The 144,179-nt window shown below is 46.2% G+C and overlaps 2 protein-coding genes and 2 non-coding genes across 10 annotated transcripts; 1 reads left to right on the forward strand and 3 right to left on the reverse strand.

Moving 5' to 3' along the window:
- Positions 1 to 30,001: 30,001 nt before the first annotated feature.
- On the reverse strand, positions 30,002 to 113,758 carry Rtca (RNA 3'-terminal phosphate cyclase). 7 transcript variants are annotated; one of them, XM_075671300.1, is made up of 11 exons: positions 113,634 to 113,750; positions 112,181 to 112,281; positions 111,961 to 112,104; positions 107,285 to 107,408; positions 99,697 to 99,755; positions 97,582 to 97,723; positions 66,744 to 66,871; positions 61,913 to 61,971; positions 42,818 to 42,912; positions 31,237 to 31,341; positions 30,002 to 30,199 (listed from the first exon to the last, which is right to left on the reverse strand). In XM_075671300.1, exons 1-11 carry the CDS (start codon positions 113,706 to 113,708, stop codon positions 30,113 to 30,115), a joined length of 1,119 nt encoding a protein of 372 aa, XP_075527415.1. In that variant the 5' UTR covers positions 113,709 to 113,750; the 3' UTR covers positions 30,002 to 30,112. The 7 variants fall into 7 exon arrangements, with proteins under 7 accessions (XP_075527415.1, XP_075527414.1, XP_075527416.1 ...); XM_075671299.1 differs by lacking the exon at positions 113,634 to 113,750 and adding an exon at positions 113,323 to 113,616; XM_075671301.1 differs by lacking the exon at positions 113,634 to 113,750 and adding an exon at positions 113,315 to 113,616.
- On the reverse strand, positions 39,595 to 39,667 carry TRNAL-CAA (transfer RNA leucine (anticodon CAA)). The gene has a single exon. It is a non-coding gene; the product is annotated as a tRNA-Leu (tRNA).
- Positions 40,331 to 40,403, forward strand: TRNAL-CAA (transfer RNA leucine (anticodon CAA)). The gene has a single exon. It is a non-coding gene; the product is annotated as a tRNA-Leu (tRNA).
- A 28,049-nt stretch (positions 113,759 to 141,807) lies between the features above and the next one.
- LOC142559725 (uncharacterized) lies at positions 141,808 to 142,738 on the reverse strand. Its single transcript, XM_075671306.1, has one exon. It carries the CDS (start codon positions 142,575 to 142,577, stop codon positions 141,927 to 141,929), a length of 651 nt encoding a protein of 216 aa, XP_075527421.1. The 5' UTR covers positions 142,578 to 142,738; the 3' UTR covers positions 141,808 to 141,926.
- Between the last annotated feature and the right edge of the window lie 1,441 nt (positions 142,739 to 144,179).

Raw genomic sequence — 144,179 nt, forward strand, 5'->3', positions numbered from 1 at the left:
GCCGTCGTCCAACTCATCCACGCTGAGGACGTTGTCGAAGGGAGAGACTTGTTCTCATCGAGAACGAGGAATATGGGATTTATTTACAGTATCTACATGAGAATGTTACAGTTCATCAGTCTAGCATGACTGAAAGAGAATGCACGCAGCAGCCGCGCCACAGCTGCTTATAAACATTCTGTCCTCCCTAGATCCCTAGGTGAGGGAAAACGGCCGATCAACCATCGACAAATTCGGAGCGTCCTAAGTCATCGTACCCCACCCGACTTTGAGGGGGAGGGTTTACACACTCACTTCCGCTCAAGTTTCACTAACCACACCAAGGTGAAAGGGTTCTCGCAGTCTTTACCCGAGCAGGCGCCTTTTTGATCCCAGAGCTGACCCTGCAGACCGTGGCCACCGCGTCTGTCCATTGACTGATCACTTCAGGGACCCATGAGATCGCACCGTAAAACGACTCTTCCAGGAGTTTCACCACTTCAAATAAACCATGACCGTGACGGCGAAACCACACACAATACTTGGTCCGCCGACTGCGTGTAGACATCCCGGCGCCGCTCGCTTTGGGACGCGGCGTATTGTCGTCCTTACAAAGTGATTTGCGTCAGCAGACATGCCGGCGCCAACGGGTTGTTGATGAGTCGCATTGTTTTCCCAAAGCGAGTCTCGCAGTGGGCTAGGCTGAGTTTGACGGTCGCTTCCCCGAAGTTCGCCAGCCCCCGCAAGCCGTTCGTAACAGCTCCTCCACGGCTAGGCGATCGTATGCTGATAATCGCTGGGCAGGAAGAGAATGGTTCGTGGCAAGGGGGGATGCCTTGGCTTGCAGCGACCAGCTGTGAAATGATGACACCGCCACAAAACATCACAACAAGGGCGAACCCCACAACACGGCTCTGTGCCGAGATGACGTATCTTAGATCTCTATTTAGATCCGCTAGGCTTCAAAGAATACATAAGTGCAGAAACAAAAAATGCTGCATTTCGCTACGCCAATTAGGAAGGAATTTCGTGCTGACAAATTGGGCAATCATGCAGGGAGTCCTGCTAAATGAGGGGACCTTCTAGGCTTAACAAAATTAACAATAACAACTCTAAAATGTATGCCTAAACGCAGAATTCAAGTTAGCCTGCTCAAGATATCCGCATTGCTATGCAACTTTCCCTTCTTATATCTAACGGTGAAGTTCTACTCTTGGCGAGTGAAGCTCCATCGGAGCAAGCGGCCATTTTTGTGTGACATTTGATTGAGCCACGGCATAGGACAGTGGTCGATCTCGAAGATGAACCTCGCTCCATAGAAGTAACACGACAAATTCTGGGCTGCCCAAACTAAACAAGCACATTCCTTCACTGAAGCGCTGTAGGCTTCTTCTCTGACAGTTAGCTTACGGCTGGCATAGAGGATAGGATGTTCCTCATTATCGTCGCCGATCTGACTAAGTAACACGCCCATACCCCTGTGGCTTGCGTCGCACTGAACTATGAATTCCTTTGTGTAGTGTGGCGCTCGAAGCACAGGACGAGAAACCAAGAGCATTTTCAAACTTTGGAAAGTGTTCTCTTTGTCCTTATCCAAGTGGGCGCTGTTCCGTGCTCCCTTTCGGAGGGCGTCTGTTTGCGGGGACTTGCGGATATAGTTGTGGGAATAGCAAGGACTTGCTATTTGCGAGTAATTCGGAATGTACAGTTGATAGTAACCCACAAGTCCCAAAAATGAACTAATGTCTGTTTTCGTGCGCGGCTGTGAAAATTCTCCAATCGTAGCTATTTTCAGCTACGATAGCCATGATAACATAGCCATGATAAGTAAACTGCGAAGAGCCAAATCTACAGTTTGCCGCCTTAATCGTTAGGCCTGCTTCCCTCAACCGTGACAACACCTGTATGAGGTGCGATACGTGCTGTTCCCAGCTGTCCGAAAAAATTGCTACATCATCAGGATATGGCAAGGCGAACTCCTGCTAATCCTTTAGGACAATATCCATTAACTTACAGTAGCTAAACGGCGCGTTCTTCAGCCCAAAGCAGAGGACGAGAGGGCGAAAAGTGCCTACAGGTGAGATAAATGCAGCATAGCGGCCGGTACTTTCTGAAAGGTGAACTTGCCAGTACCCCCCACGAGATATATACTTGACATGTATTTAGCAGCGCTAACTCTTTCAATTCGTTCCTCAATGTTGGGTATCGGGTACAGCTGACCCCTAGTGATGGCATTTAACTTCCTGTAGTCAACACACGGACGAGGGTCCTTATTAGGGGTTTCTATAAGTATTGGCGGTGACGTGCAGTCACTCTCAGCGGGCTCAATAACTCCCAACTCTAGCATGCACTGTATCTCTGCCTCCATAATTTCTCTCTGTCGTGGAGACACCCTGTAAGGCTTTGATCTTACGGGTTCGGTTGATGCCAGCTCTATTTCATGCTTTATTAGTTCGGTTCTACTTGGCCAATCGCTGAATCTGTCGAGATATTCCCCTAACACCTCTTTTAGCTCATCTAGCTGCTCGGGTCTTAGAGCGTGCGAGCTCACCGAATGTTTTACCACTTCTTCCAGGCTGATTTCAGAGTTGGAGATCGCCTTATACTCATTAAACTTGGTAATAGTGTCATCCTGCATCTTGATGGTAAAGCTAACGACTGCGCTCCGCAATACGTACAGCTTCATCAAATTGCAGTGGTATATCCTGACCTCCTTCCTGCGACCGGGCATTTTCAAAGCGTAGTTAGTATCTGAAAGTTTCTGCAACACTATAACGGGTCCGTCCCAGTGAACTTCAAGCTTGTTCTTTCTTGAAGGTTTGAGGATCATTATCTGGTTTCCGGCGTTAAACGTACGAAGCCTCGCATTCATGTCGTAGTAGAACTTGGCGATCTTTTGATCTACTCCCATGTTCTTTTCGACTAGTTCTTGGGTTGCACTTAGCCGTTCCAGCATATTTAGCACGTATTCTACCACTGTTGGACTGTCTCTTCTTTCCTCCCACATATCTCTTAACATTCTCAGTGGAGAACCGAGTGTCCTCCCATACACTAGTTCTGCTGGCGAGAACCCTGTAGCCTCATGAGGAACCATTCGCAAAGCAAACAAAGTGGCCGGAAGACAATTCTCCCAGTCCTCCTTGTGCTCGTAACATAGCGCCCTCAAAACTCGCATAACCACTGAATGCCACCTCTCTAAGCTATTTGACTGAAGGTGATAGACGGAATTGTGTATCAACTTTAGCCCGCCCTTCTGTAAGAATGTGGAAGTCAGTGAGCTGGTGAATACTGACCCTTGATCCGCCTGTATTTCGGCTGGAAACAACTCCTGCAAACATGGTCAAAAGCGCGTCTACTACTTCGGTGGAGCTGAGCTCTTTCAGAGGGATTGCGTCAGGAAACTTTGTAGCCGGACACAGTAGAGTAAACAAGTACCTGTTTTTCGACTTTGTCTTCGGTACAGGCCCTACCGTGTCTATCGTAAGTCGTCTGAAAGGTTCTGAAATTAAGGGCACTACCGTTAGTGGAGCTTTCCAGGTTTCCCCTTTCCAGGTTTCGCTGGCAGGCGTCGCATGATCTTACAAAGTTTTCTACGTCTTTGAAACAGCCAGGCCAGTAGTATTCCATAAGCAATCTTACCTTCGATTTCTTAATGCCTAGGTGGCCATACCACCCATTTCCATGACAGAGACTCAAAAGGTTCTCCCTGTACTTAGTACGTACGATGAACTAATCTAGAATCCTGCCTTTTCGGTCTCTGTAGTGCCGATACAACCCTCCTCTAACTTGTATCGTCACGTTGCGCGTAGCCAGCGCTGGATTAAGTGTGTGTGTGGGGGGGGGGTGTCTAAGGGGGCTGCAGCCCAGGGCCTCACCTCGGACAGTAGGAGAAGGCGGTCGATGTATTCTAATCTGCTTAGCATATGGAACCATGGGCAACGGAACTTCAAGCGACATGTATGAAGCGAGAAAACCAGAACGCGCAGACGGGGTCCCCGCTTAATGTAACAGCATGCGTTTAGGCTGATCATTTGGTAAGAGCTTGTCGAGCTGCAAGGACAGGAATCCCCCGCCACCCCGGCGGGGCCCTCTTTCTTACGAAGCGAGGTGCGTTTGCTCGGAAAAGTTTTCGTGGTTTCCTGTCAGTCATATATCTCCAAATTCACTACTGATATTCGACATATCAGTGGTTCCGATAATCCCGTCGCTGACGCTCTGTCACGGATTCATATAAATGCAAGTCAAGTAAATAGTTCCGGCACTGACTTCGTCCGCCTTGCTACTCCTCAACGCACAGACCATGAACTTCAAACACTGCGGACTGGCAACGATTCTCTGCGCTTCGAAGATATCTTACTGCCTGGCTGTAACGCCACAGTGATATATGCGACATGTCTACGGGTCACCTTCGACCGTACGTTCCACAGCAATTTCGGCGGCAAGTTTTTGACGCACTGCACTCCTTATCGCACCTTGAAGTATGTGCCACACAACGTATGAACGCCGAGGTCCGTTGCTGGGCTCGGGCATGCATACAGTGCCAGCGCGCCAAGGTCAGTCGACACACTATGAGCGCATGGTAATTTTCCACCACCAGACGTTCGTTTCGGCCACGTTCACATCGATATCGTCGGTCCGCTTTCACCGTCCTCGAACCAACGATAAATGCTCACTTGTATCGACCACTTCACACGCTGGCCTGAAGCAATGCCACTCACATTACTGCAGAGTCCGTAGCCCAAGCCATCTTAAATACCTGGATTTCTCGTTACGGCGTACCACACACCATAACGACAGACAGATGAAGACAATTTGACTCGTCGCTCTTTCAAGCTCTCTCCCGTCATCTGGGTGTAATACACATACGAACGACAGCTTATCACCTAAGTTCCAATGGCATAGTAGAACGTTTCCATCTTTAACTAAAAGCACCACTTCGTGCCCTTGACTCCATGATTCAATGGACAGAGCGCCTGCCTTTGGTTCTACTAAGTCTTCGCATAGCTCTGAAAGCAGATGCACAGTGTTCCTCAGCAGAACTCGTTTTCGGCACGACACTTCGCGTACCCGTCGAGTTCTCCGCCTCGGGACCGTCATCTGCTGCCCTACAATCCTACGCTGACCGCTTTCGCATTACAATGGCCACTGTGCGTAACGACCGCAGAAATGCTTACATGAGCCCATCTTTACTTCATAGCAGTCACGTATTTATCCTTCACGACGCTCCTCGCGCTCCTTTACAAGCTCCTTAGGACGGTCGATCGTTTCAAAGTTCTCAAGGGTGACGCCAAGTTTTTCACACTTCTTGTCAACGGACGCGAAGACTATTTCTATCGACCGCTTGAAGTCAAGACGGCAAGTTGGGCCAGTTGGTTGGGATTCATAGTAAGGTTCGTTACAGCGCAACAAAAAAAAAGGGGGGGTTTTACGTGCCAAAAACACTTTCTGATTATGAGGCACGCCGAAGTTGAGGACTCCGGAAATTTTGACCACCTGGCATTCTTTAACGTGCACCTAAATCTAAGTAAGTACACGGGTTTTTTCCGCATTTCGCCCCCATCGAAATGCAGCCGCCGTGGCCGGGATTCGATCCCGCGACCTCGTGCTCAGCAGCCCAACACCATAGCCACTGAGCAACCACGGCGGGTCCACAGCGCAACACAAGACGAGGACAAAAGAAGGTATCAAACGACGACACGGAGCTGTGTCGTCATTTTATACCTTCCGTTGTTCTCGTCTTGTGCTGCGCTGTAACGAACCTTGCTTGAAGCCAGTTCATCTAGAACCTGACAGTGCCATCTGCACAACTTAAACCGCTCAACGGCAGTGCCTTCAACGCTAGGGGGAGCCATGCATGTAGTGGACAATACTCGTATTGGTGGAAGGAGAGACTGGACTTGCGCCATCAGGCGTATAGGCTCGACGATGGTAGCCGCGACATCAATTAAAGCAGTCATCTGTTTAATAAATGGCAATTCTTTGTGTGCCTTCTGTCCCTACATGCACATAAGGCGAGAAACCACGGCTTCCCAATTGCAGCGATTTCCGTTGTTAACATGCATTCCGAGCACGGTTAGCTACTATTCCGCGGTTAGCTATTAATCGCGGAAGTTACTTTTAATATTCGTTATTTTAATGTAGAGTGAAGTCGAGGTTTTGACGGAAGCCCGTCTGGTCGGGAGGCATCATGAAGAAGGGTAAAAAAAAGGAAGGACACCGACCACTGAATGAATACAAGAAAAGACGTTTCGGCTCCCCTGACGGGAGCCTTGTTCACAATGAAATCAAGTACGTGCGATACAATGTTTATATGGCTTTAAAATATGATGTAAGCAGCGCGTGTAGATGGGGGGGAGGGTTCCGCCATTCCGGTTGAGGGTGCTATCTGTGATTTGGATTAGGAGGGATTCCAAGTGGTGTCTTGATGTCAAATTTCTCTCTTTTTCTAATATCTTGGCGTTATCCCAATCAATCCTGTGGCCCAAGTCATCTGCATGCTCTGCCAAGGCGTTTGAGGCGACTTTTTTCTTTTTGACATCGTTGATATGCTGCTTCAACCGCTGTTCGAAATTTCCTGTCTCGCCGATATATACGCAGTCGCAGTCTTCACATGGAATCCCGTAGACGATGCCAGGAAACTTAGTCTTTGGAAGCTTGTCTTTCACGTTTACCAGCCGGTGGCGTAATTTTTGGGACGGTACGTGAGCTACCTGAACGTCATAGCCGCGTAGAACGCGGGCTAAGCCCTCGCTCACACCGGGCACATACGGTATGGGGGCGCGTTTTCTTGGGAGCACACAGTCAGGCCTTGGGGGCTGAGACAGATGGCGTTCCACCGAGTTCACAAACGACCTCGGGTAGCCACATGCGGAGAGATTACGGTGAACCTCTTGTAGGTCGGCAGCCCGGCTTTGTGGCGTTGTGCAGATACGCTTGGTTCTGCCGACAAGAGAGGCTACTGCCGATCTCTTCTGGTTCATCGGGTGTACTGAATTAAAATGCAGATTCCTGCCTGTGTGTGTGCTCTTTCTGTACACGGTAAATGTCAGACTGCGCCTGTCACGTTTTACGAGGACGTCCAGAAAAGGCAGCTCGCCATCTTTTTCTTCCTCGACTGTGAATTGGATAGACGCTTCAATACTATTTAAATGTGACAAAAATGAAGGAATTTCTTCTCGCTTAATTATGCAGAACACATCGTCTACGTAACGTAGGAAGACTCTGGGCGGCGAGTTTAAAGAGGCGAGTGCTCGACGCTCAAGCCATTCCATAGTTAAATTTGCAGTAGTAACCGAAATGGATGCGCCCATCGGTGTCCCGTGCACTTGCCTGTAGAAGGTGCCTTCAAAAGTGAAGTAGGTGTTCTCCAGGCAGAACAGGAGGAGCCTCTTCAAGTCAGGAACGTCGAAGGGCGTCCTTTCTGGTAGGGTAGGGTCATCGTCCAGAGCGGCGGTGCAAGTTTCCGCGGCGAGTCGAATAGGAACGCTTGTAAAAAGCGACACGACGTCGAACGAGACAAGCGCTTCCTGATCGTCGGGAGTAAAATCACGAATCTTGTTTATGAAGTCTTCAGAATGTTGAACGTGCGTGCTGCCTCTACCAACGAGAGGGGAAAGAACCTTATGAAGGTATTTGGACAGTTTATGAAGCGGAGAGCGAGTAAAATCAACAATTGGTCGCATCGGGACGTTAGGTTTATGTATTTTTGGCAAACCGTAGAGCGCCGGCGCCGAACCGTTTGTGCACAGAAGGGAGAAGTATAATCCTTTGTGCCTTGGATCTACAAACCGGAACACATCCGTAAGAAGCTTCTGTAGCTCCCTCTGTATCTTCAGCGTGGGATCCTTCTTCAGACGACTGTACGTTGCCTCGTCCGCAAGAAGTGACAACATCTTGTCACGGTAGTCAGTCCTGTTGAGTAGCACCGTGGCGTTGCCCTTGTCAGCCGGGAGGATGACGAGATTTTGGTTTGAGCGAAGGTCCTTGATCGCCTTGTTTTCTGCCGCTGAAAGCGGGGAGACGGAAGGGTGTGCGCGAAGCCGCGAGAGAATGCCTATGGCGCGGGTTCGTGCCTCCTCCCTCTTTGAAGGTTCAATTTGGCTGATAGCATTTTCTACCGCACAGACCAACCTTTTTGCATCCTTCTGCGGTCCAAGGTTGAAGTTCAAGCCCAGGCTCAGGACTGCGAGTTCTGCCGAATTGGGATTGTGCGACGAGAGATTGTGCACGGCGGACGCGGCAACGTTTCTGTGCAAAACATCAGAGTATGCGAGTATCAGAGTATCAGAGAATGTAGAGTATGCTGCAAGTTACTGCATTTTAATCTCTTATTTACGCCGAGGAGTGCCCACCTAGTCTACTGAATGCCAACCCGGCACGCTGGGGAGAAAATTCAAGAAACACAAGCACTCAACTGTACAGACATTTCCCAACGGGATATATATTTATGTCATAAGGATGCACGCGATAAGCAGAATAACGTGATAAAAGATTGTTCGTGACAAAACAATGTTAAAAAGTGCACAGAAACTCCACTGGAGTTGTCTAAGTATGCGTAAGTTTCAAGTTCTTACAGTCCCACCCCCAAATTTCAAGCTGAGCCACCCCCAAATTAAATAATGGCGCACCCACAAATTTAAGTTGGCCCACACCTACTATGAGCTATAGTTTATCTCCTACCACATTCCTGCTTCTGCTCACTCTTGAGCTCCTTTTCTAGCTTTCCAACCAGCTTAGCTACCTTTTCGCGTCATTAGACAGTTTTAGTTTAGCGTCCGCAGCTATAGCGTACGCTATAATATAGCGTACGCTAAGCAGCACACGTTTTCTACAATTTTAGTTGGCCGGCGATATCTTCGGATCTCAGAGGCCATATGCCGTCGTTGCGGCTATTTCGCGCCTTTAGCGACAGGTGGCGCTGACATCTCGAACGTTTCTTTCGTTAGGCTTTGACTCGTTCGAAACGAGAAGCGATCTCGAAAACACCACGAGGTTATCCATAATACTCTGTCGTCGAAGCGGCCTGAGACTAAGCGAAAGCCGTTTACACAGTCATTTGCTACGAACGAAGTGCATTTTACAAAAGCAACGCCAAATTCAATTCGAAGTGGGCAGCAGGGACCACCGCCATGTTTCCCGCAAGCTCCACAAACCCCGCAAAAACGCTAACGCTAACTCGTTTGCGTTGCGTACGCCCGCTATACCCGCTATTTCGTTTAGCGTTCAGCGCATGCGCAGTGACGACCCGCTATTTTTTAGCGTACGCTATACTAAAACTGTCTATTGTGTTTACCGACGCTACCTGTCGACAGTTCAACCGCACTTGTGACAACCAACCGGCCTAACAGGTGGCATGACAAGACCCTTCACGTCTTGTGCAATGATCTACGGCAAAGTGTGGTCATTCCCATCATAGATTACCCGAACTTCAACTCGCCTACAACTGGAATCTAGCTTCAATTGCAGGCTGTTAACCTTCGTTTGTCTTTCCACAATGCTTGTGCAGAAATATTTTGCGAAACTAGCTTACACTCACTGCCGAGACTGCCGCTCCCGTGTCGACTTGCATCACGACCTATTTTCCGTCAATCGATCAATACGCCTGCACAGTACGCCCCCACCTTTTCAACATCAGTCTCATCATTGGCAGCGTTTACGTTTGTTCTAGAATTAGTCTTAGTTGTGCGCATCTTTGGCAAGTGTCCCGTTTTGGAGCATTTAAAGCACTTTCCGAATAAATGCGGACAATCGATCCCCCCCCCCCCCCCCCACCACCACCATGTGCGCTACCACACCTACATAGCGAACGCAACATTCGGCCTTGGAGGCGGAAAACTCTTTACCTGGTGCTGCAGGCTTCTCGTTGCCAGTTGACGTTTCCAGTGGCACCGGTGCCGCCTGCTGCGTCGTTGCTGCGCCCTTTCTTGCTCATTGCGCTGCTTCCATCACCAACACTGGGCTGTAGGGCTTTTCGAAGGTGAGGTCCTGGTCTTCCGGCCGCAAGGCGCTTGCAGCTGATGGCGGCGTTGTGTAGCGCCACAATGAGGCGGTCCCGAATCGCCTCTTCAAGACACGTGCCGAAGTTGCATGGGGCTGAAATCATCGCGAGTTCCACGACGAAGTCGCTGACGGCTTCACCTCAGCGTTGGTATCTACGGTAGAACTTGTACCTTTCCGCTACTACGGATCGCCTAGATCTGTAATGCGTTTGCAGGGTCGCTATAATCGAAGCTGGCTTCTACAGGAGTCTTTGGGAAAAGCAAGTTTTGAAGCGAGATAAACGCGGCCGCTCCAATGCGCGTCAAGAACACCTGCTGCTTCGTCGCCTTGTCTGTCTTGTTAGCGAATGCCTCGAAGCGTTGAACGTAGGCTTCAAAGTCATCCTTCTCCGTTGAAAATTCCGGCAGGTGACCCCGCCGCAGTTCGCCATGGTAGTTAGTTGGCTGTCCACTTGTCATCGTCTCGCTCTACCGATTAAACCGATCCCACACTCGTCCCCATTGTTGGGCTTGAAGAGAGGAAAGACAATCTTGGGGCTTAATGCTTTATCCGACGCATCAACGGGCGTACAAGATACAGGCTGCTGGCCTTTTTATAGCCAGCGCACAAGTGCAACGTCACCAACACGCAGATAGGCGCGCAGACAGGCAGCACGGTGGCCGCACGCACTGATCTTATCAACAGATAGCATGGCGCCCGCGCTATGCCGAACGGCCGCATGCCGCCGAAGTATTCGGATGTAACCGTTCTGTGCCAATTTTATTCATGCGTTATACAAGGCGTGCAGTGGGTCTTCCCGGTATGCTCGATTAACTATGCGAGACACTTATTTACGTTCCGTTGAGCATGTTCTGATTTATTAAACCTGTTTATGTGTAGATTGATTACAGCCTTTGTGTAAAATGTTTTATGTAAACGTTCCAGAGTGTCGCAGCTGCTGTTATCTGCGATGTCTCCCAGATTCCTTAAATAACTGCGTATGACACCGAGTTCGAATTCAGTTGAAATGAGGGGCATGTTAAGTGTAATGTGTGCCGAAGCTTTAACAAAATTTACGTTAACGAAATTTGTTGCTGGGCTAGTTGGTTCACGCTTCCCTGAATACTGGTAAGCGCAATTTCAAGACGGGACTAAAGATAGACACACAAGAACAGGACAAGCACTAACTCGCAACACAATTTTATTCTGAAGACTTCGCCTACTTACGTACACAGCAGACCATGATCGCGCAAGCGCACTGCCAATCAAGCTAACCTATGCATATCAAGAAGCGCACAGAATGCAGCATGATTTCTAAAAACTGCTTTTCTCTGCTACGCAAAAAGGTGACGTATGGCTAATACAGGAACTATTTTTTTTTAAGATACGATATGCATCCATGATTTCTCTGGCTAAAGCATTGCCACTCCTGCCTAGAATTCGAATACCAGAAAGAATTGGCTCACAGGGACAGGACCTACAATTGAACAGGTAAATGAAAAGAAGCTGCAGTTAGCTGCAGAGCGCTCATGTTCCCGCGCCCGGTCGTTGATGCATCGGCATCGTGTGTCTATCTTCAGTCCCGTCTTGGAATTGCACTTACAAGTATTCAATTAAACGAAACTTTAACGTTTCTGACTCAATTAGAAGCGTTGCGCTTAAGTACTGAACCCTCATCCCGATATTCATGTGTTATACGTAGTTGGTTTTCCCGGTGAACTAAATGAGGCACCTTGTTTACGTTTAGTGAAAATAAGGGGCACGGTATAGGTTATGTATAGGCAAAGTTTAAAGAGCGTGGGTGAATTGTTACCTTTGTAATACATAACATATACAACCCCTCTGGAGCGTTGTGAGTGTGTTTTATCAGAGGCGCAGAGTTTAACCCGGTGCCGTTGGGCAGCTACAAATGCTACCAGGATGAAACTTAGTGAGAAGCGTGAGTGGAAATTGTCGCTGATCCAATCCGCGTTTCTCTCGCTTACGTCCACATAGGCCATCAAGGGACACGTGTCTTCGACCCCACGTGTCCGAGGAGCGACAATGCCGTCACACGATCGTCGCCAACGTCGTCGTCGTGTTGTTGCAGCCGCGACGTGAACACTCACGTCACAATGAGTTGATCGCCTCAAAGAAACACATTAGTCCACCTGGTAACGCTTTCTAGAACAATGCTGGTAGCCAGCTACCTGTAACTTGTTCTACATAACATCGACTCCCACATTGTATGGAATCTGAATCCTTTTTTTCTTACTGTTTCCTCGGTCAACCAGACAACTCGGCAAGAGCGCCTGGAGGCGCCTCAGATTTAAAACATACTTACCGTGTAGTCAAAAGCATGCCGTTCGTTTCGATTGCCGAAGCCAGCATCCCGACAGAGCTTACTTTGTTACGACGCGTCTCAACCATTTAAAGGGTCTCACTGACAAGGGAAATCGCTGAAACTTTTTATCTTATTTTTAGAATGTATTTTCTGAGCCAGACGAATACGTCTATCAAGGATCTCTGGCGATAACGGAGAAAACACTAGTAATTGCTCGTGAAGGTGTCACTGCAACACTGTTTAATCTGAATATTAAAAAGTCGGCAGGCTATGACGGCATTGCAAACGTATTTTTTAGATGCTACGCTGAGCAGATTACTGGACATTCATGAACATTCTTTACAACCAATCTTCGCTCGCGCAAACGCTATTCGATATAGTTTCTTCCCGCGCACGGTCGCGAAGTGGAATTTTTGGCACCTAGCATATTTACCTCTAATGGTTTTGTTAATGAAATGCAGTGCCATGTTTTGAATTCCTAGCCTCACCAGTTATTTTACGCTTCAGGTGATTTTCTTAAGTACCACGTGTGTATTATGATTTTTACCCTTTTGATGACCACATTTGTTAAACAAATTTTATGAGACTGTTTTTTTTACCTGTGTTTCCTGTATTCATCTCTTGCATTGTTTGATTCTATACTTTTGTATTTCACATGAAGCCACTCCTGCTCGAGCCAAATCATTGGCTTGCAGTATTTAAAATAAAACTGACACGCTTCCCAGATATCACACGGTCGAGGGAAGCCGCACAGCGAATACAAAAATTGTGGCGCAGAGATTACCGCAACTAGGGCACAAAATATACCTATAAACAAACTATAGCAAACTAAAGATCGTGAATGCCCATTTTTACCATTATAGTTCAGTAGAGGGCTTTCTGTGTGGTTTAATGGTAATAAATGGACGTTGGCACACATTTGTTCGCTTTCTGAACGGTGATACCACAGGCAAAAGAAGAAACAGCCAGCAGCAACGACGGAGACATGTTCTTCCTTCGCGAAAGACCAACCCGAGACGATATGGCTTCTGAACACAGAGTTGAGACGCAGTTAGAAGAAATGCAGAAGCTGTAACAAAAAATTCAGCGCTTTGTACTACAACTGCGGCCATATATACAACATTCTTTTATTAAATTATTATTCAACCGCAGCCAGATGATGATCGCTCTGTTTTCTGTGAAACTGCTGCGCAAAAATCAATCTTTTCTTCTATACTCCGTTTCATGCTTAGCATGCAACGCTACGAAAGCAGTAGACACTTCTCACATTGGTCGCATCCGCAGCCACAAAGTATAGTGCGTCACGCAAAGATATTAGGAATACGCCATGCAATCCGAATTAAGTCTTGTACTCTTACGTCGCAAAATAAGACCCGAATGGCGCTCTGGACCCACTTGCCAGCACACGAGTGGACAAAAACACTTCAGCGGCCACAGCCCATCGCGCTCGCGACCAAAATCTGCTAGAAACACAAATGTGCCCAAGTAACGCGCGATTGGAAAGAAGGAAAGGTCATTCCTATCTACAAGGGAGGCAATAGAAATAACCCACTAAATTATCGCCCCATCTCTTTAATGAGTCTTCCATGTAAGATAATGGAGCACGTCATTTACTCACTCATCATGGACCACTGAGACGCCAACCACTTTTTTAATCCTGCACAGCATGGACTTCGTAAGGGCTTTTCTTGCGAGACCCAACTAGCTCTTTTCCTTCACGACCTTCATGCGAATTTTGACTGTAATCAACAAACTGATGCTATCTTCCTAGACTATGAAAAAGCTTTTGACGAAGTCCCTCGCCGTCACTTATTACATAAACTTTCTTTCTTGAAATTAGACATGGATGTATTGAAATGGCTAGAAACGTTCCTCAGTAACCGCGAGCAATTTGTTACTATCAACGACCAGTCCTCCGTCAACCTTCCGGTATCTTCAGGTGTCCCTCAGGGGTCTGTTCATGGACCACTTCTCTTTTTATTATACATCAGTGACTTACCGCTTCATGTAACTTGCAAAATTCGGATGTTCTGATGGAGATAATTTGCAACAAAACTTCAACCATGTACAGTCTTGGTGTGTCCATTGGTTAATGACTCTTAATCTCTTTCAATAATGACTCTTTCAACCTTCCAAACATCTCATGGCACAGTGGTACCGCCACTATCACAAAAAATTCTTCGGAATGCGTACAGTTTCTTGGTGTTAGTTCCGATTGCTACCTCGCACAACTTGTTGATGAACCTACTCGTACTACTGCAGTTTCCGCTAATATCCTTGATCTCATTTTTACTACTACACCTGATCTGGTTTCCAAACTTACTTATATCCCTGGTTTAAGTGACCACTTGATTATTCACTTCACTTTGCGTGCCCATGTTTCTACAATAAAGAGCTTTAAGGTTGTTCGCGATTACAAGCACGCCGATACGGCTTCTATACAGCGCTCGTTACCAGACCACCACATGCGACGAAGGCAAGCATTATGCCTGTAAGTAGGCGGCTGAATGTATCCTAAGAGACCCGTGTATGTGAATGCTCTGTTGCCATATGGTTCGTAGCCAATGTATAATGTATTGTCTGAACACTATGTGGTGAATAATTGCCGTTTATTTTTGCTGTTATCTCACTTGGTTAGGGTCGCCGTGTTATGCTTATCGGATGTGGCGGCCTGGTCAGTTGTATTGGAAAGCAGTCTCTTGAAGTAAGCATTTGCTCCTGCAATCTGCACAGCGACATAGACTCCCAGTTTACACACCGTGTTTCGTGCTCCCCGTTCAGCCTTTCCTGCTGCAGCCATGGGCAAATTGTGCATGTGGCCTTTCTCGGCCGCGATTAAGCACAAATGGAGACCGGCATACGTGCTTGCATGGTCCGACGTTATGAAGTTGGGTGGAATGGCCCGCAAAAGTGGCTGATGAAGGTGATGCCCCGTGAATGCGACTTGTCCATATTAAGACAATGTGGGACACCAAGTGCGAGCCACACATTAGCGGCCCCCGAAAGAAAAGTAACGTGCAGGTTGGAAAGGAGTTAAGGCTAAAATGCCGGATAGTCCATTTCGCTGTGTTGGTTGCGGCAGCAGATGCCTGCATCACCTGATTACTTCGCAGTGGAAGTTGCTCATCTTCAACGGCGACTGCCGCTGCAAACAAGCGGGACACTCTGTCCAATCTGCTTGCGCCGCTGGCTGTCGCTCATTACTAGACCGCCATGTGCGACGACGACGGTGAGCCGTTTACGAGCTCGCGTCAAAGATTCCAGCGTATCGGGACATACAAATTTTATTTCTGCTATTGCACGAGAATGTACACTGCTTGTCTTCTGCTAATAAAGTCGCACGTTCTGTTCACTCACTTGTGGCTTGTCTGTATGGGTGTCAGCAGAGGCTCTTTGGTCTCCTGGCAATTAGAACGCACCGGCTACGAGGCATCAAGGCATGCCACATAGCCGGCGGGGCTACTACGAAAGAAACTGTGGCACATAAACTGGTACAGTACACAAACTGGTACAGAAACTTCTACTACTAAGAAACTGGTACATAAGAAGCCAATAAATTAGTTAACGGTGAGAGGGAAACTAGAGGAATTCCGGATCAAGCTACAGAACAGGTATTCGGCTTTAACTCAGGAAGAGGACCTTAGTGTTGAAGCAATGAACGACAATCTTATGGGCGTCATTAAGGAGTGCGCAATAGAAGTCGGTGGTAATTCCGTTAGACAGGAGACCAGTAAGCTATCGCAGGAGACGAAAGATCTGATCAAGAAACGCCAATGTATGAAAGCCTCTAACCCTACAGCTAGAATAGAACTGGCAGAACTTTCGAAGTTAATCAACAAGCGTAAGACAGCTGACATAAGGAACTATAATGTGGATAGAATTGAACATGCTCTCAGGAACTGAGGAAGCCTAAAAGCAGTGAAGAAACTAGGAATAGGCAAGAATCAGATGTATGCGTTAAGAGACCAAAGCCGGCAATATCGTTACTAATATGCATGAGATAGTTCAAGTGGCTGAGGAGTTCTATAGAGATTTATACAGTACCAGTAACACCCACGACGATAATGTGAGACAGAATAGTCTAGAGGAACTTGAAATCCCACAAGTAACGCCGGAAGAACTAAAGAACGCCTTGGGAGCTATGCAAAGGGGGAAGGCAGCTGGGGAGGATCAGGTAACAGCAGATTTGTTGAAGCATGGTGGGAACATTGTCTTAGAAAGACTGGCCACCCTATATACACAATGCCTCATGTCCTCCAACGTACCGGAATCTTGGAAGAACGCTAACATAATCCTAATCCATACGAAAGGGGACGCCAAAGACTTGAAAAATTATAGACCGATCAGCTTACTGTCCGTTGCCTACAAAGTATTTACTAAAGTAATTGCAAATAGAATCAGGAACACCTTAGACTTTCGTCAACCAAAGGACCAGGCAGGATTCCGTAAAGGCTACTCAACAATAGACAATATTCACACTACCAATCAGGTGATAGAGAAATGGCAGAATATAACCAACCCTTATATATAGCCTTCATTTATTATGAAAAAGCGTTTCAGTCGAAACCTCAGCAGTCACGGAGGCATTACGGAATCAGGGTGTAGATGAGCCATATGTAAAAATACTGGAATATATCTATAGCGGCTCCACAGCCACCGTAGTCCTCCATAAAGAAAGCAATAAAATCCCAATAAAGAAAGGCATCAGACAGGGAGATACGATCTCTCCAATGCTATTCACAGCGTGTTTACAGGAGGTATTCAGCGAGCTGGAGTGGGAAGAATTCGGGATAAAAGTTGATGGAGAATACCTTAGCAACTTGAGATTCGCTGATGATATTGTCTTGCTTAGTAACTCAGAACACCAATTGCAATGCATGCTCACTGACCTGGAGAGGCAAAGCAGAAGGGTGGGTCTGAAAATTAATCTGCAGAAAACTAAAATACAGTCAACGACAGATTTTTCGGACCCTCTAGGGAACGTAAAAACGTCCGACAATTCAGGCAGTCCGAAAAAATGAATGCATGTAAAAAACCGCACCTTTCTTTTTTCTTTTTTTCTCGGATCTAGAGGTAAAATGCGAAGTACCAATCTTCCGAAACCTTTTTTTCAAAGCATCAATGAAGGTGCTATAAAAAGAGGCGTTCAAAACCCTGTATGCAGCCGACTGCCGGTTTATTATGTACATGTGCATCGTCGGGCAGCCAGTGTTATTGCTGCAGTGGCTTGAACTTGTTCATTGTTGTTTGGACGGAGTTCCGGTTGCATGCGATCATATTCGCCTCGATCTGAGCAAGGGTCACGTCAGCACTGTACACCGATGAAAAAGTCAAATTGCTCGCGTCAACTCGGCGCTTGTAGGCGGCGCAGGCATTGGCTCCTCATTTTCAACATCGGAGTCTTCTGAATCCCCCACAACCTGACGGACTATTCCCCCGTCAGTCCGTTCTGCGCAGGAGTTGAGCTCGTTGTCAGCGTCAACAAACTGTTCAAAAGTTATTTCCGTGGGTACGGTACTGCTTTCCGCGCTTCGATGCCATCGGCGAGGACGACGAAGACGGAGTGGGGGCCATCGAAGGCAAGCGAAATCCTCCAAGTTGCGAACAGTGGAGTTCGCTGACGAGCGTCGAAGCACCTAGGCCTAGCGTCGCAGAGCACACTTGACACAACAGCACAACCACACACCACGCTTATAGTTTCTCACTATAACTAAAGCCCCTCAATCTCCCAAAGTAGCGCCATTCACTTCCCTCCTCCTCCGCTCGGCGCGGCCTCGACGGTGGCGCCGCCGGTGGTGGGCCTGCCGTAGCAGACGACGGCTAACACGCTACGGGAGGAAATCCGCAGAAAAGTTCGTTCGAGCCCTGCGGAGCAGTTTTTTCAATCGAGATCTTTCTTCGTCAGTCGGTAACTGGCCTTTAGAATTTCGTGTTGGAATTGCGGAAGAAATAGAGAAAAGGACCATTATTCAAGGCGTATTTAAGGCTTAAAGCGCGCGACGTTGAGAGTTCGTGTTGCTGAAACACGACGCATGCACGCGGTGTACTCAAACACGCGCGTAATTACCAAAGTTTCAGGTGTTGACTGCGTGAAAGTATGTGTACATGGTTTCGTAGGTTCATTTACGTACCTGCAGGATACTTTTGTTCGGCCGGCGCGTGAGAGATTGCTGACCGCACACAGGCGGAATGGCTGTGTGCGGTCAGCAATGCCTGGCAACAGGGCCGTTTCTTCCATTGCGGGGTGCTTTGGTAATCGTGACGATATATTGTTTTTTTTTACAAGTACTACTCCAGGAGGGCACATGTAATGGCTAACGGAGGCCTCTGAAGAGCACGCGACATTACAATAATGCATGCGTCGCAGGGAGTGTTCGCATACAAAATTGACTGTCCGCAATCTTATACCCACTTGCATGCACAGGCTTCGGCGGGCGCCATCCAGCCCTGGTTCTAGATTTGGTGTTCCCGTTGCCGCTTTTGTGCCCTGGAGGCGCCGTCAATAATACGAAATAATGACAAGGTATTACAACTAGTAAATAAAATTTATTGAAGAAATACAATCGCGCCGAGGCGCCAACTTCTAAAGCAGCGCTAGCGCGCACGCGCGAATATTATGAACCGCCAACAAGGAATTTATCGGTCCACGTACGACTCTACGATCAAAGTACACGTTAAGCATCCCCAGGCGAGCTAGATAATGTTATGCGGAGCCATCCACTACGACCTGCATCCTAGGTTTAGTCGCTTCGGAACGTTAAAAACGTTAATCACCACAAACCAAATCAATACATGCGGGCGTACATTCGAAGCTGAAAGACTGCATCGTAAGTCATATCGAGCCTTGCAAGAGCATCGAGAATGTGTTAACTTCTGGTGGAGCTCAAAACACACCCTGAATAAAGTCGCTTTTATGTCACAGGCCAGCTGCAAATGCGTGCATTTCACCGCAAGACGAAACTACATGAAACAAAGAGAGCACATTCGAAAAAAAAAGTCAAACAACGCGCTTAAAACCACGCAGAGCATGAGCACACACTTTTTCGAAGCGTAAGGCGTGAACTAGGCTCGAAATAAGAGGTTGTGACAAGCCGTGCGTTCTTTGCCACTTCCTCGAAGTCAGCCCGCCCGATCCTGCGAATCCACACTTATTTTTGCGTTGTGCCCGCCGGATGGCAAAGCAAAAAGCTTTTTGCCCTCGCTGTGTCTGTTGCGGCAACCAAAGGCGCAGCAGCATGGCATCGCAATTAAGTTCTCGGCCCTGCACATTCTATTACGCTAACGCACTCCCTCAGTCCGCCTGCTGTACTTTCGTCGCGCAGGCCCAACAATGGAGGTCGGCGCGCACTGGAAAGAAAAAAATATACAAAAGCGCGGCGCCTGCTTCGCGTTGGAAAGAAAAAATATAGAAAAGCGCGGCGCCTGCTTCCACGTGACACAGATTGGCCAATGGGGGAGCGGAGGAGGCTGGGGCGACAGGAGGCGTGGAGGAGGACGCGCCAGTGTGAGCGGGGTGTCGGAAAGATCTAAGAATGGCGCTACTTTTGAAAAATTGAGGGGCTTTAACTATAACACCTAGAGGGAAATCTGGCGCCACCGTCTATGGGAGTTTCTTAAGGTGGCACCGTGCCGTCATGGGAATGACGGTATATGTGTCTGCGAGGCTCGTGTTGGCTGGTGTTGTAAGAGGCTTCGTCTAAAACGTGGATATGGCTACACAAATAAGGCGTTCTCAAAGTAAAATCTTCATAAAATGTTTCCATTCACGCATATTACATCTTTACTCACCTACGATGCCTGACCAAGCGAAGAAAAGCAAGAACAGACGACTATCTGTTTCAAAGCGAGCGCGAAGCTTGTCGTCTGTCCTCCAACTTTAGCGGCCCGCTGACACTTTTTACGTAACTTGTAGTTGTACACGTAATAACAAGTTCTCATAGTTAAACAATACATGTTTTTGCGTAATAATAAAGCTAAAACAGCTTTTCACGTGCTGTTTTTGTAGAAAATGAATCATTGTGACACACGGAACGGTACTTGCCAATCGCGTCTTCAAGGTTTGCTATCTCTCCGACAACGATGCCAATCCGAAGTCACAACATACCGGCATTCCCATGCATGCCACGGCGCAGCAGCGCCAGATTTCCCTCTAGGTAATGTAGTGGAAAACTCTATGACCACGCTAGCCAAAACGTGGCCATAGAATACGTGGCCTGCGCAAACAAACGAAATAGCGCCGCTCCGGAAACTCCGCCGGAAGCGGAAGTGCGGCCATTTGTGATGGATGGATGGCGGCTACACCCTTTTCAACGTGCGGCGGCTGGCGCCGCCTAGCCTTTTGCTCCCCCTCTTATACTTTTTCCTAACTCCTTAAACTAATTTTCACTCCCCTCCTCCCCCCAAAATAATTATCTGAAATAGTATAGAAAACATTAGCTCCTCGATTTATGGTATTATCTCTCCCTTGACTTCCTCCACCAATCCTCTAGCCTTCCATTCGTTACTGCCACTCTTTTCTCGTCTATTTTCCCTCGTTCCCCGGGAAAACCCAATGCCCCTTCCATATCTGCCACTGTTCCCTCTGCCAGAGTCGGGCGAAGGTCCGTACATCTCAGCACTATATGCTCTGTGGTCTCCATTTCGGCTGTGCACCAAAGGTCCACGTCTTCAAATTTAGCCCTGTATGTTTTCGTTCTCAAAACCCCCGCGTCCTAGCTTCGAATAATAGTGAGCTACCCCGCGAGTTATCAAATAATAGCTCTCTTAATCCCTTGTTTTTGTGCCTATACATAGTTAGCACTGGCTTTCCGAGCATTCTTTCTTCCCACATTTTTCTTTCCGTCTCCTTTACCTCCTTTTCCACATTAGAACCACGTTGGACCCCCTCCCTCGGCTGTAGGTATCTATTCCTCAGCTTCCTCGTTCTGAGTGTCCACTTTGTGTTCAAACTCTTCATGTATAGATATTTGTACACTTTACCTGCCCACCTTTTTTCCTCCAGTACAGGAAGTTAGTACTGGGAGTCTCTGTTCGTATTTTAGCTTACTTATTGCCTCTCTACCTTCGAATGACGTCCATCCCATGTCCCCCTGCACTCCCTCATTAGGGGTGTTCCCGTGCGCTCCTAAGGCCAACCTGCCTACACTTCTCTGTCTCGTTTCCTTGCATGCCTGAACTTCCGATTCCATGCACAGTACTGAATTTCCGAATGTGAGGCCAGGTATCATAACCCCTTTCCATACCCCTCTAACCAACTCGTACCTATTATAGTTCCATAATGCCTTGTTTTTCATTACAGCTGAGTTCCTTTTCACTTTTTTTATCGTAATTTTTTCCTGTTCTTCCAAGTACTTTTTGCCCTCGTTTAGCCATATGCCCAAATACTTGTATTTTTCAACACGATCAATCTTAGTGCTTTGTATTTCCAATGGTTCCCCCCTTTCTTCATTGTATATAATTATCCCAGACTTCTCTCTACTGAATTGCAGTCCCAATTTTTCTCCCTCCTCTCCACATATGCTCATTAGTTCCTGTAGCCCTATTGGGGTGTCAGCAAGCAGTACAATATCATCTGCATACATCAGTCCGGCTAGTACTTGAGCTACCTTCTGCCCTTCCCGCATATAGCTTTTGTCGGTTCCTATTGTGCTCTGTTCTAGCCTATTTTCCATTTGGCTCACGTAAATCATAAAAAGCAGAGGCCACAATGGACAGCCCTGCCTGAGACCTCTTCTTATTTTAGCTGGCTTTGTAGTTTCCCCCTCCCATGTTATCTCTACCTCATTCTCTGTATAAACTTGTTGTAGGAACCCAATCATCTTTCTATCTAGACCATATTCCCTCAACTGGCTCCCAAACTTTTCTGTTTACATTATCATAGGCTCCTCCAATGTCTAAAAAAGCTATCCATAGCGGTTTCTGCCTGGCTGTTGCTATCTCTATGCACCGTGTTATAACACATAAATTATCATCTAGCCTTCTGTTTCTTCGAAATCCATTCTGCAGCTCTCCCAAGATCTCTCCACGTTCTGCCCATTCCTCCATTCTCATTTTCACCATCTGCATTGCTACTCTGTATATGACTGATGTGACAGTTATTGGCCTGTGGGATTTAATGTTCTCCTTGCTTCCCTTACCTTTGCAAACTAATATCATTCTGCTTGATTTCCAGCCCTGTGGAACATTTCCCCCTACTACTATTTGTTCAATAAGTTGTCGTAATTTTAATTTACTTTTCTGGCCTAATATGCTTATCAATTTCATAGGTATGCCATCAGGTCCTGTCGCTGTTCCCACGGGGACCTTGTGTTCAATTCTGTCCCATTCCTTACTTGTCATCCCTCTGTACTCCTCCTCTAATTCTGTCCTGCTGTTGTCATTGTTCTCCATTTCGCTACCCACTGGCTCTGCAAATGCTGCCTCTATTGTTAACCTAATACATTCCTGACCTTCCTCTCCCTCTACCTTTGTTCCTTCTGGTGTGGTCAGTGAGTGCTGAACCACCTCTGTCTTCTTACTCTGTTGTCTTATGTGTTCCCAAAATTTCTTAGAGGCATTTCTGTCTTTTTTTCGTATCTCTAACAACCACTGTACCCCAACTTTTGCCATCTTGGCTTGAATAATGCCAATGCTTCTCTTTTCATTGCAAGGTAATCCTCCCATTTTGTCTCCCTCTTCTGGTGTGGCTCCCCTTTTCTTCGCTGCTCTGTGTTTTCTGCACGCATCTTTGCGTTGCTCTATGGCCTCCTTAACTTCTCGGTCCCACCAGCTTTTCGGTTTATGTTTTCCCTGCTTACTTCCTAGTTTCCTAATCTGTCCCTTCTCTAGCTCTCATTTAAAAATACCTATTAACTCGTCGTATGTCCATGCCCTTTGCGGTGGCTTGGATACCATGCTTTCAATATTTTTCGCCACTTCTTGTAGCTGCCTGTCATTCAGTTTGCTCATACCTTTCCTTTCTTTAGTTTCTACCAGTGGTACTTTCCTTCCAAGACTGATTTTGATTCGTTTGTGAACACTCCCCAGGCTTTTTGTACGTTCATCAATTTCCATACATCCCAACCGTTCATACAGCTTGTGGGACATTAGGCAGTAGTCGATTGTCGTGTGGGTGTTATTTCTTTCCCATGTTATTTTCCCGTCGCATTTAATTTCAGTATTAACTATCACAAAATCATGAGCCTCACAAAAATCTACTAACATCTGCCCTGTTGAATCTGATGAACATAGCCAGCGTGGCCAGACCAAATCGGTGTGTGACGGCTAGATTCGGCTGGTTGTGGTTCAAAGCAGTGATATGCTTCGGCTGCAAGTCGATTTCCTTCGCAAGGGCGCTGCGCGAGGAGCCAAAGGACCTTCCGCCGCGTCAAAAAGTCCGGAAAATTGGACGGCGGGGGGTTCGAGCGTCCGAAACTTCAGATGTCCTTATACATTGATTCTATGCGGCTCGTGGCGATGCCGCGAAGACGTCCGAAATATCAGGCATGTCCGAAAATTTGGGCGTCCGAAAACTCAGTCGTCGACTGTAATGTTTAACAGTCTCAGAAGAGAACAGCAGTTTACGATAAATAGCGAGGCACTGGAAGTGGTAAGGGAATGCGTCTACTTAGGGCAGGTAGTGACCACGGATCCAGATCATGAGACTGAAATAACCAGAAGAATAAGAATGGCTGGGGGGCGTTTGGCAGGCATTCTCAAATCATGAACAGCAGGTTGCCGCTATCCCTCAAGACAAAAGTGTATAACCCCCAGCTGTGTCTTACCACTACTCACGTATGGGGCAGAAACCTGGAGGCTTACGAAAAGGGTTCTGCTGAAATTGAGGACGACACAACGAGCTACGGAAAAAAGAATGATGGGTGTAACTTTAAGGGATAAGAAAAGAGCAGATTTGGTGAGGGAACAAACGCGGGTAAATGACATCATAGTTGAAATCAAGAAAAAGAAATGGGCATGGGCTGGACATGTAATGAGGAGGGAAGATAACCGATGGTCATTAAAGGTTACGGACTGGATTCCAAGGGAAGGGAAGCGTAGCAGGGGGCGGCAGAAAGTTAGGTGGGCGGATGAGATTAAGAAGTTTGCAGGGACAACATGGCCACAATTAGTACATGACCGGAGTAGTTGGAGAAGTATGGGAGAGGCCTCTGCCCTGCAGTGGGCGTAACCAGGCTGATGATGATGAACATACAGCAACATATTCAATCTCTAGGCATATAGGCTTATCCATACCTTTAGAAATAATTGTTAATTGGCTACCTCCTCCTCTTTCAAAAATATAATAAACATTGTCCTGTGCATATATTTAAATATATCGTGCATGTGCAGGGTGTTTACAGTGAAGATTTAAAAGAACGTTGAAGTGAAAAAAATACGGATGAGGCAGCCGTCGCTGATGCTTCTAATGCACTTGCCATCATATTGTCAGGATTTGAAGAAACAGCGAAATTATGAATTAGAAGCCATGCACGTCCGCGCCAACAATGATGCCGTAAGCAATTAGTTCCAATAAAATTTTAGGTGGAAAGGTAGAGACAAGTCAAAAGAAACATCAAATGATGTGGGTGACAAAACTCTGGTAATGGCATTTTAGGTGTGTTTGTGTAGATGGGGGGTCTCGGGGCCCCGAAGCCCACCCATAGTCGGCGCCTATGTAGAGATGTGAAGGCAAATTGCCATTACAAAGCAAATATAGTAATGCATAAAGCTTCTTTTTAGATCTGGAACTGGCTTTTAGGCTTTTTTTTCTGTTTTTGCTTACAGTAGCAGAAGTATCATTGCTAAGTGTGAAGCAATATATAGCAAGTACAATATTTCGACATGATGAAGTTGTATAGTTATCTATGATACGATATATATATATGATGTATAGTTAAAGTTGCACAGTCAAAGCATTTCTCATGGGACTACCAAAGAATAGTGCGACAGCTGGGAATATCCATCAGCCAAGAAAAACAAAAAAATTAGAAAGGCTGAGTGAATGAAATTTCAGATATACATTATTGTAAGTGTTATTTTAGGTAACAAGGAAATGCTTCTAGAATTTCCACGTGTTAGCAGCGATAGAAAACGACCATGGGACAGCTGAAAGCGTGGATGATAGTAGTAATGCAATTTTGTATTGGTTCCCACAAGTGGGGATACTAATGATACTTTGAAGCTTGCATGCGAATGAATGAGGGCCCTTTTGCTCAGGAAATCTAATATTCCTGTGAACTGATTATGTCTTCTTTCTGACCCGCAAAACCCTTGGTGGAATTCATCCTGGAAATTGTTAAAAGGCCCCTCACCAGGCCCCATAGAAAATTTTGGTTATAAGCTGGAAGTTGTTACGTGTCCTCTAGGGAGCGTTCAACCGCAAAAATTCTTCAAATCGGCTCATTAATAGCCGAGATAGAAATATTTCTGCGTCGTGAACCCATGATTTCAGCAAGCAGGCTCCACTGCCAAGCAAGACGCTCTCTCCACTCACCCCATCTACCCTTCACAAGCGAAATTCCTTCCCTGTGTTCTCCCATGCCAGACCTCGAGGATTTCGTGATGCATATGTCACAGGCCCCGCCTACATTTTTTTTCTCCTCGCTTTTTTTTCCCGCCGCTACGCATTTCCACTGACGACATTGCGCGTAAGCTGTCGTCTCGTTCATGCAGTGGACGATTTTGCGCGCTGTGCACAAGGAAACATGACTAGCGGTATAATAAGAGCTACACAAATACTGAGGTAGAACAAGCGGATAGCAGAGCATGATCATGTGCTGGAGCACGGTAAAAAATGGCATAGTTTCGGTACTTGCGCACATGACTGCACGACTGTGGGAACAAGCAGACGAAGCGGAAGTACATCTCTCTTGCTTCGGTGTAAAGTAAAACAAAAACACGCAGACGTTCCACTTGTGTTTTATTATTTCTCTAAACTTAAATTCGTCAATTCAAGCAACCGATCGCACAGATAACCGATGTCTTGAATAATTATCAAAGTGACATGGCACCACGAGCGACGTCACACTGCGGACACCAGTGCGTAGGCGCAGGCATACGAGTATGTCACCCTCTGGCTTGGAGCCCGGCGGCCACAAGAAGGAAAAATGGCGTTCGGTTTGAAATTTCAGATCTTTCTGCAGCACGTAGCTATATAATACCTTGCAAACACGATCATTATCACGTAATGCATGCATGTCAGCTCAACATAGCCAGACCTGGTCAGGGGCCCTTTAAAGAAAATAAGGACTCGGAGTCCACACATATGGGACCAACAAGGAACGTTTATTCTCTCTCTCATGTCTGTACTGCTAAAATTTTCCTTGTCTCATTCAAAATGCAATGAAAGTTGCAGGAGCATCAGGGAACAATGGTGTACCCTGTGAGATTCCAGACTGTTTCTGCAAAAACTATGTGATGTAACAGCTGAAACATAAATTGCTCTGCTAAATACCTGCCAACTCTCAAGTTATTTCGTGAACTTTACAAATTTGGGCTCTTTATTGTTTTACTAATTTATGAGACTTAACAAAAAATTAATTTTGTTCATGAAAAAGATTTGCTCGCTGGTCTTCGAACCTTCCATGACTGTCATCTAAAAGCAATGTGTTGCTTGTCAGTCTCTGCTGTTCGAAGTTTGCTGCTTATGTTCAAGGCAAGTTTTAAATAATGCAAGCTTATGCAGATCCCATGCAATGTGGGGATCGATGTCGTTGTCAAGTGATGAGATGTTATAGGTAATTTTCAATTTCTGTGAACATCACTTATAGTGCTGGTACGTGCTAAGGGGTCAAGAGAAGCAGGCTGGTAAATTCTTTCAGATCACGAGATCGCTCTCACACACGTGCACACAATCACACAAACGAACACCCCAAGAAAGACTGTTCTCCTGGAAGTCTTTCTGGGTCAGCAGCAGCAAAATTACCTTTTAAGCACCCAAGCTTATACAGCATGATTGTGACTTGAAGTTTGCCAAAGCCATGCTCAGCAGAACACCACCTTGAGTATGACACACATCAGTACAGGACCAGGGAAACACCTGCACACACACACACATGTGGTGCTAGACCAGCGGTGCGTGCATGTGTACAAACACCTGCCTACAACTGGCCTTGCAGATGCAGTGCGGAGGCTGCAATTGAAAGAATGCCTAATGGCACCTGGAGTACAAAGCATGGTACATCAGTGTTGAGAGAATGAAGAAACACCGAAACGCACCACTCAAGCATACTTGCTTGAAGAAGCTGGCGTGCTCTCACTTTTACAAGTGTTGCTATGAGATGCCGACCTGGATGAGAGAACTGGTAAATTTTTATTATGCCAATCTATGCAGGAACCTGTGGCATAATAGGTACAACACTGGGCTGAATAGCTACCACCATACACATAATTGCTTATTATAAATATGAAATTAAGGCTGCCTAGCTGGACGAACACACACGAAAACCCAGAGATCAATTCTAATTATGCTTCACATTAATTAATAAAGCTTCAAAGTCATGCTCTTCAATTGTCTCCCTCTACTCATCCTGTCGCATCGCTGCTTTCTTATGCTTGCCTCACCAAGTATTTTCCTTGTTTTTCCGACCCACAAAATGCCCTTTGCTATGTACACACTTCACTAATATAAAAAAGGACATATAGATTTGCATTGAAAGTTGGTAATTTTTCTTGTTTCCATGCTTAAAGATATACAGGGTGTCCCAGCTAACATTAGCCAGTTTAAAAATATGCAAATGCAACATAGCTGGACAGAACTAATGTAATGCTTGCCTTTGCTTGGAGATACTAAAATTATTTGTTTAATTCTGCCTAATTATATAATTTGTCTTAATTAAGTAGACTTTTAAATATAATTAGACAATGAAATTATGAGGTTTTATGCGGCAAAACTGCAATCTGATTATGAGCCACACCTTAGTGGGGGACTCCAGAAATTTGGACCACCTGGGGTTCCTTTAATGTGCACCTAAATCTAATTACATGAGTGTTTTCGCATGGTGGTGGTGATAAACTTTATTGAAAGGGGGAAGGGTAAAGGGGGGACGTGGCTGAGGGATTGGGCTCAAGGCCCTTGGCCTGCTTGGCCTTCTCTGCCCAGTCCACCAGTTCAAGCTGTCGGTCGACGTCCCCGGAACTGAGCCAGGCTGTCCAGTCAGTCTCGCTGCTGACGGGGCGATGAGAGAACGGGAGCGAGGTGCATTCCCACATTATGTGTGTGAGTGTTCCTGTTTCTGAACCGAGCCTACATTGGTTGCTTTCCTTGCCCCCTGTGATTTTGTTAATGTACTTCGAGTGTGGGTATGTGTTTGTCTGGAGTCGCCGAAACGCAACCGCTTGCACTTTATCGAGTTGCTTGGCCGGTGGCGGGAGCGCGCGACGCCTCAAGCGATGCCTATGGGCTATTTCATGATAGGTCTCGCAGGGTTCCTCGTGTCTCTTCCTCATTCACGCTGTCCGCATCCGCGAACGAGGCTCGGCGCGCGAGATCTCGAGCCAAACTGTGAGCCGATGCGTTGCCGGGCACAGCCGTGTGAGCGGGGCTCCACACAAGGGTTTTCAAGCCGCTTAGGGGGCGTCGTGTGAGGACATGGTACGCCTGTTTGGAAATTCTACCGCGGACGAAATTGCTGATGGCCTGCTTGCTGTCGCTGATGACGGTATTGTTTTCGCATTACGTCCACATTGAAATGTGGCCACTATGGCCAGGATCTGATCCTGTGGCATCGTGCTTAGCAGCCCAACACCATAGCCACTAAGCAACTGCAGCAGGTAAATATTATAATTAGATGAAAAGTGTCAAGTAGAAAATTGTAGAGCAGCATGAAAAACTCCCGATACAGCTTTCTGTTGCCCAGTACATGCTACATAAAAGTGTTTTTTCTGAGCGCGAAAGAAGCCCGCACATACACGCGAAGTGCCTCACATGTCCAATCGCGCTGCAATTTTTTGTGCATTTGCAAGCTTCTTTCACGCTCAGAAAAAGACTTATGTAGCACATATTGAGCAACAGAAAGCTGTATCAGTTTTTCATGTCGCTCTACAATTTTCTCATTGACACTTTTCATCTAATAGCAATATTTGAGAAGGTGATTCATTAATTAAGGTTAATTATCTAATTAGGCAGACTGAAAGAAATAATTAGAGTATCTCCAAGCGATGGCAAGCAGCATTACCTTGGTTCTGTCCAGCTACGTGGCATTCGCATATTTTTTAACTCTGGTTAAAGTTAGCTGGGACACACTGTATATATTCCATGGGCTTTCTTACCTCCGTAATGTGATATAGCATACGGCAGTGAGTGAAGCTTACCCGTTTGTAGGAGTCATTGTGCCCATCACAACAACAGCACAGAATGCACCTGGTAGGAAGGGTCCACTTAGGAGGGTGTGAACTATGTGGCAGCAGCAGAACAGGTGCGGCCCATTACTCTAACAGCATCCCATACTTCACGCACTTCATCTATGATACCAGGGCCCATCTTTGTTGTCTCAAAGAACCAAAGTATACCTCGGTTTTTATTTAGTCAATATAAAAATTCTCGGAACCAGCAATTATCAACATGATTCTGCACTATAGATAATTATCACTATTCCTATGTGCAATATATACAGAAAGAAAGCATAATCAAATAGTAATGTTCCCCGTCCTTTGTAAAACATAGTAAGTGATGAACACATTTTTGTAATAAACAAACAGCTGCCAATTAAATTGTACACTCCATAAACTTCATATACAACGATATTGCCAACAGGGCAATGCCAAATAATATTTACTTCCAATATTATTCTTGCACAAGGATCCTCAAATGACACCAGTTCCAACTTTGTAGAAGCTGTCATAAAATGGCAGGTATCACTGCAGCTTTGGTATATGGCAGCCAGCTCCCACACACTCAAGGAGTACAGTGCCACCCTCTTGAGGGGAAGAATTAAACTTGGCCTGTCAAAACAATACAAAACACAACTTTAACACCTGCACTCTCACTAAAGTGCAGCACAATTGTAGCATATAAATGGCACAAAAGCTGTGACCGGGGCCAACATTTATAGATGTAGATTGGCTCAGGAACTGCACCTCTGAGGCAGTTATGCTGTTTCTAGGCAATTAGAGGGCAGTTCAGTTTAAAATTGCAATGACCCAGCAGCCACTTAAGCCTGAAGACGTATGCTTGACAACTAACAAGTACAAACGTTGGGAAAAGTAAGGCATTTTAATTCTGCGCTACAGCTGATGTCAAAATTCTGGACCTGGTGTCTTCAACATTATCACCATGACCTTAGACAGAACAAAATTTATTGGTGTGTTGTATTAAGGCTAGGTATGACAATATTGTTCATAGAAAGTATATACAAGAGCGTCGTGTGCGTTTCTTCGAGCTGCTCTCGCGTGTGGTAGCTGCAGCGATCCCAGAAACAGAGTGAGCCAATGGGGTCATCACCTCATGGGCACTGAAGCCAACACCAGCCTCGTTGAAGAAGGAAGTGAGGAAACAATGACTTGCAAAGAAAAATGATCATATGACTGGCAAAGTGCTCTTGACCGTTTAAGTTGCAGGGAATGGAGGTTTGGTGCACTTGGAGGCCATGCTTTCAGCCATGTGCACCAACGGCAAGGTCCGTGGTCAAAATACAAGCCGATTCGGTCACATGCATGTGCAATGACCGGGCTTTCCGGCTGTTAATGTAATGAAGAGTTATTCTCTGAAAAATTTCATACTTCAGACTGTTTATGTAACATTTCGGCCATCCCGGCCAATTCCAAATCGCTTGGCTACTGTACTGAATGCTGTACCACACACATTATCAAGTACAATATTTAAAGAGGCTTTCTTTTCTTTTAACTCAGTGTTATTCTAAACATTTTGCAATCAAACTCAAGTTCAAATTAACGAGGTTCCAATGTATCTACAACATTATGCATTTCTGCAGCCACTTTCAGAACAACTCAGAAACAAAGGGAAGTTTTAACAAGCTTACCTGTGTTAATTGATGGGCAACATAGATTGCAGTTTCAGTGTGCAATGTTAGAGGCCCACACAGAATTTGCGATATACCATTTGCAAGCGCCATGAACACAATCACCTGCAAATGCAACATATCCAGATTAAGAAAACTCGCAGCACTACAAAGCATGTTGATGATTGATTGATGTTTAATGGCGCAAGGGCCAGGAGTGGCCAAAGAGCGCCATGTTAGTGTTACAGAGTTCGTCCTGGTCTGATGGTTTCTGTGAATTTAATGTGACGTGGCTGTAAAGGGGTCTAAAAGAGTTGGAGTAAATTGTATAAAATCTACGCGTAATAAAATTATGGCAATGATTATTGACGTGTAATATGAACAGTAAAATGCAGTGGGAAAAGAATGGTACAATATACAAAATATGTGAGATGCTAAAATTTTCTAGAGCACTTCTGCCTGACCAGAGCCCTTGAAAGCCAAGGACCTAGAGGCATGTGCTATACGAAGAGAACTATAGTAGAGGTATCCTTTTGAAAGAGGATGCACTACGGAATTAATGGGCTTGTAACGTGTAGCACAACATCTTTCAAGAAAGCAAGGACAGCTTTGGTCTTAAAAAGCAGTTCTACACCAAGAAATATGGCCGGAAGCAGCAGCAGCAGCAGCAGCAGCAGCAGCAGCAGCAGCAGCAGCAGCAGCAGCAGCAGCAGCAGCAGCAGCAGCAGCAGCGGCGGCGGCGGCGGCAGCAGCAGTAGCAGCAGCAGCAGCCTGGTTATGCCCACTGCAGGGCAAAGGCCTCTCCCATACTTCTCCAACTACCCCAGTCATGTACTAATGGCGGCCATGCTGTCCCTGCAAACTTCTTTATCTCATCCACCCACCTAACTTTCTGCCGCCCCCTGCTACGCTTCCCTTCCCTTGGAATCCAGTCCGTAACCCTTAATGAACATCGGTTATCTTCCCTCCTCATTACATGTCCTGCCCATGCCCATTTCTTTTTCTTGATTTCAACTAAGATGTCATTAACTCGTGTTTGTTCCCTCACCCAATCTGCTCGTTTCTTATCCCTTAATGTTACACCCATCATTCTTCTTTCCATAGCTCGTTGCGTCGTCCTCAATTTAAGTAGAACCCTTTTCGTAAGACTGCAGGTTTCTGCCCCATACGTGAGTACTGGTAAGACACAGCTGGTCATATACTTTTCTCTTGAGGGATAATCGCAACCTGCTGTTCATGATCTGAGGATGCCTGCCAAACGCACCCCAGCCCATTCTGATTTTGCTGATTATTTCAGTCTCATGATCAGGATCCGCAGTCACTACCTATCCTAAGTAGATGTACTATTCCCTTACCACTTCCAGTGCCTCGCTACCTATCGTAAACTGCGGTTCTCAAGACTGTTAAACATTACTTTAGTTTTCTGCTGATTAATTTTTAGACCCACCCTTCGGCTTTTCCTCTCCAGGTCAGTGAGCATGCATTGCAGTTGGTCCCCTGAGTTACTAAGCAAGGCAATATCATCAGTGAATCGCAAGTTACTAAGGTATTTTCCATTAACTCTTATACCCAATTCTTCCCAATCCAGGTCTCTGAATACCTCCTGTAAACACACTGTGAATAGCATTGGAGAGATCGTATCACCCTGCCTGACGCCTTTCTTTATTGGGATTTTGTTGCTTTCTTTATGGAGGACTACGGTGGCTGTGGAGCCGCTATAGATATCTTTCAGTATTTTTAGACGTGATGGCTGTATGGCTGATGGCTGATGGCTGTATGCAAAAGGAAAATGTTTCCTCCTGTCTCTTTCGGCTTCCCGGCACTCCAGGAAGACGTGGAGGACGGAAAGCCTGTCGCCGCATCTACCACAGGTTGGAGGCTCGTTACCGGTCAGGAGAAAGTTATGAGTGCCGAATGCGTGTCCTATTCTTAGTCTAGTGAACAGGATGTCTGTTCTTCGTGTTTTCGTTGTTCGGTGCCAGAAACCTAACTTAGGCTTAATTAGGTGAAGCTTATTATTCGTTTCTGCATCCCACAAGCGTTGCCAGTGGCTTCGCAGTTTGTTTCTGAGGAAAGGCTTCATGTCTGTGGCAGGGACTTCAACAGAACGAATACCCTGCGATACCAGTGATTTGGCCATCTCGTCAGCAAGCACATTTCCCTCGATTCCTCTATGGCCAGGAACCCAGCATATTACTACATGTCTATGTGAAAAGTAGATGTTACATAAGTGTGAGTAGTTCATTGAAGACAGGATTCGTATGCTTTTGTGAAGAAGTGAGTGCTTTTACAAGACTTAACGAGTCTGAGAATATGATTTCTTTGTCAAGTTTCAGTTTCTTTATATGTTTTACTGCACAGAGTACTGCATAGACTTCTGCAGTGAAGATACTTTTTAGGGGGTTCAACGCGTCAGATTGAGTAAAAGAGGGACCAACAGCAGTGTAGGATACGCCAGCATGTGATTTTGATGAGTCTGTGTAAAATTCGGAGCAGGAGTACTCCAATTGAAGCCCACAGAAATGCACAGCAATTTCAAGCTCAGGAGCGTGCTTCAAGACCTCTACAAAGGATATGTCACATTCTATCACCTGCCACTCCCAGCGCGGTAATAGATTAGCTGAGGCCATTAGGCGATGTTCGAGTACGGGGACATCCATTTCTTCACTAAGTTCTCTTACACGCAGTGACAAAGGAAGTCTCATAGAGGGTCTGTTACGGAAAAGTGTTTCACACGTCAAGACGTTTACTGTCGTGAAACACGGATGTTCCTTATTAGAGCACACTTTAAGAAAGTAGGTGAAGCTGATGTATGTTCTCTGAAAATGGAGTGACCACTCATCTGACTCTACGTATAGGCTTTCAACAGGGCTTGTTCTAAAGGCGCCAGTGGCCAGGTGGATACCCAGGTGGTGGACGAGGTCTAACATTTTTAGCGCGCTCGGGGTGGCAGAGTGATATACCACGGCACCATAGTCCAGTCGTGATCGAACTAGGCTCCCGTAAAGATTCAATAAACACTTTCTGTCGCTACCCCATGCTGTGTGGAATAGGATTTTAAGTAAGTTCATTGTTTTAAGACATTTTGCTTTAAGATATTTTATGTGTGGGATGAATGTAAGCCTGGAGTCAAGTATAACACCTAGGAATTTGTGTTCCTTGTTTACAGGTATTCGTTGCCCATATATTTCAACAGTGGGATCTGCAGAAAGCCCTTTTTTCCTGGTGGAAAGAACGCAAGAACTTCTGTTGGGGTTCACTTTGAACCCATTTCAAGCATGTTGCACATAATTCCACCAATTGTGGTATCCACTGCAAGGGCATGTACCTTCATGCACTGTTATTTCAACTGCCACAGGTCATTACAAATGCTATAACCTCCCTAATATATTGTGCACGAGCAGCACCCATAGAAACACTGGTGCTGCTCTCATTTTTAGAGCAAAGTTGTATATGGCTAGCCGATTTGTCCATCCGTCCATCTGTCGCCTGTACGCTGCCTTCAGCACAACCCCATGTGCATGGAAAAAAAAAAAGAAGAAAAGAGGTGCGCGATTGGCTGCACCAGTAGTGACGTCGTTGCTCTCCATCACAGCCAAGCGTGAGCGCAGCAGTTTCTCTCCGACTCCAAAATTGGTAGGCCACGCGTCATACATACTCCAGAGGAGCAGGCAGCTTTCGATCAGCAATACTGCAAGCAGAACCGGGAATGAGCTTGTCTATGCCATGCCGATGCTGCAGCCCGGGCCCAAAAACAGGCTCGTGCAGCCGAGTGTAAGCAGCAACTGCATACCAAGGATCTGGCAGCCTACCAAGCAGTCATCTAATGAACTGTTGGGATTAACCCAGTGATAAACACTGGGACCACGCATTTCTGCTTCGCTGGTTAGCCCTCCGCATGGAGTGCTTGGGCGGTGATTTTTTTTTCTATAAAGAGTTGGTCACAATATCAACGTCAGTGAATGCATGCGCAACTGAAAGACTGTCTCCTTCAGCCTACAGCCAAGAAACCAGTCATTCCTGCACAACCAAGACCAAGTTGCAAAGACTAAGCACTCCGGTGAAAGCAAGGATGTAGGTGGTTCAGCTCGGAACGTGAGACGTCGACGGAGTCGCGGTCCCCTTCTAAGACCAGAGCCCTGGAGCCGCAGCAGCAGCCGAAGAAACCGAAGATCCAAGCGAAGAAGATGCCTGCAGTGCCACAGAACTCCCAACAGGTGAGCTGGGCGCGAGTTGTATCTCCCACTGATCCTATTACAGAACAGCCAGAGTACCAGAAAATCATAGCCGAGGATAGACCAGCTCAGAGAAACCAACAACACTTTGCAACAACAATTTAGTGCTCTCAGTGCTAGGTTTAGTAAGCAGAAAGGAGCAGCTAACCCTACCCACCACAGCCCACAACACCCCCACAGTGCAACAGATGCAGCAAATGCAACAAGAAATCCAACAGCAAATATCTAGGCTCAACGAAGCTTATTTGACTGCAAGACGTGAAGCTTGTAAGTGCCCAGATGCAGGCCCAACCACAGACCTCCGGCCTACCGCCACACTGCGAACGCTACAGATGTCACCGACACAGAGAGCATGGATGATGGCAACTAGGCCAAATTCTTCAGAACAACTTGGCAGATTTGGCAGTTGAATTGTGGAAACGAGTGGTAACAAGCAGCAGCCCTCCAATACTTTGTACTAAATTCCCTAAACCCACCAGATATAATGTGCTTACAAGAAGTGGGCCTCTGCCCGGTAAAACTATTGGGATATTATACACTGTTCAATGCAAAATACCCTCGTGTTGCAATGCCAGTATCTAAACTACAACTGCCACTGCCCATTATTTTTATAACCGCACAGAAGCTAATCACCAAACAATTGTGGTTACGCCCCAGAAAAGGGGCAAAGCCCATACAGTAGTCCTAAACCTGTACAGTCCCCCAAAAGACAACACGAAGACTTTACTACCCTCCTAACCCTTGCTAAAGTTATTGCGGGCACCAAACACCAACTAGTGGTGGTCGGAGATTTGAACGCTCCCCACACCATGTGGGGCTATCATAGGCACTCGCCTAAAGGAGACAACCTCCTAAACTTGGTGGAAAAGCTAATACTACAATTAGTTACCCTACCGACAGCACCCACACGCTTAGGTAACATTATAGGTAGGGACACATTTTCAGATCTCACCTTCACTTACAACATTAAACGACTAACTTGGACCAACCTAGAAGAGAACTTGGGAAGCGATCATCATAGCTTCATCGTAGCCATATCATCTCCAAAGCTCCATAGAGTAGTAGGTGACACCATCCTAACGGAGTGGGTTGCCTTCTTTCCCACCTCCTACCTGACCACATTCCGAGCAATGTCGAGGAATAGATTCGACACATAAAAGAGGCCCACGGGCAAAATTCAAAAATGCTCGCGCACACAGTGGAAACACCAGCAGTAGACCACCACCTACTCCATTTGTGGGAGAGCCGTAAAAGCTTGCTCAGACGGCGGAAAAAAACAACGTCTCAGCTGCACCTTGCTATGCAGTATAGCGGCCCTCCCAGATAAAGCCAATGCTTATGCAGCCCAGCTAGCTACCGAAGGAGGGGTACAATTCTGTAGCTCTTTACAAGACGCTTTAGGCACAGCACAATCGTGGACAGTGCTGTGTAACATGCTGGAATCCAACAAATCCAAAATTGCTATGACATAAACACTACAAAGAATAGCGAACGAGTTCCTGGGTACACTCCAAGAGCTGATACAAGCCTTAGTCACATGCTATATAGGATATCAACCTCACCCACCTTGTAACACTCAGTACAGTGGAGCACCCAACCTAGAACTGGATGCTCCCCTTGCCAAAGCAGACGTTTTTGCCACCACACAAGCAGCAAAAAGAAATATGGCATCAGGGCCTGATAAAATTACAAACGCAATGATTAGGAACCTCAGTGACAATATCTTGGACTATATTACAGACTACCTCAACCAACACTGCTGGAAAAAGGGTCACATACCTCTAGAGCAAAAGAAAGTAAATATCGTAACTATCCCTAAGCCAGTAAAAACCCCAGCAATTGAGGCTTTGTGTCCCATCTCGCTTACCTCTTGCATAGGCAAACTGTATGAATGAGTCATACAGAACCGCCTTCAAAATTACATTGAATTCTGTCACCTTTTTCCACCTACCATGCTAGCTAGGTTTCAGGGCAGGACTCCACACCGGACACCTTTCTTCTTCCGAAAGAAGAACACTTATGCAGCATCCGTAAGGGTAGCGAACACGAAATTCTTGCCCTCAACCTCAAGAGGGCTTTCGATAAGATCTCACAAAAGGCTATACTCTATGAACTCAATGTCATAGGGTGCAGTGAGTGAATATTTGCATATGTCAAGTCCTTGAAGTTCAGTGTTTGACGGAAGCCTGTCTGGTTGGGATGAAACATGGTGAAAAGGTAAAAAAACTCGGGGCGCTACGCTGAGGATGTGTGCGCCTATCAATGGCGATGACTGGATGCCGTGCACTATACCTTCACTTATGCTCCATTTGACGGTGATAGTACATGAAAAAGAATGTCAATTTGCACGGACCTGGCCAGCAGAAAAATTAGCGAAATTCACTGCTTCCTTGTAGATTCCTTAATCATCATAAGACCTTTTCTCTTCATAGAATTGCAGAGAAGGGCTTCCTGCTTGATTATCGAAAATTGCAGAGTTCCAGCTTGAATAGTTTTGCCTCTTCTTCGGTAATGCGTGACCGAGTATAGCCATGAATTGCCAATTTGAAGTAATAATAACTCATGAACCGTTCATCAGAACAAAAAACGTCACAGAGATGGTAAATGCACTGTAGCCTAGAAAACCACGAAATATTGTTGTTCTGCATTGAAAAGGAAAAGAGATATTCATTCACAAACTTTTGTTTGTCCATCTTTATTAGGGCCTATATGAATTTCTAATAATTTGAAATGCAATATCTCTTCATAGAAGCCTTGTATATCATTTCATTTAAAGTTCCCCTCACGAGGTCAAGCCATTTTGAGTTGACAAGCTCAGAGCATACAATGAGCGGTAACGATCGTGTTTGCAAAAAATTAGACCGCTACGCGCCGCGGAAAAGTCTGAAATTTCTATCTGAACGCTGTTTTCCCTTTCCTTCACAGCGACTGCGCTCCAAGCCAGACGGTGACATACTACTCATGTCCTTGCACCTACGTATTCGTGACCGCAGTGTGACGTCGTTTGTGGTGACAAGTGACTTCAAGAATTATTCAAGGCAACATCTGTTATTTGTGTGATCTGTTGCTTGAATTGACGAATTGAAGTTTAGATAAATAATAAAACACAAACAGAATGTCTGTGTGTTTTTTGTTTTAGTTCGTATCGAAGCAAGAGAGATGTACTTCCACTTCGTCTGCTTGTTCCCACAGTCATGCAATTACGTGCGCAGGTACTGAAACTATGCCATTTTCTACCATGTTCCAGCGCAAGGTCATGCTCTGTGACGTTCTGCCACAATATTCGTGTAGCACTGAATTATACCGCTAGTCATGTGTCCTTGTGCATAGCGTGCAAAATCGTGGGCTGCGCAAAACCAAACAATCAGAGCAGCTTGCGCGTGACGCCATCAGCGGAAATGCGAAGTGCTGCAAAAAAATAAAAGCGAGGAAAAAAAACATTAAGGCGGGGCCCGTGACGTATGTGTCACGCGATTCTGGAGGTCCGGTAAGGGAGAACGCAGGGAAGGATTTTCGCTTGTGGATTCTAGACGGGGCGAGTGGAGAGAGTGTCTTGCTTGGCAGTGGAGCTTACCTCCTGGAATAATAGGTGCGCGGCATTGAAATATTTCTATCTTGGCCATAAATAGCCGACTTGAAAAATTTTTGTGGCAGAATGCGCCCTAGAGGACACATAACTTCGAGCGTATAACCAAAATTTGCTATGGGGTCTGATGAGGGGCCAGCCCTTTAAAGGCACAGAAAACTTCATTTTCTTATGTTGAGCAGTTTTACTGGAAATGCAATGCAACGGAGGCTAGTACAGCTAAAACACTGTTTTTTGCTCACACTCTTTTGATTGTCGTCAGGTAGCAGTTCAGGACAGGCAATAATACTAGGCATCATTGTAAAGTGCAGACAGGAAGCTTTGTAATGCAATATAATTCACATCCATCCAATAAGCACAGGCAGCACAGTGCATCCGCAAACTATGACTAAAATGTGGAGCGCATGCGGCTGGAGTGGGATCACCATCTTAAAGAAATATCATGAGAAACCAACAAACACTGAAACCAAGGACAACATAGGGGAAATTAGTTGTGCTTAATAAATGGAATGAAGAAACGATAAATTAATGGAAATTAAAGTGGATGAAAAAACAACTTGCCGCAGGTGGGAACCGAACCCACAACCTTCGCATTTTGCGTGCGATGCTCTACCAATTGAGCTACCGCGGCGCTGTTTCCCCATCCACTTTCTTGGGTATTTATGTGTACTAGTAAACCCTGGGAGTGTTAGCCAGCGCCACCACACACAGACCTTGGAGGCGGACGTGGAACGTCCTTGTTGCCACAGGCGTCACGAGAACGTGATCTTTTTGGGTGAAGGCAACTGGTCAATAAACCCACATATGCTACCTGAAGGCATCAATGTTGCCGGATTTGAGACCCTCGTTATGTAATAAACGAGAAGAAAGGGGGTTAACCGAGGGGCCCGATTTTTATTAGTCATATCATGAGAAGCCAACAAACACTGACACCAAGGACAACATAGGGGAAATTAGCAGTGCTTAATAAATGGAATGAAGAAACGATAAATTAATGGAAATTAAAGTGGATGAAAAAACAACTTGCCGCAGGTGGGAACCGAACCCACAACCTTCGCATTTCTCGTTTATTACATAACGAGTGTCGCGAATCCGGCAACATTGATGCCTTCAGGTAGCACATGTGGGTTTATTGACCAGTTGCCTTCACCCAAAAAGATCACGTTCTCGTGACGCCTGCAGCAACAAGGACGTTCCACGTCCGCTGCCAAGGTCTGTGAGTGGTGGCGCTGGCTAACACTCCCAGGGTTTACTAGTACACATAAATACCCAAGAAAGTGGATGGGGAAACAGCGCCGTGGTAGCTCAATTGGTAGAGCATCGCACGCAAGATGCGAAGGTTGTGGGTTCGGTTCCCACCTGCGGCAAGTTGTTTTTTCATCCACTTTAATTTCCATTAATTTATTGTTTCTTCATTCCATTTATTAAGCACAACTAATTTCCCCTATGTTGTCCTTGGTGTCAGTGTTTGTTGGCTTCTCATGATATGACTAATAAAAATTGGGCCCCTCGGTTAACCACCTTTCTTCTCGTTCATCTTAAAGAAAGCATTTTATGTCGTGCGACTTTCCGCACTCTTGGTATGCTTCACCGCTGTACACTGCATGTGCTTGACCGCATAGCATAATTATACTGTGGCAAAGCTGACTTTTGGGAACCGACATTGTGCAACGCTTGCCTTGCTTTCTGTGCTATGACGCCATCGGCAAAAATGACGACGGCCGTGCCGGTGCCATTGCCGACAGTGGCGAATTCTTCAAATGAAAAACATGACACCCCAGCAGCTAGGCCTAACAAGGGCTGCCAGTGGATAAGCATGTGAAAGCGCTTCTTTTAGGCGGCAAGATAATCCAAATGGCGGCAGTGCTGGCGTTAATTAATGTTGTTTTGGTTCTGTGGCTCCAGCAAAAAGTAAGAAAATTGGACAGCAAAGGGTTTGAGCGTCCTAAATTTCAGACGTCCTTACACATTGGCTTTATGGAGCATGTAGCGAAGCTGCAAAGGTGTCCGGATTATCATGCATGTCTGAAAAATCAGCCACGCCACACACTGTAAGCACAAAGATGCACAAGAAATGCATGCGTAATTTGACTTGTGTCAACAAGTTGCATTGTATGAAGCACTAGTTAACCCATTGAAGGCACTGCAGATAAAAAATAACTTTACTGGGATACATGCCGGGTGAGTCTTCTGTGACCCATAGCCTTCCATATAGGAGGCTAAGCTTCCGCAGCGTTGCCTATGTATGAAACTGAGGAGGATAGGCTTTCGCTTACGTGGACGAGCCCCGCCTCCAGATGAGATCGGAGGTGTGGTAATGAAAATGAAAAACTATAAAGAAAACGCAGAGCGATCACAGGGCAAAATCAGCGTCGATACCAGACAAGGTCTCAAGATGTACAACTCTGTGGCACGCAATGGTGTTCAACAGAAGCGTGTGCACGAACCAAGGCTCAAGTTTCAGGACCTTTTGATGGTCTCCACCCTCCCAAATGGTCAATGATGTATATGCATGTATAGCGGCGACCACACATTTCAATGAGTGTGCCCTTTGAGAATATTAGGTGTCGCCTTGCATTTCTGGGGATGCCGTACACGAGTTTCAAGCAGTTTATTATAGTGCTGCCACCTCACGGCTTTCCCAGAACTCATACTATGCATAGTAGCTGCCACCACGGTAGCTGGCTTCGTCTAGTTTTTACTGTCGCATGCTCACATCCGCATGTGCTTGCACCACTGTGAGTTACGGGGGCGACAAAAATTTATTTCCATCTCTCATCTTATTTCTCCATGTGCTACTGTGAAATGCATACCCGTGTGGCTCTTCCAGAGGCTGGCAGCTACTTTGTTTATAAGAAGGCACTAATATGGGTGGCGGATTTCTGGCTGAAGGGGTCCCACCCCCTTTTTTTAAACATGGTACAGTGCACGTGCAGCGTCCAAGTAACCAATCTCGCGTGACGTCACTGGCCCAATGTATACAAGACTTGGTCTCACTCCTCTTGCAGTGTCGCAAACCTGAATGCCTAAAATTCCTTCCCACGTTAATCAATTCGCCTCTCCTCTCTAGATAACTACTTGACTTTTTTCCAAACCTTCATGTATGAGGAGTCGCCATGCTCTAAATATCTCAACCTTTTTTGCCCGCACTGATTCCTTTAAACAGTTCTTTTTCCGTCAACAATTGAAGTCTGTAATTCATTACCAGGACAATCCATTCACTATCATTGAAAGAATTCACACAAGCTTGTTTATAAATGTTTGTACGTTTGTTGTTCATCCCACTCTTGCAATAGCCTCATTGAGGCTGCAGTACGTATAAATAAATGAAAATATAAATATTAAAATCAGTTCCTGTCCAACTTTCTGCCTGGCCTGTTCTCTCACCGCACTGTGCATCCGTGCAATCATTCATTTGCCAGGCCACATCTACACCGGTGGCGTTGAAACACTTAGCAAACAAATGATACGGCAATCCATGTCTATTATTGCGAGAGGTGAAATAACTGATTGTACGTCATCCTGTGATTGAACAATTGATTACTACAAGTTTCTCATTCATTTCATTTTTCTGATGGGTACACAAGCACAGAATTTTCCTGCAGGTACTCAAATGGCACACCTCAATTTCCTATGTGTGTGCATACTGGGGTCATGTTATTTTAATGATATAATTCATTTTCCACTCTTCTTTTAACTCTTGTCACTGAAGCCAGTAACATTAGCACACTGTGCCCATCGTGCTACTGTCGCCTCTCTAATCACAAGAAACATGCCATACCTGATCTTGGAGGTGTTTATCAGCACAAACATTCTGTCTGAGTTCTTGACAAAGCTCTTCAGCTGCCGCTTGACCGACAGCTTCTGCCATCACACCTGCACATGGGCACACAAATCACAGGGAAGCACAGCTCATTAACTTGAAATCAATTGGTATGCTTAAAAGGTTAAACTAAACAAAATTATATACAGTCAAATCTCTGCAAAATTAATAATGGTTCAATGAAATTCCCTTGTTCCCTATCAGTGTCAAATAGAAGTTAATGCATAAAGATTACTGGTGCAACTGAGCTTGTGGCAAGTGCAATTTTGCTTCAATAAAGATTTCATAGAAAAAGTCCACAGACCGTCACCCCGAATAAAGAACAAAGCAATACTTGAGACTATGAACGGTAGAGACTTCGGCATGTTGGCAGTTCATGCTTAAAATAAGAACAGTGTAAGAAAAAGAGGCAAACAAAGACACACACAGCACTTTTCTTCATTTGTCCCTGTTTCTCGCACTGTTCTTATCTTAATACTTGAGAGCTACTCTGGCGAGTCCTGACACTAGGAAATATTGACAGCCAAACAGAATGCAAAAATCTACTGTCTTCACACACCCCAAATAATAGCACTGGCAACAGTCATGCAATAGCTCAACATCAGGGCCAGCACCACTGTCATCACAAGATGGCAAGATTTTGCAGAGTTCGATATGACGTCTGTTGATGCACTGCTCACCAACCAGTATACCACCTAGTCCAGCGTTCCCTTCTTTACAAAAGCTTGTATAAAATATCTATCACATGCTAAGTTAGCAGCAACAGAGTGCTATTGTATTACAATATTGTGTAGTATATTGAAGAGCTCTTAAATCTATTAAATATACTAAGGGCAAGAATATAAACAGACACACATTACTTTTGTGGTCTTAAATCTGGTCAGAACAGAAATAATCATATCCTTCATCCCAATTATGTCTTTATATATAATTTTTTTCCACAGGCCACTTCTCACTGAATTCTCAATATTTCATTTATTTTCAGGTATGTGCACGAGTACCTTATTGTATTTGAGGCTCCACCAGGTGCAGTTTTTGATGAAATTCACAATATATCCAGAAGCTTTCAGTGAAGCGTCCCTGAACTTTCAACAGTGAAGAAACTTTCGGTGCAAGTAATGTTCTTACAGCTATTGCATGTTTCAAAATGATGCTCCTCCATGGCAGACCCTCACGGTACAGTGCTTCATGTGTACTAGTTCTCCAAATAAACTTTGGTGCAGCTTGACCGAAAGACTTCTTGCTGGTATTTTACCAGGCAGCAGCAAGAAAGCAGAAAGAAGAGCTCCGCTCAAACATCATTACTTATATTCACAGTTTATGACATAGGCTCAAGAAGAATACAGCTTTATGAGTTGCGCTTTCCACAGCCGACCATCTGGAAATCGTTTCACAGAGTATAACAGAAATGCTTATGACATTCACTTAACCTGCACAAAATCTTGTATTGGACAAACCAGACGCTGCACTCAATGTCTAGCAAATTCTTTGTTCAAAATTCCCAGATTTCTCCAGGTTTTCATGACTTTTAAAGTGAAAACGTCCCGACCTGACCCCAGATATAAAGTTGCCATCCCATCCTGCCAAACGAACAAGTACCATGATTCTTTTTTACCCTGCACAAGTGTTGACTGGAATCGCCTTTCTGCTTCCATAGATCACATTGCAGAGACATCTTCATTCAAAACAGCAGTCTACCATGCTATCGCTTAACATTTTTTTCTTTTATATAATTGTTTGCATATTACTTTGCTTTGTTACCACTCCTTTATGTAGTGACTTCGGGCCTTGAAAGTATGTATAATAAATACAGAAATAAATAAATAAATACAGCAACAGAATTTTCCACAGAAGGTTTCAGACAATGTCTAAAAAATTGGGCAATCAAGAAGAAACAAAACTTGGAGGAGAACTTTCAGCTTACACCAGAAGCAGGAAAACTAAGTCAAATCAGAGTCCTTTAATATTTACAGTAGAACCTCTATCATATGTCTTGGGAAAAAATGTGATAAAGAACATACTAACTGGGAAAATGAACTACCCAAAGTTGCTAAAAACTTTGCCAGGCCTAACTGTAGTCGACATCTACGTAATGCAAAGCATTATGCGAATTGTTGCAGCCCAAGGCGCCGACACACACTGCGCTGGTGGGGATTGAGCATCCCAAGAAGTGCGTTGTTGTTCTTGCAGCTCATGTCTGCACTCCTCGAATTCAGCCTCTGTCAACTGCTTCTCGAGCTGAGCACCTTGGTGGGAAGCGCTGACACGCCCACGTAGCACAAAATCGAGCTGGCGGGGACCAAGTGGTCCGAGACATGCTCTGTTGTTTTCCTATTGCATAGTGGTTTAACATTTTCATGCCAGCGGGAAAAGCAGCAGTTTTGGGGTTGTCTAGTCAATACTTTTTTTTCTATCACATACCAATCTTGATACTGAAGTGTACAGCATCAAATTGAAGTGGAATGTTTTTTTCCAATGGTGCTATATTCAACCAACATGTTTATTGAAAACACTTAAAAAATATATGAAAACAAAAATTTTGTAGAAAAGAAAAGTTATATCAAAACATAACTGTTGCTTCGCACAGGAAAACCTATAAACATTTCAGAATACGTATCTTCACCGCAAAGGACTTGCGTATTATTCCAGCAAATATGATCTTTCTACGAAAAAATTCCTTGAAATAAAGAAAACATTAACCCTAGTGACTAGCCCTAGCGTGATGCCGAGGTCAACTCTTGGCCGCCTTCTCATGTGTAACTTCACCTGCTACATGGCCGCCAGCAAATTATCCTGACCGAAGGTCGTTAACACCTTGCACATAAGAAATCACCTTTAGAACACACAGGATATTTTCATCCCGGAGCATGGCAGCTTTGAAGCGGTTTGGCAAAGAAAGCGAAACCCCATTCAAAGATCTAACAAACCGAAGTTGTCTTCGGCACCATTGCTGCTTCCAAAGTTCAAAAACCTGCACAGGTGCATTAGAATCGGTATAAATCGGAAATGTGACATTTCCATGCATGAGCGCCGCTTAACGAAGATTCCATCTTGGAAACCACAAGTGCTCATCACGCCGACTGGAAGAAACAGTGGATATTAACAGAGGGCTGCGAAAGGGCGGTCGTGCTTCTGATCGTGATTTATACATAAGGGGAATGGAAAGGTCGTCGGAGCACAGTAAACTAGGATTTGATCACCCACATAGACAAAATGTAATACTGATATAACAACGCTTACTAGGATTAATATCTGCAGATTACAGTCTTATTAGCAGATAACCAGAGAGATATCTAACGGCTTGCAATTATCTGTGGACAGGAGGGTGAAACCTACAGTAAAAGAATACAGATATTTGGGCGTGTATATAAATGTGGGAGATGTACCTAGGAATCCACAAAGATGCATTTAAAGCAAAAGGCAAGAGAAATGCAGCTATAATGAAGCGCAGAGTGCTATGGAGGTATACGAAGTATGATGTCATAGGACTGTGGAAGGGTGTAATGGTGCTGGGACTTGCATCTGGAAATGCAATGCTATGCTTAAGGTCAGAAATATAGTCTAGGAAGTAAACCAAAGAGGTAGATTAGCATTGGGAGCCCATGGAAAAATGACAAATGAACCAGTACAGGGAGCATATCATATTAACTGCAAATAAAGACGGGGACAGTGGAAGAACGACACGGGTGGGGAGAAATAGGATGGGCATCTTTTGAGGTGAGGGAGGCACAAAGTAGAATACCTTATGAGGAAAGACAGACACAGAGGACAGTAGATTTAAGTAGTTTATAGACAAGATGTGTGGATTTTCAATGATGAAAAAGAATGAGAAAATCGGTGGGAAAGTATACAGGCCATAGTATTAGTGAGACTAAAAAGAACATAAAACTTAAAGCTAAACAGGCGGAGTTCAAGCACTACTTAGAGGAGATAGAAGAAAAGAAATCAGTGGCATACTATAGACAACGGAAGGAGGAGATCAGGAGGGAAATTTCTGTGATAACTAAAGAGGCAGCGCACTTCTTTTTGGAGCTAGGTCAGCCTGTCTGAAAATGTGAAGTTATAACAGATTAACCCAAGAAAATTACTTGTGTGTGGCATATGCAGAAAAACTTCGGAAACCATTACACATATCTTGTTGGTATGCCACGGTATACATCCAGTAGTAAATAGAATTGGGGCAGTCTTCAGGAAGGTCCGGAGTTTAAAGACGGTACCGAAGGGACAAACACTGGTGCAGTAAATGTAAGAGACGATTTGGAGGATTGGTGGCGCATAAGGAGAGAGAGGGACGTGGAATAAGAATATGTATGTAACCACAGAATAGAGCAATTATATATAGAAAAAAGTAAAAATTAGAAACATTTGACATGAACTCACAAACACTTAAACAGTAGACTAGAATGTGGTGCCACAAGCCACTACCCTGTTTCAGAGGGGATTACACTCCTAACAGGCGCATACCCAGGATTTTTTTTTCAAGGGCTGGGGGGGAGGGGGGGCACCCAAGTTAACTTTTTATGCAAATGAGAGGGGGTACATTTACTAGTACAAATGTGAATTACTTGACAAACAAGGAACCACATCAAATCGACTCGCACAGGAGGAACACTGCCAAGAGCAAGTAAACAAGCGAAAGTGTAAAATAAAGATTTCTAGTAGCGTTTTTTTACTTACATCTGGAAGAATTATAGAGAAATGTATATTTGCGGAACGATCGCAGTTCTTTTGGATCTCTCGTTTACTGCTCTACCAAGTGCCAAAGTCGACTCGTATTGTTATATGGAAAGTTGCATAATGATGCATGGCCACCAGTCCAGTACAGGGTGTCTACCAAGTTGACATTTCCAAATTCCCTGAGTTTTCCAGGTTTTCCCTGAGTACCATTGCAAAGTTCCCTGAATGAGCCAGAACTTTGTTTTACGTCAAGACAGGCTGACACCATGTTGCCCGATGCTGTCACTCTCTAGTAAGCATGTTGAAACAAAGAAAAATGACTTAATCCAGTTTGAATAGTAAGGAGTAATATCTATTTCATTTAAAAAGAAAACAGAACGAAGGTGTTAGTAAGATGCACAGCGAAAAAAATGGTAGAACCCATTCCAGATAGAGTCGAACATTTTCAAATATGAATGAAAAGGAGATGCATACATAAGTAAATTATTTTTGAATATGAGCTATTTCTATCAATTGATAGCAAGCTCATCGGTATGAGGCCTGAACTTTGTCACAACTAAGATTCTCTCTCAGCAGCTGGGAAGTCAACCTCAACTGTCCTGACATACTCTCAGCCCCTACACAACATCTCAGTGTTGGGTTTCACTGCTTTAAAGAGTTTATTTTTGTATTGATGTGGGACACCTGCATCTAGGCGTCAGCCAACACTTTGTTTTTTGAGCTCAGGCTCTTTCAAAAAGGCGGCGGCACGCTTCGTTTCCCGTTAATTCCCGAGTGCGTCGGACCTTTAATAGTTCGTGTTGTCCACTTCTCTACTCTTGTGTCCTGTCTGCACGCCTCACTTCTATTTTGCATGACGGACCTTTCTGTTCTCATCCTCCTTCTGCCACGCGTTCACCCCATGGATCATTTGAAGCATCCTCTTGGTCAGTTCTACAGTCAACGTCCAATTTTTAGGACTCCCTAGAGGTCGCAATAACACCCGAAAAATCGGGCAGTCCGAAAAAAATGAATGCATGCCTTTAATTGCCCTTAAGGGCTAAAATTGGCACAAGCACGTCCGAAAAAAGCTCTTAAGGCTTGCCAGTACACTTATTAAGCATATCGATGCTCGTACTGTGACAGGAGACGGGGGTGCACACGTGTATAATTAAAAGAATGCATGCTGTGTCCCGTGACAATTGCCCCTTCTCACGCTTGTATTAAAGGGACCCTGAAACGCTTTTGACGATTTTCTACAAACGTGTTGAGTCGTTAGAGTAGGTCCTTCTAATCATTAATTGACACATCTAAGTGCTCCGCGTAAAGCGTGTAATTTATTATGTTTTAAATATGCACATCGCTGCCGATCGCAGCACACTGCTCAGCGGAATTTTAAGCCGCCCCTACCCATATGACCGAAATCACCCATACGACGTCAGTGGGGCGAGCTATCCGATTGGCTGACAAGGGCGCGTGATCGATAATTTTTCCAATTTTATGGTAAACAAATGATCTTCGTAATAGTTGAAATGTTAGTTAATTTGTTTTTATGAAAAGAAAGTAACATAAAGAGAATGCACAAGAATAATTTTTCAGTACAGTCGAACCCGGCTATATCGAACTCGCCAAAAAACGCCTATCAGTTCGATATAGAGCATAATTCGATATAAGCCTGCTAAATAATTGGATGTCATAAAAGCACATACTATTTATGAAATCACTTTATTGATGAAACTAGCTTAGTTTCGCACGAAATAGTCCTGCATTTTCTTCTGCTTGGGCAATTTCGCTGCCCGCGACGCACGCACTTCCCCACGTTGTCTAAGGAGTCGGAGCAGCTGAGGCCGCAACATTCCGCATTCGCGCAGAAGCACCGGACTAGTGCGAGCGCACCAATCACTTCGGAGGATGTGGGCCAAAGACGGTCGTTGCTTTCCTCGTTGTGGCCATTTTCACTTGTGCTCGGCACGATGTCGGCATTGTAGTCTTCGTTTCCGGGCTCTCCCGTGGTCGCGACACCATCATTTGCGCTCACAAACTCGTCCACCGTTGATTCGTCAACAGCTTCCGGAAATTCTGACAGCTCGCTCCAAACTTCGGCAACAACAGCAACGGCTTCGTCGCATTAATCAGAATTTACAGTCATCACCGAGCACGCGGAAGTCGGTACGGCTGAAGCTATTTTGAATGAACCACTCGTACACGGCCGTGCGTACGCGTCGGGTGCCACGGGCACTACGGGCACCGGGTAGCGAGTTAGGCCGCTTTAGCCCTAATTTCCCCCTTCAAGATCGTGCCGAGAGTGCACCTCGGAATCTTGTACGTTGCGGGGACATCCGACTTGTCACCGCGTTCGACCCGGTTTATGATTTCGAGCTTCACGACGAAAGGCAAATTCTGTCGCTTCATCACGGCAACACTGCGGGAGAAAGCGCACACAATGAATCAGATAAGCAGCGAAACAACTCGCACTTTCGCCATCTTGCACGACGAGGGCATAAGAGCCTCTGATTGGCTCTCTGAGCAAGCGCTGCGGGCGGCGGGCCAGGATCATTTTTTGTAGGGGGGTGTCGGCGGCTCCGAGGTAGCGCGGTCACGTAGGGAGAGCGGTTGGATGGAGCCGCGCCGTCGGGCTTTCCCGTCACCGCGAGGGAAAGCCAACTTCCGGGGGCACTTTCCGCCGCTTGACGTTCGATTTATCGGGAGTCGCTACTAGTTTTGTTCGATGTATGCGTAATTTTTGCTATATATACTCATTGTAACTATACCGTGTCCAGAAATTGTTCGATATATGGAATAATTCGATGTAAACGGGTTCGATATAGTCGGGTTCGACTGTACACTTAAGCACTTCCGGCACACAGCGTGTGTTGTCTGCTTGCGTTAAAACGTACTCCATTTTGAAGAGAGCTCCGTGGTCAGAGTCGGTCTCAGTCTTTTCGCGAGCACTATGATTCAACTTTGTTGCCTTGTGGACTGCAAACGTAGCGACTGGCAATATGTCAAGCTGCGACATCGTGTCCTTCTGCAAGGCAGCGTACGAGCGAACTGGCTGCTGCGCATCGGACTGCCGCTATCCGATCGGCGCCAGGATTTGTGCGTTTGTGGCCGTCACTTTACACCGGAAGATTACTAACGCAATAGCGTTTCCCGAGTCCGGTATTAGAGAAAATGCAAGCGCAAGGGGACAGGCCGCTTGACTTTGCCGTAACGGGATGAGCCATGAGATGAGCAGAAGGGCAAATGCGAATGGTCTGCACGGTGCAGCCACCTGGTGGCACAGAGCTCAACCATACACAGTAGCAGCAACGAAGTGTATTCTTCTTTGCTGCTGGTGTATATTTTTCGCAGGAGTGTAATCATGAACACGTTGTTTTTATAAATGTTTAAAATGTTTTACACTTGGTTAGAGCAATATTAGCGCTTTGTTTGGCTGGTTAAGCTCTGCACTAACAAGTGTATGGACCGTGCAGACCGATCAGGCCGCTCACGTACGTCTACGCTAAAGTTCCTTCATCACCTTGAGTTTATGCCTACAGTCATTTGCCGAAATGACCAGCTTGCCTGTGGTTACCGGAATACAAGACACGTTCGGCGCTACGACAGAATGCTCGCAATGCACGCTGCTTTGATAGCTCTCGCGGGGGGTCGACGGCCAAGCGGCTAGCGGAGCGGTCTCGCGCGGGCGGGGGCGGGCTCCAAAACAACCGGAAGTGGACGATGTGACGTCGCATCGTGACGCGGAACCAGTGAAGGCGGAGCTTAGCCCCGCTCGATCGGCGAACGAGTTGAGGAGGAAAAGCATGGCTAGGGAGGAGGGTAACTTCTAATCGCTTGTAGCTCCATTAATACGTAACGCTTCACTTAAATTGTGGTGTGAATGTTCTACTTAAGCTGTACCCTACGCGTCTACAAAATTTGTCCGAACCGTTTCAGGGGCCCTTTCAAAAAGGCGGCGGCACGCTTCCTTTCCCGTTAATTCCCGAGTGCGTCGGACCTTTAATAGTTCGTGTTGTCCACTTCTCTACTCTTGTGTCCTGTCTGCACGCCTCACTTCTACTTTGCATAACGGACCTTTCTGTTCTCATCCTCCTTCTGCCACGCGTTCACCCCATGGATCATTTGAAGCATCCTCTTGGTCAGTTCTACAGTCAACGTCCGATTTTTAGGACTCCCTAGAGGTCGCAATAACACCCGAAAAATCGGGCAGTCCGAAAAAAATGAATGCATGCCTTTAATTGCCCTTAAGGGCTAAAATTGGCACAGGCACGTCCGAAAAAAGCTCTTAAGGCTTGCCAGTACACTTATTAAGCATATCGATGCTCGTACTGTGACAGGAGACGGGGGTGCACGCGTGTATAATTAAAGAATGCATGCTGTGTCCCGTGACAATTGCCCCTTCTCACGCTTGTTATGCTTCGCCGCGTAACACTGCTGTACTGAGGCGAAGCTAGCTTTCGGAGACTGGCATTACGCAACGCGCTGTGCTCTGCGAGCTTCGCAGCCAATCGCGAGGATTACAAAGGCAGAGTCGGTGCCATTGCTGACAGCGGCAAATTCTTTCAATGAAAAACACGGCACCGCATGGCAAGAAGCTTAACCGCGAACGTAGAAGCAATAGCGCGGCTAACGTTGCCGCGGTGGTGGCTACGGCTGCCAGCGGATCTGCGTGCGAAAGTGCCTGTTCCAGGCGGCGAGATCATAAAATGGCGGCGGTGGTGGCTTTGATTAATGCCATTTCAGACATGCAGTCAGAGCAATATACATTGACTATATAATGTACGTGGTGGTGCCGCAAAGCCGTACGAATTATCGGGCAGGTCCGAAAAATCGGGCGTCTGGAAAATCGGTCGTTAACTACTCTGGCAATATCTCGTGCCGATGACACGGCGTCAATGACGATTCGTTGCCATTCCTCTGTTGCTGGAACCAGCACTAACACGATTTTCCCTGATAGAATCACAAATTCCCCGAGTTTTCCCTGAATATTTCCAGACTATTTAAATTCCCTGAGAATTCCCGGTTTTCCCGGTTGGTAGACACCTTGCCGTACAACCGCGTAGAGCGCAAGACGCTGCGGTTCTAGACGTGCTGCGCCCACCGCGGAAGGTTAGGAAAACACCCGCATAAGCACAGCAGAGAAGTGGCTGCGTCAGGCGCCTCGACTGATAACGGTAGAAGCGTCATTCAAAACACACGGAATCATTCTCCACTTCCGGCAGCGCTTTCTCTACTTCCTTATTAAATAAAAAGATGGTGATTCATAAATATGTTCACAAACAACGGTTAAATTTGTAAATTTTCGCTTTTTCTTCCTGTTTGGCTATTGCCTCGGCTCTCTCCCTTAGTAGATCGCTTAATTTCTCAACTCCTTGACACTCTCGTTTCCAGTTGCCAATTTTGCACGAAAAGTGCTGTACAATTAGGGAAAAACGAAATGAGGTAATTGGTGACTTTCATATTACTAATGGGTTTAATAGTTATTGCAGGCTTTCATGATGGACGCTGTTTCGCAATATTTTATTTTCCACCTTATCTAACCCATATCGCGGGTATATGGTTCCGAGGATCTGCCAGCGTCGTGGCGAGCCATCACTCGAGGAAATAATGAAGCAAAAGGAAAAGTTGAAAGCAACTGGCGTTTTCTCCGGCCGGAACTCGTTCCACGTGCATACAGACCAGCTCACTACGAACAAAATTTCTTTCCTGGTCCCTTGCTCAGGCTAAACAAAGAAGGTTAAACTAACGACACAACAGCGATGCGCGTGACCATTCCAATAAATAGTGACAACTGAACGCATCTCAAGTTAATCGCGCGGCCACCGAATCAATGAGAAAATTGACCTTATCATCCCTGGAGATGCCAATAACTACCACCATCCTAAAGGAGAGAAAAAGGCAGCAAAATGTTAACCGTCGAATAGCTGTCAAGTCTCAAGATTGATTTGGTGGCGCTTTAGCAATGTGTGTGAGGAGTGGTGGCGTGGGAGGGGGGGGAGGGGAGTAGGCACGTGCCTGACTCCTAACGATCATCATAGACTTCACCAGACTTCTAGGTGGCATGCTACATAATCAGATTCATCACATGGTGAGTTCTGATGATGATTTATGGGTTTTTTTTCATCACAAGGGCCACAGATGGCCGAAGAGCACCAAGAAATGGTGTGGGAAAGCCGATGATGCGGTGCGTGACAAGGGTAAGATGTAGCAAGGCTATGTAGAGGCCTAAAATATTCCCTATAAGGTACGTAAAATATGCAAGCATTAAAATAATGTCAAGGATGAGTGATGTGGGCGATGATCATAGAATATATTGTAAGGAAGAGAACGAACGCGCACAGAGTTAGCAGCATCGGCAGCATCAAGCGCGCAGCAGAGGCTCGAGCTCGAAAACTGCTCGGTGCATCCTAGCATCTTGCTCCAGCATCTTGCTGCTGGTTGCTCTTATTTTCGACGTTTCGTTCGCAATTTCGCTACTGTGATCGCACCACTAAACCAACTTCTCCAAGGCGACAATGAACTTTCTGCTTGGTCGGAAGCCTCTGATGATGCCTTTACGACTCTTCGTCACCTACTCACGTCTCCGCCAATCTTGCGCCATTTTGATCCAAGCGCACCTACAGAACTTCACACTGATGCCAGTGGTGTCGGCCTTGGTGCCGTGCTCGCACAACGCAAGAACACTAATGCCAAATACGTAGTCGCCCCCCCGCCCCCCCCCCCTTATGCCAATCGTGCCCTCACGAAACCTGAGGCCAATTACTCAGTAACAGAAAAAGAGTGCCTGGCTATCGTATGGGCTCTTCAAAAATTTCGTCCATATCTCTATGGTCGACGCTTTGACGTGGTGACGGATCATCACGCTCTTTGCTGGTTGTCCAACCTAAAAGACTCGTCGGGCCGCCTCGCTCGGTGGGCCCTCCGAATCCAGGAATACGATATCCGCGTCGTCTATGGCTCTGGACGCAAACACGCTGACGCCGATGCCCTCTCACGCTGCCCAGTTACTTCAGACAGCAGCACTTCTACCGACAGACATGACATCTCACCACTTGACATCCTGGACATGGCATCAAAGCAACGAAAAGACCCATGGATCGTCATGATGTTCGACTTTTTGTCAAATCCTCCGGCAACTTTGGAACCTCGAGTGTTACGCCGACAGGCGCAGCATTTCACAATCCAGGACGGACTTTTATACCGCCGCAACTACCACAATGACGGCCGCAAATGGCTCTTAGTAGTGCCTCGCCACCTACGACAAGAGTTCTGCTCCGCTTTTCATTCTGACCCGCAGTGTGGTCACGGCGGAGTGTCAAAAACTTACACACGACTTTGCCTACAATATCATTGGCGAGGGATGTACATCTTCGCCCACAAATACGTACGCTCCTGCATTGCCTGCCAGTGACGCAAATGTGTCCCGCATCTCTCCACCGCACCTCTCCAACCACTTCCCTGCCCAGCTCAGCCATTTGACCGTGTCGGCATTGATATATACGGGCCTCTTCTATCTACTGGCACTGGCAACCGATGGATTGTTGTCGCTGTAGATCATTTGACACGGTATGCTGAAACCGCCGCCTTGCCTGCCGCATCAGCAAAAGACATCGCCTCATTCATTCTAAACAACTTCGTTCTCCGCCATGGCGCACCACGTGAACTGTTGAGCGATCGGGGCCGCGTATTCCTCTCGGATGTCCTGCAGTCACTCCTATCTGAATGCCAAATTATTCACCGAACTACTACTGCTTATCATCCACAGACAAATGGCTTAACAGAACGACTCAACAGAACCCTTGGTGACATGCTATCAACGTATGTTGCATCTGACCACTCCAACTGGGACCTTGTACTTCCGTTCGTCACTTGCGCATATAACACTGCCTCTCAAGCCACTACCGGATTCTCACCATTCTTTCTGCTTTACGGCCGCCATCCCTCCAGCACCATTGATATGATTCTCCCGTACCGGCCGGACCCTGCTGAATGCTCACCTGTTTCTACGGTTGCTCAGCACGCCGAGAAACGCCGACAACTGGCCCGTTTTTTGACGTCTGCTCAACAGAGCCGCAAAAAAAAACGCCATGACCTCAATCCTCCCTCTCACCCCTTGCCCGTCGACTCACTCGTGTTGCTTTGGGTCCCGCCTGTTGCTGCTCCTGGCCTTCCGTCCAAGCTCCTCCCGAAGTACCACGGGCCCTACTGCGTGGCTGCACAAACATCACCAGTGAACTACGTGGTCAAACTCGTATCGCCATCTTCCAATCTGCGTCGTCGGGGGCGAGAGACTGTGCACATTGACCGTCTGAAGCAGTATTATGATCCGCCCACCTCTTCCTAGGTCGCCAGGATGGCTACTCTTCAATTCCAGGGGTGATTGTGACGAAGAAGATTGGCAGGCTGAAAAGCCCCGTTGCCATTGCGTGGCTCGTACCCAGTTCGTTCGCTGGCTGCGCCCTACCTGCTGTTGCCGCGTTGGCCGCTGCTTCTCTATGACCTGAATAAACCCCCTTTACACTTTTCGTTGTTTCGTTACTTATGTTTAATAAGTGTCCTTTAGTGTTTCGCTCTCTTATATTTGTAACATCGGGACGATGCTTTTTAAGAGGGGGGTATTGACACGTGTACTTATCTTTATCGGGTGACCATGTTTCGCCGCCTAACAAATGTAATTGCACAGCGCGGGACGCGCCTGCTGTGTATCCGAAGTTTCTGGAAAGTTATCCATGCTTCTATCCGGCTGTCTGTTGTCGCCGAACCTTGTGTTATCTGATTTCATCGCGTGATGCGAATGGTGTAGAACTTTGTGGAAGGTACGCGGGTCCGAACGATTAGTCTGGAACATTCGACGACTGCTGTTTAAAAGCCAACGCGCTTGACCCGCTGATCAGATTTTTGACGATCGCTGACCGTGTTCGCCACTATCATTGTGCTATATGTGTAGCCTGTTTTTGTGGGCACAGGTTCGCCCAATAAATGTTAGTTTTGTCTTTCACAGTATTGCTACTGTGTTCTTCAACGTCACACCACGTGACAATATAAAGGGATACATTGTTTGTATGCCAAAGGAAAGTGCCGTCTTCAATCTGCTTCAGCTTCTGGCACTCCAGCAAAACGTGGAGTACCATCAGCCTTTCGCCACATCTGCCATGAAAAGGGGGGAAAGGGGAAGTTTCAAGACCAGTTAAAAGGTGTGAATGCGTACCATATTTATGCCCTATTCCAAGGCAGCAAAAGAGAACTTCAGATCATCATGACTTAGTTAATGATGTCCATTTCCCTAAAAGTGGCTTAATTATGCGGAGCTTATTCAATGTTTGCTCATCCCACAAGTATTGCCAATAGCTCCCGAGTTTATTGCATAGGAATGGCTTAAAGTCTGTGGCAGGAAGGGCTATGGTTGGATTTCTAGGTTTTGTTGCTGTGGAAGCTGCCATTTTATCTGCAAGCTGGTTATCCTCTATACACTTGTGCCCAGACACCCAACACAATACAACCTGTTGGTTAGATACATACGTATTGCAGAGAAGTGAATAAAACTTGTTTATTACAGGATTTTACAGGATATTACACATTTTGATGACGCTCATGGAATCTGTGAATATAGCAGCCTTTGGGAGCTTTGCCTTCTTAATGTGTTTAGTAGCCAACAGCATTGCACAGGCTTAATTCTGCTGTGAAGATACTGGTTTCAGGATGTAGAACATCTGATTCCGAAAACGATGGTCCAACAGCTATGCAAGAGGCACCGGCTTCCGACTCCGAAGCATCTGTGTAAAACACTGGGCTGGGGTCAAGGAAGCATGAGTACTTCGGCTGGAGCTCACGAAAGTGCATATGTGTGTGTGCATCTGGAGCGTGTTTTGTAACTTCTATAAATGGTGTGTCGCATTTAACAATTTGCGATTGCCGCGGCCGTAACAGCTTTACTGGAGCCATTAGGCAATGTTGGAGGATTAGGACACCGATTTCATCACCAAGTTTTATGACCCACCTTGAAAAAGGTGCTCTCACTGAGGGTCGGCTATGAAATAGTGCAGCACATCGCATATGTACATCGTTGACGTACATATGTGTAGCATGGATGTCGAGGGTTACAGACTATACTTTTGAGGAAATATGTAAAACTTCTGTATGTCCTTTGTAGGTGAAAAGACCACTCGTTTGATTCCACATGTAGTCTTTCAATAGAGGCTTGTTCTGAAGATGCTGTGGGCAAACGGATACCCAGATGGTAGACTGGATCCAGCACCTTAAGCGTGCTCGGTGTGGCAAAGTGATATACCATGGAACCATAATCCAAATATGATCGAACAAGGCAGTTGTAGAAGTTTAATAAGCACTTCCCGTCACTTCCCCATGTTGTATGAGACAGAATTTTTAGTGTGTTCATTGTCTTTAGGCATTTCGCCTTGAAATATTTGATATGAGGAATGAAGGTCAATTTCACATCAAGCACAATGCCTAAAAACTTGTGCTCCTTGTTGCATTTGTTGCCCTGACACTCCTATACTGGGATCTGGAGCTAGTCTTTACTTTCTTCTGAAAAGAACACAGGAACCTTTTTGGGGGTTAAGTTCAAATCCCTTTTCTTCTGCCCATTTAGACGCTTTGTTTAGGCCTTGCTGTACCTGTTGTTCACAAACTGCAAGGTTACAAGATTTGAAGCCTAATCGTACATCACCTACATAAACAGAATAGATAATTGCTGGAGGTAGAGGTACATGGAGCGAGGTCATCTTAACAATGAAGAGTGTGTAGCTGAACAAGCCTTTCTGAAGTACACCAGCTTCTTGTGTAAATGGACGGTACAATACTTCGCTGATTCTCACTCGGAAAGTATGGTCGGACAGGTAGCTTTCTATTGTGTTAAGCATATTTCCTCAAGTGCCCATCTGCAACAGGTTCCGTAATATACTGTACCGCCATGTCGGGTCCTACGGCTTTACCGTGTTGAGGAGTATAGACAAGTAGTACTGGGCTTGTGTACAAATGCATAATGGATGTTTGCTTCGATACGCATGAGATGTTTGGTTGTAGATCGGCTTTCCCTAAAGCCACATTGAAATGGGTCAAGCATTTCATTGAACTCTAAGAAATGTACAAGAGGGCCGTTTTCCCGAAAAGCTTAGAAAGGCAGCTCGTAAGCGCTATTGGACGGCAGCTGGTCAGCAATGAAGTATCTTTACCATGCTTCAAAACTGGGATAACAATAGCTTCTTTCCATATAGATGATAGACGCACTGCAGCACAGATAATATTGAAAAGTGCGAGTTGTGTGATTTGCATGTCGCAGTGTAAGTGCTTAACCATATCGTACACGATTCTATCAGGGCTCAGTGCAGAGCTATGACATGCCGTCAAGGAAGCTTTATGTTCGGCAATGCTAAAAGGACAGTATAAGGATTGTTTGGGCTACATTTCCGGTTCAGTGACTTGCGTTCTTCTATTGCTCCATATTTCAGAAAGTTCTCTGAACAGAGAGCGGAGCTAGACCTGCGCTCGAAGTGTTCACCAAGAGCATCAGCCTGGTCTTCCTACTTGCTTCCTTCTTTATCCACCAGCCGGCTCCATACTTTTGCCTGCTGTGCATATGAATTAATGTCAGACAGGAACCTCTCCCAGTTTGCCTTCCTAGTTTGTTGTCCCATTTGCCTTCCCTGTGATTTAATGTTTTTAATTTCTATCACATTTCTTGCAGTTGGGGTTGGTTGGATCGCATACGGCAGACATTGTGAGCTCCTGACTGGAAGCTTACCATCATCATTGAAAAGGAAGGTATACAATCAGTGCATTTTACCAGTGCTGACATATGGGGCAGAGATTTGGGTGACTGGCAAAGAAGCTTGAGAACAAGTTAAGGACCGCACAAGGAGCGATGGAACGAAGAATACTAGGCATAACTTTAAGAGACAGAAAGAGAGCGGTTTGGATCAGAGAGCAAAAGGGTATAGACAATATTCTAATAGACATTAAGAGAAAAAAATGGCGCTGTGCAAGTCATGTAATGCGCACATTAGATAACCGTTGGACCATTAGGGTGATAGAATGGGTACCAAGAGAAGGGAAGCACAGTAGAGGACGGCAGAAGACTAGGAGGTGTGACGAAATTAGGAAATTTGCGGGTGCTAGTTGAAATCGGTTGGCGCAGGACAGAGGTAATCGGAGATCACATGGAGAGGACCTTCAGTAGAAATAAAATAAGCGGCAGCGGCGGCGCCGCCGCTGCTACTGCTGCTGATGATCATTATGACGACAACGGCAGGAACTTCGTTTCAGCTGTTGCCAAATCGCAGTGGTCAGGACTTCTCTGTTTTGCGCATACCCTGCAGCTGTGTATAAATGATGCTAAAAGGGAAGTGGCAAGTTTTTCCCAGCTTTGTGCAAAGTGTTGAGCGATTGAGGGTTGCTGCAAGAGAAGTGCGCATGCCCGTGCACGGCTTATGGACATTCAAAAGGACATGCATATGGTCCAGCATGAAGTGATTCAAGACGTCCCCACACACTGGAACAGCGAGTACACCATGATCGAGAGACTCGTCACTCTGTGCCCCTACTTCAGTTGAACTTTGCGAATGTGGTGCGGACAACTTGAATTCCAAAGAATGGAAATTAATGGCTGCAGCTATAGATGCCTTGCAGCCCCTAGACCAAGCAACGACCAAGCTGGGCACAGACCACTACCCTACACTTTCCGAAGTGATACCTTTAATGAATTGTACACAAGTGGTGCTGCATCAGCATGTGTCGGAAGGTGAGGAAGCAGCATCATTTGCAAAGAGCCTTTTGCGCAGTCTTGCAACAGGGTTCCCTGACTTAAAAACAGAACATGTTCCAGCAAATGCAATGCTACTTGACCCTCGCTACAAAGACATTTGCTAAACTGAAGAGCCAAAAAAGTGGGCAAAAGCCACACTTTCAACTGCAGAAAATGAGCTCATGCCAGCCCAACACGATTGTGCCCAGACATCTGTTTGCCCAGACATGGCCTCCAGCTAACACTCTGTGGAGTGTTTTTTCTTCATTAAGCTCTAACGTAGTGAAAAGAATGCACATGAAAGAGTTCCTTGCCAAGTGGCAGACTACTTGGCTACCGCTGTGCTTCCAAGGCCTAAAAGCCCTTTGGAGCGGTGGAAGAGCCACGGCAGCCAGCTGTACCCAGCGCTGGCCAAGGTTGCACAAAAGTGCCTCTCGATTCCTGCCACACAGGCAAGGAGTGAGAGGCCGTTTTCAACAGCAGGAAATGTTGTTAGCAGCCAGCGGGAACTGCTGCTCCCAGATCATGTGGAGCAGCTCGCATTCGTGCATGAACACTTGTGAATGCAGTAAAGAAAAGCAGTGTGTGATTTCTGAATAAAATTAAACTGTTAACAATTGTCAATTTCACAAAATTCTGTGCCTACATGTGTTCTAATTCTTTAAAAGTTGTGTAAATTAGTCGGGTCATGATAAAAATGCTAATTTTTTAAAAATATGTGATATACTATTTTAACTATTCGATTCGAAATTATTTGACCAAATCACTATTCGCTTCGAGCCTCACACTGACCATTCGCCCATCCCTAACAAGTTCCACTCCGCACAGATTGGCACAGCATTCCCACTACTGAATTGGCAAAGAAATGCCATGTGGCAACCACACATGCGACTGGACTTAGAATCAGTTCTGGTTTAGTTCGAGAATTTGAGGGCTGTGTGAGAGTTTATAAATGGCTACATAAGAGCTGCTGGCATGCAAAAATGTCCTTATATTTAGTTTAACCAGCCACTCAAAATGTCTTCTACTTGGGGAATTCACAACAATAACAAAAGTATTACACTAGGGATGTGCAAACACTCAAAATTTTCATATACGAATAATTCGAATTGAACAATAACTATTGGTAAATACAAACACCTCTCAAGTATTTCAAATTGTCAACTGTGGGTAATAATCAAGCATAAAATTGGAGTGAAAAGCGCAATAAATTTCATCTTGGCAATCATGGCAGACATTAATAAAGGCATTTTAGTGAAGTGCAGCACTTCCCTCAGTGAGCCAGAATTCCTCAGCCACACTGCTGCCATTCAAACCGAGCAATGAATCCTTGGTACGCAAATGAACTGCTTATTTACTCCCCATTTATGATTTTAATTAACAACGCTTACAATATGCAATGCAACGACAAAAACTTGCTTATGTTGGATTATACTAGGACATAAAGATCATTCTTTGTGAACAGTGATAAAGGCTGTTTATTATTTTAAAAACTAATCGTGGAGTATTCAATATTTGGTTCATTTCTAAAAATTACTTTACACATTTTTTACAGAGGATTTCAGAGTGTTAGCTTCATATCGCTAATCCTTAATCCACAGTGCCCAAGCGACTTGCTGGTGTTACTGACATACCTCGTTTTCCCAATGCACTGCCAGCAACCTTCATCCCAGTCGAGGACTCAGCAAACAAACTGTAGATGAAGAAACAAGGCAAAGGTTGTTCAACATTCACCATCAGACATTAACACTTTCATGAATAGACATGGTTGGAAAATTTAGAAGGTCTGTTTCGCAGTGAGTTAGATCCTTATGCTTTTGCAATCATGATATCTTTTCACACCTGATAATTTACACAACTTCCTTTCTTTTCATTCAAGTGCCATTGCTGCAGTCTTTGGAAAAGTGAGTAATATCTGTTACGTCACTATAAAAGATTATCCTTTAATGAACTCAAGGTTTTGACAAAAGCTCGTCTACTCGGGAGGCATCATAATAAAATGTAAAAAGAAGGACATTAACGACTAAAAGACTACAAAAAGACGTTTCAGCTCCCCTGACGGGAACCTTGCTCACAGTGTAATCAAGGAAGTGGGATACAATGTTTAAAAGGCTTTAAAATATGATGTAAGCAATACGTGTAGATGGGGGAAGGGTTCCGTAATTTTCGTTGTCTGCTGTTTGGATGAGAAGTGATTCCAAGAGGTGTCTTGAAGTCAAAATTCCTTCCTTTTCCAATAAGTTGCCGTTATACCAATCAATTTTGTGGCCCAAGTCAGCTGCATGTTCTGCCAAGGCATTTGATGCGACTTTTTTTCTTGTTTGCATCATTGATATGCTGCCTCAACTGCTGTTCAAAATTGCCTGCCTCGCAAATAAACATGTATACACAGTTGCAGTCTTCACATGGAATCCGGTAGACAATGCCAGAAAACTTTTTTGGAAGCTTGCTTTTATGTTAGCCAGCCGATGGCATAATTTTTGTGATGACACATGAGCTGCCTGGACACCATAACTGCATAGAATGTGGGCCAAACCCTCACTCCCGCTGAGTATGTACGGTAGGGAGGCATGTTTCCTTGGGAGCAGATGGTCAGGTCTTGGGGGCTGACACAGATGGCGTTCCACCAAGTTTAGAAACAACCTCGGGTAGCAACATGCCGAGAGATATTGGTGCACTTCTTGTAGGTCATCAGCCCTGCCGTTTGGTGCTTCAACAGATGCAGTTGGTTCTGCTGACGAGGGAGGCGGTTTTTTCTGGTTCGTTGGGTGCACTGAATTAAAATGCAGATACTTGTCAGTGTGTATGCTCTTTCTGTACACAAAAAATACCAGACTGTGCCTATCAAGTTTCACGGGGACGTCCCCCCCCCCCCCCCCCCCAGGAAGGGTAGCTCACCGTCTTTTCTTCCTTTGACTATAAATTGGACAGACACTTCAATCCTAATTAAATGCGACAAGAATGAAGAAATTTCTTGCTGAATTATGCAGAAGACCTCATTTATGTAAGGTAGGAAGACCTTGGGCGGCGAGTTCACATGGTGTTCGTACAAGCTGGACCGTTTTTTGAGCGTCTTTTCAATGGTGACGGCCTCGGCCAGAAACTCGGACACTCTTAGGCCGACTGCACAAGAGACCGCCAAATAACTGGTCTTTCTAATGTGATAGCGTTAAAGGAGTACTGACACAAAAATTCGAAGTCGAGTTAATGTGCGAGATCGATTTATGCAAGCATACACACATCACCTACATTATATAAACGGCGATTATAGCTTAGAACATATATAAAATCAATCTTAAGGTTCGCATATGCGCAGCCACTCACAAAACGTAGCACGTTGCGACATCGAGTAAGGAATGCAAACAGAGAAAATGCTACGTCACGAGTTTGTGCTGCTGTCGGGGTGGGCCCGGTGAGCGAATTTCTTGTCGCTCCAATCATTCCTGTGTTTTCCTGTTTTTTTGCCACCGACGACAGCAAAAAATATCTGCTAAAATTTGTTTCCGACACAAAATAACTCGGAAAAAAGTGACCTTGAAAGTATGCATGTCACAAAACGTTGCGTGAAATAGTAAATCAATGGCACGATTTTGACCCACAAGCAGTCAGCGCAGCTGCCACTGCAATTGTCTCTGTGAAGCGGCTCGCCTGGCTAACGTGTCTTCTCATTGCTACCAACGGCGTCGGGAAAATTGTATTGTCACTTATAAGCGACATAAATGTGCAGACGTTGATTGTGCTGAATATAGATGCTTTGTTACGAGCTGCAGATGGATCGCAAGGGCTGTCAACCTCAGATCCGACGGCCAGCGAGCTAGGCTTACACTATTTCCCAGCAATTGCTAAAGCCCCTCAACTTTTCAAAAGTAGCGCCATTCTTAGATCTTTCCGCCACCCCGCTCACCCTGGCGCGTCCTCCTCCACGCTTCCTGTCACCCCAGCCTCCTCCGCTCCCCCATTGGCCAATCTGTGTCACGTGGAAGCAGGCGCCACGCTTTTGTATATTTTTTCTTTCCAGCGCGGAGCAGGCGCCGCGCTTTTGTATATTTTTTTCTTTCCAGCGCGCGCCGACCTCCATTGTTGGGCCTGCACGACGAAAGTACGGCAGGCGGACTGACGGAGTGCGTTAGCATAATAGAATGTGTAGGGCCGTGAACCTAATTGCGATGCCATGCTGCTGCGCCTTCGGTTGCCGCAACAGACACAGCGAGGGCAAAAAGCTTTTTGCTTTGCCATCCGGCCGGCGCAACGCAAGAAGAAGTGTGGATTCGCAGGATCGGGCGGGCTGACATCGAGGAAGTGGCAAAGAACGCACGGCTTAGTGAAGTAAAGGCCACGGCTACTCACAACCTCTTATTTTGAGCCTAGTTCACGCCTTCCGCTTCGAAAAAGTGTGTGTTCATGCTCTGCATGGTTTTTAGCGCGTTGTTTGACTTATTTTTTCGAATGTGCTCTCTTTGTTTCATGTAGTTTCGTCTTGCGGTGAAATGCACGCATCTGCAGCTGGCCTGTGACATAAAAGCGACTTTATTCAGGGTGTGTTTTGAGCTCCACCAGCAGTTAGCACATTCTCAACGCTTTTGCAAGGCTCAATATCACTTAGGATGCAGTCTTTTAGCTTCGAATGTACACCCGCCTGTATTGATTTGGTTTGTGGTGATCAACGTTTTTAACATTCCGAAGCGACTAAAGCTAGGATGCAGGCCGTAGTGCATGGCTCCGGATAACTTCATCTAGCTCGCCTGGGGATGTTTAACATGCACTTTGATCGTAGAGTCGTACGTGGGCCGGTAAATTCCTCGTTGGCGTTTCATAATACTCGCGCGGGCGCACTAGCGCTGCTTTAGAAGTTGGCGCCTCGGCGCGATTGTATTTCTTCAATAAATTTTATTTACTAGTTGTGACACCTTGTCATTATTTCGTAGTATTGACGGCGCCTCCAGGGCACCAAAGTGGCAACGGGAACACCAATGCTAGAACCAGGGCTGGATGGGGCTCGCCGAAGCCAGTACATGCCAAGGGTACGGTATAAGATCGCGGAAAGCCAATTTTGTATGCGAACACTCCCTGCGACGCCTGCATTATTGTAATGTCACGTGCTCTTCAGAGGCCTCCGTTAGCCATTACATGTGCCCTCCTGGAGCAGTACTTGTAGAAAAAAAAAACAATATATCGTCACGATTACCAAAGCACCCCGCAATGAAAAAAACAGCCCTGTTGCCAGGCATTGCTGACTGCACACAGCCATTCCGGCTGTGTGCGGTCAGCAATGAACCTACGAAACCATGTACACATACTTTCACGCTGTCAACACCTGAAACTTTGGCAATTATGTGCGTGTTTGAGTACACCGCGTGCTTGCGTCGTGTTTCAGCAACACGAACTCTCAACGTCGCGCGCTTTACGCCTTAAATACGCCTTGAATAATAGTCCTTTTCTCTATTTCTTTCGCAATTCCAACACGAAATTCTAAAGGCCAGTTACCGACTGACGAAGAAAGATCTCGATTGAAAAAACTGCTCCGCATGGCTCGAACGAACTTTTCTGCGGATTTCCTCCCGGAGCGTGTTAGCCGTCGTCTGCTAGGGCAGGCCCACCACCGGCGGCGCCACCGTCGAGGCCGAGCCGAGCGGAGGAGGAGGGAAGTGAATGGCACTACTTTGGGAGATTGAGGGGCTTTAGCGATCGCCAGCTCGCCTGGCTTTCTCGTTCGCTACCGTCGGCATCAGTGAGCAGCAGAAGTGGTCGGAGTTCGTGCACGCCGCTGGATGCTTAGAAAGGACCTCGTTGAAGAGCAGCCCGATTTGCTCGTTTCATTTCGAGCGTGCCTGGTATAAAAAAAACCACCTGAGCTTAGAGCAATCCAATGATCTTCCACCAGGATTACATACACCCAAGCTTGACATAACATGCTGACATGCTCCCAGCATTCCATTGGGCTTAGCTTGTCTATTGTACCGGCTTCTCTGTACCACAAGGTTTGGTTAATGGCTACCATAGCTGACAAATATGCACAAAAAAGGTTGTTGTGAAATTTCACTCCGCTGCTGGCTGTAAGTGCACTGAAGTCTTCTTTCTTGCCAACATGAGAGAGCTTTCTTCCTTTTCCTCGATAAAGATGCTTCATGCGACTTTATTCTTAAGATCAGTGACAGTTTTGGGAGCTCGTTGAAGCTGTCTTCCACAGGCCAAGGCTCGGGTTCGGGGCTCACTTAAGCTTGGACTTAATTACCGGGTCAAAAAGCTGTGCTCCAACAACTGCTCACAAAGTATAATGCCCACCAAGTAATGCTAGGCAATGCCAGGTTATCACTAATGCATGTCATCATCACGTCACAGCAGCAAGTGATTGCATATGTCGCAATTGTTGCAGTGAAGCCTTGTACATAGGAGGTGACCAAGCCACTTGAGCGACACTGCTGTACAAGGTGAATGGGACATTAAAGCTAAGAGCGAAAAACATACACAATGCCACTTCCTGTGCCGAATGCGTTTGCCTCAGATTCCTTGAGTTGCTCCACTGAGACAGCGACAGAGGATGACAACTGCTCCCTCAGGATGTTCACTGCACTGTCAGCCATCATGTGGGCCACCTATGAAACAAAAAGAACAAGACATTGCTACACAGCACCTATCAGCAAAGGACTATGCTGCAATGATGAGAGAGAAAGCAAGGAGAGGAAATGCAGGGAAGTCAACCCTGGTTTGCTACCCTATACGGTGGTAAGGGAATTGGGGGAAGCAGAAACTTTTGACCTACCTAATGCATAACCAGGGACGAATGGAACATTGGTTATGACAACAAGACTTCCTCAACAATTTTACACATCTCAGCATGATGTGCCGTGCCTCCTGTTGAAAGCGACGCCGTTAGTCATGGAACCATAGTAATAAATTTTTAACCCAACGAGCCAAGACATGACAGCTTAATACTAGTCTACTGGTAGGCCGAAAGTAATTTCAGTTCTACAATCATAATTCACTTTCTCAGATTTTTCTAATGAGAGCATTTCACATGCGCTTTGTTGAGGTACTCAAATTACACTCAGAATCCTACAAATAACATTCAAATTTTCTTCACTAAAATTTAGAGAAAGCATCCTTTAAAAGAACTAAGTTTTGCAAGACAGGCGTCACTGATGCTAAAGGCTTCTAGCAAGTTTAATCTCAAAACAAGCTCATTGAGAAGCAAAAAGAGTGGCCAGCGCTTCACACTTGAGCTGAACAAGCAGTGCATTATTAATAAATGTTATGTGTATTAATATTCTGCATGGGGTCATCCTTGCATGGCTGATTTAGTGGTCGCTCCTGTTGCTAATAACCATCCTTCTGCAGACTTGAGTAGCACACACACAGCCCCATTGCAGCTGAATAAAAATCCAAACAAGAAACTTGCTTTTTTCAATACATAATACAGGTGCAAATTGTCATCTTTAATCAATGCATGCTTAGCAGATACAGTTATCCCCACTGAAACATGGTTTTTGAACCAGATTGATGATAGCGAAATTTTTAAAGGTGCAAGTACATATAAATTTTTTTGTTGTGACTGTGTGCTACACACTGGTAATTGAATGTTTACTGCTGTATGCGACACTGTAAGTTGCCGTGTGATAATTTCTTGAACACACCTGGAAGTTGTGCTCACTTCAATAACTGTCAAGTTCAAGGACTCGCCATGCTTCTGGTTGCCTAATCCATCCAACACCAACTTCACGCCTCAAGCAGCTTTTAAACACTGTTTATTCACATGCCACTGGTTGATATTTAGTCCTCAGTCCCAACTGTGAACTCTTCCAAGCGCTAAGCATTTATTAACTTTTTGCAGTCATGCTTCCCGCCTGACATGAAAAGAGGTTGATTCCAATCAGATGTCAGGCACACTTCTTCCTTCCGGTGTGGTCAGGAACTTTCAGAGCACATGACCAATCGACTTGACCAGTCTTTACATACCTTCCAGTGGCACTGTTGATGGTGTTAAATAGCAAACACATTGAAAACATGGCAGTGTTTACACACATTTTGCAGAGACAAGTGTAGCAAGCCTTACAATTGTGGTTAAGAAGAGGAATACATTCCTTCTATGTGCTGAAATACAAGAGAGTATTATTTTATTGCAAGATATCGGAATCCATCTGGAAGAAAGACATCATATGCTTCCGCAAAATGGCTAAGTACGCCTTACTTAATGAGCACAAGAACTCATCTACCGCACCTTTTGGCACACCAGTGACATTTCCCTGTGGCATCTGAAAAGCACAACGTTCTCTTTGACTACTGCAAAATAAGTAATAACTCATGAGCAGAAAGTGTAAAGCTTAGTCTTGTCGCCAACACTGTACAACTCGTGCCCAAAACTAATTAGAACCTCCAGCCAATATGATAACAATCTGCACCCTTAAAGAGTCCCTGAAACTATATGGAATACTTTCTCAGAAGAATGTTATGTCAGGGCACTATATTAAAAGGGCTACAAGTAGTTAAACCTTAGCCTCATCCCAGGTTGTGATGTTCCGCATAAACTTCTACTATGTGCAGCCATGGCCACAACACTATGCAGAGACACTAGTGACATGTTTTCCCCCATCTTTTTCCATTGCAGTGTTACTTAACAGTGGTGATGGTGGCCTGAAAATAAAGTTTACACGCAGTGCTTGCATGTCGTAAAGCATGCAGTCTCTGCAGTTTAACCCCGTACACGTGCATACAACAGCAGGGTAAGTTCAGCAGAAAGGCGAGCATGAGCACAAGTCCCAGCAAATTGGAGCCTGAATCAAATATGGTACCATGTGCTTATGTCCACACATCTGTATGTACAAGGCTGGGTGTAAGTCAGGTGATTTTGACAAGTGAGAGTCTGAGTGAGCCCGAAAGGAAAAATGTATTTCGTGAGTGGATCTCAGCTCTCCTTATTTTCGCAACCTATGATGGCAAGCTTCCACTAAGCATCACAGCAGTGAACCTATGCATGCAGCTGCAGTGCACCATTTCAAGCAACGGCACGACTACAAAACAAAGGTCAACACCCTTGATCACTTCAAACAGTTGTCCAAATGATCATGCTAAGCACAGCCCATTAGGTAAGCTCACTATTTGCTGCTGGAACACTTTCCTTAAGACAGAATGAGCACTATGCATGGAAAGAGTATTTTAAGCGCCATACACGGGTCAAGATACACAACTTTTCACAAACAGGTTTGATTTCAATAAAAATTCTACACCTTCTTTATGGCAATCACATAAGACTCCGCACTAAACATCATAGCTCTTGCTTAATTCTTGAAGCAGTTATGTCTCTTTAAATGTGTAAATGACTATGATAGTTCATAAAATCTATCATTGCAAAATTATAAGAAAACTTGATCTCCCTTCATTTCATATTATTTTAGATGGAACCAAGGAGCGCAGTCGTGGCACTACTATTTTAACATTTGACTGTTTTCTATAAAAAATGATTTACAAATTAAGACCACTATTCTTGCACTTACACCATTATTTTTAAAAATTAAATTTCTCAGTGAATAACAAAGCATAATTCTGAAATAGGGCATATGTTGTACTCTGCACAAAACTTTGCCCCAGAGAACTCTCTAATACTAATCTGGTTAATGTAATATGGAAACAATAGGTTTTGTAAACCCAGAAATTGCTAAAGAATTCAAAATAAGAAAAATGACTTAAGATTCACAATTGTATTATATTTCATTTTTTACTTACTTGGCCCCTATAACATTCCCTGGAACATACTTGTACATGGGACGTCCTTCTTGTCTATGGTTTGTCTAGGATGGTTTGTCTATGTCCACCTTTGCACACTTGTTCTCATTTCGGACACACACCCTGTGACAACTGGTGCGCTGTGAACATGCCACTAACAATGCCCACCTTCTAAAGCACTCACTGAATCCCTTCTGGGTCAGCATTGTAAGACAGCCAGAACTGCAGCCTCTCAAAACATCAGAGCTAACCGAACAGACACTGCCAGCATCGGGGGCACAGAATACTGAGCCAATCTCCAGAGGCAGCTTCGAAGGCCCAGAGTGTGAGCCACTTTCACATGTCGCCCACTACGATTGGATGCATGAAATAGTTTCACATTATAAAGCTGTGGCTTGTGCAATACTTTGGAGCCATTTTACAGATGCACGTGCGCTCACTACAAATGGCCAGGGGGCCATACACCACAACATTCAGTATACTGGTCGTCAAAAACAGTTTAAAAGCACCAAGACAGATGTTCCAGGAAATCAGGTAATAGCCCAAAGCCTCGTGACAGTAAACTGCAGTGTTATGAGTGACCAGTAAGGCATGTGCGAATACGTGAAGACGGCACCGATCAGCGAAACAAAGTGGGAGTGGACACATGATGTGTGAAGCCTGTGAAGCGCGAGAGAAAATGCAGAAAAAGGAGGCAAAGGCAGATAAGCGGGGATTGCTGACGTGGATGAGGAGCAGGGCTGACGCATCTCCAGCAGTGCAACCCATCGTAGTGAACGTTCTTGCCGCGCGCAATACAAGCCACGAGAAATCAGCGAACGGCGTTAAACAATGTTTTTGCCCCATTTGGGCGGCCGTAGTCAGATCGACTATGTTCCTGGTGGCTTTTAACCATTTTCATTGCAAAATATTGCAAAATTTTTTCTGTGCTTCTGATTACAAGTGAATGTATGTCTTTTTTTTCTTGTTTTCTCAAAACACAGATTTTCTATTTCTTGATGATTTGGGGCAGTAATATCTCTGCTTCGAGGCAGGTAGAGGCATAATTCTTGTTGTGGCTCATAGCTGAATCTGCAAAGCACCTGATGGTAGGAACAGATGGTTTAAAATTTTTCAGTTCTGCTTTAGATCAGGCAGTAGGGTACCTACATTTGGAACAGGGAAGCTTGAATTGCTATAGAATTACTAATACTTCTTATATCAAAAAAGTATGCCTGCCAGTGTGTTTCTTATGTTTTCTAGTAACTAGGCATGTGCCAATATAAATTTTTGTGGCACGGTTATTTTTCTGTTGTTTCTACAAATGATGAACAATGAAACTCATTTATATTCAGGACCTAAATGGCATATTGGAAAAATAATTGCATATTTGAAATCAGCACAAAAATCTTAATAGGACTAAAGAGTGACATTAATATTGATGAAAAAAAGGATGAACATTATTTCAATAGCACTGTCCCCCAAGTGGCTATCCAGCACAACTGCTGTCATCCTTCACGGAAGTCTTACTGCAAGAGGTTCATTCCCCCATGAAACCGCGCGAAGTGGTAATGGACATAACTAAAACTGTTGTGATCCGATATGTACATTGAGTGTCCCACCACATCAAGAAAGCTGCAGGCCATGCCGGTGTTAAGGTGGTGTTTATCACACCTAGCAAGTTGGGAATGTTGAGCAAAAAGTTAATGATAGCAAGCAAACGCCTGGACTGTGTAGTAAGAGACATACCGCCAAGCCTGTAGACCGCAATACCAATGTAGTTTGTGCCATTACCACCTCTTGCGGCTGCACTTACATCTGGCAAACAGGACACTGCCTTAATAAATGTTTACGTGAGCATGCGCACAGTGGTCAAGATTAAGACTGGTAGTAATCTAGCTGTTCATTGTGCAAAGTGTGGCTGCTCACTCCGCACACGTGTGCTGAGAAGGTACAGCAACCAGATGGCCAGGGAAATCTTTGAGGCCCTTTTAATTTGTGAGTTAGGAGCCACTTGCGTAAGCGCCCTTTCTATAGCTCTTTGCGATAATGAACTTAAGTTCATTATCAAGACTATCAAGACTATTATTAAGTCTATCAAGACTGGCTTGATAGACCTATGGTGAAACCCTTCAGCGGTATTGTGCGAGACGCTCGGGCGGAGCAATTGCCGGCCTTGTTCGCCAGGCTAAACCCGCCTGTTGCTACAATTCACCACCACCACCACCACCAACTTAAGTTCCTCAAAAGTTAATCAATTTCGATGATGCCCATATTGTGCATTTTACATTTGTATAGTTTTACATTTGTGATGCATGGGCAACAGGAGTTGATTGACGATGACGCACCTTCCCTTTCTTGCTTTCTCTTTTTCAGCCCGTTGGGAATAGTATATACAGTCGAGCTTGCTTATAACGAACCTGAGCATCACGAAGGGTCTGTTCGGTATATGCCGAAGTTCGTAGTAAAGGGACCACAGCTTAACCCTCTGAAGGTTTTTGCCGCACATGTATGGTGGCGGTTTTCTGTCCTGCAAGGTCTTTGCCATACGGGTACGGTTTCGACCCTCCATTTGAAATTTTGCGCCATAATGACAATGTGTGCTCACTGGGAGGTGCTGCCACCTCTTAGGACTTACAAGAAGCGTTTGAAATTTGTGCTACCTTCTTGGGGAGATAAACAGAACTGATTTCTAGCTTCAGCACGTAGCGCAGACTGCGGCAACACCCCTTTTGCGTTTTCGGTTTCGCCGCGTGATCGCAACGGAGGCGCGCGAAACGTCATTTTTCTCTTTGTCGGCAGTCTCTTGCAGAGGCAGTGGAAGTTGATTTCTATCTTGATTGGCGTTGCTCTTGGCTTGTTTATAACCACCGCTCGTGAGGTATTCTCGCTCTCGACGGCAACATGGTTTCGGTTCCGCCGCGTGATCACAACGGAGGCGAGTGAAATGTGATTTTTCTCTTTGTTGGCACGCTATCGCACGGGCGGCGGAAGTTGATTTCTATCTTGACTGGCGCTGCTCTTAGCTTGTGTATCACCGCCGCTCACGAGGTATTCTTGCTTTCTGCGGCAACGCGGTTAACGCGAGAGGGTGCCTCAGACCTCTGCCCAAGGCAGTTGCATGCAGAGAAGATGTCATGTGTGCGCCAACACAACTCGTCGCTCCAAGAGAAGAACATACACGCATTTTAGGTGTGCAGACTGCGATAAGCTGCTGTGCGGAGACCCGTGTTTCAAGGAGTACCACACGCTGAAATACTATTGAACATTTTGCATTTCTGAGTGATGCCGACACCAAAATACTGTTACTAATTTTTTTTTACTATTTATTCCCTACATTATATATCTTGTACATTCAAGATCTGCAATAAAGTAATTTGACCACCTGGGAAAGTTTTTTTCAAAATAATTCAACCCTCAAAGGGTTAAAGAAGAAGGTGGCTAGTCAAAACACAATATTTCTTTCTTTGCAAAGAAGTTTGTGATGATCGTCTGTTTCCGCAGTGCAGATCCCATGAGGGCGGTCTACAGTTTATTTAAAGCAGAAGCGTGCCCTTCGCTGAGGCCCTTGGCATAGACAAGTTGCCCGAGACCCTCTATGTAGCCCATTGCTACAGGTGCGCCGCTTATGGGTGCTGGCTCTGAAGTTTCATCGTCATCCGATTCCTCCGTGATGCTCTCCGCCTCCACTTCAGACGACGCCCTCGTCCGTGCACGGTCCTGGAATCTTGATCAGCAGAAATAAAGTCATCCCAAGCAATGTCATGGTCCCACATGTCGGGGTTGACGACATGCTGCCTCAAATCACCGCCGGACTGGTCATCTTCGGAAGCATCAGGCTCGGCAGGCACTGCGTCGACGAAGCCGACCTTGCGGAAACAGTTCCATGCGCAAGCGGGCATCACCTCCGCCAAGGCCGCCTTCATCATATCAACGGCTGAATATAGTGAAACTCGAAGTGGCAAGTTGGCGGCCAGGCGGTCAACAGCAATGAGCAAGTGCTCCAGAATGCAGCGCCTATTGGATGCCTTTAGTGCGCGTATTATGCCCAAATCAAGCGGTTGCACTTTCGAAGTGGTATAGGGCAGCAGGAAAGGTAGAGTCACTGCCGTCAGAGAAGTTCGCATGTGGCGGAGCACTTGTCGAGCATGAGCAGCACGCCCCTGCTTTGCCTCTGCATGTCACGGTCAAGCTCGCCCAGCCACTCAGCAAATAAATTGCATGTCATCCACGCCTTAGTATTGTGCCTGTAGCGCATGGGTACATAGCTCCGAAAGCAAGGCGGCTTCTTTGATTTTCCCATTACAAAGGGCACGTGGAAGTCCCTACCATCCGTATTACTGCACAGAAGTACAGTAACGCGCACTTTAGTGTGCTTGCCGCCAGCGCTTGAGTCGCCTTTCATGGCGTGCGTTCTGTCAGGCAGCACCTCATAAAATAATGCAGTTTCGTCTGTCTTATACATGTCCTGCTCCACATAGCTTGCAATAATGGCTCTGTTTCTTAAAGGCCAAGTGGCAACGTCTTGATCGCTTACCGAAGCCGCCTCACCGACAATCGATTTAAAAACAATCCCACGCCGCAGTTTGAATCTATGTAGCCAGCCATTGCTGGGCAGAAGTCTAGCAGAAACGCAAAGTTTTTGGCTTTGCTCAACATCATTGGCCCACTTATCGGAATGTTGCGAGCCCCTACATTGACAAACCACTTAAGCAATGAGTATTTTACGTCCGCATAGGTGGGCTTTCGCAGGTGCTTTCTGTTCGTCAAGTCGGTGTCAGAGCTGCCAATCTTTTCCTTGTTGTTTAGACTCATTGAGATGGTTGATTTCGACACGTTGTACTTCTTCACCAACTCGCAGTTTTTAGCACCCTGAGACAGTTCCATCAAAATTGCCTGCTTCGTTTCCATGTCCAGCGCTTTTCGTTTCATGACCACTGCAGGCACCGCATTCCCGTCCGCCATGCTGTATACAACTCAAGTCCGACTAGAATGAAGTGCGGAAACGAGGAAGCACGGAGACTAGTGTGGAGAGGTCTGCTTCGTGGTAACGGCCAGAAGACAAAACTTCTGAATGTAAGCCGGCGCCATAGCGGCCGCCGAGACAGCGAGGGAATTGCAAGAAACAATGAGGGGATGGGAGCGGAGTTCCGAGGAAGGGCGGGAAGGCGACCTTGGAAGCCGCACGCCAACACTCGTGGGCAGCGTGTGATGGTGGGGAGAAGGCAGCGGGGCACAAAACGGATAGTTCGCCTGCAAGGAGGCTTGAGAAAACAGACCGTGTGCAAAGGGCTCAACCGATCAGCAGGGCTCAAAGACATTCGTTATATGGGTGGTGTTATGCTATTGAATAATGTATGTTTTGACGGTCGCACAGGTTGTTTTAAGCGAAAGTTTGTCTTAGGTGGGGCTGTTATATGTGGGCTACGCTGCATTTGTGCTTAGCTTCAATAAAGATGTTGTTGGCAGTCAGCGCTGGTCCTGTGCTCTTCCTTGTCCATGTGTTTTTCGACGCTGTTTAAAATAAATGGCAGAAGAAAGGACACAATGCAGTGCCTATGTTGTGTCCCTTCTTCTGTCCTCATCTTTTGCGCTGTGCACACATGTCGATACTGAATCACCAACTCGCCCAAGCTCCCACTTTATCAAGATATATGACAAGCTTATACGAAAAGCAGAATAGCCACCACGGCTGCTCAAGTGGTGCTGAAAACAGTGCGTCCATGTGGGGCCGCCACTTTAAATGCATTTATTACGATAACTTGCAACACTCTTGGTTCTCACTCCGAGTATGACTTAGCAACAAAAAAATTAAACCTATGAAAAAGAATGAGAAGGTTACAGGCCACAACAAAGTTATACATAAATGACTTGCCATTAGGGGTGTGCAAATTATCGAAAATTTCTAATATTATTGAACATTATATTTTTAATATTTGCATTTGATTCAAAAACTATGTATTCAAAGATTTTAGAACATTTGATTGGATATGAATATTTGAACCAAATCGAATCGAATATATTTCTGGCTGTGTATAGCAAGTAATAATAAGTAATAAATACTTATTAGCATTTATTTCTATCTATTTTAAGAATCTCTGTCTGATTTTGTGCTGAATTTTGCGATAATTTCATGCTGCTGCCAAATTTTGCCTTAAAAAATGCTTAGCCACTGGATGTCTAAGCTGTGCAGGAAAGCCAGCCTCTCAGTAACAAGGGGCACAGGTTTGCAAACAACGAGGGTGCACTCTTTTTGTAGGTTCCACCCCCAATCCTGAGATTATTTCTTGACAGCAAATACAATGAGTGACAGGGTCAAATGCCTCAGAGTTTATGAGAAATTGATGCGGTATACTGAGGCACAGGTAGGCTAATGTCATGAGCTGAGAAAGCAGAAGATACGAATGGGACAAGAAAGCACGAGGAGGCTGTGGAAGAAATAAAGAAAAGATAAGTGACAAAATAAGAAAGTGTCAGAATATAAAATATGGAATATGTGAAAGAAGTGCAACAATGTACCCGGAGCTACATGGCCAACGGGCCAAAAGGACACGAAGCAGAAGAGAGCAGCCCAACTATGCTCTGGGATAACAGGTGGCAGAAGGAACTGGAGGTTGAATGGAATGGAGGGTTCGTGGAGACAGCGACAACCTAGTGGAAGCTGCATTTCAGCTGCTACGGCAGCAACCCATGAGCTGAGTGGGCGCCCCACCAGAGGCCGCAGCTAGCTACAGGCTGACGGCACCAAGACTCCCGCAGCTACGATCCGCAGGCCAGCAGAGTCTGCCAGGCGCCTCAATCACCCCTCTGCCTTGACCAGGTCGATCGTGGGCCGAACGTCGGACACACACAGCTACAACATCGCAACATCGGATCCTCAACACATCAGCGGGCCTATCAACGTGCCGTCGGAAACAGCGACGACGAGGTGACATGGAGACATCGGTGGGCGCAATGTAACATTTTGAACTTTGCAACCCATCATGTACGAGGACTTTAGAGAAGATGCTTAATTAATGCGCCCTGTACATAGGTTGTTGATTGTATGTTTGGCTATTTGGTTTGTAGTGCGTGTTCCTTGCAGATTTACATATTTTCCTTTCATGTTCATTGCCCCATAGAGGTTTTTCATGATTCAAAAGTCCCTGGTGTCTTGTTTAACACCATGAGACCATGATCAAGAAGTGGAAATCACTCAATTTTCTAAATACACAATGTTTCAGTATGATGGCATACTATACTAATTTTTTTACCAATGACAATGTAATTGCAATGCTTCAACATGTTAAAATAAATCAACTTGCTAATAAATGCGTATGCATATCATTATGAGATATTCTATGATTAAATTTGTATTTGATTCATAATAGAAAATTTTGATATTCGCACACCCCTACTTACCATTAAACATCACCTCAACAATCAGACTGTTCGCCGGTGATTGCATTACTTAACCACGGTGTCTACCAAGTTGACATCTTCAAATTCCCTGAGTTTTCCAGGTTTTCCCCGAGTGCCTTGCAAAATTCCCCGAGTGATGCAGAACTACGTTTTATGTCAAGACAGGCTGAAACCATATCGCCCAATGCTGTCACTCTCTAGTAAGCATACGAAAAAAAATTTAAAGAAAAACGACTTAATCCAATTTGAATACTAAAGAGTAGTGTTTATGTTATTCTAAAAGAGAATAGAAGAGAGGGGTTAGTAAAATGCACAGCAAATAATATGTCTTCGAAAAAAATTGCAAATCGAGTCGGACATTGTCAAATATGAATAAAAAAGGAGATGCATGCAAAAGCAAATATTTTCGAATATGAGGTATTTCTATCAACTGATAGCAAGCTGATGGTATGGGGCCCGAACTTTGTCAAAATTGAGATTCTCTCTCAACAGCTCGAAAGTCAACCTCAACTGTCCTGACATACTCTCAACCTGCGCACGACGCCTCAGTGTTGTGTTTCACTGCTTTAAAGAGTTTATTTTGGTTTGGATGAGAGACATTTGCATCTCGGCATCAGCCTACACTATTTTTTGAGCTCAAGCTCCTTCAAAACGGCGGCAGCACACTTCCTCTCCTATTCATTCCTCAATGCGTAGGTCCTTTCTGTTTTTAATTGTATACCTTCCGCCACTCGTTCGCCCCACGGACCATTCGAAGCATCTTCTTGGTCAGTTGCACACTCCACGTCTGAGTTTTCTATCTCCTTAGGGGCCGCGAAAACGTCCGAAAAATCGGCCAGTTGTAAAAAAATTAATGCATGTCATTTATTGCCCTTAAAGGCTCAGACTGCCACAGGCACATTCAATAACGCTCTGAAGGCCTGTCGATAAATGCATTAGGCATATCGGTGCTCGTACTGCGAAAGGAAATACCGGGTACATGCGTGTATGATTATATAAGGAATGCATACTGTATCCCGTGGCAGTAGCCCCTTTTCACGCTAGTTATGCTTCACTGCAATACTATTGCGTAAGCTTCACCAGAGTCCTTCCATGTTTTTTCTGGTCACGAAACTGCCGCCTCAGTTTCATATAGCGCCAGCGCCCGCCGCTAGAGGCGCAACCGTGCATGAGAGGGCATGCGAACGCCGCTACCGCTGTGGTTGTGTGTGGGGCAGCCTCGGTATTCTAGCTTTCTCAACTTCCTCAACGATCGCTTTAGTTTCACGTAACTATTTTTAACATTGAATATAATTAAATTACTGCCTGAGCATGTCTTCTGCGATGATATGAGCGCACGGGACGAAAAAAAAAAGCTGCTCATAACATGGAGCTTGCGGCGGTCTCAGACCAAAAAGAAGAAAGATCTGGAATTTTAAGAGCCAGAACCGCGATACGATTATGAGGCACGCCGTAGTGGGGGACTCGGGATTAGTTTTGACCACCTGGGATCCATTAAAATGCACCTAAATTTAAATAAACAGGCGTTTTGCATTTCGCCCCCGTCGAAGTGCGTCCGCTGTACCCGGCCGGGCGGTCCCGGTCCGGATTTCTTCGTCATCGCCGTTCGCCTCAACGCTTCGGTGGGCTCTGCTTTTTAATATTTGCCTTAAATTAAACACCGCGCATTCGCAATAAAACGCCAGTGGTCCCACTGATCACCAGAGGAGTAAGCGCCAATTCTCCGTTGCGCATAGCGCCAGATTGTTCGCCGAGGACAGCTGTTCAGTTTCTGTTAAACTGTGGCATAGAAGGACTCTGTGGGCAGTATCTTATAACGAGATCAAAAGAATGAAATTGCTATTGCAAAGGGCTGCTACCGTAGAATACTTAATGACAAAGAAAAGGGAACTGAGCTGCTCCATGCGCTTAAGATTTCTTGCAAAGCGATGTCATTTCTGAATAAGATTTAGGTAGAATTAATGCAAGACGAACTTCGCTACTAAATGTCTTCCTAGACAATCACATGTAAGAAGACAGGACAGACAGACAGACCTGTCCTGTCTTCTTACATGTGATTGTCTAGAAAGCGCAACCAATGTTTCCTATTACAATGAACCAACTTGCCCAACAACGCATCCTGCTAAATGCCTTCGGTGCGGCTTTTAACAACGGATTAAGGCGAACCTGAAGTGTTAGGACCTGCACAGTTGAAACTAGCTGTAATTAGGCAATTGCCTTAGCAAGCAGTCGTTTAGAAGCGTCAGTAAGCCCAGCACTTCACTGCTCGTGGTTTCGACGCAGAAACGACGAGACTAGGTATTTTGGTTCTTAATTCGCAACTATTTACAATATGTTAAAATGTTGCAATCACCGGTCCTGATATTCTTATCATGGTCGAAAAATGAAAAAAAAACTTTATAATTCGATTAAGAAAATAAATAAAACGTGTTGGTGCAAAAACAAAATACAAGCACGATCATTTATTTATCATGTAAAATAAGCGGAGCGAAATACAGATAGCACGGAGGCGTCCGGTCACAAATGGTCTACCATTCACAATGCAAGAAGTTTGTTAAAAGCATGACACTGATATAATACGCATAAAGAAATAAGATCAAACGTGAGAGGTATGGATTGGGAGGCAGGAAACAAACACCAGCAAACGAATGGCAATAAGTACAGAATGCATAGTCGATTGTTTCTATAAACAAGAAAGTGTAAAGCATAAGCATTTCATAACACACGGCTAAAGAACTCTCAAACGAACACAAGTAGCCACATCACAAATACAGCAATTTTTTTTAAATGGCTTGTTAGAGATACTACCTTTCTACTTCTTCAGCTGTTACTTAAACATGCAGACAAAACTTGCTCAGCAAATCACAATACAAATGTAGCTAACAGTGTGCTAATAACCTTCTTACTCATAGCAGCTTATAGACTTAAAAGTACGTGCAATTGAAGAATTGTAGCCCATCATTAGCCAAGACTAAAGGACAATGGAAAATAAAACAATGCATATTATTCTGTTTTAACACTTGCATTTAAAGGAATTCTAATGCTATACCTTTCATAGATGGTCGGGGTAAGGGCGCTATTGCTGTGAACTACTCTATCCTGGTATAACACAAATTGAGGTTGCAACAAAGCATAAAGCAAATGTGTTCAGCGTCTGCTTCTCACGCTCTAGGGACACGTCGTCGCCGTTGATGTTGAAATTGTACGCAGTGACGATGTCCGAGGCGTCAAAGTGTTTCGCGCACACACGTGTATACTTCGATTCGAAATTAAAACCGCCACTTTCCTGCCGCGGTATGGCCCGCATCCATTTCTCGCGCTGCTCCTTGTTATTAGGTAAACAGAACAACGAAACCTTTTCGGTCGTGCCCTTGTAGCCGGAACGGCACCCAGGCACGCAACACGTGTTCGGCATCGTTGTCCCACCCCACCACTTCAACCAAACAGCCCAACACTCGAAAAATAGCACAGCACATGCACAGAACGTACCCGAAAAGTCAGCTCGCCTCGCACTGCGCACGCATTTCGGTACGCGAACGATGCCCTCTGTGGCACAGTGGCACCGCGTCGCGGCACCTTTGGGCAGCATATGAACCTCTCCCATAGCGTGACGGCGGAGTTTCGTGACCAGAAAAACATGGAAAGACTCTGGCTTCACCAAGTAACATTACTGTATCGAGGCGAAGCTGATTTTCGGGGAACCGGCATTATGCAACGTGCTGCGCTTTCCAAGCTTTTAAGCCAATCGCGAGGACCACAAAGAGTCCGTGCCATTGCTGAGAGCAGCGAGTTCTTTCAATAAAAAACACGGCACCCAACGGCAACAAGCTTCATAGCGAACGTCGAAGCAGTTAGGCCTAACGTTGCCGCAGGAGTGGCTACGGCTGCCAGCGGATCTGTGTGCAAGTGCCAGTTCGAGGCGGTGAGGTAATCAAATGGCAGCGATGGTGGCTTTGATTAATGCCGTTTGGGATCTGCAGTCATGGCAAAACGTCCGGAAAATATGACCGCGAAGAGTTCTTGCGTCCGAAAATTTCAGACGCTCTGATACATTGACTCTATGGAATACGTAGTGGTGGTGCCGTGAAGCCGTCCAAATTATCGGGAATCTGGGAAGTCGGTCATTGACCGTACACTGGAAACTCCTCCAGCCGATGACAGGGCGTCAAAGACGATTCATTACGATTCCTGTCTGTACTCGAGCTAGCATTATTGCGACTTTCAACCCTTTCAATAAAATTACAGCTAATTTTCTTTGATAGAGGTACAAATCCCCAGAGTTTTCCCTGAGTTTTTCCAGACTACTCAAAATCCCTGAGAATTCCCGGTTTTCCTGGTTGGTAGACACCCTGGAGGGGTTAGTAAAATGCACAGCAAATAATATGTCTTCGAAAAAAATTGCAAATCGAGTCGGACATTCTCAAATACGAATAAAAATGAGATGCATACAAAAATAAAATTATGGGGTTTTACGTGCCAAAACCACTTTCACATTATGAGCCACGCCAGGAAATTTCGACTCTGGAAATTTCGACCACCTGGGGTTCTTTAACGTGCAGCTAAATCTAAGCACACGGGTGTTTTTGCATTAGATGCATACACAAGCAAATATTTTCGAATATGAGCTATTTCTATTAACTGATAGCAACGTCAGTGGTACGAGGTCCAAACTTTGTCACAACTGAGATTCTCTCTCAACAGCTCGAAAGTCAACCTCAACTGTCCTGACATGCTCTCAGCCTGCGCACGACGCCTAAGTGTTGTGTTTCACTGCTTTAAAGAGTTTATTTTGGTTTCGATGAGGGACACCTGCATCTCGGCATCAACCAACACTTTGTTTTTTGAGCTCAAGCTCCTTCAAAATGGCGGCAGCATGCTTCATTTTCCATTCATTCCTCAATGCGTAGGTCTTTTCTGTTCTTTTTCCTCCTTCCGCCACTCGTTCGCCCCACGGACCATTTGAAGCATCTTCTTGGTCACTTACACAATCCACGTCTGATTTTTCCGAACTCCTTAGGGGCCGCGAAAACGTCCAAAAAATCGGCCAGTTGGAAAAAATAAATGCATGTCATTTACTGCCCTTAAGGTGGGGGTACTACGGCAGCCATCTTGCGAGTAGTTCATATTCCCCCACCAGGCGACGCCACTGAGTCATGACTGAAGGGATGCTCTTTGCCGATGCAGCACAGCGTTCGCTCAGAGCAGGACATGCCTGCGCCTGCATGTATTGGAAGTTTCTCGAACGTAGTCGATGCTTCCATCCGTTGTCTGTTGTCACCGACGCTTAGGAAATCTGATTGTATGAGCGACGCGAATTGTCTAGTACTTACTGGAAGACACGCGGGAAGCAGGGATTACTGTGGAACCTTCGATGACTCATGTATAAAAGCCGACGTGTTTCGCCGCTGATCAGATTTCGGCGATTGCCGACTGTGTTTGCCGCTATCGTTGTGCTTAGAGTGCAGCTTGCTTTTGTGGGCACAGGATCACCCAATAAAGTCCGTTTCGTCAGTCACAGTTTTGCGACCGTTTTCTTCACCGTCACTACAACGTGGAATACAATTGAACAATAGTATGACAAAATCCTTCACACCATGAAGCTCACTGTAGGTTGCCTTTGCAGCGCCACTTGATTAGTGTCTATTTAGGAATCTCAGTAGTGCGAAGGGACATGACACAAAAGAAAAGCAGGATAGTCTGTCGACCTCAGTGTCTACGCGACAATGAGACATTACAGGAAAGACGAATGCGTCCATGTCTGGTTCTTTTTCTCCTTTCCCTGTATTTGCGACCGTCTGCCTGGCCGTCCCGACGCACTTACCACATGTAGATGACAAGGCGTGGATTTTATTCGTGGTTGTGAGAAGAAAAGGCTGAGGGAAGTTTTGCTGACCTGACAATCCGGATGGCTGACAGCTGAAAATCGGCCAGCAGGATAATAGGGTAAATAGTAGAGAGGAGGGAAAGTGATAACTCAGCGCACTCTCGCATTGCGTGGCCAGCGCTGTCTTGTTCCGCGCGACATGCAGGCCATGGACAAAAGCGCGCACGTGCGCTTTCGTCTGCCGAGAGGATGCTGTTCTCGTACACATCGAAAATTTGAAGGTATCTCGTCAAAAAGGCGCATCTTGTAGAGCAAATTTCGCTATTACTGCGTTTTTCCTATTTTTTTATTTGAAGGCTTCGCTAAAGCAGGCGTTTGTCTACTTTATTGATACGTGATGTATGTAATGTTTTCACTCTATTACCTTCCTAGCTTACTTCAAGGTCGTAAAAACTCGCTACAATAGATTGAGGCACAGAAAAGCGAACGGAAGCACGTAACGATGTTATTTATCACACTTTCTCGACACGTATGGTATTGTGCAAAACAACACATGAACGAGACACTCTAGCTAATAAGGCTGTATATCGGATCCCGTCATTATTTACATGTTTCGGGAGGAGGGGGGTATCAGCTAGCGAGAAGAAACAAAAATAGACGGGGCATTCACAATAAAGCTGGCCACGAGGCTCCCTTTTCATATTTCTCGTCCGTTGATTTCGGGACCTTCGTCTGCATACTGTGTGTACTAAACTGATGCTTTATTATGTATTCGTTATTGGTAACATACAAGCTGCTCTTTTTTGTGCGCTTCGTCACATGTTCTCTCCTTGACGTTACTTATGACAATGCGCTGTGCAAAAATTTTTGCAATAAGTTCGCGCTCGACTTTTAGTGAAGTGTTAGAATAGTATATTAAAAGGCGAAATTGCACATCAGGTTTGAATAGCCTGCCAAAAGATGTCGTAATCGATAAATACGATCTCTGCGGCGTTCATTTTTCAGAATGGTCGACTGTTGGTGAGTTTTCTTTAGAAGGTAGGGCGTTTTAGGGCGGCCAACTCCCATATATTTGCAAATCGTCTGTTAGGTTCGTTTGTAGTCACAAATCAAATTGTAGGGCGTGTGCGATCCCCACATCAGCAGTGCATACTCAGGTCGATTTTATACCAAAACACTGACAGGGTGCACATGCGCAAATGACAAAAAAGAATGTATCGATTAAAAACGTGCGTCAAAATAGACAGGACCCCATTATCTAAAACAGGACACCTATAAGACAGAGTGGAACCTTTGACAGCATTTTTTAAATTTTCTTTCTCTCTCTTCAGGAACTAGGCCTTGAGGTCAGCTATTACAGTTTATGTATCCAAACGAAGGACAAAGGAAAGAGCGTACGTACAACAAAAAAACCCACGGTACTTTCATCACGTACAGTAATATAATATAAGGCTAGGCCGCTTGGCGGTGTTCTTGCCCAATTTCAGATAAGCAGGCATGAAACAAGCCACTGGCGCCACAGTCTTGTTGCGAAATATGCACGAATCATAATCTACTAACATGTGCTTCCTTTGTCATGTCAACCAGGGTTCACAATGCTTCAGACAAGGGTAATTTTGCAGATCGCCGCCATCAAAATGCGGCCGGTACGGCCTGGTGTAGAACCAGTGACCTTGACTTCAGCAGCCGACACATGCGTCACACGAGTCAATAATATTTTTCTAAAAAAATATGGTGAAGAAATTCTGTTGGACACATGTTCAAGTATCATCGCACTGAGCGCGTCTCTGGTTTGGATACGCCAGTTTGTGGTGCTGAAAGGTGGCAGCCGTATCATTGCATTTCTGAAACCTCTCATGAAAAGTATTCCCGCGCTGATTATAATTCATCCGTGTCGAGAACCATTTTGTCGAGGCTGTCGGCCCTTTCACCATAATCGTATGAGCCGTGACCGAGGGGTGTGTCGCGGAGTGAACGGCCGATCACAACATCCCGTCCACCGGCTCGAAAGGGGGCAGCTCATCGGTGCCCATTGAAGAGGCCTTGACCGCTCGGCAGGGAAAGCCCCGGCTCGAAGTCCCAGGCTCACTAGGAGGACCGAAAGGTCGATCACAACAATGCGTTATCCTTTATTCTGTGCTAGTCTTATCCACCGCTAATGTCCGGCTGATCCCGTTGATAACGTGAGCGGACTGTCGCTCTAACCATTTCAGCAATGGAATAGCATACTCAGGTCGTTTTACACTGAAACACTGCCAGGGCGCACATGCGCAAAATAGGGAGGACGTGCGTCAAAAACGGGAGTAAAAAAATGTGCGTCAAAATAGGGAGGACCCCATTATCTAAAACACAACGCGCAGGAAAGACAGAGTGAAACCTTTGACAGCATTTTCTTTTTCTTTTCTATTCTTCAAAAGACTAGTCACTACACAGAGTGTTACAAGTAGTCTGTTCACGAACACTGATAAAAGCAATACAAAACAGCGCTAAACAACGGGACGAGTGAAGAGACACAGACAACAGCGCTGACTAACAACCAAAGTGCCTTTATCCTTTCAGTCAGCATATATATACTCCGCGGCTGCCTCAAACCACAGAATCAACAGAATTGGGCATGCGCAGGGAGGATTGAAATGCGACAGGAAGGCGATCTCCTTCGGAAGGAAAGAAATAGAGGGAAGGCTTACACATGCTTCGCCGCTGACATGAATGTGGAAAGCTTCAGAAATCAGCCGTGCGCAGTCATCGAGGTAGTTTGACAGGTAGGTCACATCTTTGAAAGACGGCTTGCAGCCGCATTCATTGCAATGCAATGATAACTGACTATCTTTAGCTCATTTTTGAACTTTATTTGAGTGCTCGCGCATGCGGTCATTGATGCACCGCCCCGTTTGGCTGATATAAAAACGCTTGCATGAAAGGGGAATCTTATACACGTAATCTTATCTCGTAATCATGAACCAACCAGCCCAAATGCGTACTCTTCTACTGATAAAAGTGTGCGCTATGGTAGAAACAGTTGCTCAACACAGAGCTGACGCACCGGCAAGCCTACGAGTTGAGGTCGCGGCGAGTGTCGGAGAGGCTACTGTGCTTTGTCAGCTTGCTCTTCGTTGCAGCTTTTTTTATTTTTCGCTGTGTTTCAATAGCTCTCGCTCATTCCGCTGTGGCCTGCGGATGGGCATGCTGCGCATAATGCGAGGATCTACAATTTCGGGAAGAAGGCAGTCTCTGTAAAATCTGATGAGGAAAGGTAGCATTTTCAATTTCCAAAAGCTTTCTTCCCTTTCAAACCGCTGTACGTGAATTCCTTTTGATGTGTAGACAAGAAAATGACAGAAACTTCTTTTGGCGATATTTAGCTGGCCTTGAACCTGATAATAGTACCTATGAGAATTGCTTAGTGCGGGTGGTTCGAGGATTTGGCTCCTCTGGTTGAATTTCTTAGCAGCCTCACATGGTTCCATCTTCTTCGCTGTGAATGGACACTTGACCTCCAAGATACCGTCGCTCCCAACTAATCCATCGGGAGATGCTGCCAAGAAGCCATACTCTTGATAAACAAATAACGCACATGGTTGCACACGAGTTCCCATCTCTTCTTCGTACAACCGCACTGCGACTTGTTCTTGCTGCTTACCATGCTCAAGAGCGGCACTAGTGAAACTATTTTTGTAAAGTAGGCTTTTCATGAGTGCGTCACACGGCGTCGACTCTCTTCTTCTACACACAGCGTAAAAATTGGATGCAGTTAGACGCATTTGCCTTTCTACATGCCACGTGCAATTGTCTGCTTGACCTCTAGTGTGCTCCTGAATCTCAATCCTTCGTTTTTTGTCCACCTGCAGGCTTTTCAAAATATTTGCTTCTTTTTCCGAGAATTGTTCAAGCGGCATATCGGGTTTCTGACAGTTCGGGCCGTAATGGCACCTTGAGTCTTTCATCGGGGACTCCTTGCGCCGACGCCGCCGGTGGCCATTTTCCTCAAATACAGTCAACGACCGATTTTTCGGACCCTCTAGAAAAGGTAAAAACGTCCGAAAATTCAGGCAGTCCGAAAAAATGAATGCATGCAAAACAACGCACCTTCTTTCTTTTTTTTCTCGGATCTAGAGGTAAAGGGCGAAGTACCAGGCTTCCGAAACCCTGTCAAAGCATCAATGAAGGTGCTATAAAAAGAGGCATTCAAGAACTCTGTATGCAGCCGACTGCCAGTTTATTATGCACATGTGCATCGTCGGGCAGCCAGTGTTATTGCTGCAGTGGCTTGAACTTGTTCATTGTTGTTTGGACGGAGTTCCGGTTGCATGCGATCATATTCGCCTCGATCTGAGCAAGGGTCACGTCAGCACTGTACACCGATGAAAAAGTCAAATTGCTCGCGTCAACTCGGCGCTTGTAGGCGGCGCAGGCATTGGCTCCTCATTTTCAACATCGGAGTCTTCTGAATCCCCCACAACCTGACGGACTATTCCCTTGTCAGTCAGTTCTGCGCAGAAGTTGAGCTTGTTGTCAGCGTCAACAAACTGTTCAAAAGTTATTTCCGTGGGTACGGTACTGCTTTCCGCGCTTGGACGCCATCAGCGAGGACGACGAAGACGGAGTGGGGGCCATCGAAGGCAAGCGAAATCCTCAAGTTGCGAACAGTGGAGTTCGCTGACGAGCATTGAAACACCTAGGCCTAGCGTCGCAGAGCACACTTGACAAAACAGCACAGCCACACACCACGCTAGCCAAAACGTGGCCTGCGCCAACGAGGTGTTGCCTGCGCAAACAAACGAAGTAGCGCCGCTCCGGAAACTCCGCCGGAGACGGAAGTGCGGCCATTTGCGGCGATGAACATAGCCAGCGTGGCCAGACCAAATCGAGGTGTGACGGCTAGATTCGGCTAGTTGTGGTTCAAAGCGGTGATATGCTTTGGCTGCTAGTCGATTTCCTTCGCAAGGGCACTGCGCGAGGAGCCAAAGGACCTTCCGTCGCGTCAAAAAGTCCGGAAAATTGGACTGCGGGGGGTTCGAGCGTCCGAAACTTCAGATGTCCTTATACATTGATTCTATGGGGCTCGTGGCGGTGCCGCGAAGACGTCCGAAATATCAGGCATGTCCGAAAATTTGGGCATCCGAAAATTCAGTCGTTGACTGTAGTTTTCGCCTCAGAGACTCTTTGCTAGCCTTCTGACAGAATTTCTTGTTTGCGTAGCGCTTCAAGATGGCTGAAGAACTCTTGCAGGTGACCGCCTTAGTTGTAGCGCAATGCCAATGGGGCCCCAGCTGAAAGCTGAGCCCAGCACCATAACATCGGTGTTCATACGAGCCTTTCTGACACCTGTTTATCTGCTTTCCTCCAGACAATTTGGTTACCAGTGACATTACTGCCTCGGCAAGGTTACTGGTGTCATTCGTGACAAGACGGCCAGCTTTCTCCGCAATTATGTTGGCGGCGGTCACTATTTTCAGCTGGAGCACTTTAGGCATATTCTCATAAACGTTGTCGCCTTTGGTGCCATCACAAAAATCGCTCTTGCATTTGTCGTGGCACCCAAACACGTCTTGGACCATTTATGAGGTCGGCAGCTAGCTCTAAAGTGTGTTATGCTTTCCGTGCATATTTTTCTTCTGCAGTGCCCTGTACATCCAGCAGAATGTTGGCATAATGCTTGATAGCCTTCCATGCACCATTCTTTATGCGTTTAATTCTGGCACCACTTAGGTAGGCTGAACTTCCCTTAGTTTCTTTAGCAATAGCATAGAGGCGAGTGGTATAGCATTTCACTACATGGTTCGTGCACTCCCTCTTCTTTACAAAACGGCCATATTCCACTTTTGTAAGGATCTGATGCAAGACTGAAGAAACACCGTCCCCTATGAACGTCCGATATTTGACACCATGCATTTCGACGTTCCTCTGGAAGCCTTCAACGATAATATTGGACTCCATTGCACCTGAGCTTTCGTTTCAATTCTTATAGCACAGATGCTATTTTTTCTCCTTGCCCGTCCTGGCGTAGTGTTCACATGGGCTACACAGTCTGTTTCTCACTCCTAAGTATAGGAGCTTTTTAGTAAGCTTGCCTATAGTAACAGCCACACCAGAATTGGCAGAATACCGGTGTCCGTGACTGCGATGCGACCAACCACCATCGACAATCACTGTGATGTGGGGGGTTACGCCATCTTCACAAAAATCCCCGGCTTCTTCTGCAAGTGTTTTCGCTTCCTTGCCTGCTTTTATCATCTGGTCCAGAAGAACGGCTTTCCAGCACTGAAACAAAATAAAATTACACCAGACCATGAGCTCAAAACATTTCACAATGCCGGCGTTACACTTCGTAACGTGACCCCTGTGTGCATGGAACAACATATCAACTGCAGGTTTGCTGCCATAGTGGCAATCCTGCAATTGCGCCAGGAATATTTAGATTCAACGATTAAAGATTGAATGGGGGGATGTGCACTATGCCGTATTTTTAAATGCTTAGCACAGCTGCAACGTCACGTTAGTTCTACTAACAACTGCACTCCAAATCCGCATAGAAACAGAAATGTGTGCGTAAATAACTTTACCTTTCCAAGAGATTCCTCTCGACGTAGAAAAGCCCCTTTACTCATAGCGGGAACTTCAATGATTGACATCGCTTCCTCGAACTGCGAGTGGCCAGATCCGATGCTCATAAAAGCCCACACGGCAGCATCGTTGATCCCTAATATTGTCTTGTAGGTGAGGGACGTTGGTTCTGGGACGGGGTCAGTCGTCAACTTCTTGATTTCTCTGCATTCAGTGCAGGAAAATGTAAGCTCTGACCACAGCCCCACTTTGCGTTCCTTCACAAATACAAAGCGACCAGTCGACTTGGGGCACATGTGGTTGTCGAGACTCTGAACAGCATCTACAAAATGACTCAGTGACACGATTCGCCTCCCGGAGATGTTCGGCTCTTCTGGCTGAGTTGAGGCGAAGCTTGACTCAATACTCAGGTCCGGCAGAGGCTCTTCACCGATGCCGAAACTATCCCAGTACTCGACCGTTGTGCCATCCTATATGGTAGTGCCATTGTCTTCCAAGGACGGAGTGCAGGCTGCACTTCGCTGTTGCTCACTGCTCTTCTGCGATCCTTCCTTCCTGAAAAATTGAAACAGTACTCTTCTTACTTCATCATTTCGTCTGAATAATTCAATCAACAGTTGACGAAATTCTTGTTCTCCCCCTGATATGTGCGGTATATGCACTTGCACCAGATGCACAGATATGGTGTCGACAACGCTGCCATAGCTGATGTGCATCTGTCAGCTGATGTAAACCGGCTGCATATGATACAAAGCCCGAAACAAGCAGACAATCAGATGCACCTCGTAGCCCGTCAAAGCTCACTGCCTTACCATGTATGCTAAAAACCTACCGCCACAAATGAGCCGGTCATCGCCAGAATTACAAGGTAAGGCTCCCACCACGGCCTTTTTATGTCGTGTTGCTCACCTTCCTTCACCACGATTATGGCTAAACTAAAGAATCAGCTCTCCAAAGCAAATGGAAAAAACACTTTTTTGGTATTGCTGCTTTGCTTCGATTTATCGAATGTCCCCTTCTATGGTAGTTACAAACCCTGGTAACAGAAAGGGTCTTACCTCGAGTGGTGTGAAAACGCAGTTGCTGCCCGCGCTCGGCGAGATGCTGCGACGGCTCTTTTCCTTTTTCGTGAAGCACTCTCCTTGCGATTTCCCATGACTTGGACAAATGCTGTCTGTGCTAGGTTCTCTCACGCGCAACCACTACGCACGCTCGACAAAATAAGAATGCCTACCAGGGCCGATATTTTGTAGCAGTGCATTACGCTAATCTATGCTAGTCCACCGCTAACGGCCGGCTGATCCCGTTGATAACGTGAGCGGACGGTTACTGTAACCACTGCTAGATATGGGCCCTTTTTCTGGCATCCTCCGAGTTCACCAGACCACATCAAACCACGTTCCCGAGGCGCAGCACGTCCAAACAAGTTGGCGTACCCCACCTCGTGCGCCACACGTAGAGCTATTGTCCTACCGCTTGACTCCTCCTGAAAGTGTAGCTGGAGCCTGGCACGATTCCAGGTAACCTGGGTCCTGAGCAAAGCTGATTTGCAGCTCTGAAAGTTCGCTCTAAAACAACCTGTCTCCCCCAGCTCAGCGCTTGCAACCCGGAGGGAATGACGGCTGTAAATCCCCGTGAAGCCCTCGGAACCCCCATCCGCCTATTGTGACGGTGCTTTCAAGCCACGAGACAACGCCAGTGGCAAGTCACCGTGAAGTCCTCGGAACCCCCATCCGCCTATTGTGACGGCGCTTGCAAGCCGCGAGGCAATGTCAGTGGCAAGTCACCCTTCCTACGGAAGAGCCCTTGGAGCTACCCCCCACTCGCCGAATATGACTGAACTCGCATGGGCGCCTACCATTGCAGGAAAATGGCGACACCTGAGCGGGCTCGACGATTCGCCGAAAAGTATGTGACCTCAAGGCACCGAAGGGGAGACAGGGAGCCGAGAGAAGCATTCCTTCATTCATCTCTTTCGGGCTTCTTGCCACGGGCCGCAGCGTCGGCCATCATTAATTACTTCATGTGTTTACTGTAAATAATGTAAATAAATCTCCAGTTTTCATCTAAAAGTCCTCCTCAACGTCGGCCAACTCCCGCACTCAACGGCAAGATCCAATATCTTGGGGGACATCGGTGGGATTGTCCTCCAGATCCAACAGCGCTGACCAAGCACGAAAAGCCCGAAAATGTATTATCATCAGAAAGGCTTCGATACAAAATACTGGCCCAGACTCATGGGCGACACCACATGGTGTGGATGAGGCGCAATTCGTTCTCTACAGTCTCGTCTTACTGCGCGTTGAGTACTACAGCATGCATGCTTTTCACGTCGTTCATACAATCAGATTACATAAGCGCCGGTGACAACAGACAACGGATATAGCATCGATAGCGTTCGAGAAACTTCCGATACATGCAGGCGCGTCCTGCGTTCGGTGAAAAGTGGTCACAGGTGTACACATGTAAATACAACTCCATTCCAATGCGTTGTGTCAGCCAAAGAAAAAGAGACGGGGAAGATTCCTCTATTGTGTTACCGTAATCGCACCACCAACAAGGTCGACGACTGAACAAGTTTCACGGAGGAATTTTAGCGCACCATAGGCAAGGCCTCCTCCCTTCTTCGGCCACGCAGGCGGCTCTTATGCTTGGCTGGCATGTGCTTTCACCATGGCTGCTATGCACGTACTAGCCCAACAAAAGCAGGAAACAACAGCATGTCTCGTGACCTTGGCCATGCCTCTGGAAGTGGTTCCTCTATTCAGGATGATTGACAGGCATTGTGGGGGAACCCACTGCCGGAATCTTATAACGGTTCCCAATGCGAACCGGTTCGCCTTACCACTTACGTCACTAAATAGGCCACTCTCAAGCCTGAGGTGGAAGACAGGGAGTACACGACCAATAAACCAGAGGGTGCCGCCTCTGAAGTGTAAATCATCATATGACGAGTTAAGAATTGCGTAATGTTTCTTCTTGCTCAATAAATATGAACTATTATTTAAATATTGTCCTGAAAGTTTTCAATTGTCGTCGCATGTTGACATATTCTTTTATTGAGCATTAGGCAATATAAAATTGCCACTGTTCGTCGCCAGGTAATAATCCACGCGTTAAAAATTGTTAACAGTCGAATCAAAGGATCATCACCAACAGTTGAAGCCCCATTGAATCCCCATCATCAACAGTTGTGCGAAAATTTTGAAAGCTGGTTCTTTATTGTATGATATCGTCGCACAGGGACATTTTCTTCGGGTCGTACGTCTCGCACCGGCAAAGGGCGATGGCTGCTCGTCTCCTTCAGTTCGTCACACAGCCATCGGATGGTTCCCTTTGACAGACGATAATGACGACGAAACTCCTCATCGGTCAGCTCTGATAACGCGTCTAGCACCTCTAGTCGTTGACGGGTTGGGGAGAGCAACCCGAGGCAAAGAATGAGGGGCGCTGCCATGTTTTCATGTGTGTGAAGTTGTACCTTAGAGATGATCAACGCGCGCGAGCGCACACCACCCGCGAGTCTCCTAGGCGGCGCGGCCATGGTCGCAAGCAAACAACCTAGCCACAGCAACGGAACCCAAAGCAGACTACATCTTCGCTAGTTCCACTCATGGCCGACGTCGGGTTCGCTTTGAAAATTCTTCACTTATGCGTGATGTGTTCAAAATTTGCAGTACCACCCCCGCTCTCTGAAGACCGCTGACGCAACCACTATTCTGACGAATCACGTGAGGGCAAGGGAACCGGCCATGGAGGAAGGAAACTAAGGAGAGGCCATACCCCCTCCGCGCGCAAGGAGAAAAGTGTGGAGGAAGTGACGTAGTAGGTTCTGCTCTGTTTTGCTGATTTTTTATTTCTTTGCCGTAGTGGCCACACCTTTCGGGCCACAATGGCGGTCCTGTTTTGGTTCTGTGCGTTCACACGTGTTGCTCCGTAGGTTTTGTACCGTGGCAAAAGCACCGTGCGGGCAGGTTCGTGTTGGTCTTCGTGTTTTGTTGCGCTGCGTTATCTGGACCGTGCTCTCCCGGATGTTGCTGCGGCCAGGTGGGACTAGAGGAACTAAAGTTCGTGCAATGAACGCACATGCAACGCTGTACGCAATGTACCGCGCCACGGCAATGGCAACGGGCAAAGGAATATCCGCGGGAAATTTTGCCCTCTTTGGCGTACTCATGCTAACGTGCTAACGATTGTTTAGTGTTGCTGCGGAGCGCGCGGGTCCGAGCAGCATGGTTGCGCGCAGCGCGGCGTGGTTTCGCGAGAAATGTAAACAAGAGAGGAGAGCTGGCCTGATAGGCGGAGCAACGCCATGAGCAACGCCAACTTTCGGCTTCACTTTAACTTCAGAAAGAGTGACGTCAGGGCCTCTCCTGAGTTTCCTTCCTCCGTGGAACTGGCTCTCATTCGGAATCGTTATAAGATTCCGCCCCAAGAATCGTTTGGCAGAAAAGTCTAAAACGTTCGTTCCCGAGGTAAAATGTTCTGGCCCGCCACATTCGGCGAAGCTGTGAACTTCCCGCCTCAGCACTTTTGTGGCTGTCGTGTAGATGGCGCTAGGTGAAAATTTTGCATGCAAGTGCGAAAATAGTATAAATTTCTTGCTTTCTTTGCAGTTTGTCCCTGTGATTATAGCATATTACAATAACAAATGACCATAGCTGCTAATTTTTAAGATACGAGTCCTTATATTATGGTACGGTTTGAATGTTGCATAGACTTTATCGATGTTACCAGTGGCAAAAAAAAGGTAAAATTCACGCGTCCCGTACAGCGTTTCTTTTTGCTTCATTGGAAAGGTATGCGTTGAGATTTTGAATTAAGGCTTCTAATTGTCTCATCCAAAACCGCAACTTCGTAGCTTTAGTACCTTTCCGCAAAAATGGGCGGAAGTAGGACCAGAAGTCTAAATATTGCCTAATTTCTGTCGCATTATTAGGAAACCTAATAAAGGTACATGAATGAAATTTTGTGTCCTAAATGAAAATTCCTTGAACTCTAACTTATCCAAAATTTAGCTTCCTTAAACATGTACTAGCCGGGCTGCTTACATCAGAAGTTGCGATATTTGGCAATCTTCAAAAGCAAATTATCCAAAAAGTAAAAATACAACATTATTTTGCTGCGTCTAGGAATGAGATAAATATGTCGTAAAGCTACAGAGCAAGCTGCAATGCCATAAATGCGGTAGTTTCTTCTAAATATGGTCACAACTTAGACACTGTTCGCAGAAACCATGTATTTCGTGCTTGTTCTTGAACATTTATTTCTAAATCATATTAATCAATTTTTTTATATTACACATCGTTGGAATCTACAAGAACTCTTTGTTATGGTATATACGACAACTTTATATTCTAAGTAGAAGAGCTGCCACGGTTGCTCCAAAAGTACTGAAAACACGGGGCTCGTGCCGCTGGAGTGGGACCGCCACCTTAAGGGCTCAAACCACCACAAGCACATTCAAGAACGCTCTGAAGGCCTGTCGGCACACGTATTAGGCATATCGGTGCTTGCACTGTGACAGGAAATACCGAGTGCACGCATGTATAATTAAGGAGCACATACTGTATTCACGCTTGTTATGCTTCACTGCAATACTTTTGCGTATGCTTCACCAAGTAACATTTCTGTACGGAGGGGAAGCTGACTTTCAGGAACCAGCATTATGCAACGCATCATGCTTTTCAAGCTTCTAAGCCAATCGCGAGGACCACAAAGGCGGAGTCCGTGCCATTGCTGACAGCAGCGAATTTCTTCAATACAAAACACGGCACCTAACGGCAAGAAGCTTCTTAGCAAACATCGAAGCAGCTAGGCCTAGCGTTGCCACAGTGGTGGCTACGGCCGCCAGCGGATCTGCGTGCGAGAGCGCCGGTTCAAGGCAGCAAGGTAATCAAAATGGCAGCAGTGGTAGCTTTGATTAATGCCGTTTCGGACCTGCGGTCACAGCAAAACGTCCGGAATATAGGACGGTGAAGAGTTCTTGCGTCCGAAATTTCAGACGTTCTGATACATTGACTCTATGGGGTATGTGGTGGTGCCGCGAAGCCATCCAAATTATCGGGAATTCGCAAGGTCGGTCGTTTTTGACTGTACGCTGCCAACTCCTCCAGCCGATGACAGGACATCAAATACGATTCATTATGATTCCCGTCTGTTACTCGAGCCAGCATTACCACGGCTTTCGACCCTTTCAATAAAATTACAGCTAATTTTCCCTGATAGAAGCACAAATTCCCTGAGTTTTCCCTGAGCTTTTCCAGACTACTCAAAATCCCTGAGAATTCCCAGTTTTCCCGGTTGGTAGACACTCTGTTAACGCAAAATCCGCTCTGTTATTGACCATATAGCTGTCCTGGAAGATCTGGACCGCATTATGTACTACCTGGTGTGGTGCTCACCATGGCAAATGTTCAACACTGATAAATGCTGATTGATGACATTTGGCCGCAAATGATTGAATTCTATATATATTTATTCACTTAACAGACCAGTCACCCTCGCATCGTATAAACAACTCGGTGTACATTTTTTACGTAGTATCTCATGGACAACCTACATAGAAAAAATTGCTGCTAAAGCTAACCGCACATTAGGTTATTAAATGCGCAATCTCAGAGGCATGCCCACTTTGGGTCGGCAAATCACCTATCAAACATTTTCTTGCCCTCAACTGGAATACACATTTTCCATTTGGTCACTTCGTCAAGAATACCTCATTAATTCCCTTAAACACGTACAAAATCGTGCGGCTCGTTTTATTGCACGAGACTACAGCTAGAATTCCAGCATAACTAACATTAATACATCATTGTCCCTTGCATCCTTAGAATCTTGCAGAACAATCGCACTTATTTGCCTCTTCCATAACGTGTTTATAGCCATCATCATCATCATCATCCATTTACCCTACCTATTAAACAGACGAATCGCCTATCGTACCAATTGCATTATCACCTCAGTTTCAAATGACTTTCAGGAAAAACCATCACATTCAACTCATCAGCCTTGCCAAGTGCAATCATCTATTGGAATGGTTTTCTGGACAACAGTGTTCACATCTCCCAACCCATTCTCCTGCAAAAAATAAATGCAGCATTTTGTTTTGAAAAGTTTCCTTCTTGTTCCATTTTCCAGTTTGGTTATTTACTTCCTATTGTGTAATGATGTTCAAATAACAATGTTCAAATTGCTTCCGTTTGCACCAAAATTCGTAACCCCCCTCACATAATATCCCAGTTGGAATCCGTGAGGTATCTGAATAAATAAGCAAATAAGTTGTCACAACTCTGCAGTCTTTTGTATAGTATGGGGAGGTGGGACTAGTCAAGCTACCGTTATGCAGCTTTTATCCTGGTATCCCCACCGCTTTGTATACATCAGTGTACTTGTGTGGTAAATAAGCTTCTTAAAAATATGCTGGTGTCTACTATTCTCCTGCCTTGTAAAAAGTTGCAGCAACAGCACAAATTTGAACCTTTGTAATAAGCTTAAGCTAGCCTTTTAAGGTCCACAAGATCCTGCCTACTGATTTAGCATGACCCAACTTAAATGTGAATTGAGTCCCATTACCACGCGCTATTTGTATGCCAAATTCCTCACACACACACACACACATACACACACACACACACACACACACACACACACACACACACACACACACACACACACACACACACACACACACACACACACACACACACACACACACACACACACACCACTAATCACATTTCCAGGAACACTGCATAACTGCTGACCTAGAAGTTCCCAAATGAAAGCAGCAGTGGAATTCCAAAATGTGGAACGAACCTTGATAGGGAGAACACCAGCTACAAAGGATCTGCCTGTCACTCTGGCCACATATCCAGGCTCGGTCAGGACTAGTGGCTTCAGGGACCCTGCAGGCTGCGTGCAGACCTCCACTAGGCCCCCTCCCTTGGGGTAGTAACCCCTGCAGCCACATCGGCCAAGCAGCATTTTTAGGGTAAAGTGCCTTCAGAATACAGTTAAACCTCGACATAACAAAGTCGGTAAAATCTGCAATTTTCTTCGTTACATAGAAATTTCGATCTACTAAATTCAATCTTTTATGCACATAAGTACAGTCGCCGATAGATTTTTCTTACACAGAAAGGGACCGCAGAATTTTCCGAGTTATCAGGCAATCAGAAAAAGCAAATTTGAATGAGAAACTCATGCCACATACGTCAACGATATCTTCTTGGCGGTACAAATTAAGCGGAGCCAGCTACGCTTTCACGTGCACTCCGCCCCATGGCTGATAGCGTTGCCCGCACTGGGACGATGCTATCAGCAAGTGCGCTAGCAGCGTCGCAACAATGGGTCACCGAAACTCAAGATTAAGCAACCTCTAATACTAAACACTCAGCAAGACAGCTTACATGGTGCCATGCCTTCTCGTCACACCCACTCTTTGCATACGCTGGCAGATTACCTCTAAAGCAGGGTGCGCGGCTGCGTATGCGCTCAGCCGTGCTTACAGCCCTGCACAGCCACGGCCGAGACGCATGCAAACTTACCGCACCCCCCCCTCCCACCCGCCCCTTCGCACAAGCTTGATCACAATGCCGCGACCTCACTCCCCTCCCCCTTGTTTCCTTTGCCCAAATGGGAAGGCAGAACTCGTGAAGCCACCACCTTTCTTCTCTCACCCTCGCAGACTTTCACTCACACCTAAAGCACACAGTGGGCGGGGCGCGATAGGATCTTACCGCACTTGGACTTTTGGACTTTTACAAAACATGATGTGGCTCTACTTCAGCAGTCACTCTTGTCGTGCAGCATATGATTTCGGAGGTGCATTTGCAAACAGCCGCTTGTAATTCGATCAGTTGACCATTTACGTCGGTGGAAGTTTCCATTTATTGTCTTGGCATTCCTTTGCAGCGGCAGTGAAATGTTGTTATATTGAAATGGCGTACAAACACACTTCGTTGCATTGAGGTTCTAAATACATTGTGTTCTATGAACAAGATATGAAAAGTTACTCTTCATTATACCAAGAATATCATTATATTGAAGTTTGTTATATCGAGGTTTAACCGTATTTGGAAATGCACAGATGCAAAAGGCAAGACAAAGATGAAAGAGCAGAGAACGGGATGGTGCTTCCTATGAACCAATAGTTTTAGTACATACAGACATGGCTATAGTAATAGGATGCCCCAAGGGCCAACACGTGCTGAAATGTGTATTTAAACAGCCTGCCACGCACTGTCAAAGGACTGTGAATAAAATGAAAAATAGGTATTGAAAGGCAGCGAGGGGGGGGGAGGGGGTATTCTGGAAGTGTCCATCTAGTGGACATGTCCATTTTGCCTGTCACTGATGTTCTGACTGGCTGGGCTGGGGTACGTGTAAGGAGAGAGTCGCCTCCAGCCAATGTGCACTTCAGCAGCAGACGAAAAGTATACATGTCCACTAGGTGGATACTTACAGAATACCACCCCCCCCTCCACTGCTCTTACACCCAGGTATACAAACACAGACACAAGAACAAAAAGGACAACAGAAATGCCGACTATGTATCAACTGAAAGTAGTGTCAGAAAACAAGGCAGGCTCAAACCTTATCTGCACGGGGCAACAGTGTCAACCCATCAATCATGGAAACCTGTGGCCACTCGTGAAAGATGCCTGTTTAGAAACGGAAATTTGAAATTTCACTTCGTGCAAGATAATTGAGGGCTCACTTGCACAAGTGCTACTGCTACTGATAATATGCCATGACTTGACCCTAAGGCACACTTCGCTTTAAAATTTTGCAATACACTTGCAATTGTGACAGTGCTCAGGCCAACTGTGAAGTGAGAGAGGAACGTAATGGGATTATTCTAGCAGATGTCTCTTGTGAAAGTGATTGTTTTTTATTAGTTGACAGGGTGCAAAAGATGTCTCAACCTACCTTTTAAGAACCTTGATGTCACATGAAGCTCCAAATTTTTTTGCTATGGGCAGGAACACCTGTGTAATGAATCACAAAGTACAATAAGGTGAAGGCTTTTGACACAAACATGTAGGCAACGAGCAATCACAAATAAGAACAACCATTCTCACATTTATAAATACGCATCAAGTAAGAAATTCAATTTGTTAGCTTACTGAACACATAGTGAAACAACCAGCAGAGTAGTTTACCTCAGCCTAACAATGTGACACTTTGCAATAAAATACAATAGTGCACGATGACTTAGTCAAAGTCAGCACCTCAGACTGTCCAAACAATTCTGAAAATATGGTTTTACCTACACTAAGTAAATATAAGTCAACTATAAGTTAAGTATATAAGTGCTTAACCATAAGTGAACAAAAAACGATAAATCAGGCAGAGTGGAGTGCAGGAAAATGGCAGCTATTGGATTGAAATGTCTCAAAAATCACACTGTAGAGGATTGATGAGTAGTGTAGTTGCACAATACTACAAGTGCAAGTCAAGTACAAACAAAAGTGCTGTTCCACTAAGCAAACCCTGCTTTCTTATCCATGCCTTTTATTCCTTCTGCAAGTTAAATGTCTATTAGCATGTACACAAATATGCAAAAGGCATCATATGTATTGAATATTTACCTTTCTTCGAAGAGCTAGAGAAGAAGAAGCCAACTGCACGGCACGCGAGAGCGCGAACGCACGAAGACGTAAAAGTAGAAAAACAAGAGAGCATCCGTCATGGACTGCATTTGATCTAATCACTATAAATAATGTAAATACAGTTGTGTTTCATCATAGGCCGTGACCATTTATTCTATAATCGGGTGCCGAAACCCGCTGGTAGTACTCGCCAGGACTCTACACGCCTGGAGTGCTCATAGGGGACTTTGAAAACGAAGACAGCCCGTCGTAAGGGCAGAAAACCTCCTCCGAAGGCCAAACAGTACGACCTGACTGGACTATCCGCCGTTACCCTTCGCCGTGATAAGAAACCTACTCAGCGTCCATTTGAGAAGGTGAGTGAGGTCACACATTGTTGAAACAGAAGATTATTATTATTAATTAGTGTTTTATGGCGCTAGGGCTACAACGGCCAAAGAACACCAGCAACAATGTTTAGTAGCGCGGTAGAATGTTATAAACATGTCAGCGGGTATAATGGGTTGCGATGCCTGTGATGTACTGCGGTGGCTGTAAAGGCCTAGGAATTAAAAACATAAGGCTTGCATTTCTTGGGAGAATTTAAGATGATTATGTAGGATTTCGGGTAGCGTAGGGAAGATGAGTTAAGATATGTTCTTCAAAAAGTTCACATCATTAAGATAACTGAACAGCCAGACGAGGGGGAACATCGGCTCAGCAGATAGGAAAAATGCAGGATGCATAGGTAAATTGGAGCGGTAAAGTTCAGGAAAGTATTTTTTTCGCGTGGCTTCCATGCCAGGGCATTGTATAAGAGCATGGATGACTGTGAGTTGATTTCCACATCTAATGCAGACCAGTGGATCAGTACCGGTTAGCAAGTATGAGTGTGTTGCATGTGTGTGTCCTATCCTCAGTCTCGACATGATTACTTCCTCCTGTCTATGCCGTTGTACAGCTGTTTGGGTAATGTAGGGTTGGATTATGTGAAGTTTGTTATTATTTTCTGTGTCCCAAGCTTCTTGCTATGCATGACGCAGTATTCCTCGAACGACAGGTTTCATATCTGTATATGGAACATAACTTATGTCTATTTGGGGCCTTAGACCTGCTAAAGCTGCATTTGCGTCTGCCGCTTCATTACCAGGTATACTACTATGGCCAGGTACCCAGCAGATTATAATATGTAGCGCTCTCTTGTAGGCTAATAATAATAATATTTGGGGTTTTACGTGCCAAAACCACTTTCTGATTATGAGGCACGCCGTAGTGGAGGACTCCGGAAATTTTGACCACCTGGGGTTCTTTAACGTGAACCTAAATCTAAGCACACGGGTGTTTTCGCATTTCGCCCCCATCGAAATGCGGCCGCCGTGGCCGGGATTCGATCCCGCGACCTCGTGCTCAGCAGCCCAACACCATAGCCACTGGGCAACCACGGCGGGTTCTCTTGTAGGCTAAGGATAAGCTGCTGATGAGAGTGTTTATCACAAGATTTTTTCTTTGTTTTTCTAGGTGTATTGACTGGACCACACTTAAGGCATCTGTGTATATTATCGATTGATTGATCTGTTTTATTGGTATTTCTTTAACTGCGAGGAGTATAGCATGAGCTTCAGCAGTGAAGATACTTGTGTATTTATTTAATCTTAAATGGGCAACAAAATCTGGACCAATTGCAGCACATGATGTTGTTTCAGCAGTTTTTGAAGCATCAGTGTAAAATTCTGGACACTTGTACTTACTCTGTAGTGATAAGAAGTGTTGTTTTACAGCTTCTTGGGGTGTATGCTTTTTGTTTGTTTCTGTGAACAAGAAGTCACAATGTATGGTGACTGATTCCCATGGTGCTACTAACTCATTAGTGTTTTACAGGTGAACGTCCGACAGCAATATGTTGTTTTCTTGACATAGCGACAGTGCTTTCAGTGGAAATGGCTTTGCTAATGTTGGCCGCTTTGCAAAGAGGGTTTGCGTTTCTGTGCTCTTCAACATTTTGTAACACGGGTGTTCTCGGTTGGAACTAATCTTAAGTGCGTACATAAAACTACAATACTTATTTGTCTGTCTAGGTTCCACTGATTAGCTTCTACGTGCCAACTTGGAACAGGGCTAGTGCGGAATGCACCTAGGGCTAGTCACATGCCAAGATTATGTACAGGACCCAGAATTTTTAAAACAGAATGTGAAGCTGATTGGTAAACGATGTTCCCGTAAGCGATACGTGTTCTAATTAAACTGTTATAGAGCGAGAGCAAGCATTTCTTGTCAGTTCCCCACGACTGGTGCGAAAGAATTTTGAGGATGTTCATAGTTATTAAGCATTTCATTTCATGTTTTTTATTTGTTGCACGAATGAGAGCTTATCATCCAATATAATGCCAAGAAATTTCTGCTCCTTTTTTACACTAAGCGCATACCCGTTCATCGAAATATTCGGTTCAGGATGTATGCCTCTTTTCCGAAAAGATAACACGCACGTGGTCTTTTCTTCATTAAATCGAAAGCCATTCTTGTCAGCCCATCTTGAAAGCCTGTTCACTCCCAGCTGAATCTGCCTCTCGCATATGGACAGATTGCATGATTTAAAACTTATCTGTATGTCATCTACATAGACTGAGTAGGATATAAATGGTGGGAGTGTTTTTGTAGTGTGTTCATTTTAACTAAGAATAGTGTGCAGCTGAGCACTCCTCCTTGTGGTACACCGTTTTCTTGCACAAAGACTCTTGACACTGCAGTTCCCACCCTTACTCTGTACTTTTGTTCGGAAAGGTAGCTTTTTATTATGTTAAACATGTTGCCTGGCACGCCATACGAAACGAGGTCTTGCAATAATGCCATACCTCCAGGTAGTGTCATAAGCTTTTTTGAGATCAAAAAATACTGATAGACAGTATTCTTTATGAACAAATGCGTCTCGTATATAACTCTCAAGTAGGACTAAGCTATCTGTTGTGCACCTTCCTGGTCTAAAACCGGCTTGGCGGGGATCCAGAATTGCACTGTATTCCAAAAAGTACATTAATCGGCGGTTTGTCATTTTTTCAAACACCTTACATACACAGCTTGTTAGAGCGATAGCTCTGTAGCTCTGTACACAGGAGGGGTCTTTTCCATGCTTTAATATTGGTACTACTATAGCTTCTTTCCAACAGGATGGCAATCGACCACTGCAGAAAATTTTATTGAACAGGTATAAGAGGCATTCAAGTGTTTCCTCGGGTAGGTGCTTGAGCATCTCATAATTAATACTGTCTAATCCTGGCGCAGAGCTCTTGCAGTTGCGCAAAGCTATCTTTAATTCTTGCATCGTGAATGAGCAATTGTACCCATCGCTATGGGATTTTCTGAAGGAGAAGGGTGTTGACTCAGCTAATTTTTTCTATGTTAGGAATGCTTTTGTGTAATTCGCGCAACTCGATATGTGCTCAATGTGATTCATCGTCCCTCAATGACCATCTCGAGAAAGGACCTAAGCTACTAGCTGACTTGGTTGCTCTTCTCATACGTTTTCGTATGAACCGTATTACTCTGATGGCTGATATTGAGAAAGTCTTTCTCCAGATTAGCGTAAAATTGGAAGACAGAGATGCGTTGAGATTCCTATGGTTCAAGGATATACCCTCTAAAAGAAAACCCGATCCTAAAATTGAGGAATGGCGCATGACAAGGGTGCCTTTTGGAACAGTAGCAAGCCCATTCCTACTCCACGCCACACTCCAACACCACCTGAATGGAGTAAAGGATCAAACAGAAGAAACGGCCAAGTTGCTTGCTGCATCTTTCTATGTTGGTGACCCTTCTTATACGAGCTGATAATGAGGATTCAGCTCAAAAAGCATACAGAGAAGCAAATGTTATAATGGAAGATGCTGGAATGCAACTAAGAAAATGGTCATCAAATTCTAAACTGCTGAGAGACCTCATTGCCGCGGCTGAAGGAGATAGCGCCACATCGGGAGCTGTCAAGATATTAGGACTCTTGTGGGATCCTCTTAACAGACAAGGTGACAGTAGTCGCAAAATCAGCATTATGTTTCTTGGGAAAAGATCAAAAGCTGTGTAAGAGATATGTTCTGCAAGCAGTGTCAATGATATTTCACCCGCTCAGAATGATTGCACCCTTCAGCATTCAAGCCAAGATATTGTTTCAGGAGTGGCAGAGACAGGTAGATTGGGACGCCGATTTGCCTTCGGACCTTGCTTTACAGTGGCAAAATTGGTGCTGAAATCTGCAGCCCCTTACTTCTACGACTACCCCATGTTGGGTCAAGACTGGGCTCGAAAGTCACTCCATGCAACTTCATATATTTTGTGAAGCAAGTCAGAGGGCATATGGAACTTGTGCATATTTGAAATTCCTTGACCAAAAGAATTGTGCTCATAGCCACCTTATAATGGTGAAGTCATGAGTGGCGCCTATGCAGAAAGTGACTTTGCCATGACTGGAGCTACTTGGTGCTCTGCTCGGAGCAAGGTTAGCGAAATTTCTGAAGACTGCCCTTGAGAAGGGCAAGTCAGAAACATTCTTTTGGGCGGATTCCAATGTCACACTGCATTGGATAAAAGGGTCTCTGATGAAATGGAAGCCATTCGTCAAGAATAGGGTGGCTGAAATTCGAGGCTGTTCCGACAAGAGCCAATGGCGACATTGTCCTGGGACTGATAATCCTGCGGATTACATTACACAAGGAGTTCAGCTGCAGTTTCTCAAGACAAACGCAGTATGGTGGAAAGGACCACCATGGTTTACAGAAATGGAAGATGCATGGCCCATGCACACCCTTGAGACAGAATTACGTAGTAATGATATAGACTTAATGGAAGCAAAAGTTGTCGTACGAGTTTTACATGTGAAAACGTTGTTGCCTATTCTGGACCTTGAACGTTACTCAAGCCTCAAAAGAGTATTACAAATAACAGCGTGGGTATTTCGTTTCATCAAAAGCTGCAAAAATAAATGCATCAGGAACCAACCACAGCTCACAGCCGAAGACATTAGCGGCACTGAAAATTACTGGATCAAGGTGGCTCAAGAGGATGTTTACGCGGAACAAATCAACCAGCTTGAAAAGGAACTACAGCTGAATCGCAATTCAGATCTGAAAATGCTTCATCCTTTTCTCGAAAGGGAAGGACGGTTGCATGTAAGTGGACGACTGCAATTCTCACAGGAAGCAGAAGTTAAACATCCGATTTTGTTGCCTCCGCTTCATCATCTGACAAAACTTGTCATAAGAGACTGCCATAAGCGTACACTCCACGGTGGTCTGCAAGATACCCTTACTGAGCTTAGAGAGAAATTTTGAGTACCCCGCGGAAACAAACTGTAAAGAAAGTCATCAGAGGATGCAACGCTTGCATCAAGACACGCTTAAAGGGACACTAAAGACAAATACTAAGTCAAGCTAAAGTGATAGATCAGTGCTCGAGAATCTCTAAGGCGTCAATATTATCGCAAACAGAGCCTTAATAATCGAGAAATTGAGGTAAATGCAGGGCATGATTAGAGACTCCCCCGGGACATTCAAGCACTTACCCAATGACGAAGGCACTCCTCAGTTAAATTCTGTCACTAGTGCTCAAGTACTCGTTGCAAAAAAAACATCCTTGTGATATATTATAAGATGAAACAAAATGCTACTTGTCCAGTTCTATTTCATTTTTAGAAAAATGAACTCATTGAAATTGCTGTTGACGACGTAGGGTCGACACTGTGCCGCTCACGCTTTCGCTTTTCAGCACTTTCTTGATCGCGTAGTGTTGCGCTGGTTTTACTGGCTCACACAAACTTCAAGTAGCAGAGAATTCAACTTCCATGTGATGTCGCCACTTGGCTAAAAAGCAGCTGCAGTGGCGAGCCCACCACTGTGTTTTGACTTGGTACCACCGTCTGTCGGGTGCCGTTTTACTCGTCGACGGCAGGCAGCAAGGCGTAGTGATGATGCATGCAACATCACCACTCCCCTGGTTGGCAGGAGATTTGAATTTCAAAAAAGGCATTGGGACTCTTCAGATGCAATTTGCTTGTAAACTAAAAGGGTGTCTACCAAGTCGACATTTCCAAATTCCCTGAGCTTTGCCTTGCCAAGGATCTTCCGGAGGCTGGTTCTCACAGTTCTTATCAATCTCTCCCAGAAGCCACCCCACCATGCAGCTCTTTCTGCGATGAACTTCCATTCCATTCTTCTTTGAGAGCAGTAGTCTTGTAGCTCTTCACTGAACAATACTCTTGCCAAGGAGGCAATTTCCTTTGACGTTTTCTTGAAAGCCTGCGCATTGTCTGTGTATTTTAATATGAAGCAATGTACCATCCGCATAATTTGAAATCTGAACAAGACAAACGGATCAACAAAACGCCTGCTGTGCATGACTACATGGGAGGGCAATGTGTAATTGTTCTGTAGTTGACTTTTAAGCATGCAAACCACGATTACATATTCAGGTGAACCTGGAAACAGAACAACACATTGGAATAGTTTAGAAACTTCATTTGAATTTGTGCCAATAGTACAAGGTGCGATATGGTTGTTCTGATGAAACCAGTTAACAGGCCATTCAAATGACAGCTGCGCTATATTGTTGGCTATGCATGTTAGGCAAATCATCTACAAACTAATCCTGATTCACTCAAAACAAATATTGCCATGCCTCTTGTAAAATGGAAACAATGTGCCCATATACAACACAAAGTTCCTGCAGGTAACTAGAGACCCTTGCCATAAGTGATTGGAAATAGAGCTGTATTAGTGAAAGCTTGTTGCTAGCTCTGAGCTTTGTACATATCTTTCTCAGGCCCTTTCATTCTTGGTTTAGATGTCCTTGGACACCTGGAACAATGATACTATATCTTAGGTTCACATTTATTGCTTGCTTGGAGACAGTGCCAGCATGTCAGAAGATGAGAGAAAGAAGTTTACCGACAGCGTGTAGTCAATCTGGGGGGCCATCTCTGCATTGGTTCCACCTCGAAGGCGCAGCACAGATGGTGCGTCGGCAAACAGCAGGCATGGCAGAGCAGCCTGAAGGAGCAGCACTACGCTCCTGGAAATAAAATCGGCCAAGGAGGCCAAACAACAGATTGCAACAGCCATGCTCAGCACTTTAAAGTAGCACACTGCCTATTTCTGTACATATTTACGCAGAACATGATGAAAAAAGTGCTAAGTAAATAAAAGCAATAGTGAATCTATCAGAGAAAAAAAATGACTCCATGGTTATCTACTGATGAGTGTTTCCTGATCAGACACATAAGACCAGGTAGGCGCTCTTTGCTCCATCTATTGCTCTTGCTCCAGCTAACAGCGACGGTTGCATGTAAGGCTTGTTTCTTGTTGCCTGTTCTTTGGAGGTTATTTACCAGACCTCCAGCTATCTTTTATATACCAATTATTTTCTTTTTCTTAGTTTTATTTAGGTCACAGTGTTTCAGTGATATTGGATTATTTTTTTCCATTTCATTCTGATGTATTGCGCACACTTGGTGATAAATCACGGTGTGCAAATATGCTTTGTCACTGGGGCATCAGGCATGTGTGACAGCCACTGCTTTTCACTTTGGCTTGTGCTTTTTCTGGCTAGAACACGCAGCCAAAGGCTTGAAGCAAGAAAAAATGTTTTCTACAATAGCTGCGCCCTTTAAATATACTTGGTTTGCATTTTTCAATAAAGTTGGAAGTATGTGCTCACCTCCGTCATTTATGTGCCTTCCTTTTGTCAATGTTTTTTCGTACAGTTTTTACTTGATGCTGATAGCACTTTCTTTCTTCTCTTTTATGCGTGTGTGCATAGAGGAATAGATGAGAAGAAAAATGCTGATGGGAGCGATAAGGCGCTTGTTCCGAAGCGCGTGTGTATTTCTGTTTTTATTGGAATTGGACAAGCGAACAGGGCTATGCTGGGTGGTAACAGAATAGCCTAGCAGAGGATGCTAAGACAGAAGGATGCTCCACCTTAGCTACTTTTGCAGGTGGTTTCTGTGGCATGACACTGACCATCCTACCAGTCCACACACCTATCAAGTGGGCAAGTTAAGTGCGCTTACGGGGAGTGCACTTCGGGACCTTGAGTGACACTTTAGGCTACGCGGTGCTAAACGGGAAAACTAAACGCACCCACATTAAAAGAAAATTGGCGAGAGCCTGCATTTTTCTAAGATGTAGATTAAAAAGAAAAAGCTTCTAAAAAGTTATTATTTTACATTGTATTACAGATAAAAACAACCATAATGCATATTTTCCCAACAAAAAACGGAAAAGATTTTTATTATAAGAGTGTTGCAAGTCAATGCCGGCCAAGACGAATGTGTAGCCAATTCAGAACAAAATGGTGGTGTGCGACGAGACTGCATTTGATCTTGTTAAAACAAAAGTTGAGCGAGTTCTGTTCTGATTATTTTGTTAAAATTTGTTCAAGAACTAAAATGGACTTATGTGTCATTTTCTTATGCATTACATTTTGTAACATTCAAACTGCTGGCAGCAAGGCTAAGCACTTGGCCAGCAAAGTGCGTTCCGTAAATGCACTCCGATCAGAGTGCACACCACTTGTGACGTTTACATTCAGCAACGTGCACTGAGTGACACTCTTCTCCGTAGGTGCCCGCTTGAAAGGGCGTAAATTTATTTTATTGATTTGTCCATACTGTTAGCATACATGCCAAAACAGGAGTTGCTGCATTGGGCACAAATACAGGTGTTATGAATTTGAACACAAATACAAACAAAATGCTATCGTACAATAAACATACCAGCACAACTCAGCAGAACACGAGTGAGCAAGAAAGTACATTTGGGTATATCAATTCTGATTTCAATATTTAGAAGTGGCATTAAGTACAATAGGTAATTTCGCTCAACAAAGCCCTCCCAAATATCTTAACATCATTACACAGGGCAACATCATTCGGTAATTTGCTCCATGTATCTATAGCCCACACAATAAATGATTTTTTAAAGGACTCTGTGTTATGCCTCAAGGGCTTTATGTGCTTACCGTGCTTTGTGCGCGAATGTGAAGTGTCCATTATTAAAGTTTTCACTATTTGAGTTTGACATTTGCCATGCAATATCTGGAAAAGGAATTTGAGGCTGTTGATGTTCATTCTTTGCTATACAGTAAGAATTTCTGCTTGTGTCCTCAGTTTTGTTATTGACTGTGTTCAACGAATAGAGTTAAAAATGAATCCTAAAGCCCTATTTTGTACCCGTTCACATTTTGCAATGTTTTTGTGTGTGTGTGTGTATGGTTTTCATATCAGACATGCATATTCCAGCAATGGCAGAATGGAAGTTTCATACGTTAAAAGTTTGACTTCAGTTATCGCATCACCAAGCTTACAACAAAACATCCACAGTTTCTTTTGTGACTTATCACAGATATAATACATGTGGCGACCCCAGCTCAAGTTATCTGTGACGTAAACACCCAAGTATTTATATGCTGACACAGCAGAGCACTTCGTCATGAATCATGTAATGAAATAATAGTGGCTTGTTTTTTTGGGTAATTGGCATAAAAACAGCTTTGCTAGAGTTCAACTCCATTTGCCATTTTTGGCACCAGAAGCCTATCATCCCCAAGTGTTCATTAAGTTTTTCCTGATCATAGATAGAATCCACCTTTCAGTATATAACTGTGTCATCCACATAATGCCTAACAAAAATGTCAGGCAAGAAACTGCTACTCATATTGTTAATATAAAGCGCAAACAACAGGGGGCCCTATGACAGAGCCCTCGGGAACCCCTGGCTCGTGCCGCTTGCCTCGTACTGGTGGCGCCTTGGATGCAAACCACTTGCTCTCTCTTTGTAAAATAGGCTGCAATCCACTTGATGAGAGTATCATTCCGCAAATTGTGCTAAGCTTATGGAACAACTTGGGATGCGTTATTTTGTCAAATGCTTTCCTAAAATCAAGAAAAATAATATCAACCTGTCCTCTAGCGTCAACGATTTGTTTAATGAAGTGTGCCACTTCAGTAAGAATGGTCACGGTAGAGAAGCCCCACCTAAAACCATGTTGTTGGTTGCCCTTTAGTTTGTGCTTTTCAATAAGTTCTCTTAAGTGCTTAGTAAGTACATGCTTTTTACAGCATGTGCTTGTCAATGACACAGGCCTCTAGTTATTCACGCTATCTTTAATGCCATCTTTATGAATCGGTATTACTCTCACACATTTCCAAAGTCATTAGGAACCTCTCCTGTTTGTAAAGATTTGTCAAATATGTCAGTCAAGTAATAGGAGCACGACTCAGCGTACTTCTTAAAAAGGCATTTGTAATCCGATCTAACCCAGTTGATTTCTTTACATCAAGGTTTAGAAGAAGGTTAAAAGTGCCTTCTTGAGTCATCACAATATCAGATATTGGCAAGGCAGGACAGCACAGGTCATATCCCGGTAATATGCCATCATTCAAAATAATCACTAAAAGTACAGGCTATCTGGAAATTATCGGTAACCTTGCAGTTCTCATTAGTTAAATATACATCACTCGTTTCTTGAGCTGATAGATAGCGACAAAACTTCTGCGGTGGTGTCTTAATAAAGTAGGTTAGTGATTCATTCATGTATCGCTTCTGTGCAGCGACCAACACAGTTCTGAACGATAAAGAGAGCGTCGTGACGTCATAGCATTTTACACTTTGTTTATTACTATTTTGTGTTGCACGCATGCACCTCAGTCGACGCTCCCGGTCAGGTATGTACCATTTTATTAGTGTTTGTACTATTTCTTTAAAACGTTTCCACGAATCTTCCACCGTTGAAATTTCACATGCACCAATGCATTTAAAATTGGAGTAGTTAACATCGAGGTAGTCCAGAATGGAAACATCGTCAGCTCTTGAATAATTAGGGACCAGTGCAGTCTTCGTGGTACGCTCTTGATGATGAATGCCTAATAGGTGAAGAATGACCATTTTGTGATCTGAAATTCCCTTCGTGACTTTACAAGTGTACTTGTGTTGAGCTAGACACAGGCTCAGAAAAACAAGATGAAGTAGTGAACCTCCCCTTTTGTGCACTTGAGTGTGCCCTTGAACAATTTTAACACCACATCCAGGAGTGTGCATGATGACAATACATCAACTTGGGTCACTTTATATTCAGACCAGTCAATATGTGGGAGAATTAAAGCACCAGCTATTACAATTTTTCTGTTCAAATTCTCAAATTCACTCTGTAAAAAGTCACTTGAAGTAAGCATGTATTCTTCTGATGAATCCGGAGGGTGATAGATTGCAATGAACATGAACAGCCGTCTAAGATCATGTAACATGCAACGCACTTAATTTCTGCTGGCGAGCACCATGCAGTGCACACACAATTGACCTTTTATAAGTAACAGCTAAACCACCGCCCCTGGATCCATCTGGAGCCCCTGGATTGCGGAGTTTTACATTTAAATATGCCCTTTAGCTAATAAATCTTCAGTTTCTTGTTTGTTAACCAGCACTTATTTGAGGCAATAAAACAATTAACATTATTATTGTGCCTTTTGGTTGCCCTGTTCTATTCTCTGCCTTACGTGTCTTTTAGTTCATTTGCAAGTTGTTTAAGTCCAATAAATACATTTTCAATGCCCCATGACGCTCACCCTGCTGTTCCAGTGTCAGCAAAGAACTCCCCACCTCTGATGGGGCCAGGGTACAACACAACTTCTGTCGACCCAATAAAGGCATTCTCCAGATGGCCTCCACAGATATCCCTCACCAAGTTGATGCCTGTTAAGTGCTGTGGCCTGTAATCACATACACACACACAAAAAGAGCTGCCATTATAGAGATGCTAAAAATTGCTAACTATATTGCGATTACCTCAGGCCTGGGTTGCTCCTTCCAGCACGAATATTGATTACCCGCACTGGCTTCTGGAATAGTGCACTGAACGCTATGGCCATCCTCAGTATCTGTCCTCCCTGAAGAAAGGACCAGATTTGGAAAATACTACATTACATGAAGAAAAAAAAAACTACTCAAGCACATGTTGACAGGGGAAAAGGAGCTGGGTAGCATGGGTATCTTTAGCATGGGTGTCTTTTAAATTTATTTATGTGTCTAGTGATTATGAATCAATGATGCAAAACTACATACATGCTGCCTTGTCAAGGGAGGTCGACGCAAGAAGCAAGAGCTTGTCTCTATGTTGCCCCTTTGTTTTTTGCGCCCCTATTTGATTACAAATAAGGACGCAGAAAACAGCATCATTCAAGGTCATGGATCCATACCAACTATTCCAACCATGACCACATTTTTAAGTAGCATCCAATAACTGAGAAACTCTGCAAGTGAAAGGTACAGTCGTGATCAATATAAGCGGGAACAGCGAATTTGACTTACAGAAACAATTGCTCTTGGGGTGTGGATTGATGTTTCAACATGCAGCAGGTAGCTCCTTCTCTAACGTTTGGTGGCAGTGAATACCTTTGAACTTGGAATGTGTAAATAACAGCGCCAACTAAGACGATCACGAGCGTGAGAAGGGCACATGACAAGCGTCATTCCTCGTTCGCCTTCGAGCGCCGTTCGCCCGCTCGTCTTAGTTGGCGCTGTTCTTTCCTAGTTCAAGTATGCACCACCTAGCCCAAATGAATGTTGTTCTGAACCATGTTGGTACGTGTGTTTATTGACTATAGCATTCTGAAAGCAATTTCTTTGCTCCCTATAATATTGCACAAGGGGGTAGTTCAGTTGCAACGCCCACGCATGTAGAAGTTACTTTTCACCGACAGAACCCCTGTCCCCTTATGGAAAAAAATAAAAAGAAGAAGTGTAAGACAGTGAAAGGCCATTTGAAACTTCAAATAGTATTTACGAAACTTGGATCTTTTGCCTAAAGGCTCACTGACCGGCGCTCTTGCTCCCGCCACTCATGATAGGTGTTACCACAGCCGATATTGCCAGTCGCCGATTGCACAAAAGTTTCGCAAACATAGGCCCTCACTCAATCACCTACTCACGCCTTCCATAACGCTGCCGTCGATGGTAAACAAGCTCCCTTTGGATTCATCCATCATTCTGGCACGTCGGAAGCTCATATCAAGAAAATAGAGAACAGTCCACGGCTGACGTTTTACAAGATCTCTCAGCCGTCACACTTAAGTAGCTTGTGTATCACAGAGCCAGCCAGCACAGAATAAAGAAGCAACTCTGCGCGCCGCCACGATACGTTCGTTTGAGGGATCGCCAGCCGTTTGCGCGCAGGCGCGAGCAAGAGCGGGCGTGAGAAAATCCGGGGGCTCTCTACGGAGGAGGTAGCATCCTCGATCACCTTCCCCGGGATTGCCCGGAAACCAGATTGGTGCGCTTTGCACCGCCGTGGTGGCGCACTGCGGAGGGTCAACATCGAGGACAAAACTGCACCCCATCGCTACTAGATACTTGACTGCACCACAGAACACCTATACAAACTTAGAGAAGGGAAACTGTACCTTCCACAGTGCTACGGAAATAAGCGTAGCGGTGGCGTCGTGAACTAAAGTATGTGACCACGGGTGGCGCTGTACAACAGGAAACGGAAACAGGGTTTTGCACAGTATGGTCGCTTTACCTACTGGGTTCTGGCTGATGCGCATCGATCGTGCTCCCGCCAGTTAGGTTGCTGTGTGGCAAACGTAGCGCCTACATATGTATGTAGGCGCTACGTTTGCCACACAGCAACCAAACTGGCGGGAGCACGATCAAGGCGCAGCAGAATATATGTAGCGCTGAGTCATATCGAGTTAAGGCACACTCTGAACTGACTTTTAAGGGCATCCCGAGCGGTTTTTCGTTTATTACGCCGCCGTTACCCCGAGTTGTGCCGCCGCGCTCCAGCTGTTGCATTTCGTGTAGGGCTACTGACAGAGTGCGGTTTCCAGGTGGCACGATGGCCTCGACTGGAATAAACGCACACACCAAAGATTGAGTAAGCTTGAAAATATTTTATTTGCATTTTACAAGTACAACAAAAAGCACACGTCTACGGATCCACACAAACGCGGTTATATACATAGTCAAGAACATAGTCAAGAAATGGCTCATTAATAAGGGTAGCACAGACGCACAAGAAAGAAGACCTAAGCTACAAAACGTACAGTCGGCTGCTAAACATAACTTCCCTGTCACCGCGTGTCACTTTTATACAGCATCTTTAGAGCACTACCAGGCCGGGTAATTTGGCGAAAAGAACGCAACACCTTACGGCCGTCAGCTGCCTCTTCCTTACGGGTGTCATAATTATCCTAATCTCCGCATCAACATCGTGCAAGTCCGCATACAGGTATCTGTATCTGAACCACATGTGCCAGCTTAATACATGTGTAGTGCAATTATGATAACCACTGCGTCTTATCAAACGTATTGGTTTTGCAAATGCGCATTACAGCTGACGGAACGACATACTGTAAGTGAAGCACAAGCGAACAAGGACAAAAGGAGGATGCAACACTTGAAGAAGAAGTGAAGAATTAGTAGGCGTACAGCAAACAAGCGATGACGGAGAACACACAATGATGCATCGGGTGTTCTGTGACATCGGTTTGCGTACTTACGGTGTTATGGAGATCAACGGCATAAAAACGTACCTTCAAGCGTATTCCGTCAACCTCCGCCGCATTCATTATGATAATCAACGCCTAAACAAAATGAGGCACTATTTTTTGCCAAGAGTAGACCTCTTTACAGCAAGTCTGTGTAATGACTCGCAGACGAAACCAGCATGCTTTCGAAAATGTTTTACCGCCGTAGTATTCGAACGCCAACGGCCAGGAAACACATCGATACCAATAGGCTGTCGGTGGTTAATTAAGTGCAAAAACCTTGACGCTATGACTAAAAAGCAGCTTCAACAATCAAATTAAAAAAAAATCAACTGCCTATTTGCCTGAGGTAAAAAAACATCCTTAGACACCTCGATTGTTCATGTCAATGGTTTGTGTAAATTAAAGAAATCAGCATGTTCAGCGCCCCTAGCAGAGAAAGCACCAATTAAAGTATTCGACCAAATTACAGTAGCTCCACTTGCGCGCTTACGCTGAAACGCGCCTCGATTGATTTTTCGCCCTCTGTGGCCATTTGTTGAACTTGAGAGTGTGCGGGGCCTGACTGCACCCCGTGCAGGGTGCTTGCGTGCAGCGCTACTTTGCCCCTGGCGTGGAAAACGTGCGCGTACACGCGCGCGCGCAAATTTTATTGTTTGCAGGTGCTGAGCATCTGCGGCAAGCGCTCGAACCTTGTCAAACTGCGCGCTCCGACATGCCTGGTTGCAAGCAAACACCAATGGATTTTATAATTAATCCTGACGACCCGTTTAACGAACCTGTCCACTTTCGGCCGCTTTTCACCACACTGTTTTTGGACGAGGTCGAGCAGCATGTCGTCTTCGCTGTCAGACGAACTTGAAAAATTCTCATCGATTGCGGCAACTAGCAGCGCTTCCTTTCTCATTGCCGACAAATCCACTAGCTAACTCCGTCAACTCTGTGTCTGAAAGCTAGGTTGTGACTGGTGTTGTATAAGTCGCCGGACGCTTTTTTCGTCGCCACGATAGATTGGATTTTTAAAGCGAAAGCTTTACTGGCCGCGAACTTGCGATTTCGCCGTGGCCGTGCTCCGTGGCCGTGCTCCGAGGAGGCACATGACGTCACAGACGTCACACTGCGCTCCTCGTCGTTGTGTTAGCCTCCGCTCACTTCGCCAGCTGCGACGCATGCCTGATAACATCTCGGAGGTTGAAAAGGAGAGATCGCGTGCGCCGCAACCACAGGCGAGGCGGCAGTTTGGAAGGCAACAATTCTGATAAGCAGGAGGAGGCCTGGAATCGACGTAGGAACGAGATGAAGTGTAAACGAATCGCCCAGGAAACGGACGAACAGAGCGCCGAACTACTGGCTAAACGCCGAAACATAGGCAGACAACCAGACTATAATCTGGACTTGCAATCAAGATGAACCAAGGCTAACCATGCTATGCCTTAGCTTTCGCTACGTATATCTTGGCATAGCCGAGGTAAGCCATTGTCAAGTTTTTACAAGCACTGCTCCAGGAGGACACATGTAACCGGCAAACGACGGCCCGATCAGGAGAGCGCCTGAGGTTATAATAAAGCAGGCGGCACAGGACCTCCACCCAAGGGGTAGCAGGGGGATCAAAGCTGGAAGGAGGGTGGCCCGTGGGTTGGGGCCGTGGAGGCCGAAGCGTCCCAGGGGGTGTTCGCATGATGATGACAAAATGTATTTATTAAAGGATGGCGCGAAGGCCTATAATGGGGAATAGGAAGAGGAGGGGGGAGGCGTATTCAGAGCCGTCCTAGGAGCTGCGCGTCCTTGGCGAAAGCCAAGAGCGAGTCCAGAATGGCCCTGTCAGAATCCATCGATCCAGTTGCCGGTCTAATCCACTCCTCGTAGGACGACACTCGCACCGCCCTCAGGTGGTGGTCCCGCTGTTGAGCGTGTCGCTGGCACTCCCAAAACAGATGGGCTGCGGATGGCCGCGTAGCCATGTCGCAGTCAGGGCACCTGTGTGGCGTATGGAGCGCTTCTTGGTCCGCGGAGGCTGTGGGATGGCCGGGTTCCTGCGATGGAAGGGAGTTGGGAGACGGAGATGGAGGGCGTCTTTCCCGGCGTGGCCGGTACTGTCGCCACCGTTCCAGCACATCCGGTGTGAGGACGAAGCCGGAACGGAGCCTATGCAACAGCACCTGTCCCGACCTGGGAAGGCCCGCTGGAAGTGGGTCTGGGTCTGAGGGCACACTCGCACGGAGTTCCCTCTTGCGTCGGTTGGCTGCTGCTCTCAGAGCTCTGTCGGGGTCATACGGGGCTCCATTTGTCGTGTTGCCTGTGCTGGTTGTAAGGGCTTCTGAAGGATCCCGGGAGACGACGCGGTTGGAAAGAAGGGCGCGCGCCGCCTCGTGGGCTCTCTCATTTCCCTCGATGCCCTGGTGACCAGGGATCCAATGAAGTGTTGCAGTGACCCCGTGGGCTTCCGCACGCCTGAAGGCCTGCTTGACGAGGAGTACTTCCGATGATGATGTGTGGCGCGACTTGCAGGCATGCAGCGCATACTGAGAGTCGGTGTATATATCGATGTATTTTGCTTGCGTGGTGCTTGAAACTCTATCTAATGCCCAGGCTATTGCGCGGAGTTCAAGTTCCGTTGGGTCGTCAGCATCAGCAGTTGTAAAGGTAGAATGTGTCTCACAAGAACCCACTGCGTGGTAGGCGACTGCTCCCTCGTTGGTGCGTGGGTCGAAAGCTGCGTCAGTGTACACTTGTTCATGGCTTGGCGGTGCGTCTGCCAATGTCTGCACATGACGCGCAGCGAATGCTGCCCGGCGGTGCGCATGTTGGGCACCCATGTTTCGGGGCGTTGGTGTAGTGTCGACGACAGCAATGTCATCCCACGGTGAGATGTCGGATGGCAGTTGTGGCAAAGTTGATATATCCTTTCCCATGTAGGCCAGTAGAGTCCTGCCTTGTCTGGTGTGCTTCAGGCGTTCCTCGTGTCCTGCCTTCGATGCTTCGATGGTTGCACGGAGGGTAGGCAACTTCGCATAGCGATGTAGCTCCTCGACACGTGTGTGTTTTGGGAGCCCTGTGATAACACGGAGAGCTGATCTGTGGAGTACCTCTAGCTGTGTCCAGTGCCGAGCAAGCAGGTCATAACAGCGCGCTCCGTATATCGCTCGGGATGTCAGCAAAGCACTAACAAGCTTTCGGCATACGTCGGTACCAGCACCGCCCATGCGGAAACAGATTCGTTTTATGGGGTGCAGAGTGTTGTGCCATGTCCGACGAAGGTCTGCGAGCCACGCATCCGCTGTGCCTGTGCGGTCAATAGGTATCCCGAGAGCGCGCACTGATTTTTCTGCTCGCTGCAGCGTTTTGCCTGCGAGAGTGAGCGTGAGGGCTGCTTCGTCCTGCGTTGAACCTCGGATCACCACATAGGTTGTCTTCTCTGGAGATGGCCGCATGCCAGTTTGTGGCAGGTAGTCGTCAATAACGTCAAGTGCCGCCTGCAGGGTCTCCTGCTGCTCATCAATTGGTCGTGATGCAGTCCATAACGTGATGTCATCTGCGTAAATTGTGAAGCCCAGTTCGGAAATAGCCTCCAGTCGCTCAGCCAGGCCTATCATAGTCAAATTGAAGAGGAGGGGTGATAGTATGGAGCCTTGTGGGACTCCCACTATGTTTGGGTAAACCTTCCCGACGTCTCCGTCGACCCGTATGGAAAAAGTGCGATCTTGAAGGAAGGAACGCACAAAGTTGAGGGGGCGGCCCGTGATTCCGTGCCTCTCAGCTGCCTCGATGATTGCCTCATGCGTCACAGTGTCAAAAGCTTTACGGAGGTCCACCGCCACCAGGACGCTCGGGTGTCGCTTTGCGCGACCGACTGTCTTTCGACGCAGTACACCTTCCCTCACAAGTAGGAGGCTGTCATGAGTGCCAAGGTTTGGTCTAAACCCTGTCTGGGCTGGATGAAAGCGACCCTCTGTTTCTAGAAAGTGAGATATGCGTGTCAAGGCCATTCGCTCCGCCAGCTTACACGTAGTAAGTGTGAGAGATACAGGGCGCATGTTCGACAGTACATCTGGCTGTTTGTTTGGTTTCGGTATGGGTGTGACTATCGAATGCTTCCATCCTGCTGGGATTTCACCGTTGATCCACACTTCGTTAATCTCCTCGAGAAGTTGCTTTTTTGCGTATTCTTCCAGATTTCTCAGAGCCGCCCACGTCACGCCATCATAGCCTGGCGCGCTGCGCGCGTTGATGGAAGAAAGTGCCTGTTCGAGCTCGAAGAGTGAGAATGGAGCCTGGATGCCCTCATCGGTCACTGGCGGCGTTTTCCGGTAAATGACGACGTTCGGGGGCGTCGCCGGTTGGGGAAGAAACGTGTTGGCGGCATCATCTTGGAGTTGGCTGACTGACTGGCTAGTTTTGAGCAAGACGTTTGAAATAGCGCTGCGTGTTTTACGCTGACCTGTCATAGCCTTGAACGTGTGCCACACCTTGTGGAGGCCAGTTCTTTCGTTGAATGAGGAGCAGTGCTGGCTCCAACGTTCCCGATACAGGCGCTTGGCGTATCTTCTAGCGATGGCAGTGCGACGTCGAAGTCGCACGCGGTCGCGATGTCGTCGGCCATTGGCTTCGTAGGTCAACTGTGCTCGCTTGCGCGCATCCCAAAGGTTTAGCATATGTATGTCCGGCGCCGGAGCATCAGCTCTCACCTCAGTCTCAGTAGTGGCCTTGCGCAGGGCGCGTGACGCCCGCTCCCGTACGGATGAAGTCTTGGGTTGCTCCGCAAATGCTCTCCTGTAGGCATCCCATCTGATCGTGCGCACAGTGCGCCCGGCCGCACGCTTTCGTCCCACGTTCAAAGTAATCCACAGTGGATAGTGGTCGCTACCCCAGGCGTCCGGATCGCATCGCCAGTCTTTCACGTAGGCTGCTGTGGATAACGTCAGGTCTGGGGTCGTGTTACGTTGTCCACTATGCAGGGCGGCGCGGGTGGGGTAGTCGGTGTCATTTGCGAGCACTAAGTCAGCTGACTCCGTGGCATCTGCGAGCGCCATTCCGCGGGGCGTGTGATAGTCATAGCCCCACTGCGGATGCTTGGCGTTGAAATCGCCGCCTATCAGGAAGTCGTCATTTGGGTAACGTCTCCGCAAAGCGTGAATCCACGTGAATGAACCGCGTGTACGGGGTGTTCGCATAAAGAATTGGCTGTTAAGCTGACCCTGGCACGCGCAGGCCTCGGCGAGCCCCAACCCACGGATCAGTCCGGGTTCTAGCTTTGGTGTCCTGAAGGCGCCACCAATAATGCGAAATAATGACACGTTGTTACAATTAGTAAAAAGTACGATTGAATAAATATAATTACGTCCAGCCGCCAACTTGTGACGATAAGTTCAGCACTACCGCGCCCCGCCCGCGACTTCTGCAACACCAGTCAGAACTTTGCCTCTAAAGGTAGGTCGGACAGACTTGCTCGCGCCTGCGGCTCTGGTGGCCAGCCATCGTCACCGGCAGCCTTTCACCCATTTGCGTTCAACCGCGGTTGCTAACGCGCTCTGCCTTCTAGATTTTCAATATATGCGGCCCGGGCTCACTACGGCCGCAAGCCATGATCCGCCAAATAACGACTAACTTAGCACGAGCGCCGCAGGTGCGAGACAGTCTGGACAAAGCATGTTCGACACTCTCCGCCGCGCCGATGAAGCCGGCCCACCGCGGTTCCTGCCACCGCGGCGCTGCGGTCGAAGGTTGAGCTATGGAAGCAAGCGTCGTCTGCTAGCGCCCAATGTTTTGCCTGTGCAGTGCGCTCCTAGATCGCTTGTACAACAAAGGTTCGCTAACCTTTTCGATTTGCGGTAAATTTATAATGTGGCGAAAAGTTAGAACTTTTCTGTCTTCCACATTCACGCGTCCCAGCCTTCGTCGTAGTGGAGTGCGCTCGGTGCGTTTGCCAGCGCGATGGCTATTGAATGAGCGGTTATGTACGAGCATGCAACGATGCGAATCGTGGCCTATTCCAGAACAACTGGCCTGCGACTTCAAAGCCGCGGTAGGTTTACGCTTTATCGTCGCTAAAAGCCGTGCCGCTAATTAAGCGCGTCGCACCAGCGTATACAGGATGGCGGACTTGTCTGCGTCCGTTTTCTTTCCTAAAATCTTTAAAGTTCCGCTCTTGTGGCTCGTAGTGCGCCTAAAATTATGTTACTTCCAAACGCAGCGCTTGTTGCATCCATTCCCGCTTACCTGAAGAAATCCGCAGCGAGAATTTCATATTAGAGAGTTTTAGAATAGGGGCCCCAGACGTTTTGGGGCCCCAAAGAAGTAGCCTCGAAGCCACTGCGCATGCGCAAGACGCAAACTGCCTTTGGGTTTTGAGTTGGGAACGCTATTTCACCGATTTAGCGGGAGCCCAAATAGCGGCCCCAAAATTTTTGCGCTGGCAAACATGGCGGCACCCATCGAAGCGACGGCTCTAACCTAGCACCAAACTGGGTTCGATTCGCGGTAACGCGTGAAGTTCGCAAGCTAGGAGAAGTGACTGCGGTTATCGCTTTCTCTCAACTAGCGTGTGATTAGACGCCGCTGATTTTGAATTCGATTGTGGATTTTATGGCTCGTAGGCCTAACACGGCTAAGCTTGGCTGGTGAAGGCTAGTAAAGTTGGTTTGCTCAAAACTAAGCGCAACTAATTGTTTGGTGCTTACAGAACAACCTCTAAATTGTAATTAAATGCGAATACACGAAAGTCAAAATTATTATTCCTATCATAAAATGGTATATTTTATTTAATTATTTCTAATAGCTTTTCTTCGACGCCGTAGTGGTGCTGTCAGCGCAAGACGCAATCCGCAAACGTAAAACCCTATTCTAAAACTCTTCACTCCTGCGTGCTCCAACGCTAACACCCGCAAAGCTCTTTGGAGCCCCAAACTATTGGGGCCCCTATTCTAAAACTCTCTATTAGAGAGTTTTAGAATATTCGGAATCAACTTCGGAATCAGCGGCGTCTAATGAATCAATCTTCATAACACACGCTAGTTGAGAGAAAGCGATAACCGCAGTCACTTCTCCTAGCTTGCGAACTTCACGCGTTACCACGAATCGAACCCAGTTTAGTGCTAAGTTAGAGCCGTCGCTTCGATGGGTGCCGCCATGTTTGCCAACGCAAAACTTTTGGGGCCGCTATTTGGGCTCCCGCTAAATCGGTGAAATAGCAGGGAGTTTTAGAATAGGGGCCCCAATAGTTTGGGGCCCCAAAGAGCTTTGCGGGTGTTAGCGTTGGGACACGAAGGAGTGAAGAGCTTTAGAATAGGGTTTTACGTTCGCGGATAGCGTCTTGCTCTGACAGCGCCACTACGGTGTCAAAGAAAAGCTATTCGATATAATTAAATAAAATATACCATTTTATGATAGGAATAATAATTTTGACTTGCGTGTATTCGCATTTAATTACAATTTAGAGGCTATTCTGTAAGCAGCAAGCAATTAGTTGCGCTTAGTTTTGAGCAAACCAACTTTACTAGCCTTCACCAGCCAAGCTTAGCCGTGTTAGGCCTACGAGCCATAAAATCCACAATCGAATTCAAAATCAGCGGCGTCTAATGAGTCAATCTTCATAACACACCCTAGTTGAGAGAAAGCGATAACCGCAGTCACTTCTCCTAGCTTGCGAACTTCACGCGTTACCGCGAATCGAACCCAGTTTGGTGCTAGGTTAGAGCCGTCGCTTCGATGGGTGCCGCCATGTTTGCCGACGCAAAACTTTTGGGGCCGCTATTTGGGCTCCCGCTAAATCGGTGAAATAGCGTTCCCAACGCAAAACCCAAAGGCAGTTTGCGTCTCGCGCATGCGCAGTGGCTTCGACGCTATTTCTTTGGGGCCCCAAAACGTTTGGGGCCCCTATTCTAAAACTCCCTAGCGTTCCCAACGCAAAACCCAAAAGCAGTTTACGTCTAGCGCATGCGCAGTGGCTTCGACGCTATTTCTTTGGGGCCCCAATTCTAAAACTCTCTATTGACACCGAGCACCATTCGCCTTCCGTTTGCACTGACCGCAAGCGCGCGCAACCTCAAGGCGCTCAAGGCGAGGTGTAAGTCGGCGAAGTGGAATGCTTTGCAGCTGACAACCTCCGCTGCCCACCTTCGTTCTGTAGTCTCTACTGTGCAGCCTTTTCCACGCTTTACAACACCGATGGACATAATGTACGCAATGTACCAAGAAACACGACAACAAGAACTGGGTGAATTGTATTCAAAATGAACATGATCATGATGAACATGAAGAACATGATGAGGAAATGAACATGATCATTGGGCAGATTGCACAAGTCCTTGAACGGTACGGATGTCAGTCGTTTCGACACCTCTTCTTTAACCATGTTTTTTTTTTTTTTAGTAAGCGCCTCACGACGCTTTACACCAAGGCTTGCAAATGCACTTAGCAAAACGCGATCATCACCTCCTTCACTGTTACCCTTGACAGCCAACTTCACCGGAGTGTACAGAGAAAGCAGGCGGAAGAGTTGACCGAAGTTCGTTACTGTCGGGTGATCCTCATCACCTGCAAACGACCTCACAAGCCCAAAGAACCGCTGAAAAAAAAAATAACAGGTGTCAACCTCACCGTTGATGTTGTGCTTGAATGTTTTAACGATGTCTGACGGCTGGAAATGAACGTCACACACTTTGCATGTTTTGCTGAGTAGCTTGTCAGCGCGGGGGATCGCTCTCGCCCACCTCTCACGAAGCAGCGGGTCCGATGGTGAAGCAAAAAATAGAGGGGGGGGGGGTACTTAGAATCGCGAAAATACGTATATATATATATATATATATATATATATATATATATATTCTCGAATATAAAATTGGAGGACGCTTAAGCTTCGCCTTCAAGAGTGGAACGCGACAGCGTTCCCGTCTACCCGCCAAGGGGTATTGGGCTACGGCGCAGCGACTACGCGCGCCGCATCGGACGCGGTGAGCGTCGAGCAACGCAGCGTTCGGCGCGACAACGAAATGAGCGCCTGAGCAAGCGACGCACGCCTGAGCCTTAGAAACAGCTCGTTTCTAAGGCAGCACCGCGTTCACTAGAGGCGCTTTTGTACCGCTTTGAAGCATTGAACTCGTGGCTCAGTGGTAACGTCTCCGTCTCACACTCCGGAGACCCTGGTTCGATTCCCACCTAGCCCATCTTGGAAGTTGCTTTTTATTTATGAAGTGCCTGCCGTGATTTATCGCTCACGGCCAACGCCGCGGACGCCGACACCGACACCGACGCCGACGACACCGGCTTTTCTGCGACACGAGCTCCTTAACGCTATCGCGTTAAAAGTGTCTCTTTTCTGGGTTGCTTCGGTACCCGCACGTACAACCAGGCACGAAGCAGGTCGGCATGCTGGCTGAATTTCAACGCAGTTGAAGTTAAAAGGCAAAACAGGTCGATGAGTGCAGCTCTTGGAGGCAAAAAACGGCTGGCCTGCAGCAGCAGGCCGTGGAAATCGACTTCTTGCAGCGTCCAAATCACTCGCTTCTCACTCCATTACGGTAAACAGCTGACTTTTAACGAACTTCACGAAGCAGTCGCACGTTCGCAAACACGAAACCAAATTAAAAGAAAACTAAAGCAATACAAACACGCCAAAAAGAAACGTGGCAACGGGAAAAACACAGCCACCGACGCATATGACGCAAGCCAAACGTTGGCGCAACCGGCGACCGCAGCGCCCTCACACTCCCTAGGGGCAAGTCGCGCCCGGCTTCAGCGGGGGAGTTTCGAAACTCAAGTTTATCTCTATCAAGTTTAGTAGTTTATCAAGTTTATCTCTATAAACGTTTTAACCGGCCATTCCCATAGAGTTTCTCACTATAACACCTAGAGGGTAATCTGGCGCCACCGTCTATGGGAGTTTCTTAAGGGGGCACCGTGCCGTCATGGGAATGACGGTATATGTGTCTGCGAGGCTCGTGTTGGCTGGTGTTGTAAGAGGCTTCGTCTAAAACGTGGATATGGCTACGCAATTAACGCGTTCTCAAAGTAAAATCTTCATAAAATGTTTCCATTCACGCATATTACATCTTTACTCACCCACGATGCATGACCAAACGAAGAAAAGCAAGAACAGACGACCAACTGTTTCAAAGCGAGCGCGAACCTTGTCGTCTGTTCTCCAACTTTAGCGGCCCGCTGATACTTTTTACGTAACATGTAGTCGTACACACAATAACAAGTTCTCATAGTTAAGCAAAACATGTTTTCGCGTAATAATAAAGCTAAAACAGCTTTTCACGTGCTGTTCTAGTAGAAAATGAATCATTGTGACAGACGGAACGGTACTTGCCAAGCGCGTCTTCAAGGTGTCCTGTCTCTACGAGAACGATGCCAATCCGAATCCACAATATACCGGCATTCCCATGCATACCACAGCGCAGCAGCGCCACATTTCCCTCTAGGTAATGTAGTAAGAAACTCTATGGCCACTCCCATGCATACCACTGCATGGATGGATTGAGGGAAGGTAGGAGCGTCATGGGAGCGTCCCCTGGATGGATGGATGGATGGATGGGTGTATAGAGTTTCTCACTATAACACCTAGAGGGAAATCTGGCGCCACCGTCTATGGGAGTTTCTTAAGGGGGCACCATGCCGTCATGGGAATGACGGTATATGTGTCTCCGAGGCTCGTGTTGGCTGATGTTGTAAGAGGCTTCGTCTAAAACGTGGATATGGCTACACAAATAACGCGTTCTCAAAGTAAAATATTCATATAATGTTTCCATTCACACATATTACATCTTTACTCACCTACAATGCATGACCAAGCGAAGAAAAGCAAGAACAGACGACAAACTGTTTCAAAGCGAACGCGAACCTTGTCGTCTGTCCTCCAACTTTAGCAACCCGCTGATACGTTTTACGTGACATATAATCGTACACGCAATAACAAGTTCTTATAGTTAAACAAAACATGTTTTTGCGTAATAATAAAACCAAAACAGCTTTTTACGTGCAGTTTTAGTAGAAAATGAATTATTCTGACAGACAGAACAGTGCTTGCCAAGCGCGTCTTCAAGGTGGCCTGTCTCTCCGAGAACGATGCCAATCCGACATTCCCATGCATACCACAGCGCAGCAGCGCCAGATTTCCCTCTAGGTAATGTAGTGAGAAACTCTATGGATGGATGGATGGATGGATGGATGGATGGATGGATGGATGGATGGATGGATGGCGGCTACACCCTTTGTAACGGGCGGCGGCTGGCGCCCCCTAGCCTTTTGCTCCCCCTCTTATACTTTTTTCCTAACTCCTTAAACTAATTTTCACTCCCCTTCCCCCCCAAAATAATTATCTAAAATAGTATAGAAAACATTAGCTCCCCGATTTATGGTGTTATCTCTCCCTTGACTTCCTCCACCAATCCTCTAGCCTCCCCTTCGTTACTGCCACTCTTTTCTCGTCTATTTGCCCTCGTTCCCCGGGAAAACCTAATGCCGCTTCCATATCTGTCACTGTTCCCTCAGCCAGAGTCGGGCGAAGGTCTGTGCATCTCAGCACTATGTGCTCTGTGGTCTCAATTTCGGCTCCGCAAGCTGTGCACAAAAGGTCCACGTCTTCAAATTTAGCTCTGTATGTTTTCGTTCTCAAAACCCCCGTCCTAGCTTCGAATAATACTGAACTGCCCCACGAGTTATCAAATAAGAGCTATCTCTTTATCTCCTGTTTTTGTGTCCTATACATAGATAGCGCTGGCTTTCCGAGCATTCTTTCTTCCCACATTTTTCTTTCCGTCTCCTTCATCTCCTTTCCCACACTAGAACCACATTGGACTCCCTCCCTTGGCTGTAGGTATCTAATCCTCAGCTTCCTAGTTCTGAGTGTCCACTTCGTATTCAAACTTTTCATGTATAGATATTTGTACACTTTTCCCGCCCACCTTTTTCCCCCAATGCTGGGAGTCTCTGTTCATATTTTAGCTTACTTATTGCCTCTCTACCTTCGAAGGACGTCTATCCCATGTCCCCCTGCACTCCCTCATTAGCGGTGTTCCCGTGCGCTCCTAAGGCCAACCTGCCTACACTTCTCTGTCTTCTTTCCATGCATGTCTGAACTTCCGATTTCATGCACAGTACTGAATTTCCGAATGTGAGGCCAGGTACCATAACCCCTTTCCATACCCCTCTAACCACCTCGTACCTATAATAGCTCCATAATGCCTTGTGTTTCATTACAGCTGAGTTCCTTTTCACTTTTTCAATCATAATTTTTTCCTGTTCTTCCAAGTACTTTTTGCCCTCGTTTAGCCATATGCCCAAATACTTGTATTTTTCAACATGATCAATCTTAGTGCCTTGTATTTCCAATGGTTCCCCCCTTTCTTCATGGTATACTATTATCCCAGACTGAATCTCTCTACTGAATTGCAGTCCCAATTTTTCTCCCTCCTCTCCACGTATGCTCATTAATTCCTGTAGCCCTAATCGGGTGTCAGCAAGCAGTACAATATCGTCTCCATACATCAGTCCGGCTAGTACTTGAGCTACCTTCTGCCCTTCCAGCATATAGCTTATGTCGGTTCCTATTGTGCTCTGTTCTAGCCTATTTTCCATTTGGCTCATGTAAATCATAAAAAGCAGGGGCGACAATGGACAGCCCTGACTGAGACATCTTCTTATTTTAGCTGGCTTTGTGGTTTCCCCTCCCATGTTATCTCTACCTCATTATCTGTATAAACTTGTTGTAAGAATCCAATCACCTTTATATCTAGACCATATTCCTTCAACTGGCTCCATAACTTTTCACGGTTTACATTATCATAGGCTCCTCTAATGTCTAAAAAAGCTATCCATAGCGGTTTCTGCCTGGCTGCCGCTATTTCCATGCACTGTGTTATAACAAATAAATTATCATCTAGCCTTCTGTTTCTTCCAAATCCATTCTGCAACTCTCCCAAGATCTCTCCACGTTCTGCCCATTCCTCCATTCTCATTTTCACCATCTGCATTGCTACTCTGTATATGACTGATGTGACAGTTATTGGCCTGTAGGATTTAATGTTGTCCTTGCTTCCCTTACCTTCGTAAAGAATATCATTCTGCTTGATTTACAGTCCTGTAGAACATCTCCCCCTGCAACTATTTGTTCAATAAGTTGTCGTAATTTTAATTTACTTTTCTGGCCTAATATGCTCATCAATTTCATAGGTATGTCATCAGGTCCTGTCGCTGTTCCCACGGGGACCTTGTGTTCGATTCTGTCCCATTCCTTACTTGCCATCCCTCTGTTCTCCTCCTCTAATTCTGTCCTGCTGTTGTCACTGTTCTCCATTTCGCTACCCTCTGGCTCTGCAAATGCTGCCTCTATTGTTAACCTAATACATTCCTGAGCTTCCTCTCCCTCTACCTTTGTTCCTTCTGGTGTGGTCAGTGAGTGCTGAACCACCTCTGTCTTCTTACTCTGTTGCCTTATGTGTTCCCAAAACTTCTTAGAGGCATTTCTGTCTTTTTTTTCGTATCTCTAACAACCACTGTACCCCAACTTTTGCTATCATGGCTTGAATTAATGCCGATGCTTCTCTTTTCATTGCAAGGTAATTCTCCCATTTTATCTCCACCTGTTCTGGTGGGGCTCCCCTTTTCTTTACTGCTCTGTGTTTTCTGCACGCCTCTTTGCGTTGCTCTATGGCCTCCTTAACTTCTCTGTCCCACCAGCTTTTCGGTTTATGTTTTCTCTGCTTACTTCCTAGTTTCCTAATCTGTCCCTTCTCTAGATCTCGTTTCAAAATACGTATTAACTCGTCGTATGCCCATGCCCTTTGCGGTTGCTTGGATACCATGCTTTCAATGTTTTTCGCCACTTCTTGTAGCTGCCTGTCATTCAGTTTGCTCATAGCTTTCCTTTCTTTAGTTTCTGCCAGTGGCGCTGTCCTTCCAAAACTGATTTTGATTCGTTTGTGATCACTCCCCAGGCTTTTTGTACGTTCCTCATCAATTTCCATACCTCCCAACCGTTCATAAAGCTTGTGAGACATTAGTCGATTGTCGAGTGGGAGTTATTTCTTTCCCATGTTATCTTCCCGTCGCATTTCATTTCAGTATTAACTATTACAAAATCATGGGCCTCACAAACATCTACTAACTTCTGCCCTGTTGCATCTGTCGCCCCGTAAAAGTATTCCAAATGTGCATTCATGTCCCCTAGGATGATTATCTCGCGTTTCATATCTAACTCCCTGATGTCCTTGGCCATACATTTGAAATGTTGTGCATTCTCCTCTTTCGACCCATTCCCCGTTTTCAGATACACAGCTCCCAGGATTGTCTCCACATTCCCTACGGTGCCCTTGAGCCACATGTGCTCACTGCAGCTCTCCCTTACCCTTTCCCAGTCTTGTCCCTTCACTAGCGCCCAAAGGCCTCCTCCTCTGCGTTCTTTCCTTTTTCTGTTGCGCCCTACCTAGGTGTATCCTGCAATGAATGGTGGCTCTTCCTCATCTTTTAAATGGATTTCGGCAACTCCACATACCTGAAAATTTTCCGTTTGTAATTGTTCTTCTATTTCGTCCCACTTAATAGGATTTCTTCCCCCCTGCATGTTGATGAACCCCCCGTTTACTGCCTTCTTTCTCTTCCTCCTCCGTGCTCCTGTCCTGTCCCCCCTCCCCTGTCCTTTATCTTTTATGTTTTGGGATGCAGTGTTGCCCTGCGTGCCTGTAAAAAAGCCTGAGCCCTACGACCCACCCTCGTTCCTACCTGCCATCCCGCAGGTGTAGTGTAGTGAATGCCATCCGGGCCGAAAGGGGGAAATCCCCCCCCCCCCCTATCATTCTGTTCACCTCCACAACATCATACCTGAGGGCTCGCCCCAACTCCCTAATCATTACATTGGCCGCCGCTACCTGTTCTTCAACGAAAGGGCCCTGTCCCCTGACCTCTGGGACAGTACACAGGGCAATGTGCACCGCCTCAGAGGTCGCCCTCAGCTTCGCCACTCCCTGCTGAATCTGTCTGTCCAGCATTCGCCCCTTATTCTGCAGGACGTCATTCACCCCAGCGTGCAAAATTACCAGGTTCTTTCCCTCCCTGTTTTCATTCAGTTTGTTTTTATCTCTCTCCGCCACAGCTTCGAATCGCGCCCCCGGCATGCATTCGACCTTCACCCGTCTGTCATAGTGCACTGTTCTGAGGAGTGCTGATTACATTCGCGATACGTTGGAGCTTCCAACGACCCAGACCTTTCTGTCTTCAAGCAAATCTTGCCTCCCTCCTGTCTCTATCGGCTGGGTCTTCCCTGCCTCCTCGCCTTCTCTGCATCCTGTCATCTCATCCCTCTGTACCTGTGTCTCCCGCGGACCCCACGTTAACGTGTCCGCCCCCTATTCTGCTCCACTGGGTGATCCTCCCGCTTCTTTTTCCTTCAATTCCTGCTGTGCCTCCCTCTCAGCTTCTCTCTGTCTCATCTCTTTCAATTGTTTTTCCAACTGCTGCCCTTTCTCTCGCTCCTCACTCCATTTCCGCTCTACAACTTCCATTCTTGAGGCCCACTCCTTCTCGACCCTTTCCTCAAACTCTGCGCGTTTCGTTTTTTCTTTCTCGAGTTCCTCCTTTGTCCTCTCCATTTAACTCTTTAGCTGCTTCTCCAAATTCTCAATCACTTTACACAGACTGCACACGAAGCCGTTCCCTTCCGCCTCCGCCTCGGTTTTGAATGCCGTTTCATCCAAATAACACCATCGTTCACACTTGTCACACTGCACGAGGTCGCCGCCTTCCTCCTTGGCTTTTCTAGCCGGCCGTCCCATGAATTCTCTTGTGCTGTTATTTAACAATGTAAAAGCGAAGAAAAAATTAACTATAATAAAGACCACTGGGAATCTCTAGAAGAACAAAGAATGCTAATAAAATAACCAAACCAACAACCAGGGGAAAAAGGGGAAAAAAGAAAAAAAGGAAAGAAAAAGAAAAAAAACACCTTTAGCCTTAACTATTAAACTTTTAGTCCTAACTGTTATGTGTTGGCCACGACCTACTTTATCGCCCTACTTTGGCTAAGTGTTCACCTGGCTTCCCAGCGCTCCAATTCTCTACAACCTATGTTTCTATGCTGGCACTATCTCCATTCAGATTTCCCGCCGCTGCAATTAGAAATAAAAACAGAACTTGGCTATCGGCATCCGTCCGTCCCGTGTGTCTTTGCTCCGTCCGAGAGAAAGTCACCGAGTCATTAGAGTAGGTCTTTCTGATCATTAATTGACGCATAGCGCTCCGCGTAAAGCGTGAAATTTGTTATAAGCCTTTAAAAATGTATATCACTGCCGATCGCAGCACATCGCACGGCTCAATTTTAAGCCGCCTCTACCCATTTGGCGACATTTTACCTAATGATGTTAGTAGGGTGAGCTATCCTATTAGCTCCCCAGGGCGTGCCACCAATAATTTTTCCAACTTTATGGTGAACAAATGTTGTTCGTAATAGTTGGAACGCTAGTTAATTTGTTTCTATAAAAAGAAAGTAACATAAAGAGAATGCACAAGAACAATTTCTCACTACACTTAAGCACATCCGGCACACAGCAAGCGTCGTCTGCTTCTGTTACAACGTGCTTCGTTTTGACGAGGACTCCGCGGCCAGAGTCTGTCTCAGTCTTTTCGCGAGTACCATGAGTCAACTTTGTTGCGTTGTGGGCTGCAAACGTAGCGACTAGCAGCTGCGACATCGTGTCCCTCTGCAAGGCAACAGACGAGCGGAGTGGCTGTAGCGCATCGTACTAGTCGCTATTCGATCGGCGCCAGGATTTGCGCGTCTTCCCGGATGAAGCGTCGACTGGCCGGCGCACGGTGCCGAGGGCAGCAAAATGCATATATTCTGCGTAACGCTCTATCAGCATGTGTATTGTGGTACACCTGTGCATTCTTGAATAACGTACGTTCTACGTGCCGCAAACGCACCATGCGCTGTCAAAAGCAGGAAAAAGCGCCGAAACTTCTCATCCGCACCATCTTCACTGAAACTAATTCTCTACAAAACATTAGTTCGCTCCAAACTAGAATACGCATGCACCATTGGGACCCGGCTAACATTACACTCATAAACAGCATAGAAGCCATACAAAATCGTGCAGCGCGTTTCATCTTATCAAACTACTCCCGACATGCTAGCGTTACCTCAATGAAGACAACACTTAACTTGCCAGAACTTTCTTTCAGTCGTAGATGCTTCCGCCTTTCGCTATTCCATAAAATCTACCACCACAACCCTTTGTTGAAAAAACAGCTTATCACCCAACCGTCATACATATCATCTCGCTCTGACCATAGTTTCAAAGTTGGTGTGCCGTCTTCACGTACTAAACTTTGTAGTAATGCATTCATCCCTAGCACAAGCAAAGATTGGAACCACCTTCCCGCCACCGTTGCAGCCATCCTGGATACCGACACCTTCAAAACCAGCATTCATGAAACGCCACGTTGAATCTGTCTTTGTCTATTGCACAAATGTTTTGTTATGTTCACCCACTCCTTTCTGTAATGCCTTCGGGCCCTGAAAGTATCTTAAATAAATAAATAAATAAATAAATAAATAAATCACTGACCTGCAAGGCGTTCATTGTACAGGTTCTGAAACGCATCGGTTTCGGCCTGCGATGGCACGTTAGCATGATTCCGCCGAAGAGGGCAGAATTTCCCGCGGAGATTCCTTCGTCCGTTGCCATTGCCTTGACACGGTACATTGTGTACAGTGTTGCATGCGCGTTAATTTACATGGAGACTAACGTAAATTAACCTGCCCGCACGGCGCCTTTGCCAAATTACGAAAGCTACGGAGCAATACGCGTGATCGCACAAAACCATAACAATGCCGACATTGTGGCCCAAAAGCATGCCCGCTACAGCAAAAGAAATAAAAAGCAGGGGAAAAAAGGGGGAGGGGGGAGAACCTACTTCGCCATTTCCTCCACAATTTTCTCCTAGCTCGCGGAGGGGTATTGGCGGCGAGGAGTTACGGAGTCGCCATCTATCGGAAGCGCCTCGCTGGCGTAGTATGAGGGATCACGCGGCGCGCTCCTCATAAGTTTTGCTGTCAGCGCTCACTGAAAACACCACGCGCGAGCTCTCCCGGACATTTCTGTAAGTACTTTCGAAACGAGAGAAGTTTCTTACTGTCTAAATAATAATCTTGGGCAAACTGAAAGCACAGAATCGTTCACAGACACTGGCTCTTTACCGAATACGTACAGTGAACGCCACTGCGCGCGGTCGCCGCGATGGAGTCTCCTGAACCGGCTTCTTGCGCGAAAGGTAGGTAAACGCTGGGAGCAAACTATGTGAAATATGTTCTTATAGTGTTTGTATAACTAAGTGGAGCGTAATAGAACGAAGCCTCAATGCAGCGATCGCGCAGATTCGCAGCGACCGACTGCGCGTCTGCATGCTTGTCCGCGCACTGTTTCGCTTTCTCCGCGTGCGCGTTTTCGCACCGTGCCATGAGCTTTAGGCCGCAGAATATGAGCATTTGACAGTATACAAGCAACCATTGTTGCGTGGGCGCTATCAGAGCTGTGCAAAAATAATTTCATTGTAGAGACTTCGACGCCTACGGGGACTGTGATGTGCCGTCGCGACGATTCAATCTTTCTTTTTTCTAAATTCTTTGACCTCTCAATATTATTTCTCGAGTTGCGCCGCACTGTATTTTTATCGGTGTTCTCAGCGTGCAATTTCCCGCTGCTCCTTTTTTGTAATGCAGTGCATTGATTCATAACACAAACATGACCATATGCCATGCTTTCTTTAAATGTGCTTCTTACCGCTGCCTTTCCACTCCACTGAACTTGCCAGTATCTATAGCATCAACAAGTTCATAGACCAAACCGTCATGACATTAGTCGGGTAGCGGACTCGGGTGAGCGTCTCAGTGCGCGTTTTCAGAACATCGCAGACCGGGCGCCGTAGCAGAAATCTTCCTCGCGTCTGTGCTTGCTGCATACCCGAGTTGTAGCCGATGACTGTTTGCCGGTTTTATGTTTCGCGAGCCAAGCTTCACGCAGCTTTTTGTCCTGCGGCTACGTGTGAATAAGGTTGACACCGGCCTCCGTTACGTGCGTCCGGCCCTGCGGCATTGAGCAGTAGCCTACCATGTTGCGCACCTTCAAAGACAGCCACTACCTATTGTAGTGCTTTGAAGCATTGTAAAGGAGAGACTCGAAGCGGGAAATTTTCGCCACTAAATGAGGACCGCAGCGTACGAGGGAATTTAAGCTCGTTTTCAGCTCGCTTCGGCGCGCCCGAAGCGGCCGACGCGGCCGCTATGGCCACGTGCTCCCTCCTAGCACGTCATGCCGACGGTGGCGCCAGCTTTTCCAGTGGTGGAACTCGAGGCCAATAGGGGCTCTCAGTGTTCCTTCCTCCATGGTGTGTAAGGTACAGTAGCTTATATCGGTGTTCTGTGGTAGTTTCCTTCTCTAATGTTGAATTCCAATGGTAGATCGCGAGCGCTCGGCCGGATCACGAACGGAGCGCGTCGCTCCGACTGAGATCGCTCTCATCTGCTCACACCATATCCTGGTAGCGAAGCTTCCATAGGAGCCCATACGTTCATAACATGGCGGTCCATCGGTGGTTCATAGTGTTCCTGTATATGCTCCCGCAGGGAGCAGAGTTAAAGTGGCTACTGTAGCAGAGTTGCGCATACCTTTTCCGGCGCCGCTCGCACCGCTATTGGCCGAGCGCGAAAAATGACGTCAAATGATCCGCGCCGCTGCGAAGCCAACTTTACGGGCGCATCGCCAACTCATGCGAATTTGTCGTTTCCGTCAGTGCCATCGCCATTGCAATCAGCGGACCGTCGATCGTGCGTTGAGAGGAGCAGCTGCGAGTTTCAGGTTTCGGTATTCGACGATGTGAAGTCAAGGACCTTGGTGAAGTGATACGAAACACATCGTACTGGCACTTGTATTCCAGTATGTCGGGGTGCGGCGCACCACACTGCACAAACCGCACGGAAGTCAGCCATAGGAGTAAATGCTTCAGCCAAGCAAACTAGCTGGAGACACACTGATACTATAGTGAGAGTGTTGTTGCTAACAAGTCTGGGCTTCTTGAGTTTGAATGCACCCTTCAGAGTTTAAAATTGAAATGAATAATATGTACCTCTCTCGTCAACCGCAATTTCGGAAGAGCTAGGACATCGTTGCAGAAAGCACACAAGGGAACAAGGATAAAACGGGTGCTAAGTTGGCATATGCATATTTAGCTCTCGAGCTGTGATAATTGTAATATATTCCTTCTCCGTGTGAAGTTTTGAGAACAGTAAAATTGATTCTAGTCAATTTATTGTCTTGAAGTGCACAGGCTTATTTATTTTGTTAACTAATTGCTGCCATAGAAGCTAAGCCGCAACTGTATGTGTGCTAGCTTGTGAGCATCATGTATCGGCCAGTGGAACAAAAACTTGTCGTTCATTTAAACACGCTAGAAATCTACGTTGTGCTTTGGTGAATGCTGTTTCCTGTGGGCGGGAGTGGAGTGAATGCACTGTTCAATGACGTAAAATTTCCTTGCCTCTGATGCGATAGGTCACAAAGCTTTGCAACCTGGCTTTTTGGCCAAAAGCTGCTTCAGTGATTTCATTGATTTGATACGGTGTCTTCAACTACTGGCTTTTTTCCGAGTGGTAAGAGATCAAGAAAAATGTGTTGTCAGATTACAGTCTGCACTGTGTGAATAATTACTCTGCAAGTTTGCCATCTTGATGTGATTAGTGCAATAAAAATAACCTACTCTTAATAGCTTGTTGCCTTTCCAGTTTCCTTTAATTCTGCCCCCAAGGTTCTAAGAACCAGCACACTTGGCCTGCTGCCAGCAGCCGTTCATGCATTCCCTTGTATGAAATAAATTTGATCTAGAAGCTCTTGCATCTTGAATCTTTTTCTACTTGCAGATTTGCTGCTACTATATAGCTGATTAGTCTGCGGTATGAATGAATCGTAAAAGCAAGCTTTGCTTAAAATGTGCGCATGTGAACATTTGAAATGCGCTTAAATCTGTGTCTGCACCGCATGTATCGAAAACGTGCAGCTGTTGTGAACGATGGTTAGTGATAAATGACGCTCTGCTAACGGTCACTGACATAACTGCAGGCACGATAGCTCTCTTGGCGACGGTCATTAATCGGCTGGTTTCGGCAGCCAAAATGCGCTAAGTGTCCACCTTACGTGTGTGAAGTTTTAAACACTCTTTAAAACATTTCTTGCTTTCTGACAGTGATAAGACAACTTCATATGCATGCTGAAAATCATTGCACCGCGTTTTGTGGGCGCGTACTGCGCGTTTGCGAGCGAACTTTGGAGCTGTTCGAGCCACGGGAGTATATTATTTTGGGGAATGGAAGGCGGTCCTACCCCCTATTTGTACGTTCATGTGTGTGTTTGTATATGCGTGTTTACATAGGTACATATAAAGTTTCGGTTGGTTGGAAGCCCACCCCCTACGACTGCACGAATGACTCGTTCGAGCGTAGCCTGTATTAAGAAGTGCCCTTTGCTAAGCGCCTGCGAACAATTGGCGCTTGTAGCTCGCGACCACTAGAGAAAAAGGCGGAACACCGCGCGGCATTTGGCTCCTGCGCGCACGAGGAGTGGCTTCGCTGCAGAGCTGGATCACGACGGCGGACCTATGCGCAACTCTGCTCCCGGGAGCATAGCGCCATCTGTATCTTCTGTATCTGTACCATCTGTATCTGTAGCTTAGCGCCATCTGTATGTGGTGGGAACACTTCCGGCGGAAGAAAAAATAATGTGACGCCATGTCCCTTAAAAGCAGAAGTGACGTCATGTTGTTTTCGAAGGCGCGAAATTAGTTTTGTTGTCCTGCCTTTGGAGTTATATATTCAAATGCACCGCCATTCGACTTGATGGGCGTTTCAAGCTTTCAGCGTGGAAAGGGATGCAGGAAAAGGCCAGCCGTACGGTTGTCGAAATCGCATCCCTGCCCAGAACATACTTTCTTTGGAGGCCGACGAAAGCTTTAGGTGTAGAGTGCTGATCCTATTGTCGGATGCCAAGCCCGTCGGCCAGCGCAGTCGCGCGAAAACAACTACACAATTATCTGGTGGTCGTAACTCACTACTTTTGACTGAACAGATTAAGAAGCGATGAAGCTACCCACGTCACCACATTCAGACAAACTTCGGCAAGCAAGAAAGCACAAACTGTGAGGGGGGCGTATTTCAACAGGTGACCTTTATGAGTGCGCCTTTGTGCACAGTTCAAGACGTGCATTGCATTGCGAGTGATAGTGGCGTCAACGCCCCCTGTACGCGATGGGCGCTGAAAAGAAATGCATTCATTAATAATAATGAAATTAAATAAACTTGTGTTTTCTTAACTCTTGAGGAATATATAAAATTGACTAGGCATTTTATTTTCGTTGAATGAATCTAACTGTGTCTCGCGTGAATTAAAAAACGCGTTTTTCTTTCCCAATGTTTGTTCCCTCCAAACATAGTCGCGCTTCAATCGCTGATCCCATAACCCCCCATGCTGATGTCGGTGACAATCTACACTGAACCGCTTTTCGCCCGAAGCTTCGCGACCTATATGAATCGAGCTTGCCATATCTGCGAAGGGAATGCGTGCGCTCCAGCGGGGGCACTTAGTACAGGAAAATCAAGTGAGAGGGCGCTAGAATAGAGGGAGGAACAAGCGCTTGGAAGCGCAAAACACCACCCCATTTCACTGTCCGTGTCAGAAGAATCATCACTCGACTTGGAAATTGTACTGTCTGAGTCGGAGCTGTCTAGGAGCGCGAACAAGATCGCACGGCGCGAAGCGGCGTCCACGTTTCCCATGTCGTCAATAGCTGCCCGCGACCGGAAACAGGCGACCGTGACAGGAAGCAGAGGCGGGTGAAGGAAATACGTCACGAGGACTTCCGGTCAAATCTGCCGATTTCGGCGGAGCAAATATTTTCCCGGGATCAGCACAGGGGTAGCAAAACGTTGGGGGTAGCACACTCTCAAGTTCAACAAATGGCCACAGAGGGCGAAAAAATCGACCGCGCGCCGCTGCTAACAAAACCAGCGTAGTAGAATGACTTCGGGATGCTTTCGTTAGTTCCAACATTTCCCGGCAGAGGCGTCGTAGTAAGCGCAATTTTATCTTACAAACTTTCTCTTACAATTACCGAAGCATTTTCTTTTACATAAAAACAGGGCAAAATTATAATTGCTAATTAGATATTGTACTCTTTGTTAGTAAGTTTATTGTTTCTTAGCCATTATAAACGCAAATATCGTTCAGCATCATCGATCTTTCACGTGACCTCTGGCCTGGATTTAAAATTTTTACCGGTATTTCCGAGTGCACGGCGGCACGGATTCATTCGTTCGTGCACTCGAGGCTGGCTGCTTCTTTGTTTCTGAAACTAGTTTCTTGCGCTTCGATGTCTCGCGTTATTTAACTTGGGGTGAAGTTACGTGTTTGCAAGCGGACATGTAAGCCCGGCAGTTGGGTTTCGGTCGTGAGCCATTCGGAACAGGTCTGCATCGAAACGGGAGCTGGATTTTGCTGCGGCTGACAACGGCAATAACGGTGAGTCGTTTAACACCGCTGCTTGAATCGTTATATAATATCCGTCTCATTAATTTACAGGCGGGGACAAGTTAACGAACTAGATCCTGCATTACATATGGGCAGTCAGGATCCTCAGTTGCTGTTTCCTAAATAAACCTTTACTTGCGAGGCTGTTGTTAGGCACACACTATCAGGAAAAAAAGAGCGATATCGGAACACGCGTCTCATTTTTCATCTTATTGTAGCCGTGGCCATAGGTGATTGAGTAGCCTTATCAATATACATATTAAACTTTTTTTTTCGAGTCCGCCGGCAACGTCTTTCGTCCACAAAACCGAATAATCCTTTGGTAAAATGAAGTGAAAGTACAGAATTTAATGTATTAAACAGTTGCAAGCATGATAATTCACCCATATTTCGTACTTGTTGGTTCCAAATGTTCTTGCTGTTCAGATTGGTTTACCCTAGGGCATTTATTTTTGCAGTAGTGAAGCGGTGCATCACGTTCGTGCAGAAAAATAATGCATCAGTTCTAATAGCTTCATGACTTTCATATATTTGCTTGTGGAACTAGCAGTGTTGACATGCATTGTAGTTAGGCAGACATCAATTTTATGGACAATAGCAATATTTATTTAACATGCTGCTTAAGCACCCTAGAACAGACAGTGTACATTTGCATGTGTTCTGTAGTCGCAAATCATTACAACATATATGTCACACCTTTTTGCATTTCATATTGCAAAACCTTGCTTTTTCAATTTCTGATTCAGTCAAAATTTCTGTTCCAGACATGCAGTAATGAGGACGGCACCAGTATAAAGCAACACACTCCACGCACTAAACTGAAGCTGCTGCCTGCTACAACAAGGTCATTGTGTGGACATTGGCTACTACTACAAGGTAAACAACACATGGTTCAGAAATAAATATGTTTGATTTATGCTGTATTGGCTTGCTGTTTGCAGCAGATATGAATGTTTGTTCATATTTATGGTTCAGTATAATTGGTTCGAACATATAAAACACACATAAATTTGGCTAATCTGTGCTCTATCTCATGTGTCACCGTTTTGCCCCAACAGAGTCTATGCCAAGCACATCTTGGTCATCACAGGATCTCCTATCTACACCAACAGGAAGGGTCTGGAGCCAAATTTGCAAGGCTTTTACACCACAAAGAAGCACATGCAGAAGAATTTGGATGAGATATCAAGTCTGCAGAGGACTGTTTCAAGACTGAAAAGAGCTTCAGCCGCCATTCCACCAGCACAGACATTTAGCTGAGTCATCCAGGTAACTCAAGAAGGACTTTCTAAAAATTCTCCGTCTTCAGATGCACCTTCAACTTCTGACCAAGCACAGACGACACTGGCCAAAAGGGTTCCGCCAGTTTGCCCTTAATCAGCTTCCTGGCCATGTCAATTCCATTTCTGCCAAGTGTAATTTTTCTTCTATAAATGCAAGTGTTTTCATTGCCCATTCTCGTTAGAGATCATTCATCCTCATCCAAACATAAAGGTCAACTGACTCTTCGCTGCTACTTAATACCAATCACTGTCTACTAGCCTAACATACCTGTAGCAGTATCTTGTAGTTATGTTGTCATGTACAATTCCTCTCCTGAAATAGCTGATGCAGCATCGGCATGTGTCTTGCTTTAATCTACGCACCGTGTGCTATGCACCATTTTACTTATCTTGATGTTTTTAGCCTTCAATGCTTGCAGAGCAGAGTGGCTTCACTCTTGAATGCAAGCTTTCTCATATTCCTAGTCTCGTTGGTGATTGCTCTTCTTCCTCCACAGCCTGGGTCTTTGTGCAAGCTACACTGAATTGATTGATTGCTGAATCTGGTTTTGCTGCCCCACTTGGTTGTGGTAGCTGTGTTATGTTTCTCGGATGTGGGGGCCTGGTCAGTTGCATTGGTAAGCGGCCTCTAGAGGTAAGCATGTGCTCCTGCAGTCCGCACAGCGATACAGACTCCCAGTATACACACACCGTAACTGGTGCTCCCCGTTCATTCTTTCCTGCTGCAGCCATGGGCAAATTGTGCTTGCAGCCTACCTCGGCCATGATTTGCTCAAAACGGAGACCAGCATATGTGCTTACATGGTTCGAAGTGTATGAAGTTGATAGCCATATGGTTGTAAAGGCCTGCAAAAATGGCTGCTGAAGGTGATGCCCACGAAAGCGACTAGTCCATATTGAGACAATGTGAGACACACATTAGCGGCCCCCGAAAGAAAAGAAACGTGCAGGTTGGAAAGGAGTGAACGGCTAAAATCTGGGGTAGCCCATGTCGCTGTGTAGGCTGCGGCAGCAGATGCCTGCGTCTCCCGATTGCTTCGCAATGCAATTTGGGCATTTTTAACGGCGGCTGTCGCTTCAAACAAGTGGCACACTCTGTCCAATATGTTTCCGCTGCTGGTTGTTGCTCGTTAACCTGACCACCACGTGCGACGACGACGGTGAGCCGTTTACGAGCTCACGTCAATGATTCCAGCGTATCTCGACATGCAAATTTTATTTCTGCTATTGCACGAGAATGTACACTGCTTGTCTTCTGCCAATAAAGTCGCGCGTTCTGTTCACTCACTTGTGGCTTGTTTGTATGGGCGTCAGTAGAGGCTTTTGGCGATTAGAACGCACCAGCTACGCGGCAGCGAAGGCATTGAGGCATGCCGCATAGCCTGCAGGGCAAGCACGGCGCGTACCAGCGTGCGCGACCGGCAAAAAACGGCCATATTGGATTTTGCTCTAAAAAAAAAGATTTGCACTTCCACTTCCGGATTGAGCAACGTCATCTGGCGTCCGCCTAAGTAAGTTCCATGCGCTGCCGCTGCTTATTTTCGAACCACGGCGGAAGGTACAGTTTCCCTTCTCTAAGTTGGTTCTTTATTCTATGATCAGCGGCTGGTCCCAATCTGCCATTGGAACACACAGCTCACGCTCCCATTCTGCCATTGGAATAGGATTGCTCCATACAGAGCAGAAAAACTTGATCTGGATCTGCCATTGGAATTCAACATAAGTTTATTTTTCCCGCTGACCAAAAGCATGGCCCGGCGTCTGGATCCAGCTTAACGGTTCATTATTATATGGCTTAACCGGTTTAACGTGCACGCAATGCACGGTACACTAATGTTTCGACTCAGCCACGATCGGAATGCGACCGCGGCGCGGGCGAGCAGGGTGTGCAGACAAATATCTCTTCCCGTCATGACGCTGCAATTATACCAGCCAACATGTTTGAGTTCCCCGTGTCACTGCAATGGGCGCCCCGTCAACGCTGGCAAGAACCCGTCCCGCTCCGTGAAAGGCTGCCTTTGCGGTGCGACCTTGTCAGGCACAACGCAAGCGGTAGATCGGCCAAAGACACGACACAGTGACGGCGTCTCCGATCCTTTATTCGCCACTGCAGAGCACGTCACGATGGCCACGACTGTGACAAAATACTTATATAAGACGGCGTGCCTTTTGTTAGCGAAAGACGGACAATGCCGAGTCAGGGGTGGCTGGTGACGGGCCGCTGACCGAAGAAGCGCACGGCGCTCTCGCCGGTCTCCTCGAGGCTTGCCGTGTCGTCTGGCGCAGCCGGTTCGCAGAGCGCGTCGACGAACGGCTCGCGGTACGCGTCCTCGCTGCCGAAGCCGCACGTGTACGAACGCTCCAGGGCGGCGCCGACGGGTAGCAGCGACCCGCAGCAGGGCACCACCGCGCGCAGCACCTTGCGCATCACGCCGCGCCGCTTCTCGGCGCGGCTGGCCGCTTGTCGTCGCGGCCGCACGTCGACGAGCACGTAGCGCTGGTCGAGGATGACGGCGTGTGCGCGCTCAACGTGGACCGTCAGCTTCGCCAGCTTCGGCTCTCGCCGGCCGCACATTGGGCAGGTGTACGTCTTGACGAAGGCCGTCTGGTGGCTCTTGAGCTGCGCGCCGCTGTCGAAGTTCGTCTTGCACTGGGCACACACGAACGCGTGCGGGTGGTGGGAGTCGCAGTGACTCGCGTACGAGCCCCGCGAGAAGAACAGCTCGCCGCAGCACCGGGCGACCGTGTGCACGTCCCGGTGCACGCGCTGGCAGTGCGACGCCACGGCCCCGTTGTTGGCCATGGGGGCCTGGCACTCGGGACAGACGAGCGCTCCGCTGCACGCCATGGCGGCTGCCGACCTCGCGTGCAACTGACGCGAAGCGACCGGAACAGGCGGCTACGCAAGGGAAACACGCGTGCCCGAAAGGGCAGAGCTACGAAGCACACGGATAACGACGATGCCCGGGTAGATAACGAGCAAGCTTACCGACGCGAAGAAACTGGCCGTATCAGAAGGGGGGGGGGGGCTGAACTTGGCTTGTCGCTCGCTCATGCGGCGATGAGAACTCGGAAAACAGACGGCCTGGCGGCTGCGGCGATAGACGCGCAATAATTCCGAGCTTGTAAGCGAAATTTCCTTGTAAGCATAACAACGTTGCTAGCGCGACAATCCTCCCGAAATACGATGTATCGGAGACGATCGATCAATCAGTCAACCAAATCACTTATTCGATCAACCACTATTTTGTGCGTCCAGGAACAACCGGAGGTCTAATGGGGCTGCCCCTATTAAAGCCAAGCTTTCTTTGCCTGCGACTTTCCCAGTGCTGCTGGCCGGCACGCCGCTAACGCCGACCGCGTCGGGAAGGACACCCAAAAGGCACGCGCTGTCGGTGTTTTGTTTCATGGCGTTTGTTTATGAGCTGTCAATCTCAAAATTCCGAGGAATAACTTTGTAAAGAATGTAAGACAAGGTGTGCGCCCCGTGGAGGGCCTGCGCGATTGTGGTTCAGAATGATTATTCGGCAAGCGACGCTCGCGGCGTCGACACCGGATTTTCTGCGATGCGCAGCGCTTAACGCTATCGCGTTAGTACATGACAAGAGTGTGGCGCCACGGCCGTGGTGGTACAAAGGTTACGCCGCGTTGCATCTGCACAATGCCTTCTGGACGCGTGACCCCTCACAAATGCGTGCCGGCGGAAGACGCGGGGCGCGGCAGCGCTGAAGTTAGCGTCGGCTGGACGTAATTATATTTATTCGATCGTGTTTTTAACCAATTGAAACAACGTGTCATTATTTCGCATTATTGGCGGCGCCTCCAGGACACCAAAGCGGCAACGGGGACACCAACGCTAGAACACGGACTGGGGTTGGGGCTCGTCGAGGCCTGCGCGTGCCAGCGGCGTATAAGATCAGCTTATCAGCCAATTTTTGTATGCGAACACCCGCTGGTACGCTTCGGCCTCCGCGGCCCCAACCCACGGGCCGCCCTCCCTCCAGCTCCGATGCCCCCGCTACCACTTGGGTGGAGGTCCTGCGCCTCCTGCTTTATTACAACCTCAGGTGCTCTCCTGAGGCCTCCGGTTGCATGTGCCCTACTGGAGCAGTGCTTGTAAAAAAATTCAATCTATCGTCCCGACGAAAAAAGCGACGCGCCACTTACACCTTGCCCCTGCAGACACAGCGGTCACCAAGTGGGGCGTCCGTGCCCGCGCGGGCATCCAGCGGCGGAGCGTAAACAAATCCGGCAGCACTCCGCAATGCCGGAATGTCTAGGGTACAAACGCATGGAACACGCGCTAAGAAACCTCCTCCGTAGTGCCTAGGCAGAGCCACATACTCAAGGAGCAAACGCAACACCCTCTCGAGAACTTTAGGCCTTCTGGCTGCATACCTCTCCCCTTGAGCTGCGTCAAGCAAAAGAAAACACGGGGAAGGCGGGAGAT

Source organism: Dermacentor variabilis, chromosome 10 (assembly GCF_050947875.1).
Source record: "Dermacentor variabilis isolate Ectoservices chromosome 10, ASM5094787v1, whole genome shotgun sequence".
NCBI lineage: Eukaryota > Metazoa > Arthropoda > Arachnida > Ixodida > Ixodidae > Dermacentor > Dermacentor variabilis.

What these genes read in the sequence shown, in the direction of transcription:
- Rtca (XM_075671299.1), bottom strand. Translation starts at nt 113,400, where the DNA reads ATGAGCTTCCGACGTGCCAGAATGATGGATGAATCCAAAGGGAGCTTG. An exon ending in GGCACAGGAAGTGGCATTGT is followed by an intron (nt 61,972 to 66,743) that starts GTATGTTTTTCG and finishes CTTCATCTACAG; the next exon opens with TTTGTTTGCTGAGTCCTCGA. An exon ending in TTGCCCATCAATTAACACAG is followed by an intron (nt 30,200 to 31,236) that starts GTAAGCTTGTTA and finishes TTGTTTTGACAG; the next exon opens with GCCAAGTTTAATTCTTCCCC.
- LOC142559725 (XM_075671306.1), bottom strand. Translation starts at nt 142,577, where the DNA reads ATGGCGTGCAGCGGAGCGCTCGTCTGTCCCGAGTGCCAGGCCCCCATG.